The sequence below is a fragment of the Polyodon spathula genome, chromosome 23 (assembly GCF_017654505.1).
Source record: "Polyodon spathula isolate WHYD16114869_AA chromosome 23, ASM1765450v1, whole genome shotgun sequence".
NCBI classification, from domain to species: domain Eukaryota; kingdom Metazoa; phylum Chordata; class Actinopteri; order Acipenseriformes; family Polyodontidae; genus Polyodon; species Polyodon spathula.
In genome coordinates this window covers 875,828-992,501 of record NC_054556.1, presented here as the reverse complement: position 1 = coordinate 992,501, position 116,674 = coordinate 875,828, and the positions used below count along the sequence as shown (strand labels likewise).

Below are 116,674 nucleotides of genomic sequence, written 5' to 3'. Positions count from 1 at the left end.
TTCCCTATACTGTAACATTTTATAACATACAAAACGAGTAGATCATGAAATTACTGTAACATTTTATAACAAAACGAGAAGCTCATGAGATTACAGAGAGAGATAAAGAGATAGAGCGATACAGATAGATAGATAGAGACAGACAGACAGAGAGAGATAGAGACACAGATAGAGACAGATAGAGAAAGAAAGAGAGATAGAGACAGAGAGAGATAGATAGAGATGGAGAGACAGAGATAGAGAGAGATAGAGATAGAGAGATCGATAGAGATACAGACAGACAAAGAGATAGAGATAGAGAGATATAGAGATAGAGAGATAGACAGATAGATAGATAGACAGTCTTCCCTTGGTTATGTTCCCTTTTTCATGTAACGGGGTAAGTACTGAGTTCTTATAAAATGAACTAATTTGGTCTCGGTGAAGAACGCTGTGATCAGAACAGCCAGCAGACACACCACCCCCACAGCTACATGCACCAGCCGTGAGATCCAGCCGCTATCACAACACAACAACACCTGCAACAGCAAGACAAGCAAGAAAAAAAACAGCCATTACAACTGAAGCACTAGAACAAAAACAAGAAGCAACCGAGAGGGCACAGTGCCGGGCTGGGAATAAGACTCCCACTGCAGAGCAGCTTGATCCATTCCTGCTTTCACTAGGAGTTTAATAAGACTCACCACAGCTTGTTACCTAGACACAGTGGTCAATCAAGCACTTAGTAAAACATGGAATGGATGAAACTGCTGAGCATCAGGAGTCTGTTTCCATCCCTGGAGTGTAAGGTGAACGGGTTTGGAACTCTTACTCACCTCCGAGAGGGCGGTGAGCCCTGCGCTGCCAAGGAAGACCAGCAGCAGGGCGGGGGAGGGCAGCAGGCCAGCCAGAGGCCTGGAGGAGCTGTGGGAGAAGTAGCCCTGGATGTAGCGCACGCTGTGAGCGATCCGCAGCGTCATGTTGAGACAGTTTGCCAGGATGAATCCCACGCTGCCCTGCCAGAGGGTCAGGAAGTACGAGAGGCTGAGGAAGGAGGCGGACAGTGCCAGCATCACGAAATTATACCTGCAAGAGAAGCGACAAGGCTAGAGAGCAACACACACGCAAACACACACACATTATATATATATACACACACACACACACACACACACACACACACACACACACGATACCTTACTGACTCCATCGAAACAGAAAGCTTTCATAAAAACAATGTTGAAGCATAGTGTTTAAATAAGGAGCCCCACCTGTCCACTTGTTCTTTGCTCATAGCCGCGAAGGTGAAGCACTCGCTCACGCCGTTGACAGCCAGCAGCAGCACGTACAGGGAGTAGTACCGGAGAAGAGTGGGACCTGCGAAGAACACATTGTGAGATCAATCTATTCAACAAGGCTGCGTTCACAGGAGCTGGCCAGGTCTCTGTGATTCCAGTAACATGAACTCCTTTTAAACGAGCTTCATCAGCAACTCGGATACAAACAACACAGTAATGCAGTTGTCAACACCATGCAAAATAACAGTCACATTATCTGCTAATTACAATGAAAAGCGTCTAAACGTTTGTGTTGAAACATGAAGGTCGAGACAGCAAGCAGGAGAGATTCTACACACCTGATCCGCTGCTCAGCAAGGAGCCTCCATAAACATCCAGGGCCAGATGAGAGTAGGCGTAGCCAAACACCGTGATGGTCAGGCCAATCAGAACCACCAGCTTCAAGAGGGATTCCAGAACCGCTGCTGCCATAGTAACGTCATCCTAGAACCACGGCAACATTCCATGAGAAGAATCACAAGCCCATCCAGGAAAGTAAAAATAAAAACCCAGCCGGAAACCAGAGTATTAGCTTGAAGAAACCAACAGCGACTGTCTAACACAGCGATACCAGCAACGGCTCCACAAACACTGAATGTTTCACGGTGTTCCTGATACAGGAGCACACTGCTACTAGCATGGTCCCATTACTACTGGAAATGGATTACAGTTACAGTGTCTTACAGACTGACCATGTTCTGCTGCTTGGCTTGCTTCCCCCTCTCCAGCACTTTGGCAAAGAAGATGTAGAAGCTCTCCTCAATGGGCTGGAAGATGAACCTGGCCACCAGAGAGCCCAGGTTATTCACTATATCATACACTCCTGGGGGCAAAGGGCAACAGGGCAGCGGTTACTTATCACAGCAAGCTAGAAAGGCACACCACTGTCAGCCTGCACTGACTGCGCCAAAACTGAGACGAGACCAGAAAAGCATAATACTGTTCTATAATCCACGACAGCCTGCAATCAACACTGCACAGGCTTGCACTGTGCTTCCCAGTGCCACCTGCACACACTGACCCTACTTTACACACAAGCCCAACACAGCTGCAGCTTCTGCTAATGGAACCTCCAGAAACGACAGGCTACGATTACATTCTAATCATGGGGCAGCCAGACACCAGCGATCGAGCTTTATCAACCTTACTAAAATTGGAAAGAAAAAGATTTTATGTAAGTTTTGATTTCTTTGATCGAGTGTTTGAAGTTACAGATGATATTCACTTACCTTGGTCTCCAAAATTCAACACATTTAGGAAGGTCATGACATAGCGTTCACCTAAAGCACAAAGAACGCAACCCCGTTAGCATGCCAACAAAAATAAAAATACAGGACTACGAATCAAGAAACTGCAAAGTAGAGACGCTGTCACCTTCTGTTAGGATCTGCTTGAGGAATGACTGCTTGAAGAAGCTCCAAGTCAGCTTTGCCAGGCTCCAGTTAACCACTGGCTAAAAGGGATCACAACAGTAGCAGTTAATACACAGCAGTGAAACCCCACATTTATCAGCGTTACCTGGGGGTATTCAGTGCAGTTCAATATGCCTGCTGGAATTATTTTGTTGCCTTACTCAACAGTGACCCCTGGAGGTATTTAGTGCATTTTCAATAAGGTTTCGCTATTCTTGTTAAACGGTGCCATTGGAACATGATGTGGATTTAAGGAGTGTGGAACTACAGAGGTCACCAGCTGACTAGGTTATAGCCACCAAACCCTTGGTAACTTCTGGTTACTTCAACAGCCCGGGAGTCTTGTGTGCTCTGTCACAAAGAATGATCTGATCTCGTGCCCAGTTTCCAGGGCTGGCCATGTCTCTCCTGTTACCTTGCCTCTTGTACGTGTCGGTAATAAATCGCGGACCCTGGAGAGAGGGAAAGATGACTTCTCAGCTTCCTGGGATCCGAGGAACTTGACGAAATACAAAACATAGCACAGCAGCAGGAAACTGGTGTAAGTGAGCTGCAAAGCAAATGAAAACATAGAGAATTATAAACACACCTGTACCAGGCAGTGATGCGTGACACACTACTGTTTCACCTTCTGTACTGTCTGAGAGATGGGATGAGGACAGAAACTCTACAGCCATGAGTCCAGACGAGCCCTGCTCTTTTCTATCCTGTTACATACATTACATACATACATATTATATATATTTACATACATACTACATATTTTAGATATATACACACACACACACACACAATGTACTGTGCGCATGTATATATATAGTTTCATTAGCACATGCACAGTAAATCAGGTCACTGATGTATGTTGTCTGAAATGCATCTCTAAAGATCACTAGCTAGTTTCTCACCTGAGCCAGCGAGAAGATGTAGAGGCCCCAGTGAGGAACCAGAAGCACAAGCAGCACAGTCAGGAGGCATTTCACAATGATGGAGAGACTTTCAGCAATCACCTTAAACACAGAACATCAGCACAGTGACGAGGGGCACGCAGGGGCCCTGCAGAAAAGACAGCTCGGCTGCCATCACTTTCACTTCGACTGCTGAGAGCTGCAAACCTTCCTCTACACAGGTGTGTAACTCAACAAGCAGCAAAACATAAAAATGACTCAAACTGCTATGCATTCCCATCGGGGGCTCTTACCTTCAGTCTCACGAACATGTGCGCCTGTGCCAGCACCCACAAGGGCTCTGCCAGCAGCTCCACCACTGCGGAGAGGCCAAATAGCAGCACCCCGACCTCGTAGTGAGGGGTACCGGCCGGGTCAGGAACCTCCAGCAGACACAGCCACACCCAGCCCAGCAGAACCGACCACAGCGCCCCCACTGGCACTCTGCAGAGAAACAGGCAACAGGCAGGGACGGAAATAAGACTCCTCTTGCATAGCAGTTGCACCCATTTACTACTGCGAGCTTGATTAACGACAGTGTGTACAGGCAACAAGCTCAGGTGTGTCTAATTAAAACCAAGAATGGATCACACTGTGGTGCAACGGGAGTATCGTTTATACCAGCCGAATGTAATGCTATCTGCCTGCTTACTACACTCCTGCCAATCAAACTCCAGGTACAGCAGCAAAGGGCAGAACTGCAGCACACTGCAATATCTACTGAGTCTTTCTCTTAAAACAAGCATCAGAGATCAGTGTCCTAAACTCTCTGTGTCTGTCACCCCCCCCTTAAGAAATACATCCGTATGAAACACACATTCCCATCACTTTGTTTGTTTGTCCTTTTCTTTCCCTGTGTTTTGGACATGGTCTGACTTACGTTAGCCATAGAAGGTTGATAACCTGCGTCCAGTTTTGCTCTGTGCTTCCGCTCAGACAGGCCCTACGAAAGGCTTCTCTTGCCAGAAACACCACGGTGGAGTAGAGCAGTGTAAGCCTGCAGAGCACAGGGGCGAAACAAACACAAGAAACTGAGCTCTGCAAGCAAACACAACACGAGACAGGAGGAGCACAGGAGCGAAACACACACAACACGAGACAGGAGGAGTACAGGAGCAAAACACACACAACACGAGACATGAGGAGCACAGGGGTGAAACACACACAACACGAGACAGGAGGAGTACAGGGGCGAAACAAGACACAACACGAGACTAGAGGAGCACAGGAGCGAAACACATACAACAAGAGACAGGAGGAGCACAGGAGCAAAACACACATAACATGAGACCGGAGGAGCACAGGAGCGAAACACACACAACACGAGACATGAGGAGCACAGGAGCGAAACACACACAACACGAGACAGGAGGAGTACAGGAGCAAAACACACACAACACGAGACAGGAGGAGCATAGGAGCAAAACACACACAACACGAGACCTGAGGAGCATAGAGGTGAAACACACACAACATGAGACATGAGGAGCACAGGAGCGAAACACACACAACACGAGACATGAGGAGCACAGGAGCGAAACACACACAACACGAGACAGGAGGAGTACAGGAGCGAAACACACACAACACGAGACAGGAGGAGTACAGGAGCAAAACACACACAACACGAGACCTGAGGAGCATAGAGGTGAAACACACACAACACGAGACAGGAGGAGCACAGGAGCGAAACACACACAACATGAGACCGGAGGAGCACAGGAGCAAAACACACACAACACGAGACATGAGGAGCACAGGAGCAAAACACACACAACACGAGATAGTAGGAGCATAGGAGCAAAACACACACAACACGAGACAGGAGGAGCACAGGAGCAAAACACACACAACATGAGACGGGAGGAGCACAGGGGCGAAACACCCAGGAAACTGAGCTATGCAAGCAAACAACACGAGACTGGTAACCCATTTCATCACATGGCTTGGCAACCCTTGGTGACCCATTTCTCAACCTCACCACTCTCTCTGCAAAGAAGTGTCTTCCTGGGGTGGGTATAATAATATCTATTTTCAATTCATTTGCAGCTGTGTGTCTCTGGTCCTGGGTGGGTATAATAAGATCTATTTTCAATTCATTTGCAGCTGTGTGTCTCTGGTCCTGGGTGGGTATAATAAGATCTATTTTCAATTCATTTGCAGCTGTGTGTCTCTGGTCCTGGGTGGGTATAATAAGATCTATTTTCAATTCATTTGCAGCTGTGTGTCTCTAGTCCTGGGTGGGTATAAGAAGTCCTGGTCGGGTTAACTTGTTCCACTCTTTCAAGGTTTTAAAAGACCTCAATCAAGTCACCACGAGTGGCCAGAACATTGACACAGCATAAGAATCATCCATGTGAGGGACTACCCGTTTACACAACAGCAGTGTGCTCTGCACACCCCTTTGCGTGCACGCTTACCTCACATTCACCACCCCGATGATTTCTTTGGACACGAAGCGAAGTGTGAAAGCATTGAGCACAAAGGAAAGACCTCGAAACATAACCTGCAAAAAACACAACAGGAAAACAATCGACACAATCACACAGACCTCCACGTGGGTACGGTGACCATGGCTCTGTGTTCAGAGTCAGCTCAGGCTTTTCAATTCACTACCCAGTGCATTCTGGTAAGCGTAGTCCTGCTTCTCTTAAAGGTACGACTGGTACTCGAGACAGGTAAAACGTACCAGAATGCATTGGGGTGTGAGTTGCAAAGCCTGAACTATCCCAAGCTGTCCCGCTGAACACAGAGCGACATGGTCACCTTACCCTAATTACCCAGGGATACGTCCCAAGCACTGCTTTTCCTTCAGGGTTTAAACTGTGCCCTCGCTACAATGACAGTACAGCTGCAGTGCACGCAATGCATGGGCAGATATACAGTAGTACTGTACCAGCAGCACACTGCAACCCCTGTGTCTACGGTAGAGTGGCGCCTGCGTCTTACACCGAAAGTTAGGCATGACTGTAAAGGTTGCTGCTTGCTAAAAAAAACAACAACAACACAGCGCTAGATGCACAGCAAGTGACACTGCATTCCGTCTCTGAACTTCAGCAGTAACGTAATTCATCTCACAAACGTTCATGTTTTCCGCAGTAACTGTGCACGATGGACTGTGCCTGTGCTGTACTGCTGTATTACTGTCCATGCCTGTGCTGTACTGCTGTATTGTATTGCTGTCCATGCCTGTGCTGTACTGCTGTATTGTATTGCTGTCCACGCCTGTGCTGTACTGCTGTATTGTATTGCTGTCCACGCCTGTGCTGTACTGCTGTATTGTATTGCTGTCCATGCCTGTGCTGTACTGCTGTATTGTATTGCTGTCCATGCCTGTGCTGTACTGCTGTATTGTATTGCTGTCCATGCCTGTGCTGTACTGCTGTATTGTATTGCTGTCCATGCCTGTGCTGTACTGCTGTATTGTATTGCTGTCCATGCCTGTGCTGTACTGCTGTATTGTATTGCTGTCCATGCCTGTGCTGTACTGCTGTATTGTATTGCTGTCCATGCCTGTGCTGTACTGCTGTATTGTATTGCTGTCCATGCCTGTGCTGTACTGCTGTATTGTATTGCTGTCCATGCCTGTGCTGTCCTGCTGTATTGTATTGCTGTCCATGCCTGTGCTGTCCTGCTGTATTGTATTGCTGTCCATGCCTGTGCTGTCCTGCTGTATTGTATTGCTGTCCATGTCATCTCAGAGTCGTGTCCTACATAAGCTTTGTTTTCAGCGCGCTTACCTGCAGCAGCACGTTATACGAGGCTAGCTTTGTCGCGCTGCTCAGCACGTCCTGCGAACTCATTTTAACTGTATTTGAACCTGCCTGGTCGAACCGGATCTAACTAAGCCTATTCCCGAAGCAGGATTGGGTTCGGTCCACCGCTGTACATTTCGACCCGTGCCTGGCCCGGGTCACTGAAAGCTGTGTGTATGAATGACAGCTCAGCTCTTCTTCCGTATCATCCCGCTCTGCAGCATGGCTGCATTTCCGAGCGCAGTTTGCTTCCGTACACACTCGCTTTTTTTGCGTGACACCCACGCCACGTCGAAACGTCATCGCGCACGTTCATCAAAAGCCTTGCGGAATAATTTTATTTTATAGTTGTGTCTTTACTTAGAGTCGACCGCCAGAGGGCGCGCTGCACAGAAACAAATTTCAAAGCGCTGGGAAAGGACCCTGATTTATAGACGGTAACCGAGTACTTCTCTTTACCCATAACAAAACAACACACGTACCAAGACATGCAAGACCATACAATTAAAACAAGAGTAACAGCAGTTCAATGCAACTTCATTGCTAAAATAAAAACTTCTTTCAATAAACATTCTCCAAACAGCCCATGGGATAAAGCTTTGTGAACAGAGCCCGCTGTCTCTGTTATAGCAGCACATTCTAAACGATTTGAAAAGGTGCATTTTTTAAACTGAGGCATTGTTTTTTTTCCTTTTTTTTAAAGGAATGATCACTAGGGGGCGTGCAACACTAATTTTCACTTCCATTGCTACTGTGGCAACTGAGAGCTGGGTGTGAAAATGAGCCACTGAGGATACAGACAGGTACAGCAACACACAAGTGGACATTCTTCAAAGCAAATTAGTCTTTGAGAAGCCAGTGTATGTAAACAGAGCTCTGAGCACAAACAACAGAGACACACACACACACACAGAGACATAGACAAGACACCCAGACAGATAGACACACACCCAGACAGAGACAGACACACACACACAGAGACATAGACAAGACACCCAGACAGATAGACACACACACAGACAGAGACAGACACACACACAGAGACATAGACAAGACACCCAGACAGATAATAAGACACAGTAGACAGATAGACACACACACAGCTGGGCTGTGCTGAATGTCTGTTTGTTCGTGGATGATAGATAGAGACACACACACAGACAGAGACAGACACACACACAGAACTGTGTAATAAATCAAAGTAAACGAAAACAACATGTATTATGGAAGCGGGCATGATAAAGAGCTGGGCTGTGCTGAATGTCAGTTTGTTCGTGGATGATAGAGCTGGGCTGTGCTGAATGTCAGTTTGTTCGTGGATGATAGAGCTGGGCTGTGCTGAATGTCAGTTTGTTCGTGGATGATAGAGCTGGGCTGTGCTGAATGTCAGTTTGTTCGTGGATGATAGAGCTGGGCTGTGCTGAATGTCAGTTTGTTCGTGGATGATAGAGCTGGGCTGTGCTGAATGTCAGTTTGTTCGTGGATGATAGAGCTGGGCTGTGCTGAATGTCAGTTTGTTCGTGGATGATAGAGCTGGGCTGTGCTGAATGTCAGTTTGTTCGTGGATGATAGAGCTGGGCTGTGCTGAATGTCAGTTTGTTCGTGGATGATAGAGCTGGGCTGTGCTGAATGTCAGTTTGTTCGTGGATGATAGAGCTGGGCTGTGCTGAATGTCAGTTTGTTCGTGGATGATAGAGCTGGGCTGTGCTGAATGTCAGTTTGTTCGTGGATGATAGAGCTGGGCTGTGCTGAATGTCAGTTTGTTCGTGGATGATAGAGCTGGGCTGTGCTGAATGTCAGTTTGTTCGTGGATGATAGAGCTGGGCTGTGCTGAATGTCAGTTTGTTCGTGGATGATAGAGCTGGGCTGTGCTGAATGTCAGTTTGTTCGTGGATGATAGAGCTGGGCTGTGCTGAATGTCAGTTTGTTCGTGGATGATAGAGCTGGGCTGTGCTGAATGTCAGTTTGTTCGTGGATGATAGAGCTGGGCTGTGCTGAATGTCAGTTTGTTCGTGGATGATAGAGCTGGGCTGTGCTGAATGTCAGTTTGTTCGTGGATGATAGAGCTGGGCTGTGCTGAATGTCAGTTTGTTCGTGGATGATAGAGCTGGGCTGTGCTGAATGTCAGTTTGTTCGTGGATGATAGAGCTGGGCTGTGCTGAATGTCAGTTTGTTCGTGGATGATAGAGCTGGGCTGTGCTGAATGTCAGTTTGTTCGTGGATGATAGAGCTGGGCTGTGCTGAATGTCAGTTTGTTCGTGGATGATAGAGCTGGGCTGTGCTGAATGTCAGTTTGTTCGTGGATGATAGAGCTGGGCTGTGCTGAATGTCAGTTTGTTCGTGGATGATAGAGCTGGGCTGTGCTGAATGTCAGTTTGTTCGTGGATGATAGAGCTGGGCTGTGCTGAATGTCAGTTTGTTCGTGGATGATAGAGCTGGGCTGTGCTGAATGTCAGTTTGTTCGTGGATGATAGAGCTGGGCTGTGCTGAATGTCAGTTTGTTCGTGGATGATAGAGCTGGGCTGTGCTGAATGTCAGTTTGTTCGTGGATGATAGAGCTGGGCTGTGCTGAATGTCAGTTTGTTCGTGGATGATAGAGCTGGGCTGTGCTGAATGTCAGTTTGTTCGTGGATGATAGAGCTGGGCTGTGCTGAATGTCAGTTTGTTCGTGGATGATAGAGCTGGGCTGTGCTGAATGTCAGTTTGTTCGTGGATGATAGAGCTGGGCTGTGCTGAATGTCAGTTTGTTCGTGGATGATAGAGCTGGGCTGTGCTGAATGTCAGTTTGTTCGTGGATGATAGAGCTGGGCTGTGCTGAATGTCAGTTTGTTCGTGGATGATAGAGCTGGGCTGTGCTGAATGTCAGTTTGTTCGTGGATGATAGAGCTGGGCTGTGCTGAATGTCAGTTTGTTCGTGGATGATAGAGCTGGGCTGTGCTGAATGTCAGTTTGTTCGTGGATGATAGAGCTGGGCTGTGCTGAATGTCAGTTTGTTCGTGGATGATAGAGCTGGGCTGTGCTGAATGTCAGTTTGTTCGTGGATGATAGAGCTGGGCTGTGCTGAATGTCAGTTTGTTCGTGGATGATAGAGCTGGGCTGTGCTGAATGTCAGTTTGTTCGTGGATGATAGAGCTGGGCTGTGCTGAATGTCAGTTTGTTCGTGGATGATAGAGCTGGGCTGTGCTGAATGTCAGTTTGTTCGTGGATGATAGAGCTGGGCTGTGCTGAATGTCAGTTTGTTCGTGGATGATAGAGCTGGGCTGTGCTGAATGTCAGTTTGTTCGTGGATGATAGAGCTGGGCTGTGCTGAATGTCAGTTTGTTCGTGGATGATAGAGCTGGGCTGTGCTGAATGTCAGTTTGTTCGTGGATGATAGAGCTGGGCTGTGCTGAATGTCAGTTTGTTCGTGGATGATAGAGCTGGGCTGTGCTGAATGTCAGTTTGTTCGTGGATGATAGAGCTGGGCTGTGCTGAATGTCAGTTTGTTCGTGGATGATAGAGCTGGGCTGTGCTGAATGTCAGTTTGTTCGTGGATGATAGAGCTGGGCTGTGCTGAATGTCAGTTTGTTCGTGGATGATAGAGCTGGGCTGTGCTGAATGTCAGTTTGTTCGTGGATGATAGAGCTGGGCTGTGCTGAATGTCAGTTTGTTCGTGGATGATAGAGCTGGGCTGTGCTGAATGTCAGTTTGTTCGTGGATGATAGAGCTGGGCTGTGCTGAATGTCAGTTTGTTCGTGGATGATAGAGCTGGGCTGTGCTGAATGTCAGTTTGTTCGTGGATGATAGAGCTGGGCTGTGCTGAATGTCAGTTTGTTCGTGGATGATAGAGCTGGGCTGTGCTGAATGTCAGTTTGTTCGTGGATGATAGAGCTGGGCTGTGCTGAATGTCAGTTTGTTCGTGGATGATAGAGCTGGGCTGTGCTGAATGTCAGTTTGTTCGTGGATGATAGAGCTGGGCTGTGCTGAATGTCAGTTTGTTCGTGGATGATAGAGCTGGGCTGTGCTGAATGTCAGTTTGTTCGTGGATGATAGAGCTGGGCTGTGCTGAATGTCAGTTTGTTCGTGGATGATAGAGCTGGGCTGTGCTGAATGTCAGTTTGTTCGTGGATGATAGAGCTGGGCTGTGCTGAATGTCAGTTTGTTCGTGGATGATAGAGCTGGGCTGTGCTGAATGTCAGTTTGTTCGTGGATGATAGAGCTGGGCTGTGCTGAATGTCAGTTTGTTCGTGGATGATAGAGCTGGGCTGTGCTGAATGTCAGTTTGTTCGTGGATGATAGAGCTGGGCTGTGCTGAATGTCAGTTTGTTCGTGGATGATAGAGCTGGGCTGTGCTGAATGTCAGTTTGTTTGTGGTTGGTAGAGCTGTGCTGAATGCCAGTTTGTTCGTTTTGTCTGCAGCTCTGATCCTGCCTCCTCTTTGTAGTCTGGTTCTTGTTTGGTTGGCCCTTTCATCTTTGCAGAACAAACACGGGGAACATCCCTGCATGTGGTCGCAAGCAGCAGGTCATGGAAGCCCTTCTTTCTGAGTATCGCTTCCTTGTTGGGTGCAGGATGTGAGCTTCAGAACGGATGCTGGCATGTAGAATTTGCTGCAAATCACTCATCCTCCCAAATTCAGACACTGTAAGCTCATTACATGAAGTCTGTGACATCAGCACGTCAGGAGTGAAGACTTTGCCCTGCTGCTTAGGAGCTGCGTGGACAGGGTTAGCAGACCTCCCGGCTTTCACATTTTGTGTTAAACATTTTTATACGTACAAAACTGTAGCAGTGTGCTCAGCACGGTCATTTATTATACAAAAATAAAATAAAGAAACGTATGGATTAATAATTCTTGTGCTTAATGATTCATATTCTGTTTAACTTCCTGGTCTATGACTTTGTTTTTTTATATATGTCTTGGAAGTGCCACCAGCCAACAGAGTTGCTACAGCTTCAATGAATTAAAGGGGAAAAAAATGACCATAGTAAACTCTTATAGAGTCTTCCCCAAATTCTACCTAAAATGTGTGACATCTGCTATCTTCTATCTTGGAAACAGATCAAGGACCTAACTTTGATCTGACATTTACACATCACGTCTTCACTTCTGCTCTGCAGTCCAACCTGGATTCCCCACTACAGAGAGACAGAGAGAAAAAGAGAGAGTGTTTCACAGTAGCTTGTGTAATACACAGTGTACCGAGGCTGTAAACTGACAAATACAACCTCGCTGCTTTTATTAAGACAGAGAAAATGTTACATTCACTCAGTTTACGACCTGGGTGCTGCAGTCAGAGATGAGAGGCTAATTCAGCTCCAATTGGCTTGTGGAACACTCTGTGAGGAAGTAAATTGCCATTGGTTGGTACTCAATTGCAAAGGTGAGGGAAGGACAGGTTTTCTTGTTTTGAAATCAATGCATTAATGAATGGATTTACTTAATACCAACCAATACAGAAATGCTTCTTAAAGGTGATTCCGAGTAGGAGTACCAGCACACCCACAGTCGGAAGTGAAGACAGTATTTGTGCAAACGCAAGCTTTTTCAACCTGCCCTACTTTAGAGTTATATTTAGTGAAATGTTTACCAGCCTGATCCAAATAAGACACATCACCATTAAAAACACCCACAACAAGAAAGGTTAGCTTCATCATTATTACTATTAATCCTTTTCACAATGTCCTGAAGCATTTAGAAATTCAAGTCCTGGGGTAATTTGTTTCAGACTGACAAGTTATTGTTTTTTTCTCTCGTTCTCTCATCAAGGTCGGTGAAAATAGAGCTGTTCTATTTCAGTAATGCGGCTCTCCAGAGTCTCCGTGACCCAGTATCAGAACGCTGCGAGGCGCGCAAGGAAAGTTTCGACGCACGCTCTGCTAAACTCTCTGAAAGTTACAAACACCCTGTTCTGTTTGCCCTTAATGATTTGTCCTTTTCTTTTCTTTTCAGTAGGGCAGTGCATGCTGAAATGACTGTGTTACAATGGGTGCAGGGTGTCTAAGGCAGTAGGGCAGTGCGTGCTGAAATGACTGTGTTACAATGGGTGCAGGGTGTCTAAGGCAGTAGGGCAGTGCGTGCTGAAATGACTGTGTTACAATGGGTGCAGGGTGTCTAAGGCAGTAGGGCAGTGCGTGCTGAAATGACTGTGTTACAATGGGTGCAGGGTGTCTAAGGCAGTAGGGCAGTGCGTGCTGAAATGACTGTGTTACAATGGGTGCAGGGTGTCTAAGGCAATGACTGTGTTACTAAGGCAGTAGGGCAGTGCGTGCTGAAATGACTGTGTTACAATGGGTGCAGGGTGTCTAAGGGTGCAGGGTGTCTAAGGCAGTAGGGCAGTGCGTGCTGAAATGACTGTGTTACAATGGGTGCAGGGTGTCTAAGGCAGCTGCTCTGGAGCTGCAGAAAGCAGGGCTGCTCTGGAGCTGCAGAAAGCAGGGCTGCTCTGGAGCTGCAGAAAGCAGGCATACTGTTCCTGTGCAGTAAGGCGATACGTGTGCTTCTTGTTGTATTGCAATGCTGCCTGGATGCAGTGCTCAGGACTGCTAATTATGAGATTGTATTCTGTCCTGGAAAGAGATGCACTTACAGTAATACATTGGCACCTAGGAAACTGCTTCTGGTTTGTGCATGTATTCTTATCCGTATTACAGAAGCAAACTGGAGAACAATGTGATGGACAATAGTTCACAACACAGTTTGTACTGTTGCTTAAATGATCACCCAGGCACTGGTGTTTGTTTTATATCTTTGATAGCAGCATTAATATCACCCTATTCTACAGCTGTTAGAGCTGCCTGTAATGACTGTTGAAATATTAACGAACGCTGCAATCACGAGATTATATCAGGAGATCGTTTCTTGCCTGCCGCGGTTCACTGCTATCCATAACCAGCTGTCTCGCAGCTCGCTTCAGAGTGGAAACTGCTGCTGCAGGCCTGCCTGGGGTAGCACATAGTTACCTTTACAGATTATCTACAAGGGCTTAGAGGAATGAGCTAGGAACAGAGGCTGAAGGAACTGATGAGCTAGGAACAGAGGCTGAAGGACCTGGGTTTAGTTTGCAAAGTTAGAAAGAGTTAGGAGGGGCTTGACTGAAGTCTTTAAAGCCTTAAAAAGAGGTTGATAAAGTTAACCCTAACCAATATTTTAGGTGCAGCACAGAAAACAGGGCTGAAGGAAGCACAGTTGGAAATTAAGAGGAGATGGACTTAGGACAAAGGGTAGGAGATAGTCTTCATGCACGGGTCACCTAGTCATGTTGTTAATGCTGAATCATTAGGATTCTAAAGTTTTCAGATACTAGGAACTGGATAGTTCATTCATTTTCTAGTGTTGTTCTTCGTTTGCAATACTCAATGCATGATACATAACTGAAACAAAATATCAACAGTAATGCTAGGTGTAATGGGATTGAGACATGGAAATGATGCTTACTGGGAAAGCACAATGTTATACAGAGTTTGTATTTGATATCATTATCACCCCACCTTTGGATATTCCTGGGCTAGGAATAACTACCGGTGTACAAGTATTAAATGAGAGCAGCTCAAAGCTGCTTTAAACAGCAAGTAACCATTTGTAATGTTCTCACATTCTTCTTCACTGTGCAATATCATCCGATAACATCTGCACAGTCCGCCTGTCTCCTTATTTCTCATGGTTCAAATTCGGCTCTCCCCTGACCTAAGCGCACTGTCCTGCTGGCTTGTCAAACCATCAACCCCAAGCCACTTTCGTTCTGTACAGACCAGTGATCACGCCCTTGGGCACGGGCCCCATGTCTTCCTAATCATTCTAGTACAGCTTCAATCTTCAGGCTTTACTTTCACCCGAGTGTAGACTGTCTATCCTCCCATCACCCCTCACATTGCACTGGGTATGAGGACACTTATTAAAGTCACTTGTGTGCTGAAGATCTCTCGAGATGACACAAGCCAGCAGCTACACTGACTGCCACCAGTCTCAGTCTTCTTCACGCTGTTAATATGTTCATACTTTCATGTTCTGTGGACCGCTTTATCTGCCTGCTGATTTTTTCTCTGGAGCGGGTCTGCTGCACTTTCCTATTACTAATGCATGCACTGACATATGGCTGGACTTTCACAATGCTCCTGGTAGCAGGACTGTGTCGAGCAGGCTATTGCATTGGGCTTGGCATTATGTGCAGCCCCTTGGAGGACAGTGCTTTCAAAGTGCATCTATATCATAGAAGTTTGAATGCGTGCTTCAAAGGGCATGAAGCTTCTTTGGCTCACAGAGACAAGCTTTGTTTTTAAGGGACGAGAAGATTACACTGACCCATTTTTTAATGCTGCTGTTTACTATGCAAAACACGGGCACTGAAAACTTGTAAGCTTCTAGCCCCACTGAGCGAGGCGGTCTGTTAAACGCCTTGAACCCCAATTCAAACGGAAAGCTCTGAAGCGTCATCTATTTTTAATTGTATTTAGTAATACAAGGCGGACGAGGAACTTGCAGAATTTAATTCTCTCGTTTTATTAATTAGCTCTCCAAGAGCGTCTATAACCCGCTGGGTGCCAAGTGAAAATCCGTTGCATCTTTCGGTTCATTCATTTAAACTCAAGTGTGCAGGATTTAAAATAGGTGTCTGATTAACAGAATACTACTCTGTGATAGTTAACTCGCTCACACCTGACTCAGTTATAGCCCGACATTAAGAATGTACTTAGGTGTACAAGAAAGGAAACGTGTTCTTTTTGCAATATTAAATCAGATTTAAATAAAGGATTCAATGCTAATGTTTTTCTTTTCTCTCTTCACCTGGCTTTGGAGTTTGCTTTGAGCTTGTCTGGGGAATCCTAAGAGCCGGGCGGGGAACATCCGTCCTCATTCCACGCAGATCACACTGTCACATGGATGCATAGGTATCATTCTGTGAACTTACTGAAACAGCAGCCAAACTAGCATGCTGCTTGTGTGCTTGTGTGCGTTTTCTGTGTACAGTAGGAAGGTGTGCAGAACACTGTGCTGCCAGGGAGGAGAATGCGTGCTTCTGCTTCTACAGTCCTTTTTGTCTTCAGTTTATCACAGGAAACAGATGTGTCCCATGAAGCTGACAGTTCAAAAGCAATGCTTTCTGAACATACAGCCAAAACAAAGTAAACAGAGGAGCCAAATTGGGCACAGATGTTAAAGGCAATACAATACAACAGAATAAACTGCAGTACAGAAAGCCAAGCTGCAGATTAAGGACTAACAAACTGCACTGTTGAGATGTTTTTAGGTCTCCACTCAACTTTTTGAGAACAAACCATTCCACCTGCAAAGCAGCTATGTGACAAAACTAAAAAAGACGTCCGTTCAACACAACTGGGTCAGGCAGCGTGTCCCACTTCACTTGAACACAGCGCTGGAGTTTCTAATTCTAAAACCCTCAAGCGCACTGCTGTCTTTAATCCAGCATGTAACACAGGAAACAACACAGAAGCATTTTCTGGCTTGGCTAGGAAGACAAAAGGTGCATTCTGCTTTGCTCTGACGAGCATGGGAACACATTCGCTTCAAGAGCAAAGAGACAGACCTGTCTGTACTGTACTTTAAAGAATGTGTATAATGTGTTATATCAGTGTGTAGACTTCACAAAGACACATGATACTTACAATTCCCTCCCTACTATGTAATTCCCATTGATATTAGTACCTGGAATGGGAGTGATAGCGCTCTCTCTCCACCGCCTCACAAAGGGGCCCTCTCTCAAAGATATCTGGGTGTGTCTACTTGTTTTCGCTCCATTTGCAGTATCAGTAAATCAGTGGACTGCAGCGCACTGCTTCTCGTACTGTGAAGGTCTAAAATAATCCACTCCACATTTCTACTCCCTCAGCGGAGGGATTGCACAATGTTCAGTCACGGCCCATGCCTGCACACACCCACAGCCTGCTCATTGGTGATCTCGTGTTGCTGCAGTGGCAGTGCAAACACAGTGTTTTGCTCTCTCTCTGTTGAGTCACCAGCGCTGAAACCCCTGTGCTCTCTGAGCTGGGAAATCTACTGCGCTGAATGAACTTCTGATCCCATTGGTTTCCAGGGCGTATGTAAATGCTGTCACATTTTCCAGGTGATAAGAACAGAATCACCTGACCTATACTGAGTACTGCACGCCCCCCTTCTCTCACAGTATCTGGAGCTCATACAGGACCCTATACTGAGTACTGCACACTCCCCCTTCTCTCATAGTATCTGGAGCTCATACAGGCCCCTATACTGAGTACTGCACGCCCCCCTTCTCTCATAGTATCTGGAGCTCATACAGGACCCTATACTGAGTACTGCACGCCCCCCTTCTCTCACAGTATCTGGAGCTCATACAGGACCCTATACTGAGTACTGCACGCCCCCCTTCTCTCACAGTATCTGGAGCTCATACAGGACCCTATACTGAGTACTGCACGCCCCCCTTCTCTCACAGTATCTGGAGCTCATACAGGACCCTATACTGAGTACTGCACGCCCCCCTTCTCTCATAGTATCTGGAGCTCATACAGGACCCTATACTGAGTACTGCACACTCCCCCTTCTCTCATAGTATCTGGAGCTCATACAGGACCCTATACTGAGTACTGCACGCCCCCCTTCTCTCACAGTATCTGGAGCTCATACAGGACCCTATACTGAGTACTGCACACTCCCCCTTCTCTCATAGTATCTGGAGCTCATACAGGCCCCTATACTGAGTACTGCACGCCCCCCTTCTCTCACAGTATCTGGAGCTCATACAGGACCCTATACTGAGTACTGCACTGGAGCTCATACCCCTTCTCTCACAGTATCTGGAGCTCATACAGGACCCCCTGAGTACTGAGTATCTGGAGCTCATACAGGACCCTATACTGAGTACTGCACGCCCCCCTTCTCTCACAGTATCTGGAGCTCATACAGGACCCTATACTGAGTACTGCACGCCCCCCTTCTCTCACAGTATCTGGAGCTCATACAGGCCCCTATACTGAGTACTGCACGCCCCCCTTCTCTCACAGTATCTGGAGCTCTTACAGGCCCCTATACTGAGTACTGCACGCCCCCCTTCTCTCACAGTATCTGGAGCTCATACAGGGCCCTATACTGAGTATTGCACACTGCCCCTTCTCTCACAGTATCTGGAGCTCATACAGGCCCCGATTTCTATGACAGCCCTGCAGCTCACTCACAGACAGCAGCAGAGACCTGAGACCCAACCACAGCCCACATTCTCAGTTTCTCTCTGCTCCTGGATCTCGCTTCCACCTTCACTTGCTCTTCAAAACGCAGCTCTTCAGTGCAGGCTGCATTTCTGAAACGCTTCGGGCGCTCGGGGTCCCTGAAGTGGCATAAAAAGCTACGAACGTTTCAAAGTTGTGGATCATTTTTATGACACTTAAAATGAAGTGGAGCAACCGTTGCACAGGAGCAAAAAACCTTACCTAGCCCTTTAACTGTGAAAAAACACACAGCACCTTGAAACACATGCTGTAATCAGCCCTGGACACTGTATATAACAGGGAGGGGGCTGGGTGTAAAACAATGACCATGCACTCCCCTGGCAAGAGCCAGGCTGGTCAGCCCAGGAGACGGTAATCAGACACCTGCAAGAGATAATCATACACTTCAATGTATAGTACAGGGGTGTGGTATAAGAGGCTGAGTATAGCTGGTTTGAAATTAACTCCTTTAACAAGACGACACATACCTTCATCTGAGTGAAGACACAGATATAAGAATAGTGGTTTTAACCCTGCAACTAACAGGAATGACTCAAACAACTCTTTTTTCGGACAGACACTATACACTAAAATGCAGCTGGCGGTGCTCACAGCGAAGCTCTCTCTGAAAACCCTGAAACTGAAACGGTGTGTTTGGGAATACCTGGTAAAGCCCCGATCTACCTAAATGCCTGACAGCCCGTAACAGTATCGGTGACTCAAGGACAAGAATGAACTACTTGTAACATCACAGCAACATTGTGTAAACACGCCCAACCTCAACAGACAATGCTCGCTTTTGATTGGACAGCGGTGAACGGTTAAACGGTAGGTCCTTCCAGACAAAACAGGCACATCTTATTTTTTTGTGCACTCCCTCCTTCATTAAATATTACACACCCATTTCTCTAACCCCCCCCCCCCCCCAAAAAAAAAAAAAAAACTTGACGCGTCCCAGTCTTAAAAAGCAAGTGCTGCTTCATTTACAGAAGCAGTCGCAATTCCGCCGGCACGTCTCGACTGTCACTATTGCGAGCCAGCGATAAAGAAAGAAAGAAAGAAAGAAAGAAAGAAAGAAAGAAAGAAGAAAGAAAGAAAGAGAAAAGAAAAAGAAAGGGTGATGGGTGGGAGAGAGAGAGAAACACTTTCTCTTCCTGGCCCTCTCCAGAGAGAGAGAAACACTCCCTCCTGGCTCTCGCTACTTCCTTAAACTGCTTCAGAAAACAGAACCAGAGAAAATTGAAAGTGCGAGCGTTTCTGCACAGATTGGGGTAAGTTTTTTTTCTTTTCTTTACAAAGCTCATTACAAACAAAACATGTTACACTTATCAGTATTTCACTGGAGACTTACAGGCGATTGTATGGGTTTCCTTGTTTGTTTGTTTGTTTTTTCCGCCACCAGCTATCGATATGGGAGCTGCCAAGTTGTGCATTTTGATAATAAAGCTGTCTTTGCTGATAAAACACTGAGGTTTGAATCCCAGGCGGCTGGAATGGTTGGTCAGTTATGTAAGACGCTCGCTGTGGTCCGGTCCGGTCCGGTCCGGTGGACCCGGTGATTTCTCCCTCGTTACCGAGCAGGTAATTCGTGTTCGGGTCCGGCTGCGCGCAGCTGTGTTGAGACAGTGCTTGCATTGTGGCCGGTTGAAAGGCGAGACTGTGGAAAGCGCTGGGGTCCGGGTGCAAGCTCAGTCTTGGAGTGTATTCTGTCAAAACTGCTTATAATTGGAGATCAGGATCGAGTCGCTACATTATAGACACGGTGCAACTTAACCCCCCCCCCCGGCAGCTCCCTTTAAATATATAATAATAATAATAATAATAATAATAATAATAATAATAATAATAATAACAACCCGATTCTCTTTTTGAAGATGTTAGCCATGTTTTGAGGTGTGTGTGTAACTTTGCGGCGGGTTTAACACACAGCACCATGTTTTGTAAGGTATTTGCAGATGGAAAGAAATGCGGAAATAGCATTATTTATTATATTATTATTATTATTATTATTATTATTATTATTATTATTATTATTATTCGTAGAAACCCGTTTTTAGTTTCGCCATGTTGGACTGTAGGATAGTTTGAATCGTTTATTGTGTTTCTGTGGACCGTGTTTTGTCTTATCGCATGTTTTCAGACTGGAGTTTACTGCACACTCAGTAAATCCTAGTAGTGCACGGCTCCTGTGTGTGTACCGGGGTTTAGGGGATGCTTTACTGACTGGTTATTCCGGTCCAGGTGTGCAGGCAAGCTGTTTGTTGACGACACGCCTAGATGGATATATCTGAACCTGGTATGAAGCTGGGTTTCAGAGACCAGTCAGCCTGAGGCTGGGTTTCAGAGACCAGTCAGCGTGAGGCTGGGCTTCAGAGACCAGTCAGCGTGAGGCTGGGCTTCAGAGACCAGTCAGCGTGAGGCTGGGCTTCACAGACCAGTCAGCCTGAGGCTGGGTTTCAGAGACCAGCCAGGTGAGGCTGGGTTTCAGAGACCAGTCGGCGCGAGGCTGGGTTTCAGAGACCAGTCGGCGAGAGGCTGGGTTTCAGAGACCAGCCAGGTGAGGCTGGGTTTCAGAGACCAGCCAGGTGAGGCTGGGTTTCAGAGACCAGCCAGGTGAGACTGGGTTCCAGAGACCAGTCAACCTGTTCCAGCGCTGCAGTTGTAGTTAAGCAATGCACGTGTGTGTTTTGGTTATAAAGTAATATTTGGTCGTAACACTTGGCAAGTATCGACCTGACACTTACTGTAATGCCCTCAGAACAAGTTTCTAGCGGCTTAATAAACTTCTACAGTCTGTTATGGAAAAATGTCGCCTGTGGTTTATTTTTAAGACTTTATTGTTGGAACAACAGTAATGCAATAGTTGTATTATTATTATTATTATTATATTATTATTATTATTATTATTATTATGTTCAGTTTTTTTTACCTGTGCTGTTGGCTCCGAAACGCCCTCCTTCACGTGAGCAGGTAACAAAAGCAAGTCGGAAGTTCAAACGCCTTTATGCGTAGCCAGGCCCAGCGCCGTACCCCTGCATTGAAAGACGTGTAAACTGTCCTCAGGTCGTTACAGTGTAGAGTTTATCAGACGATGACTTTGAAATGACCAAGCTACAACGTGTGCCACGCAAGCGTTCAGTTTTTTGTTTTTAGTAAAGCATGTGCCTTGCATTGCTCTGTCGTTTCCCATGCCATGCAGAGTGCTTGCCGTTTATCACCTTAAGGGATCTGTGTGGGTTAGACGATCTCCCCTCCCGTCTGAAACTGCATGCGATTGCCACTCAGAAAGCCCTACATACTGTAGACATGCTTGTGTTCTGCTTGCAGCAGGGGGAGGTTACAGCTGATACAGTCTCTTTGCCCAGTAATTGTCTCTGTTGTTAATTTGGTGCATGCAGGGTACTTGATCATGCTGTGGTTTCTTTACAGTGCTTTCACTGTGCAGTGGATCCAGTGCGTAACACACAGGGCATGTCACCTGTGTAAATGACAGCTATAAGCAGTTGAGGTCTTTGTTATTTTATCTATTTTGGTCCTTTTGTTTGCAGTTCCTGCAGATCCTTCAAAGCAATTATTTGTCAGGGCTGTGGAACTCGGGCCAGTGTTCACACTGGCACGCAACGACAGCAGTGTGTGTGTGTATGAGTGTCAGCAGTGTGTGTGTGTATGAGTGTCAGCAGTGTGTGTGTGTATGAGTGTCAGCAGTGTGTGTGTGTATGAGTGTCAGCAGTGTGTGTGTGTATGAGTGTCAGCAGTGTGTGTGTGTATGAGTGTCAGCAGTGTGTGTGTGTATGAGTGTCAGCAGTGTCAGCAGTGTGTGTGTGTGTATGAGTGTCAGCAGTGTGTGTGTGTGTGTGTGTGAGTGTGTGTGTGTGTGTGTGTGTGTATGAGTGTCAGCAGTGTGTGTGTGTGTGTATGAGTGTCAGCAGTGTGTGTATGAGTGTCAGCAGTGTGTGTGTGTATGAGTGTCAGCAGTGTGTGTGTGTATGAGTGTCAGCAGTGTGTGTGTGTGTGTATGAGTGTCAGCAGTGTGTGTATGAGTGTCAGCAGTGTGTGTGTGTGTATGAGTGTCAGCAGTGTGTGTGTGTGTGTATGAGTGTCAGCAGTGTGTGTGTGTATGAGTGTCAGCAGTGTGTGTGTGTATGAGTGTCAGCAGTGTGTGTGTGTGTATGAGTGTCAGCAGTGTGTGTGTGTGTGTATGAGTGTCAGTGTGTGTGTGTGTGTATGAGTGTCAGCAGTGTGTGTATGAGTGTCAGCAGTGTGTGTGTGTGTATGAGTGTCAGCAGTGTGTGTGTGTGTATGAGTGTCAGCAGTGTGTGTGTGTATGAGTGTCAGCAGTGTGTGTGTGTATGTATGAGTGTCAGCAGTGTGTGTATGTATGAGTGTCAGCAGTGTGTGTGTGTATGAGTGTCAGCAGTGTGTGTGTGTGTATGAGTGTCAGCAGTGTGTGTGTGTATGAGTGTCAGCAGTGTGTGTGTGTGTATGAGTGTCAGCAGTGTGTGTGTGTGTATGAGTGTCAGCAGTGTGTGTGTGTGTATGAGTGTCAGCAGTGTGTGTGTGTGTGTGTATGAGTGTCAGCAGTGTGTGTGTGTGTGTATGAGTGTCAGCAGTGTGTGTGTGAGTGAGTGTCAGTGTGTGTGTGTGTGTGTGTATGAGTGTCAGCAGTGTGTGTATGAGTGTCAGCAGTGTGTGTGTGTGTGTATGAGTGTCAGCAGTGTGTGTGTGTGTATGAGTGTCAGCAGTGTGTGTGTGTATGAGTGTCAGCAGTGTGTGTGTGTATGAGTGTCAGCAGTGTGTGTGTGTGTATGAGTGTCAGCAGTGTGTGTGTGTGTATGAGTGTCAGCAGTGTGTGTGTGTGTGTATGAGTGTCAGCAGTGTGTGTGTGTGTGTGTATGAGTGTCAGCAGTGTGTGTGTGTGTGTATGAGTGTCAGCAGTGTGTGTGTGTATGAGTGTCAGCAGTGTGTGTGTGTGTGTATGAGTGTCAGCAGTGTGTGTATGAGTGTCAGCAGTGTGTGTGTGTGTGTGTATGAGTGTCAGCAGTGTGTGTGTGTGTATGAGTGTCAGCAGTGTGTGTGTGTATGAGTGTCAGCAGTGTGTGTGTGTATGAGTGTCAGCAGTGTGTGTGTGTGTGTATGAGTGTCAGCAGTGTGTGTGTGTATGAGTGTCAGCAGTAGAATACGAGTCAATTGGTCTGACCTCCCCTATTTGTTTTCTGGTATATCAGTGAGCAACACAAATATATACTGTATATATCTATAGGACTGTTAATGTGTAAAAACAAACTCCAGTGTGGGCTGACTGTGCACCCGTTTCTCACTTTTGTTTGCAAATACGTTTCTTTGTAGTAAGACTGAATATGATTAATGGCAGGCTTCACAGACCCCCATTGCCGATAATCTAATATCGCTTTCGGTAAGGCTTTCCAAGATTAGTGGTTATAGGGGTCTGTGAAGCCAGCCGCTACTGCATTCAAGGTGCAGGCTGATTTTGAGACAGAGCATACTATATTTAAATACTCTAACACAAGGCTGTCCAAATCTGCTCCTTTCACTCCTGGTGTTTGTTCCAGCCCTGTTCTGAATTATTTAATTGGTTCAAGTAAACCTCCTCCCAGACCCTGAAGAGTTAACCATCTCATTTTACCTGTTAAACCTGGACTGGAGTAGCCCTCCAGGACCGGACTGGACACCCCTGTGGAGTAACAGATCCTAGAATGACCGCAGACACTGCTGGACAGTGATGAGGAGGTAAATAAATGAACAGTTAAGTCTGAAGGTACGTGCTGCTGAGTCGTCTCACCCATACCTTCGTTAATCTGCTCACAGCGTTCTATAAAACCAGACTGCGTGTTTTTTTGTTTTTTTTTGCAGACGGAGATTATCATGCTCTGATTTCTTGTTGTACAGTATACTGTACTTTTTCCTCTTACATGCTTTAATATATAACATTTTCCCACAGTAAAAGCACAGGAAAGTGTAATAAAGCACTGTAGAAGCATGGTAAAGCATAGGCAAACACTAAAGCAAAAACCCCATAGAAGTGAATTAACGACTGGAGTACAGGCTTTGAGAATGTGGCTTGTTGAGCGTGCTGCAGCGTTTAGAGTACTCTACCAGCATTGCTCCAGTTGAGCTGCTAAAGTTGGATCAGTTTTGCTGAAACGTTCAAACTGCGTTAGCATCACGAGGACAGAGCAATCTGTGGAAACACGCTAATGGGATGAGGCGAGCGAGCGCATTGATTTTGCCGAGGTCCTAATGGATGTAGTTTTCCTGTGCGGCTGCTGCATGGTCTCGGCAGACAAGGCTGTATGTTGTGTGTAGGAGCTCTGCACGTGGGGCTTCTGAGAACGCAGGACGCAGCAAACCAAAGTGTGCCTGCAACACCCAGCCTCATCCCTTCAAGCACCAATGAGTGTAGACTATCTGTATGTGTCTTCAGGCTTCTCTTGCTGTACTGAGCACTGAGAAGCTGCTGTTTCCTGTTCTTCTGTGGGCTTGGTGGTGTAGCAATCTGTGCTGAAAGCATTCGATCAATCTGCAGCATTTACCTGGGGGAGCTGACTCCTGCAGCTCAACACTAATTATTAGGGGGTAAAGGATACCATTGTGTTTCCATGTGCATCTTTATAATGGTCAGGATGCAGTAAACGATAATAATAATGACAGCAATGCATTTTAAACCCTGTTAAATGCATTTATAGTGCAGTCTGCATGAATTGCTGGGAAAGCTTCTTGCAATCTTACAAGTATTTAAATATATATAAACAAAAAGGCAGGTTTTACTGCGAGGCTGATTAGCCACAGTGTAAAATGGTAACAAGCTCGGGCTTACTAAATTCATGGTAAACCAGCAATGGATCACACTGTTATGCAACAGGAGTCTTATTTCCAGCCCTGGATGCACCGTGCTTTACCGAGGTGAAGAGAGGACGCTGCTGCACCATTCAGGATTGCCTAAGTAGTCATGGCTGTTGTTGCTCAATGCAAGGGAACTGGGTGTGCTTTTGTGGCTGGGTGACATTTCTGCACTTAGTCATTGTGGTCTGGTATTCTAAAGAACCGCTGAAGAAGTGGTCAACTTTAACAGTTTGCATTTGACATCCAAACTACCCTGTGAAATGAGGCTCTGGTCTGCTCTATAGATACACTTTCCACTTAAGTAAGCATCTGCTAGTGCGGAATGAACACACCTTTATTTACAGAGTTTGATATTGCTGTACAGTCTGCTGCTGTACTGAATGTACTCTGTACAGAACCCTGGAAGCGCAGAGGTAGAAATTAGGTGAGGGTTTGCTTAATTAGCCACTGTGTGTAGATGACAAGCTGAGGGATGTGTCTGATTGATCTCACAGCAAGCCTGGAGGGATGCCTCAAACTGCAATGCAATGGGAGTCTTCTCGTCATTCCTGAACTCCATTGACTTGTCAGAGGGAACGTCAAGGTGGGTCCCAACCCTGCTCCTAGGGTTAGCTTGGCTTAATATTCATGGCAATGTTTTAGCCAAAATTCCAAAATGGATTCCAAAGCCCTGGATTGAAGATGGGACCGTGTCCTGTCTTTTATCTAAAACGTAAGCGCCCTTGACCTTTGACCTCTGGTTCAAGCTGTGTTACTGTATCAGCTATCGTCTGGTGAACGATATCGATAAGGGGTCTGAGAACACACCGCAAACCTTTTACCAGCTGAATTAAAGCCAGCAGACACGGGCACTCTCTATTGAACTAACCGGACTGCGTCAATACGTCTCTACCAAGAAATGTCAGCTCAGGGTAAATTGAAAACACACCGTGTCTGTGTCCCTGAGGGCTGTGTGTGTGTCTGTCAGTCTGTGTGAGAGTGTGTGTGTGTACTAAGCCATGGAGGAACAAACTGAATCCCTGTGCGCCTCTTAATCTCTTGTGCACATTTGCTGTTCTAGGCGAGGATTAGGGACCGGTTAGCTTAGGAATGGTCCTCAATCCAGTGTGTAAAGGGTACACAGAGGCACTGAAATATTAAAGCAATGAGGAACAAATGCCCTCTAAAAGTACCTGCTGTAAACTCCTTGTGCCTGCCCCTTACAAGTGCTTCTGTCATGTGTGTTACATTTATTGTTATGCAGATTTTGTTTGCCGTTGTTGTTGGCAGAAGTACAAGTCTGAACTGGGGACTAAGCCTGTAGAGCTAGAAAGACTTCTTCAGCAGTGTCCTACTTCTGCACATGGTCCTGTACCCGACTGCTGGACTGATGGAGGCTGTCATTTAAATAAGGATTGCAGTGCACGTTATTTCACATGAGGGCGAAAGTGCAGTGGTCTCACTTTTAATGGTACGGACACCTTACAGAGATTCAGCCAGTCCAGGTTTTAAGATGTGCTTGGTTAGCCCCAGTGTATATGTAACAAGACAGCTGGACTCCAGGGGCTGTGCAGAAGGCAGCGTCTCTCTTAAACCGCACTCGCTAAGAAATCAAAGTGTGTATACAGTGAGGAGACAGGCTAGCTTCTCGTCTCCCTTTATATCAATAACCACAGCTGCCACCACACCGACTATCGGAAAACAAACAAGAGCAGGGATGGATTGCAGGTCTCCAGATAGAGCTCTGTGTAGTGACAGTACGAGTGTGCAGAACACCAGCGTATTAGAGTCGGATAGAGCGCTGTGTAGGGACAGTACGAGTGTGCAGAACACCAGCGTATTAGAGTCGGATAGAGCGCTGTGTAGGGACAGTACGAGTGTGCAGAACACCAGCGTATTAGAGTCGGATAGAGCGCTGTGTAGGGACAGTACGAGTGTGCAGAACACCAGCGTATTAGAGTCGGATAGAGCGCTGTGTAGGGACAGTACGAGTGTGCAGAACACCAGCGTATTAGAGTCGGATAGAGCGCTGTGTAGGGACAGTACGAGTGTGCAGAACACCAGCGTATTAGAGTCGGATAGAGCGCTGTGTAGGGACAGTACGAGTGTGCAGAACACCAGCGTATTAGAGTCGGATAGAGCGCTGTGTAGGGACAGTACGAGTGTGCAGAACACCAGCGTATTAGAGTCGGATAGAGCGCTGTGTAGGGACAGTACGAGTGTGCAGAACACCAGCGTATTAGAGTCGGATAGAGCGCTGTGTAGTGACAGTACGAGTGTGCAGAACACCAGCGTATTAGAGTCGGATAGAGCGCTGTGTAGGGACAGTACGGGTGTGCAGAACACCAGCGTATTAGAGTCGGATAGAGCGCTGTGTAGTGACAGTACGAGTGTGCAGAACACCAGCATATTAGAATTAGCAAAGCCTCTGTCCTGTTACTGACCCCAGGGCAGTTCAAGTCAGCAGTGTGTTTGAGGGGGATTGCAAAATGTTTAGCTGTGGCGCACTCAAGGTGAGGTTGTGTTGCTGCTGGAGAATCTCTGTGTATGGCCACAGCTGCGTGTCTCAATACTGCACTTCCTCACTAGGGCTGAAGCAAGTATACTGAGCAGGGCCTGCAACTAACTGGCAGATAGACTTAAAATCTGCACCTCAATCCTGAGTGATGGGGGCTCCAGCTTGTATAAAGCTTAAGAAAATAGCTGCTGTATAATCGGCGTACACATGAGAAGCTACTCTAGTTTCTCCAGTTTCTCAGTATTTTGCAGGACTCACTCATTCTAGTTTAGTTTAATTAGTTGCATTTTGTGGTAGCTGTTTGTTTTAAGGGGTCTGCAGGGCCAGCGTTGTTCTCAATATACTGAAGTATCAGCCAACTCTGAGTATTCTGCGTCTTGTGATTGTGAAAGGAATCATTCATGAAGCTTACTACGTTCTTGAAAACATGGGCGGACTGCTTATGGGTACTTTTAATTAAAAATCAGTTGCTAGTGCACTGGTCGAATGAAACCCTGCAAGGACCCAGGTGTTCCAGAGCTGAACAGTGGGGATATTCAACCTTGTCCTGTGTGTTCAGCTAGATGTTCTGCAAAAAAAAAAAAACCTGCATTCACTGTTGCTAGAAGCAGAACAGTTTTCTTTTGTTTGTTGCAAGTTGTTACAAGTGAATAACAAGCAGGCGTGAAACAGGACAGTGTGTGCCATTCGGTTTTATTCATGTTTAATTACAGTACTAGCACCAGCTACCAACAGTGGAACTTCTTCACTTGCAATTACACAATCCAATTCTCCTTCAGGCGCAGTATGCTACAGTGTGACTTCGATCGGAAACAATGTGGAATGCATGCTTCATGTGACCCCTGCACATTCTCACCTCCTTTTAAGCAGTCCTTGTACAGAAAGCTTTCTCTGTCGCTGGTGGCATGTTTTTTTTGCAGTGAAAGGGTCTTTTGTACAGTATCCCAAGGCTTCTGGTCGTTGTGGAGGAAGCCTGCAGGAAGCTCCTGACACGGCTGTAGAGCTGCAGCACTCTGACCCCCGATCAGAAAACCAAACCCCTTCCAGCCCGGTTTCACAGACCCTGATTTTTCTCTGATCTTGGACTGCCACGTGTTACCGCAGGCAGGGTCATCCACGTGTGAATGGTGGTCTGTGAAGCGAGCCTGTGATGACTTCACTGTTGTTGGCTGTCCGGTTTGTTTCCATTTCTTGATGGTAGATGAATCCACGGGCGCCGCTCTGGCCCTGTGAACTGAACAAGTCTGCTCCTGAAGTGAAGCCAAATCCCAATTAAAACAAAGAGACAATCCTGTTCTTCACACAACAGCTTTACAAAGTCCTCCTCTGAAATGTGCAGCTCTTTTGATTATTGTGCTAGTCACGTCATCTTTTAACCACTGTATTCAATGCGGTGGTGTCTCTGTGATCCTGTTTTCATTGTGCACAGACTGTGCATTGCTTGTGGTGGATGTACAGCACTGTGCACATTCATTACAACACCCCATTGCTTCTGCAATCTGGATTGGTTGTGCAATGAAATCAAACTGCTGTGACTGAAAACCTTGAAATTGTCAAAACAGGCAAATTAGTGACTAGTCTAGTTTAATTGATGACGGTAATGTGCCACACATGCAATTAATTTAAAACAGTAAGACAAAAAGTAACACATAGCCACAAATTGAGAAGTTGTTTAAGATGCCTAATTAAAGCACAAAGTGGCGTAAGATTTCCACACAAGTGCCTACTGTTTCTATATCACTGATTCCTGAGTGGAAATGTACATTCTCACCCCAGAGTTGTTTTCATGCAGGTCTGCATATAAAGGATATCAATGGCACATCCTGAGGTGTTCTGATACATTTGCACTCTGCTGTATTTTACTGACATGCTTTGTTGACAGAGTTACTGCTGCTTCCAGATCAGTATTGATTAAAGGCTGGTCCTAATGCACCGCAAGTCAGAATAGCAGCTGCATCAGAAGAACCTCTTCTTTACATGAGAGAGTGGGCTCTGATCCAGGGAATCCCTGTAGCACTTCCATCCAGGCAGGAAGTGCAGCTAGTTTCGGACAGTCTCAGCACAGGCCATGGACAGTACCAAGCTCAGTTTAACCCATTCCAGGCTTCAATATGAGCTTCATTGTCCGCAGCGTACAGGTAACAAGCCCAGGTGTGTCCTATTCAGACTCCTAGAGACACCCAGCACAGCTTCCTTTGGTCTGTGGCATGCTGTCTCAGAAATACAAGTCTAACCACATCAGAAAGGTATGCTTGCTCTCTAGCCATTGTGTAGTAAATCTTCTATAAAACCATTTACTGTAAAGCATTGTGGGGAGATGGGTAGGGTTAACCTGTTCCTTGCCATGTATTTCACTGTATTTAATGTGCTATGCCCTGTATTTCACTGTATTTAATGTGCTATGCCCTGTATTTCACTGTATTTAATGTGCTATGCCCTGTATTTCACTGTATTTAATGTACTATGCCATGTATTTCACTGTATTTAATGTGCTATGCCCTGTATTTCACTGTATTTAATGTATTATGCATTGATCCTCACTATCTTGTAAAGCACTTTGTGATGGTGGTCCACTGTGAAAGGCACTATATAAAATAAATATTGATTGATCGATTGTTAACAGTGCTTGATAACGATACTGGCACTGTTTCGTATTGCTCAAGGGTTTCGTAACGCAGAGAGGCTGCAGAATTGCTTGATGTATTTTCTGGTCCGGTTCGTTCGCATGCTTTTGCTGTGGATTGCTATGTGGGATCAGTAGAAGAAAGGGCAAGCGCGTGCACTGCACCCCCACTTGTAATCTTGAACACGAGGAAGCTGATTTATTTAAATGTGGAAGGGTTGCATGGACAATGAGCAGACATTCTGAAAGAGAGTTTCAGGATTGCAGTGCTGGGGGTTCCCCCCCCTGCTCCCTCCGAAACTAAAATAAATCTAAATAACGAAACACCGGAAACTGCTTCTTCCTGCTTAACTTGTGTTTTTATTCGACTACAAGTAACAGTGAAGAAAGAAGCCCCCGAAACGAGAGTGCTCGTGACCGCGGCGCAGGGAGCGCGTTTGAAGTGATTTCAACACCGCGGCGCAGGGAGCGCGGTTTGAAGTGATTTCAACACCGCGGAGCAGGGAGCGCGGTTTGAAGTGATTTCAACACCGCGGAGCAGGGAGCGCGGTTTGAAGTGATTTCAACACCGCGGAGCAGGGAGCGCGGTTTGAAGTGATTTCAACACCGCGGCGCAGGGAGCGCGGTTTGAAGTGATTTCAACACCGCGGAGCAGGGAGCGCGGTTTGAAGTGATTTCAACACCGCGGAGCAGGGAGCGCGGTTTGAAGTGATTTCAACACCGCGGCGCAGGGAGCGCGGTTTGAAGTGATTTCAACACCGCGGCGCAGGGAGCGCGGTTTGAAGTGATTTCAACACCGCGGAGCAGGGAGCGCGGTTTGAAGTGATTTCAACACCGCGGAGCAGGGAGCGCGGTTTGAAGTGATTTCAACACCGCGGAGCAGGGAGCGCGGTTTGAAGTGATTTCAACACCGCGGAGCAGGGAGCGCGGTTTGAAGTGATTTCAACACCGCGGAGCAGGGAGCGCGGTTTGAAGTGATTTCAACACCGCGGAGCAGGGAGCGCGGTTTGAAGTGATTTCAACACCGCGGAGCAGGGAGCGCGGTTTGAAGTGATTTCAACACCGCGGAGCAGGGAGCGCGGTTTGAAGTGATTTCAACACCGCGGAGCAGGGAGCGCGGTTTGAAGTGATTTCAACACCGCGGAGCAGGGAGCGCGGTTTGAAGTGATTTCAACACCGCGGAGCAGGGAGCGCGGTTTGAAGTGATTTCAACACCGCGGAGCAGGGAGCGCGGTTTGAAGTGATTTCAACACCGCGGAGCAGGGAGCGCGGTTTGAAGTGATTTCAACACCGCGGAGCAGGGAGCGCGGTTTGAAGTGATTTCAACACCGCGGAGCAGGGAGCGCGGTTTGAAGTGATTTCAACACCGCGGAGCAGGGAGCGCGGTTTGAAGTGATTTCAACACCGCGGAGCAGGGAGCGCGGTTTGAAGTGATTTCAACACCGCGGAGCAGGGAGCGCGGTTTGAAGTGATTTCAACACCGCGGAGCAGGGAGCGCGGTTTGAAGTGATTTCAACACCGCGGAGCAGGGAGCGCGGTTTGAAGTGATTTCAACACCGCGGAGCAGGGAGCGCGGTTTGAAGTGATTTCAACACCGCGGAGCAGGGAGCGCGGTTTGAAGTGATTTCAACACCGCGGAGCAGGGAGCGCGGTTTGAAGTGATTTCAACACCGCGGAGCAGGGAGCGCGGTTTGAAGTGATTTCAACACCGCGGAGCAGGGAGCGCGGTTTGAAGTGATTTCAACACCGCGGAGCAGGGAGCGCGGTTTGAAGTGATTTCAACACCGCGGAGCAGGGAGCGCGGTTTGAAGTGATTTCAACACCGCGGAGCAGGGAGCGCGGTTTGAAGTGATTTCAACACCGCGGAGCAGGGAGCGCGGTTTGAAGTGATTTCAACACCGCGGAGCAGGGAGCGCGGTTTGAAGTGATTTCAACACCGCGGAGCAGGGAGCGCGGTTTGAAGTGATTTCAACACCGCGGAGCAGGGAGCGCGGTTTGAAGTGATTTCAACACCGCGGAGCAGGGAGCGCGGTTTGAAGTGATTTCAACACCGCGGAGCAGGGAGCGCGGTTTGAAGTGATTTCAACACCGCGGCGCAGGGAGCGCGGTTTGAAGTGATTTCAACACCGCGGAGCAGGGAGCGCGGTTTGAAGTGATTTCAACACCGCGGAGCAGGGAGCGCGGTTTGAAGTGATTTCAACACCGCGGCGCAGGGAGCGCGGTTTGAAGTGATTTCAACACCGCGGAGCAGGGAGCGCGGTTTGAAGTGATTTCAACACCGCGGCGCAGGGAGCGCGGTTTGAAGTGATTTCAATCACTTCAAATCAGTAAGGCCTGTCAGTCAGTGCTGTGTGTGCGATTGTGTGTCTCAGTGTCTGTGCCTCAGTGTCTGTGCCTGTGTGTGTCTGTGTCTCTGTGTCTGTGTCTGTGTCTCAGTGTGTCTGTGTGTGTCTGTGTCTCAGTGTCTGTGTGCCTGTGTGTCTGTGTCTCAGTGTCTGTGTGTGTCTGTGTCTCAGTGTGTCTGTGTCTCAGTGTCTGTGTCTCAGTGTCTGTGCCTGTCTGTGTCTCAGTGTCAGTGTCTGTGTCTCAGTGTGTCTGTGTCTCAGTGTGTGTGAGTGATCTGCTGTTTCGAGTTTCTTTTTAAAGCACAGCTTTCTTTCTCAGTTTGCGGTTCGCAGTGTCTTCTTTGACCTCTCCTGTGCAGTTACAGCTTGATAATGACCGTCACAGATTCCAGTTCGGTTTCGTTTGTAGCTCAGCTTGCTGCGTTAGATATTTTTAGCTGGAGTCGTCCTCTCCGCGTGGAGCAAGTGGAAAGTAGGTTATCTTCAGTCCTCCTTCACACAGCGCTGCCAGCCTCCCTCATCTAATTGTACCTGCGTCAGATCTGTAGGACAGGTCAGGAGGGACCCTGTTTCAGAGGCACGGTGGCACACTCTGTGTTTGATCATTGCAGAGGAGTCTGTGCCTCTGCTGAAGTGAGGTTCCAGGTTTTACTTCAGTCCATTAACAGCCCCTGTGTTCTGTGGCACGGATCAGACTCGGCTTGTGAAACCTAGAATGTCTCAAACTGCTCTGCAACAGGAGTGTCGCTGGAGAAGCAGGATGAGCCAGTCTGCATTAGACTGAGTTGGAGCCCTGCGGAGGGCAGGCTAAATCCAGTTAAAGGCACACAAGCTCCATGCATGTGTACAGAAGACACTGAAAAAGAAATCTAGTCCAAAAGTGTGTCACTGAATTTATTAAGCCTCTTTTAGTCCTTTAAATATCAAGTCAGACCAGCTGTGCCTCGGAGTCTTGGTATTCTGCAGGTAAAAACTGTCTTTTAGGGAAACTGTGCGAGTGTGAATCTAATGCATTCTCTTCATCTTTTGTATTATTTTCTGTTTCCGCTCAGGGATGGAAATAAGACCCTTACTGCAGAGCAGTTTTCATCCATTACAAGCTTGTTCAGCCACAGTGGATAGCTCACAAGCTCAGGTGTGTCTTATTAAACTCACAGCAAACCCAGGAGTGGATGAAGCTGCTGTGTACGGGAGTCTTCTTTCCATCCCTGCTGCTGCACGTCAAGAGAAGACATGTTGAGAGGCTCTACAGAGGCCACGGGAGATCTGTAAACTCTGATTTTTTTTTTTTTTTTTTTAAGTTGCCAGGATGAGGTGACTGAAACAGAAAGAATACACCCAGTTACTCTGGGCAGCAAGAACAGCCCATTAGTTAAGATTGCTGTCACATTTCAACCCACTCCAAGATGCTCTTTGAACTGCACAATGTTGGTTATTAATGCAAGCACCTGTTCCAGTGTTTATACAGTGCTGTGTTGATCTACAGTGTGTGCCCATTCAAATAGGCCTGTCACCGGCAAGGTTTGGGCAGAGAGCCCAGCACAGTACGAATCATATTAACTTGCAGGATCTTTTGTTGGCTGGATATTCTCTGCACAGCACAGAGCAAAGTACAGCCTCCCTCCCTGCCTCAGGGTTTCTGATGACAATCTGAAGAATAACATTCAGTGCTGAGGGAGGGAGGGCGGTTAGGTGGCGCAGTTACTTCACTCACCTGGCCTTGTTCTGGGAATTTGTTTGCAGGCTTGAGACTGCTCCCTCCCTCAACCCTTAAGAGAAAGGGTGCTCCCTCCAGTCCAGTCCAGGGCAGGCTTGAAGCAGGGAGACTGAACTGCTCCTTCCCTCAGCCCCTAAGAGAAAGGGTGCTCCCTCCAGTCTAGGGCAGGCTTGAGGCACGCACAGCCCAGTAGGTCTCCTCAGCTGCTGGGAACAGGACCTCTCCAATGAGAATCAGAGTCCGCTGCTGTCTGGCAGGTGTTCCGTCCAATGAGAATCAGAGCCCGCTGCTCTCTGGTGGGTGTTCTGAGAATCAGAGCCCGCTGCTCTCTGGCGGGTGTTCTGAGAATCAGAGCCCGATGCTCTCTGGCGGGTGTTCTGAGAATCAGAGCCCGCTGCTCTCTGGCGGGTGATCTGTCCAGTGAGAATCAGAGCCCGCTGCTCTCTGGCGGGTGTTCTGTCCAATGAGAATCAGAGCCCGCTGCTCTCTGGCGGGTGTTCTGTCCAGTGAGAATCGGAGCCCGCTGCTCTCTGGCGGGTGTTCTGTCCAGTGAGAATCGGAGCCCGCTGCTCTCTGGCGGGTGTTCTGTCCAGTGAGAATCGGAGCTCGCTGCTCTCTGGCGGGTGTTCTGTCCAGTGAGAATCGGAGCCCGCTGCTCTCTGGCGGGTGTTCTGTCCAGTGAGAATCGGAGCCCGCTGCTGTCTGGTGGGTGTTCTGTCCAGTGGGAATCATAGCCTGCTGCTCTCTGGTGGGTGTTGTGAGAATCAGAGCCTGCAGCTCTCTGGCGGGTGTTCTGAGAATCAGAGCCTGCTGCTCTCTGGCGGGTGTTGTGAGAATCAGAGCCCGCTGCTCTCTGGCGGGTGTTGTGAGAATCAGAGCCCGCTGCTCTCTGGCGGGTGTTCTGAGAATCAGAGCCCGCTGCTCTCTGGCGGGTGTTCTGAGAATCAGAGCCCGCTGCTCTCTGGCGGGTGTTCTCAGAATCAGAGCCTGCTGCTCTCTGGCGGGTGTTCTGAGAATCAGAGCCTGCAGCTCTCTGGCGGGTGTTCTGAGAATCAGAGCCCGCTGCTCTCTGGCGGGTGTTCTGAGAATCAGAGCCCGCTGCTCTCTGGCGGGTGTTGTGAGAATCAGAGCCTGCTGCTCTCTGGCGGGTGTTGTGAGAATCAGAGCCCGCTGCTCTCTGGCGGGTGTTCTGAGAATCAGAGCCCGCTGCTCTCTGGCGGGTGTTCTGAGAATCAGAGCCTGCTGCTCTCTGGCGGGTGTTCTGAGAATCAGAGCCTGCTGCTCTCTGGCGGGTGTTCTGAGAATCAGAGCCTGCTGCTCTCTGGCGGGTGTTCTGTCCAGTGAGAATCATAGCCCGCTGCTTTCTGGCGGGTGTTCTGTCCAGTGAGAATCATAGCCTGCTGCTGTCAGGCGGGTGATTGGCTGTGGATTTGAGCTTGTTGGCATCGGGCAGTGTGTCTATGTTCTGTGTCTACGTTCTGGTCATTAAACAGCAGGGTATCCATGGAAACTCTGCTTTTACTGCACCATGTTTGCTGTAATGCTTGTGGCTGTGTTTGTTTTACTGGAAGTGCTTTGTTGCCAGGCATTCACTGTGTGTGTGTGTGTGTGTGTGTGTGTGTGTGTGTGTGTGTGTGTGTGTGTTTTTAGTACTCTTTGTAATTGTCGGTATTCAGCATAGCCCTGTCACAGCCCTGTCAGTGTGTGTGTGTGTGTGTGTGTGTGGTGCTCTGCACACCGGTACTTGGAAAGTGCAGTGAGTTTTATGGAGAGCTGCCAGTTTCAGCTCCCTGGAGGGCTGGGCTATCAGTTGCTAGTTTATGGTCGCTGGTTATGCTGTGCTGTGGGTTGCAGTTTTCTCATCCTTGTGCTTTGCATTTACATTAGTTTACCACGGTGTGTGTTGGTTTTTAATGTGGTTTGCTATGCCTCTTTGTGCTTTACAATTGCTGCCTGTGTTTTACCATCCCTCTCTACACTTTGATCTACTTTCTACATGATGCATCCATGGCTTTTTACATATTGGATTATAACCAGCATTGCGAGGGTGTTTGGGGCTGTATACCGATAACATCAACATTCTCTTCTATTAAACAGCGCTCTGAACAATTTTGAATAAACCCTCTCTAGAACAATTTAAAAGACTTCACTGGAAAGTGATTTCAGTAATCAAAAACAAGCTTTAAATAGTACTGTATTGTGAACAAGATCTTTTTCAGTAGTTTTTTTCATTTTTGTTTTACTATTTGTTTTAAAATGCAACTTTATGACTAACACTGTGAGTCTGCATGGGGGCTCGACTGTCCAAGATATTTACTCCTAATCTTTAGATTGTCAAAGATATTTACTCCTAAATGCTCGACTGTCAAAGATATTTACTCCTACACGTCATCAGTGCGACATTTTTCTGAAATCTCTAAAAAGAATTAAAGAAACCCTAAACACTTCATTCAGCCCCTGAATTACAGGTCTTTCTTGTGAATTTGTTGGGTGCGTTTCTCTGTTCTGAGGACTTGGAGCACATCGCTTTGAGAATCCTGCCCTTGACTGTGAATGGCGTTGTGTATCGTTTTGACTTGTTGTTGTTTTGTGTGTTCAGCAGTGCTGCTGTTCCAGTAAAGGATGGGTCCCTTCCTGCGCATCTCCTTCAATAACTTCGACCTGGGGCCCCTGCCTCAGCTCACAGACCCCCCGTTCTGTGCTGTCAAGATGAAGGAGTCCCTCAGCACAGGTGAGTGAGCGAGCAGCAGAATGTGTCGTCGTCTTCTTTAGATTTGCTTTGTCTCACTGAAGTCCTCACATTCAGGTGACGTTTCTAACTAGTTTAAAGCAGCTCCTGTGGCCTCGATAAAGAGATCAGAATCCGTTCACCCTCCAAGTACACTTGGAACACCAGGGTGCAACCATTAGCCCGCTCCCCCTGCAACACTCAACACTGCACCTAGTGGACCTTAAGAAATACAACGTAGAAGAAATGTGGGATTTGTAGCGTCCACTAGAGTGCTGTGACCCTCCCTGACGTGCCGCTGTGGTTTCAGAGCGTGGGAAGACCCTGGTGCAACGCAAGCCCACCATGTACCCTGCCTGGCAGTCCTGCTTCGACGCCCACATCTACGAGGGCCGTGTGATCCAGATCGTGCTGATGAAGTCCGCGGAGGAGCCCCTCTCCGAGGGCACTGTCGGGGTCTCTGTGCTGGCTGAGCGCTGCAAGAAGGCCAATGGAAAGGCGGAGTTCTGGGTGAGGACTGGTCCACGCTGGGGGGCAGGGGGGATTCTGGTTGCTGTTTTCCACTGTGCTGTAATGATTTTCATTCTGTAAGCTCAAAACAATTGCTGCTGTAATCACTTTCTGGAATTGCATTGCCTGATATTACCCATTCACTGATAAATACCTTTTATTGTCAAATTGCACACCCTTTTTAAAATGTGACATTTTCAAACACTATTGATTTAGGCGAAGCGGCCAGACCCGCTCTCTATCACCCCTTCCTGCAGGATGTTCGGTATTTTAAAGAAATGCTAACGAGGCTTCAAGATCCCTTTTAATTGGGACGTTCTTTGCTACAATAGTTTCTTTTTTGTGTTGTTCAGAAGTGCTGCTAATTTAAGAGATGGAAAGTAGATTTGTAAAGCTTCAGTTTGCTTCCATTTAAGGCTGCTTCTGTGAATCTAACCACAAAACAACATCAGAAACAGCACAGGACTCGACTGTGAGAATCCACAGCACTGCACAAATGATTTTACTTGGAAATAATGGTTTGTTGTGTTTATTTTTTTGCCTTGTTCAGCTTGACCTCCAGCCATCAGGCAAAGTGATGATGGCAGTGCAGTTTTTTCTTGAAGAAGGTACAGGTAAGGAAAAATAATAATAAAAAATAATTTCTAATCTTGCTTGGCAAAAAACGGGAGCTTAAAATGGTAAAATGACGAGAGATTAGCAGCAAACGTTTGTATTGTCGGCATCTCTTTAAAGAGTAGCAGAGCAACAAATCTCACTTTGTTTTCATTATTTTTCCATCCGTTGATGAGTGCTGGAGGGGGCGGGGCTCAGGGATAATTACATCGTTGATGAGTGCTGGGGGGGCGGGGCTCAGGGATAATTACATCGTTGATGAGTGCTGGGGGGGCGGGGCTCAGGGATAATTACATCGTTGATGAGTGCTGGGGGGGCGGGGCTCAGGGATAATTACATCGTTGATGAGTGCTGGGGGGGCGGGGCTCAGGGATAATTACATCGTTGATGAGTGCTGGGGGGGCGGGGCTCAGGGATAATTACATCGTTGATGCGTGCTGGAGGGGGCGGGGCTCAGGGTTAATTACATCATTGAACTGTGCTGGAGGGGGCAGGGCTCAGGGTTAATTACATCATTGAACTGTGCTGGAGGGGGCGGGGCTCAGGGTTAGTTACATCACTGAGCTGTGCTGAAGGGGCAGGGCTCAGGGTTAATGACGTCGAGATGTGCTGGAGAGGGCGGGGCTCACGGTTAGTGACATCACTGATGTGCTGGAGGGGGCAGGGCTCACAGTTAATGACATCATTCAGCTGTTTAATGTTTAGTAGTACTAGATTCACAGCCTCTTTGTCTCTGGTTTCTCTCGTCTGCGTGTCAGCACCTGCAGAGCAGTCAGGCACTGCTTTCCACACTCCTGCATCACCCGGCATGCTTTCCTTTGACAAACAACAACATCCTCGCTTCAGCATGTTTTGTTTAAAAAAAAAAAAAAAGAAGTAATGAAATAAAAAGGAGGTACAAGAACTTGGAGTCTATCCCAAGCTGACTCTGCACCAGATCGCACTCTCCACAAGCCAGGGACAGTTGACAGGGCGGCTTTGCATTCAGAGATAAACAGCATGTTTTGGTTCTGGCGTTCTTGCGCTCTGTTCCGGGACGGTGCCCCAGTGTGCGCTGGGATACGTTCTCAGTGCTGAAGCAGGCGGAGGTAGTAAATCCTGTTCTGCTTGTCTTGGGAGCTAATATACTGTGCTTTAACTGACAAGGATAAGTCCCTGTTTCCTGATCACTTACCACGGTCTTGGGAATGTCTGAGCTTCCGGGAATTAATAACAAAACACAGGGTTCGGAGTGCCAAAAGCACATGGAACTTGTGGAATGAAATTAATTTTAAGAGGACAAAGCCAGCAGTAAAGTAACTGCTTATTACTGCTTCCTGCAAAGTAGTTTTTGAGTAGTTTTATTGTGCTGTGAGAATGTGCCTGAATCTCAGCACTGGCTTCCTTCCCTTTTTCAACTCCAACGACACTTGCCTAATCACTTCTCTATGAACCCTCATGGACTGGTTACGCTCTTGTTAAAGAAACCCACGACTTGACTGTTCATTCGTTTAATTGATTACCTAGCGCCATGGCCGTGGCATTCAGTCATACAAAACAAAAAAAATCATATGAGCCTTCCAGGTGTGATCACTGAGTCGGAGAGTTGACCCCCTGCAGGTTATGTAAAGTTTAAACAAGGAATTCTGTGACCCCCTGCCCCCAACCCCAGCCTCCAGGAATCTCCTTTGCTGCCCTTGTCTTCTGCTTTTCACACACGAGCTGTGTGTGGTGTAACTGGGAGGTGGAATTTCCCTGAGGGGATTTCTGTGTGCTCATGCATGCACGCTTACATGCAGCACATACCTTACACGCTCACCCCCCTTATAACAGTTTCTACTGTAAATGTGCACAGTATTGTTCGGTTTTCACATTCTTTCCTTTGGCTAAGCGATGCATTTACATTTTGAATATGCTTTACCATACCTCGCTATTTACAATGCTTCCCTATGCTTTCACTGCGCGTTTTGTTCCACCTCGCTGTGCTTTTAAAAGGCATGTTCTACACAGATATGTGTGCTGGGACCCACGCACACTGAGAATGCTGGTTGCTCACTGTACTGCTCCATTACTCCAGCTAATTGAGATTATATATACTCTATAAATCACGTGTGACAAATCAACCAATCACTGTTATACAAAATTCTGTACAGATTCCGTGTGTAGAACATATGACGTAAGTGTAAAGTTTGAAAACACAACAGCACTCTTTTTAATGTGCAGCCGCATTAGCCTGGCTTTGTGTCCAAAGTCCTGGCTTTGTGTTTTGTGGTTTATAATAAGTTAGCACATCATCCTCCACTTCGCTGCTTGAGATGATCTCTCTTGCACAAGGTATTGATTGCATTTTAAAAAAGGTTTTGTGGTATCTGTGTTGGCATTTGTTCTCCAGTTTAAGTGTTGGAGTTTAAGAACACGGGTCTCTCTGTGAGGTGAAGAGAGGAGGGGGGGAGGGGTCTGTGACAGTACTTTATCAAGGAGGCGGGGGGGGGCCCGAGCGGGTCTTGTAATCTGAAGCCGAGGGAACAGAAAGACACTTTTCAGGAACAGTGGTTTGGAACCTGCTTCGAGGAGACCGGGAGGCCTAGTTTGGGTGTCGTGCAGGGGCCTGAAATCTAGTCTGCTGAAACCAAGCTCCAGGCCACAGTGTCGTCTTGTTCCCTCAGCTGTAGACAGTGCAGTGTTGCTGTAGCTGCTGTAGACAATGCAGTGTTACTGTAGCTGCTGTAGACAATGCAGTGTTACTGTACCTGTTCCCTCAGCTGTAGACAGTGCAGTGTTGCTGTAGCTGCTGTAGACAATGCAGTGTTACTGTAGCTGCTGTAGACAATGCAGTGTTACTGTACCTGTTCCCTCAGCTGTAGACAGTGCAGTGTTGCTGTAGCTGCTGTAGACAATGCAGTGTTACTGTACCTGTTCCCTCAGCTGTAGACAGTGCAGTGTTGCTGTAGCTGCTGTAGACAGTGCAGTGTTGCTGTAGCTGCTGTAGACAATGCAGTGTTACTGTACCTGTTCCCTCAGCTGTAGACAGTGCAGTGTTGCTGTAGCTGCTGTAGACAGTGCAGTGTTGCTGTAGCTGCTGTAGACAGTGCAGTGTTGCTGTACCTGTTCCCTCAGCTGTAGACAGTGCAGTGTTGCTGTAGCTGCTGTAGACAGTGCAGTGTTGCTGTAGCTGCTGTAGACAGTGCAGTGTTGCTGTACCTGTTCCCTCAGCTGTAGACAGTGCAGTGTTGCTGTAGCTGCTGTAGACAATGCAGTGTTACTGTACCTGTTCCCTCAGCTGTAGACAGTGCAGTGTTGCTGTAGCTGCTGTAGACAGTGCAGTGTTGCTGTAGCTGCTGTAGACAATGCAGTGTTACTGTACCTGTTCCCTCAGCTGTAGACAGTGCAGTGTTGCTGTAGCTGCTGTAGACAGTGCAGTGTTGCTGTAGCTGCTGTAGACAGTGCAGTGTTGCTGTACCTGTTCCCTCAGCTGTAGACAGTGCAGTGTTGCTGTAGCTGCTGTAGACAGTGCAGTGTTGCTGTAGCTGCTGTAGACAGTGCAGTGTTGCTGTACCTGTTCCCTCAGCTGTAGACAGTGCAGTGTTGCTGTAGCTGCTGTAGACAGTGCAGTGTTGCTGTAGCTGCTGTAGACAGTGCAGTGTTGCTGTACCTGTTCCCTCAGCTGTAGACAGTGCAGTGTTGCTGTTGCTGGTTCTCCTGGTCCAGTTCACACCCCAATCTGTCTCTCTCATAGATTGCAAGCAGGCCGTCAAGGATGAGGACGGCGCGGTCACCATCAACCGGAGGCGTGGCGCCATCAAGCAGGCCAAGATCCACTACATCAAGAACCACGAGTTCACCGCCACCTTCTTCAGACAGCCCACCTTCTGCTCCGTGTGCAGGGAGTTCGTCTGGTGAGACAGCCGAGTGCAACGTGAACCCAGAAACCAATTCATTCATTAGAATCGGATATCTCCTCCTGATAGATTGCACTTACACCTGTCAAACAGAGACGTGTCTGAATAGGCAGGTTTATAAAACCACTTTACTGAGTAACGCATGACTCCTGAAATAAAACGGGTAGCTGACAGGTCTGCACAGGTAGGATAATGGAAATATGAATCCTGGTGCACAGCAGTGTGATCCGTTACTGTTGTTATTAATAAAGACACACCTTTGCACTGGGGCTACTCAAGCTTGCATTAAAACCTGGAATGGATTAAACTGCTATGCAATAGCAGTTTTAGTTGCATCCTTGAATTTGTGATAAAGTTTTCAGGCTGTGCCGGGATTGTGCTTGAAGAGAAGTGCTCAATGAGAGCCATCACTGCCAGCCCGCAGCGAGGGACTCTGGGGGAGCAGGTGGCAGGACCGGTCCCGCTTCCTCCAGCATGCAGACTGGGTCACCTTGACAAGGCAACTGGGTCAGAGCCAGCGCCAGTGCCTGCTGTAGACTGACTTTCCTTTTCTTTTACAGGGGACTCAATAAACAGGGATACAAGTGCAGACGTGAGTGGAGTTTTATTACTTTCTTAAACGCATGTGAAGTGAAACTAATTGAGCTTAAACACTTGACATTTCTTTATCTAAGGATGTCTGTCTCCTTTCTTTCTTTCTTTCTTTCTCTATCTATCTATAGGGTACTGGTATGGGTATAACCTGGACACAGACATATAATATCATACAATATCTCAAACAGTGCAGTACATTCTTTATTACATATAAGAAGCTACAGTACCATGCTTCTAATGCATGTCCTGTTTATTTTATTTTAAAGAATGCAACGCTGCAATTCACAAGAAATGCATCGAGAAGATTATCGGGAGGTGCACCGGCACTGCAGCCAACAGCAGAGACACTGTGGTGAGACCGAGGGCTTTATTATACAGCATTTACAAGGGTCTGCTAGCAGAGACACTGTGGAGAGACCGAGGGCTTTATTATACAGCATTTACAAGGGTCTGCTAGCAGAGACACTGTGGAGAGACCGAGGGCTTTATTATACAGCATTTACAAGGGTCTGCTAGCAGAGACACTGTGGAGAGACCGAGGGCTTTATTATACAGCATTTACAAGGGTCTGCTAGCAGAGACACTGTGGAGAGACCGAGGGCTTTATTATACAGCATTTACAAGGGTCTGCTAGCAGAGACACTGTGGAGAGACCGAGGGCTTTATTATACAGCATTTACAAGGGTCTGCTAGCAGAGACACTGTGGTGAGACCGAGGGCTTTATTATACAGCATTTACAAGGGTCTGCTAGCAGAGACACTGTGGAGAGACCGAGGGCTTTATTATACAGCATTTACAAGGGTCTGCTAGCAGAGACACTGTGGAGAGACCGAGGGCTTTATTATACAGCATTTACAAGGGTCTGCTAGCAGAGACACTGTGGAGAGACCGAGGGCTTTATTATACAGCATTTACAAGGGTCTGCTAGCAGAGCAGAGACACTGTGGCAGAGAGACCGAGGGCTTTATTATACAGCATTTACAAGGGTCTGCTAGCAGAGACACTGTGGAGAGACCGAGGGCTTTATTATACAGCATTTACAAGGGTCTGCTAGCAGAGACACTGTGGAGAGACCGAGGGCTTTATTATACAGCATTTACAAGGGTCTGCTAGCAGAGACACTGTGGAGAGACCGAGGGCTTTATTATACAGCATTTACAAGGGTCTGCTAGCAGAGACACTGTGGTGAGACCGAGGGCTTTATTATACAGCATTTACAAGGGTCTGCTAGCAGAGACACTGTGGAGAGACCGAGGGCTTTATTATACAGCATTTACAAGGGTCTGCTAGCAGAGACACTGTGGAGAGACCGAGGGCTTTATTATACAGCATTTACAAGGGTCTGCTAGCAGAGACACTGTGGAGAGACCGAGGGCTTTATTATACAGCATTTACAAGGGTCTGCTAGCAGAGACACTGTGGAGAGACCGAGGGCTTTATTATACAGCATTTACAAGGGTCTGCTAGCAGAGACACTGTGGAGAGACCGAGGGCTTTATTATACAGCATTTACAAGGGTCTGCTAGCAGAGACACTGTGGAGAGACCGAGGGCTTTATTATACAGCATTTACAAGGGTCTGCTAGCAGAGACACTGTGGAGAGACCGAGGGCTTTATTATACAGCATTTACAAGGGTCTGCTAGCAGAGACACTGTGGAGAGACCGAGGGCTTTATTATACAGCATTTACAAGGGTCTGCTAGCAGAGACACTGTGGAGAGACCGAGGGCTTTATTATACAGCATTTACAAGGGTCTGCTAGCAGAGACACTGTGGAGAGACCGAGGGCTTTATTATACAGCATTTACAAGGGTCTGCTAGCAGAGACACTGTGGAGAGACCGAGGGCTTTATTATACAGCATTTACAAGGGTCTGCTAGCAGAGACACTGTGGAGAGACCGAGGGCTTTATTATACAGCATTTACAAGGGTCTGCTAGCAGAGACACTGTGGAGAGACCGAGGGCTTTATTATACAGCATTTACAAGGGTCTGCTAGCAGAGACACTGTGGAGAGACCGAGGGCTTTATTATACAGCATTTACAAGGGTCTGCTAGCAGAGACACTGTGGAGAGACCGAGGGCTTTATTATACAGCATTTACAAGGGTCTGCTAGCAGAGACACTGTGGAGAGACCGAGGGCTTTATTATACAGCATTTACAAGGGTCTGCTAGCAGAGACACTGTGGAGAGGCCGAGGGCTTTATTATACAGCATTTACAAGGGTCTGCTAGCAGAGACACTGTGGAGAGACCGAGGGCTTTATTATACAGCATTTACAAGGGTCTGCTAGCAGAGACACTGTGGAGAGACCGAGGGCTTTATTATACAGCATTTACAAGGGTCTGCTAGCAGAGACACTGTGGAGAGACCGAGGGCTTTATTATACAGCATTTACAAGGGTCTGCTAGCAGAGACACTGTGGAGAGACCGAGGGCTTTATTATACAGCATTTACAAGGGTGTGCTAGCAGAGACACTGTGGAGAGACCGAGGGCTTTATTATACAGCATTTACAAGGGTCTGCTAGCAGAGACACTGTGGAGAGACCGAGGGCTTTATTATACAGCATTTACAAGGGTCTGCTAGCAGAGACACTGTGGAGAGACCGAGGGCTTTATTATACAGCATTTACAAGGGTCTGCTAGCAGAGACACTGTGGAGAGACCGAGGGCTTTATTATACAGCATTTACAAGGGTCTGCTAGCAGAGACACTGTGGAGAGACCGAGGGCTTTATTATACAGCATTTACAAGGGCTGCTAGCAGAGACACTGTGGAGAGACCGAGGGCTTTATTATACAGCATTTACAAGGGTCTGCTAGCAGAGACACTGTGGAGAGACCGAGGGCTTTATTACACAGCATTTACAAGGGTCTGCTAGCAGAGACACTGTGGAGAGACCGAGGGCTTTATTACACAGCTTTACAAGGGTCTGCTAGCAGAGACACTGTGGAGAGACCGAGGGCTTTATTATACAGCATTTACAAGGGTCTGCTAGCAGAGACACTGTGGAGAGACCGAGGGCTTTATTATACAGCATTTACAAGGGTCTGCTAGCAGAGACACTGTGGAGAGGGGGCATACCATTTCTCTGCTAGCAGAGACACTGTGGAGAGGAGGGCTTTATTATACAGCATTTACAAGGGTCTGCTAGCAGAGACACTGTCCATTATACAGCATTTACAAGCCTGCCCTGGCATTTACAAGGGTCTGCTAGCAGAGACACTGTGGAGAGACCAGGGCCAGCATTTCTCTTAGCAGGGACACTGTGGAGGACCGAGCTTTATTATACAGCATTTACAAGGGTCTGCTAGCAGAGACACTGTGGAGAGACCTTTCTCATTTACAAGGGTCTGCTAGCAGAGACACTGTGGAGAGACCGAGGGCTTTATTATACAGCATTTACAAGGGTCTGCTAGCAGAGACACTGTGGAGAGACCGAGGGCTTTATTACACAGCATTTACAAGGGTCTGCTAGCAGAGACACTGTGGAGAGCCCGAGGGCTTTATTATACAGCATTTACAAGGGGAGGGAGACACTGTTCAGAGACCGAGGGCCTTGGACTGGGGGTAGCAGTTCACGGTCCAGTAGCCTCGAGCCTGCCCTGGCCTGCAAGGGGCACCCTTTCTCTTGGAGGGAGGGGAGTAGTTCAGCCTCCATGCCTCGAGCCTGCCCTGGCCTGCAGGGGGCACCCTTTCTCTTGGAGAGGGAGTAGCTCAGCCTCCATGCCTCAAGCCTGCCCTATGTCGGTAAACTAAATATTGCAGCCTTTACCCCCATTGTCCCAATAAGAGAACCCCAATAAATACCATCAGCATGGGGGACGAGCTTCGGACGGAGACACTGGGAGTTTCAGACCCCTCCTATCCATTTCTCAGCCTGAGTTCGCTGTGGACCGGACGGTCCCACCCGTGGGAAGATAACACCCTCCCTCAATCAGAGCAGAGAGGTAGTACAATAGCATTTCAAGGGCTGGTTCAAGACCCGTTGAGACACCAACCCCTCCCTTTATCTGTGGGATGCTAGGACGTACCTTCGTGGGAAAGACCCCCTGGCTCCTCTCATTACAGTCTCAGACCGTACGTCCCTGGTGACGGAAAGATACCCAAAGCCTCAGCCTCATCAAGTACTGGAGAGTTATTAGAGTTCTCCGGGCCCGGAGCCGTCCCTCGGCCTGAAGAGAACCCCCCTTTCCCTCATCAAGTCAGAGGTATACTCAAGCCTGCCCTGGACTGCAGGGAGCACCCTTTCTCTTAGGGGGGTGAGGGAGGGAGTAGTTCAGTCTCCATATCTCAAGCCTGCCCTGGCCTGGAGGGGGCACCCTTTCTCTTGGGGAGGGAGTAGTTCAGTCTCCATATCTCAAGCCTGCCCTGGACTGGAGGGAGCACCCTTTCTCTTAGGGGGGAGAGGGAGTAGTTCAGTCTCCAGCGCCTCAAGCCTGCTGTCTCCATACCTGGACTGGAGGGAGCACCCTTTCTCTATGATGGTAAAAAGTGAAGGAGCAGTTCAGTCTCAACACCCATCCTCCTTTATCATGTGGATTATACTACTGTCCAGTGAGGGGCTCGTCTGAGACCACCAAACTCAAGACCCGAGAAGCCACACTGGAGCCCAGGCCTCCAGCGGTTAAAGCCGTGCCCTTCAATCCGCTGCGCCACCGAGCCCTGAAAAGCACAGAGGCTTTCTGTCTGCAGTTTTTTACATACAGATATATCAGCAGAGTGATAAGCAGCTTCCTCCTAATTCACTGCTAAAGCAGCTGTGTTTGTGTTTCAGTTCCAGAAAGAGCGCTTCAAGATCGACATGCCGCACAGGTTCAAGACACACAACTACATCAGCCCCACTTTCTGTGATCACTGCGGCAGCCTGCTGTGGGGGCTGGTGAAGCAAGGGATAAAATGCGAAGGTAGGTCAGCAACCCTTTCCGCGTCTTGCTATCGTTAGTGTGCTGCTGCTTTTTTTAAGAATACAGTAATACAGAAGGGATTGTAGATTATGAAACGCGTGTCGAGGCGTACCGTGCCGTTGCGTTTCTCTTCTAAAGCGTTTGGATGTTTTCGGTAGTAAGCGAGTGGCTCCAGTCCGGCTGTTAATCTGCCTGCTCCTGGTAACAAGCTGCTTGCTGCTAGACTTGATATTTCTTGTATTCTTTCACTGGGAGGAGGTTTGGATTCTTCTCCAGTCGAGCCCCCCCTCTTTGGGGAACGTGGACGGCGCTCGTACACTCTTTATATCGGAATCTGTTTGGAGATGTTTCCCCAGTTTTGATGTGTTAAATAACATCTATTCACAAATCTGCTTAGGAATGCTGTTGGCTCGACAACAGAAAAGGAAAGTTAGATCGAAACTAGTGTGTTTCATTAATTTAAAAAAAATCTACTTTTCAAATAAAGAACAGGCCCCGTTGTTTAAATAGTAAATAGAGTATACCTAGAGCACCAAGGTGTGTTGAAGATTGAATTCCAATTGCTTGCCATGACTTTGATGGGTTTAAAATTTAGTACATGCGGTGTGGCCTGATCTATGTATTGGTGTGTTGATCTTCTGAACAAGCCACTGTCTCGGCCCCTGGTTTCTACCAAATCGGAGGTCTGGCACCAAGCGTGTTATTTTGTGCATTGCATCCTAAGGGTTTGAATTGATGTTACTTGAGACTGTCTTGATGAGTGAGGTCTGTCTAGAATACATTCTCTAATACATTTTAAATATTGTAATAGAGTTGTTCTGTTACATCATTGATGGCACAACTACAGTTAATCACTTTAACCCCTCAAAAAAACTTTAACCATCTTTTATGCGGGTTATGCAGCACAGCCTCTCAGCAGAAAGAGCTTGTCGTGGTGTGTCTCAGCACGGCCCCTCAGCGGAATGAGCTTGTCGTGGTGTGTCTCAGCACGGCCCCTCAGCGGAATGAGCTTGTCGTGGTGTGTCTCAGCACGGCCCCTCAGCGGAATGAGCTTGTCGTGGTGTGTCTCAGCACGGCCCCTCAGCGGAATGAGCTTGTCGTGGTGTGTCTCAGCACGGCCCCTCAGCGGAATGAGCTTGTCGTGGTGTGTCTCAGCACGGCCCCTCAGCGGAATGAGCTTGTCGTGGTGTGTCTCAGCACGGCCCCTCAGCGGAATGAGCTTGTCGTGGTGTGTCTCAGCACGGCCCCTCAGCGGAATGAGCTTGTCGTGGTGTGTCTCAGCACGGCCCCTCAGCGGAATGAGCTTGTCGTGGTGTGTCTCAGCACGGCCCCTCAGCGGAATGAGCTTGTCGTGGTGTGTCTCAGCACGGCCCCTCAGCAGAGTGCTCCAGCCCAGCGCTGCTGGCTCTGTTGAGGTTTCACTTCTCAGAAGGATGCTTTGCATACATGTGACAGTGGAGATTACAGGCTCCAGAGGCTGAGTTTATAGAGGCTGGCTGTGTTCCTTGCAGTTGGCTGGGCTCGGTGGTATTTCTGCTGAGACTGACCTCAGCATCTTTTCATTAGCTCCAGGAATGCTTGGCAAGGAGTAGTCGTAAGGGTGGATGAAGAACTGCACGACAAAAAAATTGTTCTTCCACCCCGAGAGGGTTCGAAGTGGCTTCCTCAACGGTGTGCAGTGCTGTACTAATTGCTTGATGAAATGATTTATTTATTTGAACTAGCTAAGCTATTTGTCTTTCCAACAGAGGGCTAGATTCTCAACGCTGTTTTCTCATCAGCTGCATTTCTTTGTGCATCCCCAGGGATGGGAAGAAGATCCTATTGCACAGGGGTTTCACCCATTCCAGGAAAGGGAATACAACTCCTATTTCACAGGGGTTTCACCCATTCCAGGAAAGGGAATACAACTCCTATTTCACAGGGGTTTCACCCATTCCAGGAATGGGAATACGACTCCTACTGCACAGGGGTTTCACCCATTCCAGGAATGGGAATACGACTCCTACTGCACAGGGGTTTCACCCATTCCAGGAATGGGAATACGACTCCTACTGCACAGGGGTTTCATCCATTCCAGGAATGGGAATACGACTCCTACTGCACAGGGGTTTCACTCATTCCAGGAATGGGAATACGACTCCTATTGCACAGGGGTTTCACCCATTCCAGGAATGGGAATACGACTCCTATTGCACAGGGGTTTCACTCATTCCAGGAATGGGAATACGACTCCTATTGCACAGGGGTTTCACCCATTCCAGGAATGGGAATACGACTCCTATTGCACAGGGGTTTCACTCATTCCAGGAATGGGAATACGACTCCTATTGCACAGGGGTTTCACTCATTCCCGGTTTTACTTAGGGGGCTGTTAAGTAGACTTGCTCTATTTTTCTGTTTTGGTTTAGCATTGAAATCAGGGACAATTGAACTGTTGACAATTTGGAGTAAATAGCTTTGAGAATGTAGCCCCCTTTTTAAATAACTAAGTAAAAGGTCCAGCAGTGCCTGTAATAAGTGGCTTAGCGTTAGAAATTGGGCTGTATTGGGGTGCAACACTAATCCAACGCTTCCTCTCGTAGATTGTGCCATGAACGTGCACCACAAGTGCCAGACCAAAGTGGCCAATCTCTGTGGAATCAATCAGAAAATGTTGGCAGAAGCTCTGTCTCAAGTCAGCCAGGTAAGTCTCCAGTCTGACAGCATGGTTGCAGCCTCAGGCTGCCCTAGCAGTGCCTGAAGCAGGGTCCAGTGCTGATCACTGTGTTTAGTGAGCGCCGGACCCAGGCAATGCTGTGCCAGCAATGCCAGCTGCCCTAATGTGATGTATCTGTAGAGGAACTAAAAGCCAATACCGCTTTGACCTCTTAATCTTTGTGTTTTTGTGCTATTTTATATATCTGTACATCCGAAAATAACCCTATTAACAGATAGCATGCTACTGGCCATGTGTTATTTAACCTTGCTATTACATCCTTTTTGTTCCTTTGTACCTTCATATAATCAAACATTGCTTTATAACCCAATGAGTCATTATTCATTTGCATGTGCATGATTTTTCTTACAAATCCCTTTTTTCCCCTCTCTGTTGTAGAAACATATCGTTATCGGGGTAAGATCTCTAAGTCTTTTCTTTAACAATCTCTTTCTTTCGACACACTGTATATCAAATGCTGTCTGTTCAGCACTGGAGCTGCTTGTTCATTTAAAACGTTCCTCACGTTTGAACTGCTTGCTCATCACACTTTACTTTACACTGCAGAAATCTACCAGGAAATCAGATCCCAATCTAGCTGATCCTTCGGGTATAGGCATCTATCAAGACTTTCTCCAGGGCCCCTCCGTCCCTGGCCTGGACTCCAATGGTAAGGCATTCTTTGTGTCATTGTTAGATGTAAGCATGTTGTTTGCAAGCTAAGGCAGCAGCTTTGATACGGCTCTGAAAACGCACAGCCACCTGAACCTGCTGTGTCAGATTCACTGTGTGTTCATTTCAAATGTGTTTATTAAACCATTCTACATTACAAAATCAACGGCAAATCATTCAGACAAGACAAAAACCATGGAAGCAATCATCAAAACCAGTAATACAGAATAAAAGCATGAAGTGAAAGATCCTGGTGTACCTGCTGCGTTTACAAAGACGCTTTACAACGTCTCCAGGATGTGAGGAGACAGAAAACGACAAGCCGTGTGAATCTAAACAAGACGAGCAACGCAATCACATCAGTGGTATTTCATACGCAAGAGTCGACACAGTTCTACGTTTTATTTTTGCATCTTGCTTTTGCATTTCCAGGTGTCTGATATTCAGTTATGAAAGCGCACCTCAGGGCTGTCCTGCACTAGAATAGACATCCTCCACTGTGTGTCAAACGCACTGTAATTGGGTGTGTTAAGTACATGAGCAGCTCAGTGAAATAACACTCGACAGCAGCTCAGTGAAATAAGCCACTCAACAGCAGCTCAGTGAAATAACCCACTCGACAGCAGCTCAGTGAAATAACCCACTCGACAGCAGCTCAGTGAAATAACACACTCAACAGCAGCTCACTGAAATAACACACTCAACAACAGCTCAGTGAAATAACCCACTCGACAGCAGCTCAGTGAAATAACAATCAACAGCAGCTCACTGAAATAAGCCACTCAACAGCAGCTCACTGAAATAACTGAACAGCAGCTCAGTGAAATAACCCACTCAACAGCAGCTCAGTGAAATAACCCACTCAACAGCAGCTCACTGAAATAACCCACTCAACAGCAGCTCACTGAAATAACCCACTCAACAGCAGCTCACTGAAATAACCCACTCAACAGCAGCTCGCTGAAATAACCCACTCAACAGCAGCTCGCTGAAATAACCCACTCAACAGCAGCTCGCTGAAATAACCCACTCAACAGCAGCTCGCTGAAATAACCCACTCAACAGCAGCTCGCTGAAATAACCCACTCAACAGCAGCTCAGTGAAATAACCCACTCAACAGCAGCTCAGTGAAATAACCCACTCGACAGCAGCTCACTGAAATAACACTCAACAGCAGCTCACTGAAATAACACAACAGCAGCTCAGTGAAATAACCCACTCAACAGCAGCTCAGTGAAATAAGCCACTCAACAGCAGCTCAGTGAAATAAGCCACTCAACAGCAGCTCAGTGAAATAAGCCACTCGACAGCAGCTCAGTGAAATAACACACTCAACAGCAGCTCAGTGAAATAACCCTCTAAACAGCTCAGAGCTGCACAGCAGGTTTCATCAGTGATGTGAAACATTCTCTCTGAGCAGCTCAGTTACTTACCACACCCCCTTTTTCCACCCAGCAGATGGATCCCAGTATGACAAGCTGTGGGAGGGGACCTCTCCCAGGATTCCAGCCACAATCTCGTCCCGCCTGCGCAAGATCAACATAGACAACTTTGTGATGCACAAGGTGCTCGGCAAAGGCAGCTTCGGAAAGGTAACCCAGCGCACTTCCACCTCGCGGAGCCCGGGGGGGGTGGTCTGCACTGACAGGAGGAGGCCGGCTGGGATGCCAGGGGCGAGGCCACAGCGCCTGTCTATCCTATCACTCGTCGGATAGTTTCTATTCCGAGCCTACCTTTTCAAAAACGTCCTGCAGTTTCCTTCCTCCTCCTCCTCCACTCCTCCACCTCCTTTGCAGCTGTGTCAACGGGTCCCGTCACCCAACCTTGGATACCCCGTGGCCGCTGTCAGAGGCTCAAAAGAGGGTGTCCCTTGCTAGCCACAAGGCAAGATCACAGTGTCGCAGTATTATAACACAACACCTATCTCATAGATGCTATTATTTCCAATCCTTATCTGTTGCCCTGTTCTCTGTGTCTTGTGTTATCAGGGTTATTAAACACTCGTGTTGCAGGTATTCTGCGCTCTGTTCGATTGGATCGGTTTCAATTCCCGTCTCTTCCCCAGGTAATGCTGGCGGAGCTCAAGGGCAAGGGCGAGTTCTTCGCGATCAAAGCGCTTAAGAAGGACGTGGTGCTGCTGGACGACGATGTGGAGTGCACCATGGTGGAGAAGAGGGTCCTTGCGCTGGCCTGGGATAACCCCTTCCTCACACACCTCTACTCTACCTTCCAGACCAAGGTGAGCGGACTGCAGCCGGGGGACAGCGGCTCGACACTCGCCGGCTCTGCTTTATATATTATACTTCATGAGCAGGCAGAGTCAGGATTAGTAGGGTTTCCAAGCACTGTATTGTATTCATATGAATTATTGTTATAAATATTTGTACATTTTTTCACTGCTTGAACTGGGCAAAGTTGATTGGAAAAAAAAAAAACGCATCCAATTTTTCCATCAAAAAGATAAATACAGATATATGAAGTATTTACAGTAAAGAAGAGACCTTCTACACACTGCCTTTTAAGTGTAAAGCTGCCTGCCGCTGTGCCAGTGGGTGCAGTTCCAGCTGTCTCATCCTCTCCTCTGTGCACACAGGAGCACCTCTTCTTTGTGATGGAGTATTTGAACGGAGGAGACCTGATGTTCCACATACAGGAGAAAGGACGCTTCGACCTCTACAGAGCCACGTGAGTGTGTCCCTCCATCACTGCACACCTGCTTAGAGGGACCGGGAGGCGCCCTTGTCAAACCCTCCACAGAGCAAACACACAGCAAAGTGTAATCAAGCACAGGGAAGCAGAGACAAGCATTGTAGAGCACAGAGAGGTCTGGTAAAGCATGGGGAAGCATGGTAAAGCACAGAGGGATCTGGTAAAACATAGGGAAGCATGGTAATGCACAGAGAGGTCTGGTACCAGCGTATTTTACCTCTGAGAGAGGTATGGCATGGCAAACCATGCTGAGCTAAAGCAACCTGCTAAGTTACAGAGAAAAGCTGCTAAGTTACAGAGCAGCAATACTGTGGTACACTTCGTTATAATGATCAGCTTAATGTTTGAATTAAAAATACCCAAAGGTGGGCAGGGTCAAAACGTGAAATCCTCGACGTCAGCGCAACAAACAAAACGTCCTCAAAGCACCGGGATTGCTTTCTGTAGCTCAGTCCACGGGCACTGCAGTGCCTGGCGCTCAAGCAAGTATCTGAGAGTGAGGACGTGGGTGGGGTTTGGTAAGATTGCAAGAAACTTTGTGGTTTGGGTGTTTAGTTGTTGACATTGCGTAGGGATTAGCAGGCAAAGTAAATGCAGTGAGAAATGATTTTAAAAGATTACTTATGCTATGAATTGGAAAAGAATTTATAACATGTTTATTTTGTTTTTCCTTCTTTGTACAAAATTCCCTAAAACCCTTCTCTGTGAAAACATTCCGAATGCTGTTCTAATCCTGGCCTTGTCCCAGCAATGCAGTGTATTCTTTCTGCAGTACACTGCAGAGCCTTTTAAGGACTGGTTGTCGTTATACAGGGACAATGTTCAATTGCCAGGACTTCATTTTTGAGGGACGATTAATAATATTGTAAAGATATTTTTGTTGAGCTGCTGTCCTGAGAATGCTGTCACCCTGTTAGGCCCTGTCTCCAGGACGGTTTGGGGTTGGGGTTCTAAAGGGGAGCAGTGAGCTCTCTGTTGATCAGAATTTTAAAGACACTCTCCACACACCCTCTTTGATTTAGGCTAAAGTGGTCAGGTCCTCACACTGAGGAGTGGAGCTCTGAGCAGTGAACAATGCGACCTGTTAGTGCTTCATCCTGTGCGCAGTGTTAACAGTGTCATGAAAGCAAAAGCGCTGGGCTGGTCCGGCTCACTTTCCCCTGCTGAAATATTAACAGACAGGCGCTGAAATCTTTATCAACTGGCTGACTTCCCGACACTGTAGCCTGCCAAGTGGTGTCTGGTCTCCTCTCTCAGAGTCCGGAGTCTTTTCTGCAGAGAGCAGCTCTGAAACCAGACCTCCGGTATGAATGCTTGTCCTTTGCAGGGCTTTTCATACCCTGTGAAATTACACTGCAGGTTTTTACAAAAGGGCGTTCCGCTTGCATATCCCAACATCAAATATTCATCCCACCCACCCCGTCTGGAGGCCGCAATCTTTTTAAAAGGCTCCGTTAATCTTGTAACGAGCTGCGATTACAATTAACATCAGAAGGCTAATTAGGTTATTAATAGGACTCTCGTTTCAGGGATTCAAACGCTTCTGATCAGTTTAGAGGAAAACGATTTGACTTTAATAATTCAGGTGAGGGAGAGGGTGTTGAGACAGGTAATCTTACACTGTTTTTCTTTTTTTTTGTTAGGTTTTATGGCTCTGAAATAGTTTGCGGGTTGCAGTTTTTGCATGCCAAAGGAATTATCTACAGGTAAGTTTTGTAGCTCGAATTCTGCTGCTTTTTTGTAAACGCAGGAGCGCGAAGAGTATGCGAGAATTCAATCCAGTTTGAATCTCCTAGTCTGTAACAATGTAGGCAGCCCAGCTGCTTGGGCCCGTGTCATAGCATGTGCTACAACTGGACCTGTCTAAGCTGTGTGAGAAACACTGAGGACAGAAGGTGCCCACTTGAAGACCCTAGAGATGTACCCTACTCAGCTCAATCCAGACGGTTGTCACGCTGATGCGCTGGGGAGACCGCACCGTGGTTGATCCCCGGAGCCAGCATCGCAGCCGTTGTGTGTGCTGATGCACTGGGGAGGCAAACTAAGCTGATCCCTGGAGCCAGCATTACACTTCAGCCATCAACACCAGGCAGAACTACATCAGATGGAAGGTAACACAAATGGATGGAGACGCAGATGGGTCACAGTTTACTGTAAAGCTGTGTCTTAGTTGGTGCTTATCTACTCTCGTGTAATGGAAATCTTAATGAACTCTGCAACACGAGTCTTATTTCCATGGCTGCTGTAGTTCTGTTGTCTCCCAGAAGGGGACTGATTGATTGACTAATTGACTGACTGACTGATTGATCACATGTTCTGATCCTCTTCAATGCCACAGGGATCTGAAGCTGGACAACGTGATGCTGGATAAAGACGGACACGTCAAAATCGCAGACTTTGGAATGTGCAAGGAGAATGTGTTCGGAGAGAACAGGGCGACTACGTTCTGCGGGACGCCTGATTACATTGCACCCGAGGTATGGGGCTGGGGCTGGGAGTACATTGCACCCGAGGGAGGGGGCTGGGGCTGGGAGTACATTGCACCCGAGGTATGGGGCTGGGGCTGGGAGTACATTGCACCCGAGGGAGGGGGCTGGGGCTGGGAGTACATTGCACCCGAGGGAGGGGGCTGGGGCTGGGAGTACATTGCACCCGAGGTATGGGGCTGGGGCTGGGAGTACATTGCACCCGAGGGAGGGGGCTGGGGCTGGGAGTACATTGCACCCGAGGTATGGGGCTGGGGCTGGGAGTACATTGCACCCGAGGGAGGGGGCTGGGGCTGGGAGTACATTGCACCCGATGTAGGGGGCTGGGGCAGGGGTGAGTGGAGTACATTGCACCCTGTGTGTTAACCCATCCTCCCTCCCTCTCTCACTCTCTCTCTCTCTCAGATCCTGCTGGGACAGAAGTACTCGTTCTCTGTGGACTGGTGGTCGTTCGGCGTGCTGCTGTACGAGATGCTGATTGGCCAGTCTCCCTTCCACGGGGATGATGAGGACGAGCTGTTTGAGTCCATCCGCATGGACACTCCGCACTACCCTCGCTGGATCACCAAGGAGACCAAGGACATCCTGGAGAAGGTGTGCCCGCTCTCTAGCACCCTCTCCCCCTCCATCTCTTTGCCTCTCTCGCCCCCTTTTTCTTTCTTTCTCCGTCTCCATCTCTCCCCATATTTCTCCCTTCCCCTGTACCTGGAAACGAGGCATGTGTGCTCCAGCAACTGAAATGCAGTCGCCACTTCATGCTGGAATTAGTTCATTGTCCTTTTTAAAACCCACAGAAAGTCGCTAACCTGACAAACCTGTAATGCTGTGAAACGAACAAGAACGAAACCTCAAGTATAAGATTTCAAAACGAAGCCGGTAAATGAACTTGGATAAATTCGCAGTGGCACTGTCACAAGCCTGTCCCTCAGTGTGCTTCCCTTCATCAGCTAACAGAGCAGCGAGCTGGAATGTGAGTGGCTGTGACACAGCTGCTGATTCTCATCGGAGAGAGCCCTGCCGTGTGTTTCCTTGTTAACTCGCTCCGTTTTATTTCTGCAGCTGTTCGAGAGGGAACCAACGAGGAGGCTTGGCATTGTAGGAAACATCAAAACACACCCCTTCTTTAAAACCATCAACTGGATTGCCCTGGAGAAGAGAGAGGTGGAGCCCCCATTCAAGCCCAAAGTGGTACGAACCAAATCCATTCATTACCTGTCAGGACAAACCAAAAGGTAGTTGAAGTGGAGATTTTTCCACTCTGAAGAAAGCTGCTTATAATAATAACTTGAGGGTCCCTGAGAGTCTCCCCATTCTGGCCAGACTCCTAGTGAGCTCAAGAAATGCCCACACCCTGTATAGATCTCCTGGCAATTGGCTTGGTACTGCAGGGATGGGGAAAAAGACTCCCATTGCATAGTGGTTTGATCCATTCCTGGTTTTGCTATGAGTTTAATAAGAAACATGTCAGCTTGCTACCTATACACTGGGGCTAATCAAGATGGTAGTAAAACCTGGAATAGATGAAACCGCTATGCAACAGGAGTCTTATTTCCGTCCCGCGGTGGGATCGGAGGATGCCCACTGACTTTCAGTGCTCCTGGGCTTTTGTGGGAACATGACTGGACACTCTAAACTGGGGAGAGAAACGGGGGTAAAATAATAATAAACCAAACCAGATTCCAGAACACCCCACCGTGACCCCTGACCCTTGACCCTCAGTGGTGCAAAAAACAAGCTGTGGCTTACCAGGCACAGGATGACGAGCGATCCGACTTCAGGGTCCAGGATGATCAGATCAGCCCCTTCATTCAGATCCCGTTCAGCCCAACACTAAACGCTTTCCGCTTCCCTCGACAGAAATCGCCTGAAGACTGCAGTAACTTCGACAAGGAGTTCCTGAACGAGAAGCCCAGGCTGTCCCACACCGATAAGAACCTCATCGACTCCATGGACCAGACAGCCTTCAGCGGTTTCTCTTTCATCAACCCCAAGATGGAGAAGCTCTTGTAGAAGCGAGGCCGGGCACGCTCGCTCCTGGGGTTCAACGGTGCCCTTCGGTTACTGACAACTGATTTGGCCTTGATTGATTACCTGACCCAAAAGCGATGATTGGTACGATCTGTGATTAATCGTGTTTCCAACTGGGACCTGAAGATAAAAAGAACCAGTGCCGCTGCTACCGACAAGTTCTGTTCCTCTCTCTTCCTGTAGAAAACCAGACTGTCCATAAAATAGGGCTGGGAGGTGAGAGTGCTAGCCAGGCGTTATTTCAGTGCAGCCCCCCTTCTGTTGTAAAGGAAAAGAGAGGTACGGTTTTATTTGAAAAAGTTAACAAGTGAAAAGATGATCTTCAGGATTGATCGTGATCATCTGTAGCCTATAATTGATAACCGAAAATGTTTTTATTCTTCAACCCTGATTGTACCTATGGGTTCCAATTTCAGTAAAAATGCAAGACGGGTAGATGGATACAAACAGATGGGGCATGGCAAGTGTTATGTAGCAGTACGTGGAGAGGTATTATGTTATAAATATTATAGAGATAGGGATGCTATATATAGAGATAGGTATAATAATCAAGAATAATGTACTGTATTATGATTGTAATTTACCCAAATCGACCCTCACTCTCATACCGTGACAAGAGCATAAAGAGATTGTTACTATAGTTAGAATTAGCCTTGTTTATTTTTTGCATGTAATGGGTTGCCAGGGTAATGTTCTTGTGTGTATGTAGTCTGTGGATTATTAGTATAGTTATTTTATTTCTCCTCTGTCGTGTGCAGTGATTCCCGGCTCCAGGCCTCCAACAGTCTGGGCCTTTGTTACAACCAGCACTTGAGTATTTATTGAAACCCTGCGCTGCATTCCTCTGCACATAAACATTGTTCTGTTTGCAGGATGGCAATCCAGGTTTGAAAGAGACGGACCCCAGACACTGCGCACACACACCACGGTGGCAGGCTGGCTCCAGGGGGTGAGGAAGGGGGCGGTGGCAGGCTGGCTCCAGGGGGTGAGGAAGGGGGCGGTGGCAGGCTGGCTCCAGGGGGTGAGGAAGGGGGCGGTGGCAGGCTGGCTCCAGGGGGTGAGGAAGGGGGCGGTGGCAGGCTGGCTCCAGGGGGTGAGGAAGGGGGCGGTGGCAGGCTGGCTCCAGGGGGTGAGGAAGGGGGCGGTGGCAGGCTGGCTCCAGGGGGTGAGGAAGGGGGCGGTGGCAGGCTGGCTCCAGGGGGTGAGGAAGGGGGCGGTGGCAGGCTGGCTCCAGGGGGTGAGGAAGGGGGCGGTGGCAGGCTGGCTCCAGGGGGTGAGGAAGGGGGCGGTGGCAGGCTGGCTCCAGGGGGTGAGGAAGGGGGCGGTGGCAGGCTGGCTCCAGGGGGTGAGGAAGGGGGCGGTGGCAGGCTGGCTCCAGGGGGTGAGGAAGGGGGCGGTGGCAGGCTGGCTCCAGGGGGTGAGGAAGGGGGGTGGTGGCATGGAGGGCAGGGTCATTTTAATTGGAATCTGCTGTAATAAAATAAAAACCTGGAGGCTGGCTCCAGGGGGTGAGGCAGTTGCTGGCTCCAGCAGGCTTCCGGGGGTGAGGAAGGGGGGTGGTGGCTGGAGGGCAGGGTCATTTTAATTGGAATCTGCTGTAATAAAATAAAAACCTGGACTGCAGTTGGCAGCCCGTTCTGTTGTATCAGATTAGAGGGAATCTTTGTGATGTTACTTGAATGTAGTTCTCGTAAAAAAATAATAAAAAGCTGCTGTACATATTCTATTGCTCTAGCAGATACGTTATTATCAGTGTGTTACGGAAATGCTTTTTTTTTAAATCTCTAATAAAATCAACATCACAGAGCCGCGCTCCGCTGCTTTTCCTTTGCAGCTCTGACCCCCGTGATCATGTGCACCACACGCGACTTCCTCTTTCTGAAAATAAACCAGACTACAATTAACCAACAGTGGGGGTGCTGCTGTCTGAGAGAAGAGGAATGGGGCAAACTCTACTTTTGTTTAATTGTGCATTCACAAGGTTGTTAATCCAGACATACAACAGTACTCTTGCCTGCACAGGATAAGAATCTTTAAAAGACATTCCTGCGGACATAAGTACAGGTGTGCTCCTCTCAGGCAGCAACCCCTACTCCCCTTCACCATCCATTCCCCTCCCCCCCAGAGACATGCTTTATTTACCTTCTAATCAACAATAAAGCAAGCACTTCCATGGAAGTGAGATGGCACAGTGGGCTGCTTCACTAGCATGCTGTGCTGTTCCCCTCTCGGAGGACCGGGTTCAAATCCCAGTGATTCCTTCTGTTCTTGTAAAGAAATGGTTCATTTCCTACATAGCCAATGAAAACGCAGACTCTTCCATGGTACAGCAGGCCAGTCTGCTTGAATGCAGTGCTGTTCCTTATGGGGCATTAGGTTCAAGTGAGGATGAGATATGTCCTTCCTTTGTGAAGAATTGGTTCAATTACCTTACAGAGCAAGGCTTCTCAGACCTCAGGACCCTGTGTTCTAGTTTTCATTCCAGCTGAGCTCTCCCTTACTTCTCTATGCCTCCAAATTGCACTGATAACTACACCTTTTCAAAATTGTTTTCAGCGCAACAGTTGTAGAGTTCGCCGACCCCTACCTGAAACATGCGGTCAGCAAGTCCGAGTCGCTTTACATGGCTTACAGTCTTCAGTATACCTTTGGTCCTATAAACAAATGCATTTGTTGTTTGTGAAGGTGAATTAAATCAATATTACAAGTTGTTTTTATCCTCCAACGCAGCTTCATTCCAGATGTAATTATACATTATATGAATTTGGTTTAAGAAAATGGGAAAGATTATTTTGGAATTCAGCTTTTGTATTTGCTTTCGTGTGTAAATACCTTTCCATACCTAACTTTCTGAAGCTTAAATGTCAATTAAATAATTAAGATGTTAAATTTCATATATAAAAAATAATTCAATCTTAACAACGAAAAATAACACTCCTGAAATCGAACAGCTGGACCCAATCACTGAGATTACGCCCCCCCTCCTCAGTTTCTGTTTGGTAGCGCACTACAATAAAGAGCTGAAGCCTGAGCGCAAGCTGGGATCAGCTCGTCCACAACTCTGTTCCCGTCTCTCTTGTCGCTACAATTGGTACAGAGTCAGTCCACAGCCGGAGATGATCCTGAGATAGCATAGTATTAACCAGTCCAGCTTCGAGCGCAGCTCCTTACTGAAACACAAGCTCGGTGCAACTGACCACCCCCCGACGAGCTGCTAGTCTAACATTGTATATCACAGCACAGTTTATTTATATAGTGCCCTTCACACAGCTGGATCTCAAAACACATTACGGGTCAAAACATCAGGATTTATAAAAACAAACATTATAGATAAACAGAAGTTTAAGAAATATCATGTAAACACCTGTAACAATTAAAAAAAATCTTTAATGCATATAAAAATACATTTGATATGCAGGATATATTTTCATTGCACACACTTATGACATAATAAAAATGCTAGCTCAAACAAAAGTTTAGTCACATGCGATGAGATTTCCCTTTTCAGACACTTCTGGAGCCGAGAATCAGGGATGTGCAAGACACACACCTATGAACTGTATTTGTTTTTATAGAATATTATATATAAAAAAACACACCCACCAATAGTGCTATCTTACATCCAAAAACTTAATGGGGTCAGGAAACTTCATTTCTAGCAAAAAAAACCTTTTAAACCGGAAATAATAACACTGCTGCTGTACTAGAATTTTTTTTTTAAAAAATTTAAATGCCCGATTACAATTGCATTGGATCTCCTAGAAAAACAAACCCGAGACAATTTTTTTAAATTAAACAGAGCAGAACAAAAGCGCAACAAGAAAGGATTACGTTTTAGTGATTTATTTGATACCCGAACAAAGGTTTACAAGGAAAGAGTCCGACAAAACAAGCATCAACATAAAACACATTCTTCCCAAACATTAGCAGATCCAAACGAACAGTTTTCTCAAGCCACGATTATGAAGCAGACTATCCAGCACAGACAGATGTGCCGAGCACGTCATCCAAGCGAGGAGTTCCTTTCGGCATGTCTGACAGGTCCTGAAGCAGTCTGCGATCAGGGTTTGCATAGAGGTCATGTTTAACTGGAGCATTACAACACTGCATTTCATAAGGCCTATACTGGTTTCTTTCCTTGGCTACCTCACCTTAGGACACCTTTTCATCACAGACTACGCCTTTCTTTCTTAAATCTTTGAGGGAAATACCACACACTGACCACACCCCACAAAGAAAAGATACAAGCCACAAAACGCAAGACAATGCAGTGCTTGAAGGACACGGGTCACATTCCTGGATTCAAATTAGCACCTGTTTCAGCATGTCATCAGAGCTTGAAAGAAATACATAATGTTAATAAAGACGAAATCTACTGTTAACGGGACAGTTTAAATCTACTTTGAAGTAGTGCGGTTTCCAATTCAACCGTTATTCTGCAAAACTAAAAAAAAATTTATATAAAACAATCTGAATATTCTTTAAACGCGGGGAAACTGAAGTGCGATTAGTACCGCATTGCAACAAAATAACCTGGAACCCCATCATTTACCAGTAACCATCTTTTTGATCCTGTGATTTCGAATCTATTTTAAGCAAGCTTGATTATTTTTTGCAAGCGCTGGTTTGAACACTCATGAATGTGTCCCAGCTCTAGAATCCCTCCCCCTCCCCACAGCGTGGAAACGACATTTGCAATATTGTAAGAGCAAATCATGGCTTCACATTCAGCATTGAATAAGGTGCATAGAAGGACTCCCTGGAGCCACTACCTTTATTGCAACATTCAAATAAAAAGGCATTTGGTCTTGGTGTGTAGAATGCCTGCTGTGCACTAAATAGGGAGAATTTCCAGGATATACATTTACAAATAAAAGTTAAAATCCCCACCACACACGTATACATACAGAAGGGTAATGGTTCTATATATCTGCAAAGCACCCTGGCAAGCAGCAGTTCCAGATGTGCACATTCATTCCAGCACGAGCAGCAAGTCCAGCTGTCATTTTAACACACTGGTCAGGACTCCTTCAGAGCTGCAGCTTAAAAAAAAAACACACATTCCAGAAAGTCTCTCCTGTTCGCACTTCCGACTCGCTACACAGCTCCCTAACTCTGTGGTTTGCAAAGGAACCTACGTTACAGCACGCCATTTCAATTGTGCAACTTCACATCTGGTACACCCCTCCCTGCTTATCCCGCTACCTGACCTACACATCAAAAATATTGAATGAATTAGTAAAAAGGACCCTTACAAAAAGGACACCGAAACCCTCCAAACACAAAGACAGAGGCCCCCGGGATTACAGTGCTCTTGATATTACAGAACAATTAATAACCCACACGACCGTTGCTCCAAATCTGGTCGGCTAGTTTCTTGCTCCAGGGAAGGTCTTGGAAACAGCAGCGCAAAGTATCCAAGTGATTTTAAAGCCATGTTTACATGCAGTGACTTGTATAAAACTGGGAAGTGCCGCAGATAATAAAAATGTTTAATGGTGAATCGTACCATGAACACGTACATTGGTGAGCACACTTCTGTACCCAAGTGTTGATTCTACATGAGTAGTGTTAAAAAAAAAAAAAACACAGTTTACACGTTACAGTACTTGCAAAGAATGCCACGAGATGTCATTTCAAATCTGATCTATTAGATTGTTTTTTTCACATTTCCATCATCTATTTCAAATTCATTCTGTACATTTAAACAAACTGCAACTTTGACTTGCTGAAAAATCCCCCCCCTCCACTTTAGAAAACAAACTTTTTTTTTTTTTGAACAAGAAACGGTGAATTGCGGAGACCGGCGATGTGAGACACCGTCAGACCAGCCAAAAACAGAGCCAGTTTCACTGGTGCACAGGAACAGTAAGAAGTGCTTCATCTGGGGGTCTTGAAATGTCTACATTCTGCACAACGACAAGAATAAAACAATTCAACAGGCTATCGTCAGAAATACACAGACCGTGCGGCTTCAGATTTACACAATACCCCCAAAAACAATGGCTATGGCCCGGGGCATGGAGAACAAACGAGGGTGTTGGCAAATATTCACTGAATAGCTCTCTCCACTCCTCAGAGTGGCTACACGTTGAAGCGATTGGTGCATGCCATTTCCTTTCCAAATCCTGTATTTAAATTTTCTTAAGAGGCATCAACGCTTTAGATTACTAGCCATGCAATGTTTTCTACTCTTTGTTTTTCCCCCACATGCATTGAAACACTTTCCACTGCATATGAACAGTCTGGCAACCGTGCTTTGTGTCTTATTTTTTAATGCATGTGTGCGTTTTAGAGGGGAGCGTGCAATACACTGTAGTTCTGTGGAAATTCTACAGCAATTCAGAATACTTTCTCTTGAAGCTTGTCCAGTTAAATAAACAATAAAAATAAGACAGAATTGGCAAACCATGGAAATGTCACAATTAAAAATTAAATTGAACCAGAATTAAAAAGGTTTAGAGATTCAGAACAGTCAAACCTACAACATCTGAATCGTGTCTGCCCCAAGTTTAAAATGGATCCTTCCAGTCACTTCTCCTACATAGATAAACAGTCTATCATATAGAAGTACTGGAGTGAGCTTGAAGAATATTGTAAAAATAAACTCTGCAAAGTCCAGATTAGTTTTGGGACCTATGCAGTATCATAAAACAAACTCTTCAGTGATCATCATTAAATGATCTTTATTCTCTACATAAAAATATATACATACCGATAACTCAGTTACTAGGGTCCAGCTCTCCACAGTGGATCAGGCTGACTTGCCATTCCAACTCAAACAAGCAAACAAACAGCTGCTTGGGTTTGACGATCACTGCTCTCTACAGTAAGAAAAGCAGCGATCCTCACAAACACAAGCAGCGGTTTCGTCACTCTGAATGGTAGATCAGCCCGATCCACACCACTGCCCCTCTCTCGATTTCTGCGGGGAGCTCAGTCCCAATAAACGGAACGATGGGTTCGTGCAGTAACCCTGTTCCTCGCTCTGAGGACCCTGTAAAGATAACCCTACCTCCGGCCTGTCTCTGTGCGTGTTGACAGCCTCCACGTTTAGAGAAATGGATTCCACTTTACATCCTGTGGACAGAAAGACAGACAGATCATGGGTAAACGTGCACGCCAAGGACATGCGTCCAAGAAAAAACACACATGCAAAGGGAGCTCCACCAATACCAGACCCCCTACAGCGATCCCTCGGTATGCCACCATTCGACAATCAAATTGGGTTTATTTATTCACAGCTGGGTCATGTCAATAATAAACTGTACATGCGCTATACTTTACTGTATTGTGAATTTACCAATTATCTAATATTTCCTGCATAAGTCAGACAGCAAAATAAGAGGTTTTAAGGTTGACTGTATTCCACAATAATGCAACCAGCGCTTAAAATAGCACCATCTACTGGAAAAATAGGCAACTGAGCCTTAAAAAAAAAAAAAAAAAAAAAAAAAAAACAGAAAAACTAAACAAATCTCTTCCACTTCTTAGTAAATGTTTTTTTTTTTTCCCCTTGGAAACGAATATGATCAGAACACAGTAAAAGCCTCTCCAATGCAATTACATGGATTCAAAAGGCTTTCCCCCAGGTATTCCTGCTGTTTGATAAACATACTGCTTAGGAGAAATCCAGACAAACATCAACAGTGAATGCTTTCCAGCTGAGTTTCACAGCAGATCTCACCGTAAGCCACTGGAGTGAGTTTTAACACTGTATGCAAGGGGCACTTCAGGTAAGGCAGTTCCTCTGGGGGAAGAAAATTAAATGAGTTTTTACCTGAACAGTAACAAACACAGTCAGATACATTCAGAAATGTGCTAAATGCTAAACAGTGCCTGTATACAAAGATGAGCAATTAAAACAAAAGAGGATATTAAATTTACAAGAGTTACTGAGGAGGTCCGCCACAGAACAGTAACAACGATGCTGATCCACCACAGCCTCCCAGAACACAGAGCTCACTGCGAGCGCCACTCGCCTGTCTCAGGTGGCACATGTGTTGTATTTAAGCAGAGGAAACAATTCTATTTTGATGTGTGGTGCAGCTCTCCAATATTGCCTGTGATGGTTGGCTTGAGACCACCTGTGTATGAAGCTGCCTGTGTGGTCCTGGTGGCTCTATAACCAGGCTGCCTGACCTATAGAACAAACTGTATAGGACTGGAGAAAGCAGAGCTGTTACCTGCAGTTTTATCTAGAAAGTATGCCAGCAGGCAGCGCATGACAGCTTGGTGGCAGATCACCAGAACGTTCTCCTGCCTCTCCAGCTCCATGATGACCGGCTCCAGTCTCTGCACAAGATCTTCATAGGACTGAAACACAACACCAGGGTTAGCCAAAAAACATGACCACTGCGGTCATGAAACATTCGCGTTTGCAGGGAAGACGTAAATAACTGCACAAATCCTACTGTAAATACTACAGCAGACCTCTATTTAAAATGCATGTCATGCACAAACATTTAAAAACCAGACAACTGCAAAGCATTACTTACTAAACAATTATCTGTGCTAGAAACATGTGACCCAACTTCCCTCGTAGTCAGGGTTTATTATATCAACTTCCCAGAAACAGCTGCCAGTGCCATGTCACACACTGCTTACACAAGAGTTGTATTTCAGTGATGTGGTAAGAATAAGCTGCAAGATAAGCACTTGAGGGAGGGTGTTTACGAACAAGGAGCTGATAAAGTGGGTAAACTTGACCTCGAGCAGAAGGGATGTTTCTGAAACAATACAGCAGACACAAACAGAAACTACACTAGCAAAAACAAGGGTTAGCTTCACACACACAAGACAGGCATTTGAGCAGCACTCAAGAGGATCCTGCCCGAACACACCAGCAGCGTACCCCATGCGCTCCCACAGACAGAAGCGATCACGGCTGGATCTCTGCTAATAACTAGTGGCCATGTTATTGTCTAAAGAATGTTTATGTTGTGCATGTCAGCCTCTGATTATTGGAATCAATTCTGGAGACTTGTTATATCCTGCTGAAATGCTTGTTGTGTGCTCTCCTTCACACATGAAGCCTCACCTCAAGGAAAATAACTTTATTTAAAATACATCTGCCCCACCAGATGCCTTCTATTAGTGAAGTATGAACTGGAAAAAAACACCAATAAAAATTAATGAAATGGAAACATTGCCTCGTTTGAGGAAATTCATGCAACCGTTTGCATTTATTCCCTAAAACTAATAACACTTTATAACAACTCAACATGGCAGCTGCAGAGCTGCCCGGGATATTTTGCTTGCACCGAGCCTGTGCTCTCTGACTGCAGTAATGACTTGAGCACTTTCTCCACTGTCACAATATTTACTTTGGCACTCTGCTCTCCATTAATGTGTCGGAATAGTTCTCACTGGCACCTGAAGGCCCCCTGTCGATCATGAGAACGAGTTCACCCCTGACCTGCATTGAACCCAGCTGCGATTACTCAATCTCTCCAGCTGCTTACCTGCTCAACACAGAGGACAGGCTGTTCACTGTTTAGAGCCATCAACAAAAACCACCAGCGTTAGGACTTGATCGCTTTCTTATTTCTTTGTTAGTTTAGAAATGTAAGCTGTGCTTCTATTAAGAGATGTTCCAGTCAGAGATGCTAGCTGTGCTTCTATTACGAGATGTTCCAATCAGAGATGCTAGCTGTGCTTCTATTAAGAGATGTTCCAATCAGAGATGCTAGCTGTGCTTCTATTAAGAGATGCTAGCTGTGCTTCTATTAAGAGATGCTAGCTGTGCTTCTATTAAGAAATGTTCCAATCAGAGATGCTAGCTGTGCTTCTATTAAGAGATGCTAGCTGTGCTTCTATTAAGAGATGTTCCACTCAGAGATGCTAGCTGTGCTTCTATTAAGAGATGTTCCAATCAGAGATGCTAGCTGTGCTTCTATTAAGAGATGCTAGCTGTGCTTCTATTAAGAGATGCTAGCTGTGCTTCTATTAAGAGATGCTAGCTGTGGTTCTATTAAGAGATGCTAGCTGTGCTTCTATTAAGAGATGTTCCACTCAGAGATGATAGTTCTATTAAGAGATGCTAGCTGTGCTTCTATTAAGAGATGTTCCACTCAGAGATGATAGCTGTGCTTCTATTAAGAGATTCAGAGATGCTAGCTGTGCTTCTATTAAGAGATGCTAGCTGTGCTTCTATTAAGAGATGTTCCACTCAGAGATGATAGCTGTGCTTCTATTAAGAGATGTTCCAATCAGAGATGCTAGCTGTGCTTCTATTCGCAGTTGTTCCAGTCAGAGATGCTAGCTGTGGTTCTATTAAGAGATGCTAGCTGTGCTTCCACTAAGAGATGCTAGCTGTGCTTCCACTAAGAGATGCTAGCTGTGCTTCCACTAAGAGATGCTAGCTGTGCTTCCACTAAGAGATGCTAGCTGTGCTTCCACTAAGAGATGCTAGCTGTGCTTCCACTAAGAGATGCTAGCTGTGCTTCCACTAAGAGATGCTAGCTGTGCTTCCACTAAGAGATGCTAGCTGTGCTAAGAGATGCTAGCTGTGCTTTAAGAGATGCTAGCTGTGCTTCTATTAAGAGATGTTCCACTAAGAGATGCTAGCTGTGCTTCTATTAAGAGATGTTCCACTAAGAGATGCTAGCTGTGCTTCCACTAAGAGATGCTAGCTGTGCTTCCACTAAGAGATGCTAGCTGTGCTTCCACTAAGAGATGCTAGCTGTGCTTCCACTAAGAGATGCTAGCTGTGCTTCTATTCACAGTTGTTCCAATCAGAGATGCTAGCTGTGGTTCTATTAAGAGATGCTAGCTGTGCTTCCACTAAGAGATGCTAGCTGTGCTTCTATTCACAGTTGTTCCAATCAGAGATGCTAGCTGTGGTTCTATTAAGCGATGCTAGCTGTGCTTCCACTAAGAGATGCTAGCTGTGCTTCCACTAAGAGATGCTAGCTGTGCTTCTATTCACAGTTGTTCCAATCAGAGATGCTAGCTGTGGTTCTATTAAGCGATGCTAGCTGTGCTTCCACTAAGAGATGCTAGCTGTGCTTCTATTCACAGTTGTTCCAATCAGAGATGCTAGCTGTGGTTCTATTAAGCGATGCTAGCTGTGTCCATTCACAGTTGTACCAGGGTTCTTGTTTAGAAATGCTTGGAGGGGTTTGTTATCTTGACAAATGAAAACTTCAGGTCTACGCCAATTGCTGGAACAACCATTAGTTTTGCAACAAAGTAGTTTTTTTTTTTGTTTGTTTTCCTTTAACATAAAATACTCTTTGGTAAAGCTCTCTGGTAGTATATACTGGGACAGCAGACATCTTTAAACATGGAGGCAGCAGGGTTTGTTTTTTTTCTTTTTTTTTTTTTTTTTTTTTTTTTAAATTGACAGCCTCTTTCAGAAAGGGTATGCAAAAAAGTACAAACTGTGCATCAACACAAATGCCAAGTAAGTGTGTCTGTGGCTGAACTCTGTACAAAGTTCCTGCGTTAAAGGAAACTAGATTTTGTCATCACAGTGAAGAAACCCTCTGCAGGCTTGGGAAGACCTTTGTGCAGAGTTTCATGGTGTAACAGCGTGGCACACTTGGGAGCCCTTTGCACTGTGTGAAGCAGCACTTACTTCTCCCTTGGGGTAGCGGTATCTGTACTTGTCCTGATCTCGCAATGCAAATTCCAGGGGATAGTGATCCTGAATTTCTTCATACGTCATCTCCTCACAGACACCCTGTAAAGAGAGCCAGGCAAATCAATGGTTTGTATTTGGGCGGCTTAATTTTTTCAATGCCATAAGGTAAAATGTTAACCCAATACTCGGACACACAATAATATAAGGAGAATTAAAAGCAAGGAGGTATACAGTATTGTCACGGTAGACCCCAATTGTTCGGCAAATGCACCTCCCATGAAAAGTGGGGGATACCATGTCAAAACTCCCACATCCCAATTCCTGATCCGACCCCAAGAGAGGCTGACCGGCTGCAGCGTGCTTGAACCCTGTGCGCAGAGCGCCCGGCGAGACACTCACAGCGTCGATCTCATTGAGCGCTTTCCACTGCTCGTAAGGCACTCCCAAGGCTTCGGCCGTCTGAATCGTCCTCTTCATCTGACTCGTCCAAACCTTCAGATCCTTGATGTTCTGCTCCTGGATGAATTTACCCAGGCACTTTGCAAACTAAAAAGAAGAAACGGCAAGAAATAAGTTAGACCCCACACAAGCCGTTCCAGTTCAATGCCACTCTGACAGTTTCCTCGAGTCTCTTGTTGCACAGCAGTGCATACCAGCTTGCCCCGTGCAGACAGCCCCGAGTCGCCCCCAATCCTGCCCTTGATGTTGAGCTCGCTCTCTCCGTGCCGGCAGAGGTAGATGGAGCGCGGGGCGATGTGGATGTTCATGAGGTAATAAACAATCCTGCTCTGGATGTGATCCAGCACTCTGTTAACAAGATACCGGCTCCCCACCTCCATGATCTTGATGTAGGAGAGATCCCTGGCAAAGCAGACAAGAAACACAATGCTGACATCACAGCCCGCAAACGCAATCCTTTCATGCATGAAATCTTAAACAGCTGGAGACACATTACATATATCAACCCCCACCATTGCTTTGTGTGTGTATAATGCGATATATATATATTATATATATATATATAATCACATATATATACACACACACACACACACACACACACACACACACAGTACCAGTCAAAAGTTTGAGTACACTTGCTGAAAACTAGGTTTTTTTCATAATTGACAATGTTTTACGTTGTATACGTTTCTGTAAATACTTGAAAATGAAAACACGTTACAATATACAAAACATAAGGAGTATCAAAGCAATGTTCAAGAAAATTGAAAATTGTCTTTAAATCTTGGATTCCTCAAAATAGCCACCCTTTGCCTTAATAACAGCCTCACAAACACGAGGCATTCGGTTAACAAGTTTCAGCAGGAAATCACCCGACATGCTTCCCAGCTCTTCTGCAGCAATTCCCAGAGATGTAGGGCACTTGTGGGTAGCTTTGCTTTGACTCTTCTGTCCAGTTCGTCCCATACAAGTTCTATGGGATTGAGGTCTGGAGACTGGGCAGGCCAGGTCATTAGATTGAGTTGTCCTTCACTTTCCTTCTTTGCCAGATAGTTCTTGCACAACTTTGAGGTGTGTTTCGGGTCATTATCTTGCTGAAGAATGAAGGACTGCCCAACTAGCCGTAATCCTGATGGAATGGCATGCCTCTGAAGTATGCTATGATAGCCATGCTGGTTGAGCTTGCCATGGACTTGGTAAAGATCACCAACTCTGTCACCAGCAAAGCAACCCCAGACCATGACACTGCCTCCTCCATGCTTGACAGTGGGAACCACACATGCAGAACTCATGCACTCACCCTCTCTGCGTCTTACAAATACTCGGCGGTTGGACCCAAATATTTCAAATTTTGACTCATCGGTTCATAAGACTGACTTCCACTCCTCAAACGCCCAGTTTCTGTGTTTCTTGGCCCAGGCAAGTCTCTTCCTCTTATTCTGCACTCTTAACAATGGTTTCTTTGCAGCAATTCTTCCAGTTAGGCCAGCTTCACGCAATCTCCTCTGAACAGTTGATGTTGAAACATCTGTACTTCTAGTAGCATTTAGCTGAGCTTGTATTTCAGGGGCAGTTAATCGCCGGTTTTGCAGACTTGTGACTCGAATGAACTTGTTCTCTGATTCTGAGGTCACCCTTGGCCTGCCTGACCTTGTTCGGTCCTCATGAGTGCCAGTTTCTTCAAATCGTTTGATGGTCTTGGCCACTGCAGTTACAGATGCTTGCAAAGTTCTTGCGATTTGTCTTAAAGATTGACCTTCATTTCTTAAAGTAATTACAGACTGTCTTTTTTCTTTGCTTAACTGAGTGTATTTTGCCATTTTCTGCTCCCTTACATTCAGGAATGACAAACTTGTGCCTATGCTACCTATATTTATAGTAATCATGGACCCTCACCTGTTAACAATAATTGGTGACAAAAGGTTAATTAGGTAACATGCTAGTTAACTCAGAGAACATCTAACAAAGACACTTTTATACTTAGAGCAGTGTTCTAACACCGTGTTATACACATTTCAGACTTTTAACTGACTTGGGCTTCAGACTGAAATCCCCTTGCTTTGGGTGACCATTTCATTGAAATTGACAAGATTTACATTTTCATTTAAAAATTAAATTTTTGAATGCAATTCACTTATGATTATCAGCTTATATAAGTACACATATCATATAATGAAATATTAAGTGTTTATAGACAAGTTTATACAGTTAAAAGCATAGATAATCATGAAAAACCTGGTTTCAAGCAGGTGTACTCAAACTTTTGACTGGTACTATATATATATATATATATATATATATATATATATATATATATATATATATATATATATATATATATATACACACATATATATTAGACACATACACACACACACATATATATTAGACACACACACACACACACACACACATATATATTAGACACACACACACACAATTGAAAGCTTCTGTCAATACGGCCTCTTGTTTCAAGTGTGAAACTGCAGGGTCGACCTGTACCACTGCAGGATAAGCCATGGCTGGACAGTTTTGATCATACTTCATTTAAATGTATTTACTGAAGGTGCATTTGCACTTGCTGCACATGATCCACCATCAGCACACATTTGGCTGTATTTGAAATTACTTTAAACAACCCTGTTCTTCAAATATCACTTTAAACAAAGCTGTGTGTTGTGTACAGCTTTCATCACAATTATACAAGTTCCCCATAGTAAAAGCACAGCAAAGTGTAATAAAGCACAGTGAATGCATGGTAAAGCATAGGCAAGCATTGTAAAGCTAAAAATAAATCATGGTAAACTGACCCTTAAAAAATGTTTCCTCTCGTAAAAGCATAAACATGGCAAACCAGGGTAAACTGGTAGATGCACAGCACAACCATGGGAAAAGCATGGGACAAAAACACCATGGGACAATTTTCTTAGGGACAGCTCTACTCTATTCCGGTCCCCCACCTGTCCTTGATTTCATCCAGCGTTTCGTAGGAGTTCTCGTAGCACTTTATTCTCTTCATGAAGTCCTCCACTGCCTCATCCGTGTTGCAGTCTGTGTAATCTGGGCTGCCGAGCTTCACTTGCTGAGCAAAGAGAGCAAGAGAGAAGGGGAGGTGATGAGAGGGGGGCTCGGTTAGGATGAGGAGAGCAAGAGAGAAGGGGAGGTGATGAGAGGGGGCTCGGTTAGGCTGAGAGGAGAGCAAGAGAGAAGGGGAGGTGATGAGAGGGGGCTCGGTTAGGCTGAGAGGAGAGCAAGAGAGAAGGGGAGGTGATGAGAGGGGGCTCGGTTAGGCTGAGAGGAGAGCAAGAGAGAAGGGGAGGTGATGAGAGGGGGCTCGGTTAGGCTGAGAGGAGAGCAAGAGAGAAGGGGGGTGATGAGAGGGGGCTCGGTTAGGATGAGGAGAGCAAGAGAGAAGGGGAGGTGTTGAGAGGGGGGCTCGGTTAGGCTGAGAGGAGAGCAAGAGAGAAGGGGAGGTGATGAGAGGGGGGCTCGGTTAGGCTGAGAGGAGAGCAAGAGAAGGGGAGGTGATGAGAGGGGGCTCGGTTAGGCTGAGAGAGGACAGCGAGGGGGGGGTGATGAGAGGGGGCTCGGTTAGGCTGAGAGGAGAGCAAGAGAGAAGGGGAGGTGATCAGTAGCAAGATCCTGTGCTGAAGGGGTCTGTTAGACAGGCAGCACAATTCACTTCATAATAAATGGAGACTGAGGAGGCTGTTTGACGCTTCCCTTTACAAACTGGAAGTCTGGTTTGAAGGACCCCGATTAGCATTGCCTTACCGAAGGATATATTAGGTAGCCCAAGATCAGTGCTAATTGGAGTCTGTCAACAGAAGCCTAGATTGAAGTTGTATCAAAAACATCCCTTAAATTGTAATGTAAAAGTCTAGTACAAGAGAAGTGTAACAGAACAAACGTTACTTAACGAAGCTGTAAAAACAATGATCAAACGTTAATGAAGCTGTAAAAACAATGATCAAACGTTAATGAAGCTGTAAAAACAACGATGCTAGTCAAACTCACTGTAAATAAACCCGTTTTTGCGTTTTCAATAAGTCTGTTACAGTGCTGTGGAAAAAGGGGAGGGCCAGTCACCAAGCTGCCCCTTCATTATCTCTCTCTCTCTCTCCAAACTCGCCGTACTCACCACAATGTTTGAAGCAATAACCTCTGGGTCGTCACAAACCGATTCCACAAAGAACACCTTGAAATAGGAAGAAGAGAAAAGGAATAATGAAGGAACATATTTTCAAAGTGTTACTTGTCTAACTCCTATTTTTTATAATTGGAGAGAAAATAAATCATGTAAAAACTTTACAATACAAGCAAACCCCCTGAGAGTGGATTATACCACTCAGCAGTCTGGTTCTTAGTTTTGTAAAATGAACAGACACTTGATCGCTTTCAAAAAGATATCATACAAAAAGACCTGAGTAAACACTTTGAAAACATGGCCCTATATCCTCTGGAGTCCAACAAATAATGCTCCTTTTGTTTCCTCGGTTTTTCAACATGTTTCTGTCTCTGATTATAAAGAGCTGGCTGGTATGACAAAGGCTCCGGGTTTCTCTTGTTGCAAAAGGGTTTTTATTTTTGGAGTAAAAGGGCTTGAAAAAGCAGCAAAGGCAAGTCCATTAGCCAGTTCTCTGAGGCCAGGTGAAACGCTCCATCATGATGAGCAGTTGAGGGGTTGTACGATATTGTTTGATCGTCTATTTGAACCCTTTTGCAATCATTTCTACAAAGACTTAACTTGAGAATTCTGTGGATTTTTGTATGAAATCTCTCTGAACTGTATTTAAATATTTTGTTACAATAAAAGGTCTTTTTGGGAAATACAATGGCTGGAAGATTTATTAAGAGCAGGATAACATTTCTAGTCTTACCTTGTATCCATTCAGGTCTGCAAACTTCATGATCGTGTCTCTTCGTTCTCGCGTCGTGTTCGTGGCATCAAATACCTAACGGAATACAGGAGAGGTTTGCATTACCCTCGCCACTCACTAGAGGTGCAATTCTACATGCATAACCCCCCTGCTCTCAGATCATTACAAAACACACCCAGAGCTGTGCCCTGAGCCATTTACAAAGTGCAGAGAAAATGAACCGTCAATACAGCTCGTTACCGCCCTGACCCGTCAATACAGCTCGTTACCGCCCTGACCCGTCAATACAGCTCAATACAGCTCGTTACCCTGACCCGTCAATACAGCTCGTTACCGCCCTGACCCGTCAATACAGCTCGTTACCGCCCTGACCCGTCAATACAGCTCGTTACCGCCCTGACCCGTCAATACAGCTCGTTACCGCCCTGACCCGTCAATACAGCTCGTTACCCCCCTGACCCGTCAATACAGCTCGTTACCCCCCTGACCCGTCAATACAGCTCGTTACCCCCCTGACCCGTCAATACAGCTCGTTACCTGACCTGACCTGTCAATACAGCTCGTTACTGACCTGACCCGTCAATACAGCTCGTTACCGCCCTGACCCGTCAATACAGCTCGTTACCCCCCTGACCCGTCAATACAGCTCGTTACCGCCCTGACCCGTCAATACAGCTCGTTACCCCCCTGACCCGTCAATACAGCTCGTTACCCCCCTGACCCGTCAATACAGCTCGTTACCCCCCTGACCCGTCAATACAGCTCGTTACCCCCCTGACCCGTCAATACAGCTCGTTACCCCCCTGACCCGTCAATACAGCTCGTTACCCCCCTGACCCGTCAATACAGCTCGTTACCGCCCTGACCCGTCAATACAGCTCGTTACCGCCCTGACCCGTCAATACAGCTCGTTACCGCCCTGACCCGTCAATACAGCTCGTTACCGCCCTGACCCGTCAATACAGCTCGTTACCGCCCTGACCCGTCAATACAGCTCGTTACCGCCCTGACCCGTCAATACAGCTCGTTACCGCCCTGACCCGTCAATACAGCTCGTTACTCTGACCTGACCCGTCAATACAGCTCGTTACCGCCCTGACCCGTCAATACAGCTCGTTACCGCCCTGACCCGTCAATACAGCTCGTTACTCTGACCTGACCCGTCAATACAGCTCGTTACCGCCCTGACCCGTCAATACAGCTCGTTACCTGCCCTGACCCGTCAATACAGCTCGTTACCGCCCTGACCCGTCAATACAGCTCGTTACCGCCCTGACCCGTCAATACAGCTCGTTACTCTGACCTGACCCGTCAATACAGCTCGTTACTCTGACCTGACCCGTCAATACAGCTCGTTACCGCCCTGACCCGTCAATACAGCTCGTTACTCTGACCTGACCCGTCAATACAGCTCGTTACCGCCCTGACCCGTCAATACAGCTCGTTACTCTGACCTGACCCGTCAATACAGCTCGTTACTCTGACCTGACCCGTCAATACAGCTCGTTACTCTGACCTGACCCGTCAATACAGCTCGTTACCGCCCTGACCCGTCAATACAGCTCGTTACTCTGACAGGTAAAATAAATAATAAAGTGCATGAAAAATGTGAACACAACACGTAGAGCAAAGCAATTTTAAATTGTATTTATTTCTTTTTTTAAATTGCCAGGTGAACAAGGTGAATTAGTAAAACAATTGAACCCAGTTCTACTTACAGCCACTTGCCCCCCTTCACTGAGGTATGTTCTGACATCATTCAAAGCTGAAGCTGCACACTGTCTAAAACAAAGCACAGCGAAGGAGAGTCATATTACTGAGCCTGCTTGCATTAAACACCAGAACAGAGGAGACAAACAGAACAGCTCTCGATACACACCTTCAATGTCTTCATATCAGCACACACACACCAGCATTACAGTGCTAAAGCGCATAAAACGTTGACGATATCAAACAGCAATACTGCACTTCCACTCCGCGTCTCTCAGAGTTAAACACATTTCAGCAAAGCAGATCTGACAGCACGCTACGAGTGTAACACTGCAAAGCAGGGACAGGCTCTGCTCGTCGGACGAGTGGGGAATCAACTCTACAGGCTCGGGGTAAGAGAATGCCCTTTCACCCCTTGTGCTCTTAACAAGGCTGCACATTCTTAACAGCTACCGACTCTTCTTATAAATAAACAGCAAAGCAAGCTTACTTTCTGATTTTCAATCCCTCTTCGTTGTCTGGCCGGAAGAACTCGAAAGACTTGTATATTTTCACACACTCCCGTCGGTACTGCCCGACGTTAAATTCTTTAAAAGAAAAAGGAAACAGAAATGAAGCATGAACTTTATGCAACTAAGACAGAAAAACAGAATTCTACATCAATGACCACTAGGAGAAATATTACATTATTCAAACAAACAACCAACACACTGCTTGAAATTAATCTGGTATAGATAACCATCTTCATATAAAACAATCTCATGCAATAAAGGCAAATACATGGGAAATGGGAAAAAAGTGCATTGTAGTCAGTGACAAAACTGGAAAAAAAAAAAAAAAAAAAAAAAAAAACCAACAACTCCCATTGCATGACAGTTTGATCCATTCCTGGTTTTACTACGAGTTTAGTAAGAAACACCTGAGCTTGTTACCTGTACACTGAGGCTAACCAAGGTCGTAGTGAACCCTGCGACGGGTGAAACTGCTATTTAATAGCAGGCTTATTTCCATCCTTGCATATATAACCATATGATTGCCCCAAGATCAGCACCCAGCCCAGAATCAGGGCCGCACTGATCAGCACCCAGCCCACAGTCAGGGCCGCCCCGAGATCAGCACCCAGCCCACAGTCAGGGCCGCCCCGAGATCAGCACCCAGCCCACAGTCAGGGCCGCCCCGAGATCAGCACCCAGCCCACAGTCAGGGCCGCCCCGAGATCAGCACCCAGCCCACAGTCAGGGCCGCCCCGAGATCAGCACCCAGCCCACAGTCAGGGCCGCCCCGAGATCAGCACCCAGCCCACAGTCAGGGCCGCCCCGAGATCAGCACCCAGCCCACAGTCAGGGCCGCCCCGAGATCAGCACCCAGCCCACAGTCAGGGCCGCCCCGAGATCAGCACCCAGCCCACAGTCAGGGCCGCCCCGAGATCAGCACCCAGCCCAGAATCAGGGCCGCCCCGATCAGCACCCAGCCCAGAATCAGGGCCGCCCCGAGATCAGCACCCAGCCCACAGTCAGGGCCGCCCCGAGATCAGCACCCAGCCCAGAATCAGGGCCGCCCCGATCAGCACCCAGCCCACAGTCAGGGCCGCCCCGATCAGCACCCAGCCCACAGTCAGGGCCGCCCCGAGATCAGCACCCAGCCCACAGTCAGGGCCGCCCCGAGATCAGCACCCAGCCCAGAGTCAGGGCCGCCCCGAGATCAGCACCCAGCCCACAGTCAGGGCCGCCCCGAGATCAGCACCCAGCCCAGAGTCAGGGCCGCCCCGAGATCAGCACCCAGCCCAGAGTCAGGGCCGCCCCGAGATCAGCACCCAGCCCAGAATCAGGGCCGCCCCGAGATCAGCACCCAGCCCACAGTCAGGGCCGCCCCGAGATCAGCACCCAGCCCACAGTCAGGGCCGCCCCGAGATCAGCACCCAGCCCAGAATCAGGGCCGCCCCGAGATCAGCACCCAGCCCACAGTCAGGGCCGCCCCGAGATCAGCACCCAGCCCACAGTCAGGGCCGCGCTCACGGATGGCGAGAGACGGTACCTTTGGTAGAGACTCCGATCCAGTTCAGGTAGCGAGTCAGCTTCTTGGAGATGTAGGTTTTACCTCTCGCAGGAAGACCCACTGTGACAATCAGCGTGGGGCAGTTTGTCATGCAAACTGAAACAAAACAAACACACACAAAATCAATGGTCTGTTATCATGTGTTACTTAACCAATAAAGCTAAGCAAATTAAATAAAAAAATATATATATAAATATACATCTTTAATAAGATGTGGTTTGAGCAGAACGGTCACCGCGGCCCGAGTCATTTTTAATAGAGTATTTTACATAAATAAGAAACGTACGACTGGTGGATAAAACAAATTGTTCTGTGCAATCCAGCAAGAGGCGGGGAGTTTACTGTACTGTAGTACAAACACAGCTCTGCAAAACACAGCTCTGCAAAACACAGCTCTGCAAACGACACTGCAGCTGTGAGCATTTACAACAAACCAGCAGATGGGCTACCCCACCCCCCAAATATTAACCCCCCAGATAATTAACTAGTAATGATGAAGTAAGCAATTCAAACTGCACTGATTTCCACACAGACATTTTTATTATTTATTTTAATAAGCAATGATAAAATTCCTGTGAAATTGTCTATGCACCAAAAAGACAATTTACATTTTTTCAGTCATCAGCCAGCCCAGACCTGCAGGATCAAACGCACAAGCATCCAGGAGCATGCAGATCTAACCAAACTGGATGAGTGCGGTTGCCTAGTCCTGGTGTGAAAGGCGAGAGAGAATGTGTGCGAGCCGTTTCTGTATAATACTCATTACATCACTACCCCCCAACACAGGCTGCTGCTGGGCTCTTAGCAAAGGCTTATGAGAAGTAGGAGCTCTGCTCTCGACAGAACAAAAGCCTTCCCTCCTCCAGAGACCAAACCACCAAGCAGCCTTTCGAAAAGAGACGAAATCAACAACAAAGCCCTCCTGGACCCCTCTGAAAAGAGACCAAAACAAAGAAAGCACACCTCCTGGAATGACCCAAATCAAGCCTGGCGAGGACCACCAGCTTCTGAAAGACACATCAGTCCATAATCGAGAAGCTATGCCAGCAGGATGTGTGGCTGAGGTGTGTGAAGGGCGCGGTGCTATATTATTACAAAGGGATTCAAAGCTAGTGTGTACTGAAATGAAACCCTACCGTACGACAGGTCTGCCAATGGCATTTTATTAGTATCACTACTGTGTCTGTTTCTCCAGCACGTTGAGAGAGCCTGCCCTTGAAAGGCGTTATATAAGAAGTACAATGTTGTTGCTGTTATTTATTTATATCTTTATAAAATGCAGCACTTACAAACCCCCCAAAAGAAATGAAAAACGGGTGCACAGGTATAAGAGACTTCCACAGAGAGACCTGTGCAGACAGACACCAGCAGTGCTGGAGATAATGTTGCCTCCTCATGAAGTCTTATCTGTAGAGCCTGGTGAGCAGCTGCACTGCTTCATGTGTGCTGGGCAATTCACTTTCTCTACTGTAAACAAGAGACGCAGAGACACGGCAGTGTGGACAGAACTAGGAATGAAAGCAGGGAGCAGAAAGTAACTCTGCAAATTCCTGGAACCTGGCTTTTCTGATCTCAAGAGACTGTGTGGCTGCTGTACAGTGCTGGGGTACATGCTGAAGGCAGGTTTCACACACAGATTTGCACCTCAGCGCTGCTCATTCCTGCAGACGGGTTTCTGCAGCACAGATGGGTCCAGCTTGTTCAGCAGCACCTCACACTGAGGCAACTTTCATTCAATAGTCTGATTGTGCTCCCTGGCAAGAGGACTCTTCAGCGATGCTGCCCTCATCACCACACAGACTGACAGCCAAAGCAAACAAAGCTCTTTGAAGAGCAATAGAGCAGGAATAAAAGAGAAAGACTCCGCGGTCACACTTGCAGAAAGGGAGTCAGTGTGCATCGAAGCCAGCGGTCAAGGAGTGACTGAACCAGCATGGGATTCTCATGTGCTGGTTACGCAATACTGTGCTTTTACTTCCAGGCTTGTTTCAAATTCTAAACAAGTTTCCTATCTGTGCTGCACTAGAATGCATCCAGTATAGACGCTGCTTCTGGAAGAGACCCTGTTCATACCCAGCACCCCCGAGCGTGTTCCCCACACACTGGGGCTACTCAAGCACGCAGTGAAGCTGCTACACAGGAGTCTCATTCCATCCTCATTCCCGTTTCACACACAGACACGTCTCGTTACATCGTGTCTTAAGATAGTCCGATTCGCCAACTACTTCAACACCGCTCAGGACTTGTGGATGTGTCCTAACTTTACCATGCCAGGCGTGTCTCATCTAGTCAGGAATAATGATATTTCATAGCGATCAGACACCTGCTTTCAGGATGTTAAAGGAGTTCTTCCTGATGCGACACATTTATATTACCAGCACAGCACTGCTTCAGGAGAACAAGGAGAAAGCAGCGTGGAGCACGTTGATATCACAGAACTACAGTTAACCACATCTAAAAAACTGAACGAAAGCCTCAGCTTAGCCCCTCACCAGATGTACTGAGCTGGGCCCATGCAGACCCCATGCACCAACCCCTAACCAGCACAGCTGAACTCAAAGCCAGACCCCGTGCACCACGACCCCGAACCAGATGAACGGAGCAGGGCAGGACCGCTGAACGCAAAGCCAGACCCCGTGCACCACGACCCCGAACCAGATGAACGGAGCAGGGCAGGACCGCTGAACGCAAAGCCAGACTCAATGCACCACGACCCCGAACCAGATGAACGGAGCAGGGCAGGACCGCTGAACTCAAAGCCAGACTCAATGCACCACGACCCCGAACCAGATGAACGGAGCAGGGCAGGACCGCTGAACGCAAAGCCAGACTCAATGCACCACGACCCCGAACCAGATGAACGGAGCAGGGCAGGACCGCTGAACGCAAAGCCAGACCCCGTGCACCACGACCCCGAACCAGATGAACGGAGCAGGGCAGGACCGCTGAACGCAAAGCCAGACTCAATGCACCACGACCCCGAACCAGATGAACGGAGCAGGGCAGGACCGCTGAACGCAAAGCCAGACCCCGTGCACCACGACCCCGAACCAGATGAACGGAGCAGGGCAGGACCGCTGAACTCAAAGCCAGACTCAATGCACCACGACCCCGAACCAGATGAACGGAGCAGGGCAGGACCGCTGAACTCAAAGCCAGACTCAATGCACCACGACCCCGAACCAGATGAACGGAGCAGGGCAGGACCGCTGAACGCAAAGCCAGACCCCGTGCACCACGACCCCGAACCAGATGAACGGAGCAGGGCAGGACCGCTGAACGCAAAGCCAGACTCAATGCACCACGACCCCGAACCAGATGAACGGAGCAGGGCAGGACCGCTGAACGCAAAGCCAGACTCAATGCACCACGACCCCGAACCAGATGAACGGAGCAGGGCAGGACCGCTGAACTCAAAGCCAGACTCAATGCACCACGACCCCGAACCAGATGAACGGAGCAGGGCAGGACCGCTGAACGCAAAGCCAGACTCAATGCACCACGACCCCGAACCAGATGAACGGAGCAGGGCAGGACCGCTGAACGCAAAGCCAGACCCCGTGCACCACGACCCCGAACCAGATGAACGGAGCAGGGCAGGACCGCTGAACGCAAAGCCAGACCCCGTGCACCACGACCCCGAACCAGATGAACGGAGCAGGGCAGGACCGCTGAACGCAAAGCCAGACTCAATGCACCACGACCCCGAACCAGATGAACGGAGCAGGGCAGGACCGCTGAACGCAAAGCCAGACTCAATGCACCACGACCCCGAACCAGATGAACGGAGCAGGGCAGGACCGCTGAACGCAAAGCCAGACTCAATGCACCACGACCCCGAACCAGATGAACGGAGCAGGGCAGGACCGCTGAACGCAAAGCCAGACCCCGTGCACCACGACCCCGAACCAGATGAACGGAGCAGGGCAGGACCGCTGAACTCAAAGCCAGACTCAATGCACCACGACCCCGAACCAGATGAACGGAGCAGGGCAGGACCGCTGAACGCAAAGCCAGACTCAATGCACCACGACCCCGAACCAGATGAACGGAGCAGGGCAGGACCGCTGAACGCAAAGACAATAGCTACAGAACCGCTTCCATTGTCTGCAGTAGCACCGACACATGCGGGTGGTGTGCCGTGCTGTTCATTATTCTGAACTGTGCCGGCCCCAGTGCAGTGCTTTCACATGTACATCTGTTACTTGGCATTACTGAACAGAGAAACTCTGTGCAGGAATATTAAATCGTTCGTACCGGATATAATTGAATGCACACAGCGGACTGCCAGCGCGTCATTAGCACCACGGCGCTACTGCACAGGCGACACTACTGCCGTTTCCCTGGCTGTGCACACGAGTATACAAAAACTACTACAGACAAATGCCTTGCATTCAAAAACGGCTCTCTCGTGTATGTAATCTTGAATATTATTTAGTATAATTATCGGGTTAGTGCGCCCACACTCGAGCAGTGCGTAGCGAGGCAGTCAATTCCAACTAATTAATTACTCTCACATGTGTATTACTTTATAGAATTACTTTACAAAGAAAAAAATTATATTTAAGAAATGCTAGAAAAGTTTATTTATATAAGACATTCATAAATCAATAAACAAACACACACAAACCTGGTGTTGTATTTTCGGTGCAGGTAGTTTTAAAGCGCAGTTCAAGACGGATGCGAACACGCACAGGTCTTTCTTTGCTGGATTAGAGAGCAAGTTTAAAAACTACAACAGCTTCAATAACGCCGGTGTGAGGAGACGCGGTGCACCGGCGCTATCCTCTCTGCTGAGTATGTTTAAAAGCGAGCTCAAAATGCGGCGTGTTTTCAAGCAGCATGCCGCCCGCATCCCATTGCTTACCTTTCCTTTGCGAGGTGTGTTTTTCCGGAAGGCCATTTAAGCAAGGCATCCAGATTTTCTTTAACGGGTTCTGCGTTAACTCCCTCGGTGGAGTTGCCATGGTACACAGATCTTTTTTTTTTTTTAAGTCTACCACCTAACCGTACTAAAGAAAAGCAGCGTCTCCAGCCTCTCCATTTATACCAGCGCTCCCTCCTCAAGCGAGAGGAAGAAATCACGTGAGACAGAGCGATAAAACATGCTACCGTATACCCGCTAAACAAAGAGCAGGACGCAGAGTCTCTGCACTGCGCTTACCATCCGCGTACCCGCTAAACAAAGAGCACCACGCAGCGTCTCTGCACTGCGCTTACCATCCGCGTACCCGCTAAACAAAGAGCAGGACGCAGCGTCTCTGCACTGCGCTTACCATCCGCGTACCCGCTAAACAAAGAGCAGGACGCAGCGTCTCTGCACTGCGCTTACCATCCGTGTACCCGCTAAACAAAGAGCAGGACGCAGCGTCTCTGCACTGCGCTTACCATCCGCGTACCCGCTAAACAAAGAGCAACGCAGCGTCTCTGCACTGCGCTTACCAGTACCCGCTAAACAAAGAGACGCAGCGTCTCTGCACTGTACCCGCTAAACAAAGAGCAGGACGCAGCGTCTCTGCACTGCGCTTACCATCCGTGTACCCGCTAAACAAAGAGCAGGACGCAGCGTCTCTGCACTGCGCTTACCATCCGCGTACCCGCTAAACAAAGAGCAGGACGCAGCGTCTCTGCACTGCGCTTACCATCCGCGTACCCGCTAAACAAAGAGCAGGACGCAGCGTCTCTGCACTGCGCTTACCATCCGCGTACCCGCTAAACAAAGAGCAGGACGCAGCGTCTCTGCACTGCGCTTACCATCCGCGTACCCGCTAAACAAAGAGCAGGACGCAGCGTCTCTGCACTGCGCTTACCATCCGCGTACCCGCTAAACAAAGAGCAGGACGCAGCGTCTCTGCACTGCGCTTACCATCCGCGTACCCGCTAAACAAAGAGCAGGACGCAGCGTCTCTGCACTGCGCTTACCATCCGCGTACCCGCTAAACAAAGAGCAGGACGCAGCGTCTCTGCACTGCGCTTACCATCCGCGTACCCGCTAAACAAAGAGCAGGACGCAGCGTCTCTGCACTGCGCTTACCATCCGCGTACCCGCTAAACAAAGAGCAGGACGCAGCGTCTCTGCACTGCGCTTACCATCCGCGTACCCGCTAAACAAAGAGCAGGACGCAGCGTCTCTGCACTGCGCTTACCATCCGTGTACCCGCTAAACAAAGAGCAGGACGCAGCGTCTCTGCACTGCGCTTACCATCCGCGTACCCGCTAAACAAAGAGCAGGACGCAGCGTCTCTGCACTGCGCTTACCATCCGCGTACCCGCTAAACAAAGAGCAGGACGCAGCGTCTCTGCACTGCGCTTACCATCCGTGTACCCGCTAAACAAAGAGCAGGACGCAGAGTCTCTGCACTGCGCTTACCATCCGTGTACCCGCTAAACAAAGAGCAGGACGCAGCGTCTCTGCACTGCGCTTACCATCCGCGTACCCGCTAAACAAAGAGCAGGACGCAGCGTCTCTGCACTGCGCTTACCATCCGTGTACCCGCTAAACAAAGAGCAGGACGCAGCGTCTCTGCACTGCGCTTACCATCCGTGTACCCGCTAAACAAAGAGCAGGACGCAGCGTCTCTGCACTGCGCTTACCATCCGCGTACCCGCTAAACAAAGAGCAGGACGCAGCGTCTCTGCACTGCGCTTACCATCCGTGTACCCGCTAAACAAAGAGCAGGACGCAGCGTCTCTGCACTGCGCTTACCATCCGTGTACCCGCTAAACAAAGAGCAGGACGCAGCGTCTCTGCACTGCGCTTACCATCCGTGTACCCGCTAAACAAAGAGCACGACGCAGCGTCTCTGCACTGCGCTTACCATCCGTGTACCCGCTAAACAAAGAGCAGGACGCAGCGTCTCTGCACTGCGCTTACCATCCGTGTACCCGCTAAACAAAGAGCAGGACGCAGCGTCTCTGCACTGCGCTTACCATCCGTGTACCCGCTAAACAAAGAGCAGGACGCAGCGTCTCTGCACTGCGCTTACCATCCGCGTACCCGCTAAACAAAGAGCAGGACGCAGCGTCTCTGCACTGCGCTTACCATCCGCGTACCCGCTAAACAAAGAGCAGGACGCAGCGTCTCTGCACTGCGCTTACCATCCGCGTACCCGCTAAACAAAGAGCAGGACGCAGCGTCTCTGCACTGCGCTTACCATCCGCGTACCCGCTAAACAAAGAGCAGGACGCAGCGTCTCTGCACTGCGCTTACCATCCGCGTACCCGCTAAACAAAGAGCAGGACGCAGCGTCTCTGCACTGCGCTTACCATCCGCGTACCCGCTAAACAAAGAGCAGGACGCAGCGTCTCTGCACTGCGCTTACCATCCGTGTACCCGCTAAACAAAGAGCAGGATGCAGCGTCTCTGCACTGCGCTTACCATCTGTGTACCCGCTAAACAAAGAGCAGGATGCAGCGTCTCTGCACTGCGCTTACCATCCGCGTACCCGCTAAACAAAGAGCAGGACGCAGCGTCTCTGCACTGCGCTTACCATCCGCGTACCCGCTAAACAAAGAGCAGGACGCAGCGTCTCTGCACTGCGCTTACCATCTTACCAACCTGACAAAGAATTGCAAAGAAGCATCAAACCATCTCACCAACCTGACAAAGAACTACAGAAACATCAAACCATCTCACCAACCTGACAAAGAACTACAAAGAAGCATTAAATGCGCAACACGCGTACTAGTATCTGTGTACTGCTTTGATATGATGTCGGTTATTATGCACGTATTTAATAATGATGTTGTTACATGGGCGGATTAATATTATTACTAAATACAGTACTTGGTAGATTGCTATTAATATTATCTTTAGTACAAGTTGCGTTTTGTTAAATAAAAAGCGATTAAGTTCATTATTCTTGCCCCTATATTGTACTGGTAATTAGATGTATAACAGCTGTATATAGGGCATGGTTCAGCACTTATTGTAACGCTGTTTGCACAGTGGCTATGTACCAGCACAGGAAAGCATTCACTGTGTCTCAAAGTCACAGAGAAGATTGCATTTCCCTGATATCGGTAACATGCAGAGAGACTGTGGGGTTAAAGGGATTAAGATTGCACTTTCCTGATATCGGTAACATGCACAGAGACTGTGGGGTTAAAGGGATTAAGATTGCACTTTCCTGATATCGGTAACATGCACAGAGACTGTGGGGTTAAAGGGATTAAGATTGCACTTTCCTGATATCGGTAACATGCACAGAGACTGTGGGGTTAAAGGGATTAAGATTGCACTTTCCTGATATCGGTAACATGCACAGAGACTGTGGGGTTAAAGGGATTAAGATTGCACTTTCCTGATATCGGTAACATGCACAGAGACTGTGGGGTTAAAGGGATTAAGATTGCACTTTCCTGATATCGGTAACATGCACAGAGACTGTGGGGTTAAAGGGATTAAGGGAGTTAACAAAAAACAGAATGTAGACAAAAACAACAGTTTAAGGTTTTACGGTCCCGAGAAGGGGGCTCCGCACATGCCGGCCTCGTGGGCGACGTGTGCGTCTTGCGTTTCAACCAATCAGGTCACTGCACACACTGGGAACGCACCAATCAAAAGCGCTCACGGTTCTGCCAGGAATGCGTGTTGCCTCGCGTTAGAGCGAATCAGGCGAGGGGACCAGTGAAGCGCGCCAATCAGATAGCTCAATAGAAAGCCAGGGCGGCGTGCATCTTTCCGATGCTGCTCTGCACAGTAACACGCAGCACAGAGGGTCTTAACTGAGAGCGGTGTGTGCGAGTGTTCGTAAAAACAAAAAAGATGCAAGGCTTTGCAGAGCTGTGTGCGTGCTCCACGTGTGGGAGACTCATTTAATACCGTGCTCAGTCTGTGACATGCACACTATCGTCTCTACTGACAGTGCTTTTAAATGATTTCAAGAACGGTTTTCAAAAGTTTGTTTTTAAAAACGAAATCCACTTCCTCAAACTTTCGTTAACTACAGCGAAAAGCACTTTCACACACAGAAAACCTTTTACTGGCAAAAACATTCTGTAAACAGCCCAGGAGTTAAAGCAATGTGAACACAATCCTCTAGTACGTGCTTCTGAGACAGTGCACTTTCCTAAACCTCTCTGATGCCACTAAAAACAAACTTAGGGATAAACTGAACTGATCTGCTCCCATGCAGAGCAGGTCTTTGGAAAAACAGTTTGTTTAAGGATTGCTGCATTGCTTGCAGACAGCTGCTGTGCTGTGTGTAACACTCATCCATGCCTCCAGGGGATTATTGTTCAATACTGCTTTCATGCATGGTGGGCTCCAGCCCTAACTCACCCCAGACAGGGCAGTCAGTGTGCCAGCCCTGCAGAGGACAAGCCCTGACCCCACCCCAGTCTCAGCTCGTGTAAAAATATCTGTAAAAAACTATTTGTTTGTTCTCACATATACTCAATAAATGAGTTCCTTTTTAAATTATATTACTTAATTTCACATTCTTCAGCTCGACAAACGTCATTCAGGTCTGGTGGATTTCAAGAGGAGCAAAGCGGTCACAGAAAACGCTTTGACGAATCTAAACAAACTGGACAGTCAACTATTCCCAGTTTTACTACAAACTTGATTAGCCCCAGTGTACAGGTAACCGGCTCAGGTGAGTCTTATTAAACTCACAGTAAAAGCAGGAGTGGATCAAACTGCTGTGCAATGGGAGTCTTACTGCTATCACAGGGACTGGTATTGCCCAAGTCTCATCTTCACATCTCAGATAAAAAATTTTTTTAAAAATTCCTTGCACTGAATGGATCAGTATCGCCACCATGTGGTGAAGTCTGTGTATTGCAGTTTTCGTGCAGTTTGATTTCCTGTGCGCACACACACAAGCACAGTAATAACAGTATAGTACAGATCAGTTACCACAAACACAGCATCAATTAAAACAGTGACAACTTCTTATCCATCCCACATGAGGCTGCCATGCATGCAGAGTTAAAGTGATTACTAATTTACATGCACTGATTGCTTTGTTTCCCTCCATGAACACATGTTTAGTATGGTGGCTAGTTAGAAACAAGAAACATGTCCCTTGTATGTTGCCATCACGAGACACGGGATCTCAGGATCTCAATTTCAAATTGTTATTCAAGATGAGAAAGTTTGATGAGTTTGTATTTATTAAAACCGAGTTTAATGCTTTCGATTCCTGTCCTTTGCAAGAATTAAACCTGCACTGAGAATTTTAGGACTGATGCATAATTAAAAAAAAAAAAACTATATGAACATCACTGCGAACTTTTGTCTAACATCATGTACTCAAAGCAGTAGGGCTGTAAGGTTCTCAAGCCCTGTGCTTGGTTACTGACCTGCTATGGGAAGTTCCTTTCCCTTGTAATCCCACCGTGTAACAGCAGATGGCGTGTTTGTTTCATCTTTGTTTTAACCAACTAGGTATTCCATTGCTAACAGCACAGTATTATTACACTGTGATCTGTTCTGACGACTTGTTTGCTTTCTGTCGACATAATTAACCTGCGATTCTAACCAGTGTGTTTCTGTTCTAGAATGTATAATTATCAGTTGAAGTGAAAGTGGCCAGAGGTTCGGGGCCCTGTCTGTAACACAGGGGTGTTTTTAGCTAGGGGAACGGTCTACTAAAGTGCGCTCGTGAGACTAAGAAATAAAGCGTTGTTTTTTTACCCCTGCGTCTGGTGTGGTGTTTCCAGTGCTGTATTCAATACTCTTACAATATACACTTACCATCTTTGCAATTCTGAGCTACAAGCAGAGGGTTATAGATCTTGCCAAATTAAATAAAAAAAAATGTAAAAATCAATGACTCATAATCCTGATGCAATACAAACCACAGCACCCGAATACTGTGTGTGAGAAAATAAATGTGAAATTCTAACAAGCACATCAGATCAGCTCCTTCATTGAAAACACGCATGATAGTTTATGGTTTTGGTTTTGACTGCAGTCATTTCACACGTGCAGTTACCTGCAGTGTTTACTGATCGATCCGGCCCAGTTCATCTCCGGACAAACTACTGAAACAGTGCAGACACTGTTCTGCCTCTGTGAATGATCTCTTGAGAGGCAATCTTCACTACACAGACCGGGTGCAGCGCTCATGCAAACATTAAAAGCAGGAACTGCCAGCAGTACTGATGAAACTAAACTAAGAGGCATGAGAGACAGACAGAGAGAAAGAAAGAGACACAGACAGATACAGATAGACAGATAAGCATTAAATCATCTTTTTTTATATAATTAGGGATTATATCATTTAAAAATCATGTAATAATAATAATAATATATAATATATAATAATAATAATAATAATAATAATAATAATAATAATAATAATAATAATAATGAAACTGCTTTCAGAAAAGCGCTTCAGTTGTGTAAGAAACTACATGGTAGCATGTTGACTGGGCAGGAGAATCTGTGTGCAGGACCGCGTAACATGCCTGTGACTTCACTCTCTTTGCACGTGGACTGGAAGGAAAGAGAACACTCATAGTGACCTTAAAGCTGACCTTATCTCCTTACATTATTGGCTCTGTAGGTTTTTTTAATGTGTTGCCAGCACTTGCAACATCTCCATTCTCCGTCAGCACAAGATTTATTTTGGGGCGTCTCTAAACCTAGATCGGCAGAGCCGGTGGTGCTCTCTAACACCGCGGTTTCATCCGTATACAATTCATGCAGCCCCCTCTTACTGACTGTACATGAGAGGATGGGGCGCTGATCACTCACACAGCCCCCTCTTACTGACTGTACAGGAGAGGATGGAGCGCTGATCACTCACACAGCCCCCTCTTACTGACTGTACATGAGAGGATGGGGCGCTGATCACTCACACAGCCCCCTCTTACTGACTGTACATGAGAGGATGGGGCGCTGATCACTCACACAGCCCCCTCTTACTGACTGTACAGGAGAGGATGGAGCACTGATCACTCACACAGCCCCCTCTTACTGACTGTACATGAGAGGATGGAGCGCTGATCACTCACACAGCCCCCTCTTACTGACTGTACATGAGAGGATGGGGCGCTGATCACTCACACAGCCCCCTCTTACTGACTGTACAGGAGAGGATGGAGCGCTGATCACTCACACAGCCCCCTCTTACTGACTGTACAGGAGAGGATGGGGCGCTGATCTCTCACACAGCCCCCTCTTACTGACTGTACAGGAGAGGATGGGGCGCTGATCACTCACACAGCCCCCTCTTACTGACTGTACAGGAGAGGATGGGGCGCTGATCACTCACACAGCCCCCTCTTACTGACTGTACAGGAGAGGATGGGGCGCTGATCACTCACACAGCCCCCTCTTACTGACTGTACAGGAGAGGATGGGGCTCTGATCACTCACACAGCCCCCTCTTACTGACTGTACAGGAGAGGATGGGGCGCTGATCACTCACACAGCCCCCTCTTACTGACTGTACAGGAGAGGATGGGGCGCTGATCACTCACACAGCCCCCTCTTACTGACTGTACAGGAGAGGATGGGGCGCTGATCACTCACACAGCCCCCTCTTACTGACTGTACAGGAGAGGATGGGGCGCTGATCACTCACACAGCCCCCTCTTACTGACTGTACAGGAGAGGATGGGGCGCTGATCACTCACACAGCCCCCTCTTACTGACTGTACAGGAGAGGATGGGGCGCTGATCACTCACACAGCCCCCTCTTACTGACTGTACATGAGAGGATGGGGCGCTGATCACTCACACAGCCCCCTCTTACTGACTGTACAGGAGAGGATGGGGCGCTGATCACTCACACAGCCCCCTCTTACTGACTGTACAGGAGAGGATGGGGCGCTGATCACTCACACAGCCCCCTCTTACTGACTGTACATGAGAGGATGGAGCACTGATCACTCACACAGCCCCCTCTTACTGACTGTACATGAGAGGATGGGGCTCTGATCACTCACACAGCCTCCTCTTACTGACTGTACAGGAGAGGATGGGGCGCTGATCACTCACACAGCCCCCTCTTACTGACTGTACAGGAGAGGATGGGGCGCTGATCACTCACACAGCCCCCTCTTACTGACTGTACAGGAGAGGATGGGGCGCTGATCACTCACACAGCCCCCTCTTACTGACTGTACAGGAGAGGATGGGGCGCTGATCACTCACACAGCCCCCTCTTACTGACTGTACAGGAGAGGATGGGGCTCTGATCACTCACACAGCCCCCTCTTACTGACTGTACAGGAGAGGATGGGGCATGATCACTCACACAGCCCCCTCTTACTGACTGTACAGGAGAGGATGGGGCGCTGATCACTCACACAGCCCCCTCTTACTGACTGTACAGGAGAGGATGGAGCGCTGATCACTCACACAGCCCCCTCTTACTGACTGTACAGTAGAGGATGGGGCTCTGATCACTCACACAGCCCCCTCTTACTGACTGTACAGGAGAGGATGGGGCTCTGATCACTCACACAGCCCCCTCTTACTGACTGACGAGGAGGAGCGAACCTAACTTTGCTCTTCAAGGAATGTTTTTTTATATTTATTTTTAGTGAGTCGCGCTCGGAGACAACATCGCAAGCAAGCCGCCACACAGACACTGAAAGACCTCAGCTAATCCTGATACATCAGACAGCAAGCGCTTGAGCAGCATCATTACAACAGTATGAAGGGTGTATCTCGTGCAGAGTGACCTTGCACAGGTTCTGCTGAAGTGTTTTTGACCCACTAGCATTCCAGGGAGACAGTTAGAATTGCACGGAACGCCAGCCTGTCTTATCTAACTCGGGAACCTATTCAAACTATTTTCTTTTAAGAGACACCACAGCAGAACTGATAAGAGTGATCGGGCGCTGCGCTGGCTTGTGCACACTAATAACTATATAGCACACTAGCGTTATTTGGATTCCACTTTCAATCCAGGCCCTAAACGAACAGTGTGGTCTACAGGATTCACCACATGCAGAGAAGCAACAATTAAACCACTACTGATCCCGGTGGATTTGATTTTGAGGGTCTCAATGAAACTTGAATTGACTGATTAAATGAATGATTCTCTTCACACCTCTCATGATATTGTATTGCACGCACATGCATTCCCTACACCTCTCATGATATTGTATTGCACGCACATGCATTCTCTACACCTCTCATGATATTGTATTGCACGCACATGCATTCTCTACACCTCTCATGATATTGTATTGCACGCACATGCATTCTCTACACCTCTCATGATATTGTATTGCACGCACATGCATTCTCTACACCTCTCATGATATTGTATTGCACGCACATGCATTCTCTACACCTCTCATGATATTGTATTGCACGCACATGCATTCTCTACACCTCTCATGATATTGTATTGCACGCACATGCATTCTCTTCACCTCTCATGATATTGTATTGCACGCACATGCATTCTCTTCACCTCTCATGATATTGTATTGCACGCACATGCATTCTCTTCACCTCTCATGATATTGTATTGCACGCACATGCATTCTCTTCACCTCTCATGATATTGTATTGCATGCACATGCATGTTTCACTTGCACTCTAAATCTTTCACAAAGAGTCCAATTCATTTGGTACAATATGACTACAGCGTGTATAGTGGAAACATGCCTCTGTAACACTGTCGCCGTTCATATTCCCTTCTGGCCAATGCGTAAGCTGTACAGTCCGACTTCCAGGTAATCTCTACCAGGAAGGTACAGTACTAATGCAGTTTACCTTGCTCCCATTAAAATCAATGTGTTTTCAATGCGCACACTTCAACTCAGTGCTGGGTAACGCTGCAGCAGTGTTTCGATGCGCACACTTCATCTCAGTGCTGGGTAACGCTGCAGCAGTGTTTCAGTGCGCACACTTCATCTCAGTGCTGGGTAACGCTGCAGCAGTGTTTCAGTGCGCACACTTCATCTCAGTGCTGGGTAACGCTGCAGCAGTGTTTCAATGCGCACACTTCATCTCAGTGCTGGGTAACGCTGCAGCAGTGTTTCAATGTGCACACTTCATCTCAGTGCTGGGTAACGCTGCAGCAGTGTTTCAATGTGCACACTTCATCTCAGTGCTGGGTAACGCTGCAGCAGTGTTTCAATGTGCACACTTCATCTCAGTGCTGGGTAACGCTGCAGCAGTGTTTCAATGTGCACACTTCATCTCAGTGCTGGGTAACGCTGCAGCAGTGTTTCAATGCGCACACTTCATCTCAGTGCTGGGTAACGCTGCAGCAGTGTTTCAGTGCGCACACTTCATCTCAGTGCTGGGTAACGCTGCAGCAGTGTTTCAATGTGACACTTCATCTCAGTGCTGGGTAACGCTGCAGCAGTGTTTCAATGTGACACTTCATCTCAGTGCTGGGTAACGCTGCAGCAGTGTTTCAGTGCGCACACTTCATCTCAGTGCTGGGTAACGCTGCAGCAGTGTTTCAGTGCGCACACTTCATCTCAGTGCTGGGTAACGCTGCAGCAGTGTTTCAATGTGACACTTCATCTCAGTGCTGGGTAACGCTGCAGCAGTGTTTCAATGTGACACTTCATCTCAGTGCTGGGTAACGCTGCAGCAGTGTTTCAATGTGACACTTCATCTCAGTGCTGGGTAACGCTGCAGCAGTGTTTCAGTGCGCACACTTCATCTCAGTGCTGGGTAACGCTGCAGCAGTGTTTCAGTGCGCACACTTCATCTCAGTGCTGGGTAACGCTGCAGCAGTGTTTCGATGCGCACACTTCATCTCAGTGCTGGGTAACGCTGCAGCAGTGTTTCAATGTGACACTTCATGCTAGCGGTTCTTTGACTCAGATTTCATGACTGAGAGTGTATTGCAGGGGTATATGGCTGATGCTGTGTTAAAAATCAAAGCTGAAAGTGGCACCGATCAGGGGAGCTGTATGAGGATTGTTGTTCGGTCCCAGAACCAGCGAGAATGTTTGCAAGCAGCACAAGAATACTCTTTATTATCACAGCCCGGTGCTGAAACATTCAGGGCTGCTCACTGGCTTCAGCTGGTCTGCTATTGTCAAAAGAGGAGACAACTTTATCAAGGCTGTGTTGTAAATATTCAAGGCATGTCAGTGCATGCAGACACCACCCTAAGCCATAACTATGAAGAGCTGAACCCAGACACATTACAAAGCACTGGAAGACATGTTGAAAAACACTACTACTAACAAGAAGAAGAAGAAGAAGAAGAAGAAGAAGAAGAAGAAAGGTAACATGGATATTTCTAAGGTTTGCTCTGACACACCTCCACAGCAATGCGGTTAGGAAGTGGTTAATTTGTGTGCATGGTAACCGTTCTCTGTGTCAGCAGGAGGTCTGGCACACAGTATAAATATCATTTATCTTATCATTTAATAACCTTTCACCTGCTTCTGCGCACTGAGAACTTAAAGGCACAGTGTCCGAGACAGCTACAAATAGCACACCTGTGTATTTACTATGGCATACAGGTATTTAAGAAGGTTGTTACATTACATAATAACCCCAAGAAAATACTAGCTTTAGAGACCCCCCCGCCTCAGAACAAACATGTCCCTTCTTAGTTTTCTCATCAGCTGCAGTATGTTTTCAGAGTCACTCAGAGCCTCTCTGCATGGACAGCCTGTCCTCTGGTTTCCTTTCCCAGCTCTCTGCAGGGTACTCTGGTAAGGTAGTCAGCTGACTGCAGCTAGCACTTTGAGAACAATTCAGGAAAGCAACTCATTAAAGAGGCAAAGTGCTGCTTTAGCGATTATGGGCAAGAGCTCCGGGGGCTATATCATACAGGGCTTGATCAGCCGCAGTCTACAGACTTATCAAACTCATTGTAAAACCAGGAACGGATCAAACTGCAATGCAATGGGAGTCCTATTGCCATCCCTGTGGTGTTTGCAATTTGCTGGAAGCCTTGGCCTGTGTTTTCCTATATTGCACAGCAGTGATGGCAAAAAGACTCCCATTGCACAGCAGTTAGATCCATTCCTGGTTTTACTATGAGTTTATTATGACACACCGGAGCTTGTTACCTAGACACTAGGGCTAATCAAGCTTGTTGTAACAGTGGGTTACCTAATAACACATTGATCACACCCGCATTCGCAGACACTGGATTCACCTCTTGCTGGTCCGAGGTTCCAGCATGCGTGATGACGTCATCCTCCCACACCTGCAGCTCGGCGTGCTGGAAACCAACGAGGGAACTAACGATGTTCCGCTAGCTATAATTACTGTACGTTACTCAAAACCGACCTCAGGCAGCTAAAGGAAGGTACTTTGCAGAAAGAACCTATTGGACAGTGTAGCCTTATTTCAGCAATATACTGATGACACCGGACAGCACGCCAGGACCGGTATATATTTATTATTATGTACCTTGCAATCTGCATGAACAAACAACAGGGATACCTGTGACACCAGTTATTATAATTAATTACAGGCGTGCTTGTGTGAGCTTCATGTGATGCACACAAACAAATCTATATTTTACATCACTCAGCTGCGCTGCCTATGATCTGGATGACACGTTTTCCAAGTTTTAAAACTATAATTATGCTCCATAAATCTGACGAATAACATTTAAAACACACACACACACACCTTGAGTATACCACATTGCTGTACGATTAGGCTAGACCGTGCAATTAGATGTATAAAATCTCGAATATGTGGCGTTTCAGCGTAATAAATTCAGAAATTATCCCCGATGCATGTGGCGTTGTTTTTGCATCACCACCGATTTACGGAAGTGTTGACCCAAACAATCACACCGTGTGCAACACGGAAACATCAACACAGATACTGCACGCCTTGTGCAAATTAAAAAATCGGCACTAAAAATAGAAATTAGCACACAACGTGCGATCTTAAAACGCCTTCAAGCATAGGAACACATCCATATCAGCACCGGAGGATATTTAAAAAACAATCACACACACACACACACGACCCTTTCAATCCCGGTCAATTCAGTTACAAAACACAAACAGCTCTGCCGCCCCCCTCTTCCACACCCTTGCACACTCACGGGCCTGAAGGACAGCAATGTTTCCGTGTGCGGCGGCGCTGCTCCCCTCAGCCGCTGCTGCCAATGTGCTGCTTCGCTGCTATTCTCGCAGTGTGGAGTAAACTCTGTGGCTGTCTGCATCAAAGTGTCTACGTGACTCCCAGTTGTTTACTCCGGCGCTGTGCCGTGTAACAGCACCACACCACTGCACTCAGACGCCTCTCGTGTAATTCATTGCCCCGGCTTTAACACAATCATATAAAACAATGGAAGCGTGTGGAGCGTCGCCACTTACCCGTCTGGTCCAGGTTCTGTGTGTTTTTGGACCGGCTGGAGCCCCTCATTTCGTGACGTTGTCTTTCTTTCTGAGGGACTCGCCCAGGGGTTGGATGTGTTTGCGCTGAGCAGCACAGACTCGCTGCCTCAGTGAGCCACTGAGACGGATGCGTTTGAAGTCACTTCTATATTATTCTGTACAGCAGCCACGCTGAATGAGGGGCCACACGTGACGTCCACTCAAATATATTTTCATGCGCCCATGGGCCATATCGACTATGACAATGACATGCCATTAGAATATTCTTTCTTTCTCTTTTTCTTTCACTCGGGTTTCTTTCTTTCTTTCTTTCTTCTTTCTTTTCTCTAAATACTGTACATCTGTAAAAATCTGTCTTCATGGAGATAAACAAAATGCGATCCACGTCCCCAGGTAAATCTGTGTATATCAGCTCTATTTATTTATCTGTAGCTAAGCCCTGTAAACACGTCCCGCTGACATAAGGTCCCCCATTCAATTTGTTTAATCAGTATTGTACTCACTGTATTGCTAATGGTTAACACAAGTCACAATATAATTTTGCAAGGAAGTTGACGGCTTGATTCGTTGTCCACCTGTGGATTGTGAGCGCAACCCTGCTATTCGTTACATGGTCAGCACTATGCAGGATTGGATTGTCAATACTGCGGGGCTACAGGAAACTCAATAACACCAGTGAGGTAGCAGTTACTGCTAGTATGGATAGAGTGTGGTCCAGTGGTTAAAGTCCAGCGCTTGTAACCAGAAGGTCACTAGTTCAAATCCGACCTCTGCCTGAGCAAGTCACTTCACCTCTGTGTGCTTCGTCCTGTGGATGTTAAATTGAGGTTGTGTTGGAAGTGACTCTGCATATAATGCACAGTTCACAGCCTATGCTGTGGGATGGTGGTCCACTATGTAAGGTGCTAGATATTGTATATCCAGTAACACAGTGCTGTAGTTTAACTTTAGCAGCTGGGTCTGCATTTTCTTTTCAAAGATGGCAATAAGAGCCCTACAGTCTGGCTCTGGTAGCACACTGTATTTTCTTTGGGGGTGACTGTGACTCGTCAGTGCGAACAGAGCTGGAGCGGGAAACAGTGCAAATGCAATGCTACAACCACACTGAAACCCAGGGCATGCGTCACAAATTATATAAGGGACTGGAAGCTCTAGTTTGGATTGCCATAGGCTGTTCTTGCAAAGTGTGTCCAGTTATTGCAAAATTGCAAGCTTCCCCTTACATTAAAACCAGCGGTCAGAAATACATTCAGCCTAAACACACATCTACTTTTCAAGTGTTTTCCTGCAGTTGACTTGTACAGCAGTTTCTTACAGTTTCCCTTAAGAATATGTGATTGATTCATAAAGTTACTTCTAAAAACAGAATGCAGGGGGAGTGGGATGAGAGGGAGAGGGGGGGGTCGCTGTTGAGGGAAGGTTAATAAGTTTGACCCAGAACTCTGCATTGACCTGAATCAACCTTCTTTCACTGAACCAGCAGACTCTCTTTCCTCTGGGAATGAACCCTCTCACACTGATCTGTAGTTCAAATACCAGGATTGACAACCCACGCTATGAAAATACTGAGAGACACTGTATTCTGGATTCAATCTGGCAGTGAGGTCCAAAGGGAGGGAGTTTGAGAACTAGAAGCAGGTTTATAATCATCAAGTTAATTACCAAGAGACCAGCACTGACAGACCTCAAAGTACAAGCTGATTTAAGGAGTAAGTAAGTAACTCACTCAGACAGGCAGGTTCAGAGCCACGAACAGCTTCGTAAGAGAACAGCAGTGTCTTGAAGTCAATGCCCCGCTTCCTTTGAAAAGGTCAACATTACTTCTCATTCAGACAGATTCGATATGTGATAGGTAGGAATGCTAGGGTTAAATCACAACTCATTCCTCAAAGTACAAAAACACAACGAGGAACATGTCACGTGACACCCCGGCCCTCCCCCAACCCCCTACGTGCCTGCCTTCCATACAGCCCTGTCCCTCCCTACACCTGTGAGAGATTTCAGTTTAGTGACTTGGACCAATGCCCACAGGGAGGGCAAGACTGAGACCACCTAAATTAGTTTCACACGACCAAAGCAAAGCCAAATTCAAACCCAAGACAGAAAAGTGAAAGGCCATTGACGATGCTGACCGCCCCACCTAGCTGCCTGTCTGATACATTTTGTTTTGAAGCACGCTTCAAGGACCCTGCCTCCGAGCGCCGGCTCCACAGCTCCAGCTGAACAACACTTGACCTGGCTGGGCCTCTTTTACTCTGCAAGCATCCACCGGGCATCGTTCTCACTTCCAGACCTCCCTCTGCAGGAGATCCAGTCGCTCAGGGCAGAGCAGACACCCGCGGAGCCACTTCATTGAGACCCAGATACAGAGCAGAGAGTGACAAGCCTGGATCCCAGCCCAGCAAGCCATCCCATTCCTGGGGTCAGGAGGCTCCACCCTTCTTCATCTCCATTCTTTTATGAGTATTGGAAGGGTTCTCTGCAGTAAAGCCTCACCTGTCCAGCCAGCAGGCAATCACAAACACCACCACCACTACAGCTAACCCAGTGGAAAGTGAAGACAGTTTCGCAGACTGGAACAACACAGATGCATTGTGGGTTTTGTTTTTTTTTTTGCTTCCTGCTTCCTACCACCCAGCCCACTTCATTAAACAGCTGCTATTCAATACAACACCACTAGTGGGTAGCAGGACATTAGAACACCACTGCTGGGCAACAGGGCAGTAGAACAACACGCGAGGGTGGATACCTGGTGCAATTCTGATCAGTTAAGGTTCTCAGCTCTGTACACATTTTATCTTGCTACTAAAATTATTTGCCAATGACAAAAGCTTTTCTTCCTGCTGAAATCTGTGTCACGTCTCTGAAGTCTTTCACACCTGCACATAGAGCTGCGAATTAGTCTGCCTCTTCTTAAGAAGAACTGGACCCTGCATTTTGAAACTGGAGCATGCTTAAGGAAAAACCTGTACTGCCACAATGCCAGAAGTGGAGCACAAACTCTGAACGCTTTCAAGGGTTAGACGCATTGTTACACACATCATATTTCTGAAGTGCTCACGTGGCTGCAGTGTGATGACAAATCTGTTCATTAACCTCTTGGACATATCTCTGAAAGTACGCTCCTGTGTTAGTCTGAAGGGATTAGGGTCCCCCTCTAACCTGGGATTGACAGCATCTTTCTGTGGAACCATTTCAAAATCACCTGTCCACGAGCTGAAGGCAGCAGGGGTAATCTCTCCCCCCGTAGAGGGATTGCTGAATGGTAGTGGAGTGTGCTGGGAAGACGTTTGCTACCCTGAGACAACGCCCAATAATCAGCTTCACTGAGAGCAGAAACTGCTAACCAAGCAGCACCTACATCTTTTCAAAGGGTGCACTTCGTGTTGGGCTGGCCTGTAGGATCCCAGCTGAAAACAAAGAAGATCCAGCAAAGACATTGAATCTTTGTTCAATGTGTTTCAACACATAGGTACGTTATTAACTAAGCATATATAAAATTATTTACAATGCTATATACTTGATTTAATTTAAATTCACATGTATAATAATATCCCATTCATATTTTCTTTATTACAATACAAAAAACAATAAAAATCATTGATTTAAGTTTTTCAGCAATAACAAGACATCTTTTAAAATGAACACCACATGCAACAGTACAGACACTACAATAAAATCATCACTGTATAGGGAATACTAAACAGACTACAGAAGAAAGATCTAGGAGAGGCTTGTGAATCCACAGGGTCAATCAAAACCACACCCAATCGAAGTGCAGAGAAACAAACCCACCGGACGGCAGCCCCCATCGAAGTTACCCTGAAACCAGGACTAGCGGTGACTCCATCTTGCAGTGACGGAGTCAAAGATCGACCTTTAATCCCACTCAGAGTCCTCTTCGGACTCGCTCCTCTCATCCTCTCCTGCAATTAAAGTAAAGAACAAGTTTGCCGATCTCTTTGCCTCCTTGGAGCCCAATCACAGTGTATTCTCATGGTTCATTTGCAAGACCTAAAAGGAACAAAAAACATCTCAGCACCCCCATTATCTGGGCTAACCTACCATTAAGTGAGAGAAGTGGGGAAGCAGCTCCTGGGGTTTGTGTGGATCGCTGTTCTCCAGAGTCCAAGAAAAGCAACGATCATTCTAAAGCAAAGCAACAGTTTCTTCCCTTGGCCTGGTAAATCATCCGGGTCACACAATAACCCTCACCTGACTTAGTGCCCAATTTCTGTGGGGCGCTCAATCCCAACAATCCAGTAATCTATCCATGCTGCACTAACGAGACTACAGGTTCAACTAGAGCAGGGGGGACCAACCCCGGTCCTGGAGAGCCACAATACTGCAGGCTTTCTGGACAACCCTGGTCCTGGAGAGCCACAATACTGCAGGCTTTCTGGACAACCCCGGTCCTGGACAGCCACAATACTGCAGGCTTTCTGGGCATCTTTAAATCCTCAATCTTTTTAGTGTTGACCAAATAAGAAAACAAACAGGTTGAGTTAAGTAAATGAGAAGTCTGGTGTGTTGAAGCAGAAGACCCTGCGGCTCTCCAGGAGCAGGGCTGGCAGTGTTAGCAGAATGACCCCACAGTGCCTCTGCTACCTGAAGAGTGGATCGCCCAGTGCCTCCTGTTCATTGCCTCTGAGAGCCAGCACGATGCCCCCTGGTTCGGGAGCCACAGGGGGGGGCGCAGCCCACATTCTCTACACTGGGGACCTGCAGATGAGAATCACACGAGCCGCAGAATCTTACTGCTGCAATCTCACTTCACTTCTCCATTGCACACAAACAGCCACACCTCCTCTTGGGTTCAACAGCTCTCCTTACAGAAAGAAGGCTGCTTTGTTTTTTCTGGCTAGGTATTCAGTCTTTGTGAACATGAGAACGCACTCGAGAAATGAAACTGGAAGAGTCTCAAAACGGCATTATTGTGTTTGTTAATTTGATTATGATTCAACAGAATGCAATGATGGAATGTTCATGTCTTCCTGTTTGCAAACTCATGGAGACATTGCGATGAATTTATTAAAGCTGCAAAACACTATTTTAATGCTATGCACTATTCAAGCAGCCAGCCAGTCAAGTTAAAAATCAAACTAAACTCCCTTTTAGACTGATGAATGACTGCAGCAAGGCATACTGCATGCAAGGACTAATTACACACACCAATATATAAGTTTAGTTGAATTGAATTAAAATTATACTGTGGCCTTGAAATGGAGTTTGACATCCCTGTGCAAGAGTTTGTGTGGCACTGGGAAAGTTGAGATTGTAAGCTTTTGTCTACTCTACACGGCATCTTGCAAAATTACACGAAGACGCCTATCCCGGGTGACCAGTTACTGCAGACTAACCCATAACCCCCGATATACGAAAACAAACAGTAAGAAACCTTCACAGTAATAAATCTGCTTATACATACATTTACGAGCCTTAATTTCAAATCACCACCTTCACCTGCAGGGCAGTGTCTGCACAATACTGAAACCCAGCACGCACTCCATTGTGCCAGCGTGGTGCAGATTCCAGGGCACGTTGCATTAGCGGGTTTGGATGAGCGTCTGCTGCACTGTTGGCACAATATTGGCCACTAGATGTCGCTGTTTAAATACTGAACGTGGCCAAAACTCAATGTTACTTGAGCTTCTCACATTAAAGTACTGTAGTTTGAAATTACATAACATGTAGTTATTAAAACCTTATAAAAGAATCAGACAATTACTGAATTAGTGCATTGCCTTGTTTCAAATTAGCCTGACTAATTGAACCAAGGTACTCGCGTACAGGGATGGGGAAAAAAGACTCCTATTGCACAACAGTTTCACCCATTCCAAGTTTTACTACAAGCTTGAATAGCCACAGTGTATAGCTAGCAAGCTCAGGTGTGTCTTACTAAACTAACAGTAAAACCAGGAATGGATCAGACTGCTATGTAAAGGGGATTCTTACTTTCATTTCTGAAGTACCTGGCTGGAACAAGGCCCATGGACATGGACTGAAAAGGCACCAGTAAGGACCACTTCTACAAATCAAACCACTTCTATAAACCAAATCACTAACCCAAACCAGCAGACAGCACTCACCGATTTCAGCAGGATGCCTTGTCTGATCTCCTGGAACAAGGACAGCCTCTTCTCCGCCTCTTCCCTGGCCGGCTGTCTCTTCCCTATGTGAAGCCGCGCTGTCAGAGGTGCAGGGGCCACAGAGCTGTATGAAGCAGGAGGAGGGGGAGGGTGTGGTGGCGTGGGGGGTGAAGAGCTGTGTGGAGTGGGAGGAGGGTGAGGTGGCAGGAGAGCCACAGAGCTGTGTGAAGCAGGAGGAGGGGGAGGGTGTGGTGGCACAGGGGCCGCAGAGCTGTGTGAAGCAGGGAGGGGGAGGGTGTGGTGGCGCAGGGGGTGCAGAGCTGTGTGAAGCAGGAGGAGGGGGAGGGTGTGGTGGCACAGGGGGTGCAGAGCTGTGTGGAGTGGGAGGAGGGTGAGGTGGCAGGAGAGCCACAGAGCTGTGTGAAGCAGGAGGAGGGGGAGGGTGTGGTGGCGTGGGGGGTGAAGAGCTGTGTGGAGTGGGAGGAGGGTGAGGTGGCAGGAGAGCCACAGAGCTGTGTGAAGCAGGAGGAGGGGGAGGGTGTGGTGGCACAGGGGCCGCAGAGCTGTGTGAAGCAGGGAGGGGGAGGGTGTGGTGGCGCAGGGGGTGCAGAGCTGTGTGAAGCAGGAGGAGGGGGAGGGTGTGGTGGCACAGGGGCCACAGAGCTGTGTGCCGTGGGAGGAGGGGGAGGGTGTCTGTGGCAGGGGAGCCACAGAGCTGTGTGCAGTGGGAGGAGAGAGCCCATTAGCGACAGCTACCAATCTATTAGTAAAATTAAACACACACACACACGCGCGCCCTTCAAAACACGGTATTTATCATATAAAATCAAGCGAATTCCATTCAATTAGTAATTATAGCTAACAACAACAACAACAATAATAATAATAATAATAATAATAATAATAATAATACCCGGTTCTGTACACCTACAGAAATGTAATTTAGAAGTCGCCACCCTGATTAATGGACCGTCCGCTTTTAAAATGAACCAGCAGAGTGATCGTGCGCTGTACAGATTTGAATATCTTGCTCGCAAAATTTGAATAATGAAATGATTATGCAAAATCAGCTAACACGCAGACAGTTTATAAGAAAGAAAGAGCATGGATTCAAGGACAACAAAAACAATTAGCTAAGACGCAGCGCCCAGATACAGGCTGCAGTTGTGTATATGTGTGCGTGCGTGTACATATCAACAAAAACAATTAGGCTTAAGACGCATCGCCCAGATACGGCTGCAGTTGTGTATACACTGCGAATGTTTGCGTGTCCGTGTGTAAGAACTACATGTTTCAGTGCATCAAAAATAGCTCCGGGATATGGATATATATATATATATATATATATATATATATATATATATATATATATATAGCACTGTGTTTACTTTTCTTTCTACACTGATGAAGGGCTTTTGTCCGAATGAAATACATTATTTTTAAACAAACAGCTGTTTTCCTTGTCACTCATCACCAGAAACACTACATGAAGAAGAACAGGAACCGAGAAACGAAATTATTAATGACTTGTCTTCTTCATTATATACATTGGAGGGGAATTTTATAAAACTAGAACCAACCGGCTGAAGCATTGCTGTGAACGGCCTTTTGTACACAGCAAAGCAGAGTGCTTCTCAGTTTGACGTGACTGACACGGAACAGGACTTCATTGAAGACAGGATGAACGCTTTGAAAATGCGTCCCTGTGATGCTTGCTTTGCGTGCGCTTGATTTTATTACAGCGTCTGATTCTGGCTTCAATAACAGATTTGAACGTGTCAGCTTCCCCTTCCTCTACAAAGTTCAGTGCCACCCAACACTCCTACAAAAATAAGAGAGGTAGCAAAGGAGGAGTGAAATGCATATGATAAGAGTCAAGCTTCACAGACAGACTAACTGCAAACACACGACTGCTTGCACAGTATTCATACTGGGAGGTGATGGGAGGGGTACTTATATCTCCAGGAAGGTGTGGAAGTAGGGGTGAGGTGCAGGGTATTCATACTGGGAGGTGATTGGAGGGGGAGGTACTCATGTCTCCAGGAAGGTGTGGAAGTAGGGGTGAGGTGCAGGGTATTCATACTGGGAGGTGATTGGAGGGGGAGGTACTCATGTCTCCAGGAAGGTGTGGAAGTAGGGGTGAGGTGCAGGGTATTCATACTGGGAGGTGATTGGAGGGGGAGGTACTCATGTCTCCAGGAAGGTGTGGAAGTAGGGGTGAGGTGCAGGGTATTCATACTGGGAGGTGATTGGAGGGGGAGGTACTCATGTCTCCAGGAAGGTGTGGAAGTAGGGGTGAGGTGCAGGGTATTCATACTGGGAGGTGATTGGAGGGGGAGGTACTCATGTCTCCAGGAAGGTGTGGAAGTAGGGGTGAGGTGCAGGGTATTCATACTGGGAGGTGATTGGAGGGGGAGGTACTCATGTCTCCAGGAAGGTGTGGAAGTAGGGGTGAGGTGCAGGGTATTCATACTGGGAGGTGATTGGAGGGGGAGGTACTCATGTCTCCAGGAAGGTGTGGAAGTAGGGGTGAGGTGCAGGGTATTCATACTGGGAGGTGATTGGAGGGGGAGGTACTCATGTCTCCAGGAAGGTGTGGAAGTAGGGGTGAGGTGCAGGGTATTCATACTGGGAGGTGATTGGAGGGGGGGGTACTCATGTCTCCAGGAAGGTGTGGAAGTAGGGGTGAGGTGCAGGGTATTCATACTGGGAGGTGATTGGAGGGGGGGGTACTCATGTCTCCAGGAAGGTGTGGAAGTAGGGGTGAGGTGCAGGGTATTCATACTGGGAGGTGATTGGAGGGGGGGGTACTCATGTCTCCAGGAAGGTGTGGAAGTAGGGGTGAGGTGCAGGGTATTCATACATCCAGGAAGGTGTGGAAGTAGGGGTGAGGTGCAGGGTATTCTGGGAGGTGATTGGAGGGGGGGGTACTCATGTCTCCAGGAAGGTGTGGAAGTAGGGGTGGGGTGCAGGGTATTCATACTGGGAGGTGATTGGAGGGGGAGGTACTCATGTCTCCAGGAAGGTGTGGAAGTAGGGGTGAGGTGCAGGGTATTCATACTGGGAGGTGATTGGAGGGGGAGGTACTCATGTCTCCAGGAAGGTGTGGAAGTAGGGGTGAGGTGCAGGGTATTCATACTGGGAGGTGATTGGAGGGGGAGGTACTCATGTCTCCAGGAAGGTGTGGAAGTAGGGGTGAGGTGCAGGGTATTCATACTGGGAGGTGATTGGAGGGGGAGGTACTCATGTCTCCAGGAAGGTGTGGAAGTAGGGGTGAGGTGCAGGGTATTCATACTGGGAGGTGATTGGAGGGGGAGGTACTCATGTCTCCAGGAAGGTGTGGAAGTAGGGGTGAGGTGCAGGGTATTCATACTGGGAGGTGATTGGAGGGGGAGGTACTCATGTCTCCAGGAAGGTGTGGAAGTAGGGGTGAGGTGCAGGGTATTCATACTGGGAGGTGATTGGAGGGGGGGGTACTCATGTCTCCAGGAAGGTGTGGAAGTAGGGGTGGGGTGCAGGGTATTCATACTGGGAGGTGATTGGAGGGGGGGGTACTCATGTCTCCAGGAAGGTGTGGAAGTAGGGGTGGGGTGCAGGGTATTCATACTGGGAGGTGATTGGAGGGGGAGGTACTCATGTCTCCAGGAAGGTGTGGAAGTAGGGGTGAGGTGCAGGGTATTCATACTGGGAGGTGATTGGAGGGGGAGGTACTCATGTCTCCAGGAAGGTGTGGAAGTAGGGGGTAGGTACAGGGCACATACACAGTGTAATACAGCACAGTGTGATACAGCAAAGTGAAAGCACAGTGTAATACACAGTGTGATACAGCACAGTGTATACAGCACAGTGTGCAGCACAGTGTAATACAGCACAGTGAAAGCACAGCACAGTGTAATACACCACAGTGAGGTGATACAGCACAGTGTAATACAGCACAGTGAAATACAGCACAGTGTAATACAGCACAGTGTGATACAGCACAGTGTAATACAGCACAGTGAAAGCACAGCACAGTGTAATACAGCACAGTGAAAGCACAGCACAGTGTAATACAGCACAGTGAAAATACAGCACAGTGATTCGGACACTGCATTTAAGTCGTGTCACACTAATGTCGCATTGTCATCTGAGGTGCTTGGTCCAGTAAAATAGCACGCACAGGTTATATGTTCAGTGAATAAGGTTGTGTGCCACACCTCAACACGTGTATACAGCACAGTGAAAGCACAGCACAGTGTAATACAGCACAGTGAAAGCACAGCACAGTGTAATACACCACAGTGTGATACAGCACAGTGTGATACAGCACAGTGTGATACAGCACAGTGTAATACAGCACAGTGTAAGCACAGCACAGTGTGATACAGCACAGTGTAATACAGCACAGTAATAAGCACAGCAGTGTGATACAGCACAGTGTGATACAGCGCAGTGTAATACAGCACATGTGTCAACAGCACAGTAAAAGTGTGATGAAACATAGGTAAGCATTGTAAAGAATAGCAAGGTATGATAAAGCATATTAATAAACATGACAAGCCAGTTTAAATGCAGAGTGCAACCATGGGGAAAACATGACAAAAGTGCAAAAATACCACGCAAAAAAAGTGCTAGACTTTTATGAGCGAAAAGCAAGTGGAAGTGATCTGGCTGGACTATGGAAAGCATGTTGGTGCTTCAGTTCAGCAGCAGAAACACGGCTATCTGAACACGAGGCATCAAAACAAAGCCACTCCAGGATATGGCAGGTGTGATCAGATAAGGTTGCTATTATCAATACACTCATTTGAATGCTGTGTCCCAAGCGCATTCATTTCCCTGGAGGGTGCTTGCTGAAGTAAAAGGACTGTCCATTTCTAGTTATTTTCTTGAATAAGGTTGTGTGCCACACATCAACTTTGGAATCCTGTTTTTATATAGAGGAAAATAAAACAGATGCGTGACACTGACACTACTGCCTTATCAAACATGATGTAGCAACACCATCAAAGCACAACAAACACAAAAAAAAGAGAACGTTTGAGATTCAAGCTTCTTCAGGGGGAGTGAGAAAGACGACTAACTGGAGCAGCTCTTAGAAACAGCACAGCAATGTGGAATGCAGCAAAGCATGGTACAGCATAGAGAAGCATTGTAAAGCACAGAGAGGTCTGGTAAAGCATAGGGAAGCATTGTAAAGCACAGAGAAGTCTGGTAAAGCACAGGGAAGCATTGTAAAACACAGAGAGGTCTGGTAAAGCATAGGGAAGCATTGTAAAGCACAGAGGGGTCTGGTAAAGCACAGGGAAGCATTGTAAAACACAGAGAGGTCTGGTAAAGCATAGGGAAGCATTGTAAAGCACAGAGAGGTCTGGTAAATTACATGGAGTATTTTAAAGTACAGAGAGCTCTGGTAAAGCATAGGGAAGCATTGTAAAGCACAGAGAGGTCTGGTAAATTACATGGAAGTATTTTAAAGCACAGAGAGCTCTGGTAAAGCATAGGGAAGCATTGTAAAGCACATAGAGGTCTGGTAAAGCATAGGGAAACATTGTAAAGCACAGAGAGATCTGGTAAAGTACATGGAAGTATTTTAAAGCACAGAGAGCTCTGGTAAAGCATAGCGAAACATAGTAAAACACAAAGATGGATGGTAAAGCATAGGGAAGCATTGTAAAGCACAGAGAGGTCTGGTAAAGTACATGGAGTATTTTAAAGTACAGAGAGGTCTGGTAAAGTACATGGAGTATTTTAAAGCACAGAGGGGTCTGGTAAAGCATAGGGAAGCATTGTAAAACAGAGAGAGGTCTGGTAAAGCATAGGGAAGCATTGTAAAACAGAGAGAGGTCTGGTAAAGCATAGGGAAGCATTGTAAAGCACAGAGAGGTCTGGTATAGCATAGGCATCATTGTAAATCAAAAGTATGGCAAAGCTTATTAAAAAAAACAACATAGCAAACCACGGTAAACTAAATGCACAGTATAACCATACAGAAATCAAAAAACGTAGATAAGGGTAAAGTCCATGATGTTATCTAACTGCCCAGATCACAGAGACACTCAAAACCAACCCACGAGACATCTGGCTCCAATCAGCACAGCATTTTCCCTCAAGGAGATCAGCTGGGAGAAGACTCTGGACTCCTGGAGTGTGGATCCCGCAGTACCGCTATTCTTAGTGGCTCGCTCTTCCTCCATTTCTGAGGCTCAGGATGTGAATCCCAAGAACGCTGCTCTGAACCGCCCCAGTGGAGGTGCTTCCACACTGATACAAATTACACACCCACTTCCTGACCTCAGGGAATGAGCTCCTGGCTGGCAGCACTGAAGGGAGTTAGCAATTACACACCCACTTCCTGACCTCAGAGAATGAGCTCCTGGCTGGCAGCACTGAAGGGAGATAGCAATTACACACCCACTTCCTGACCTCAGAGAATGAGCTCCTGGCTGGCAGCACTGAAGGGAGTTAGCAATTACACACCCACTTCCTGACCTCAGAGAATGAGCTCCTGGCTGGCAGCACTGAAGGGAGTTAGCAATTACACACCCACTTCCTGACCTCAGAGAATGAGCTCCTGGCTGGCAGCACTGAAGGGAGTTAGCAATTACACACCCACTTCCTGACCTCAGAGAATGAGCTCCTGGCTGGCAGCACTGAAGGGAGATAGCAATTACACACCCACTTCCTGACCTCAGAGAATGAGCTCCTGGCTGGCAGCACTGAAGGGAGTTAGCAATTACACACCCACTTCCTGACCTCAGAGAATGAGCTCCTGGCTGGCAGCACTGAAGGGAGTTAGCAATTACACACCCACTTCCTGACCTCAGAGAATGAGCTCCTGGCTGGCAGCACTGAAGGGAGTTAGCAATTACACACCCACTTCCTGACCTCAGAGAATGAGCTCCTGGCTGGCAGCACTGAAGGGAGTTAGCAATTACACACCCACTTCCTGACCTCAGAGAATGAGCTCCTGGCTGGCAGCACTGAAGGGAGTTAGCAATTACACACCCACTTCCTGACCTCAGAGAATGAGCTCCTGGCTGGCAGCACTGAAGGGAGTTAGCAATTACACACCCACTTCCTGACCTCAGAGAATGAGCTCCTGGCTGGCAGCACTGAAGGGAGTTAGCAATTACACACCCACTTCCTGACCTCAGAGAATGAGCTCCTGGCTGGCAGCACTGAAGGGAGTTAGCAATTACACACCCACTTCCTGACCTCAGAGAATGAGCTCCTGGCTGGCAGCACTGAAGGGAGTTAGCAATTACACACCCACTTCCTGACCTCAGAGAATGAGCTCCTGGCTGGGAGCACTGAAGGGAGTTAGCAATTACACACCCACTTCCTGACCTCAGAGAATGAGCTCCTGGCTGGCAGCACTGAAGGGAGTTAGCAATTACACACCCACTTCCTGACCTCAGAGAATGAGCTCCTGGCTGGCAGCACTGAAGGGAGTTAGCAATTACACACCCACTTCCTGACCTCAGAGAATGAGCTCCTGGCTGGCAGCACTGAAGGGAGTTAGCAATTACACACCCACTTCCTGACCTCAGAGAATGAGCTCCTGGCTGGTAGCACTGAAGGGAGTTAGCAATTACACACCCACTTCCTGACCTCAGAGAATGAGCTCCTGGCTGGCAGCACTGAAGGGAGTTAGCAATTACACACCCACTTCCTGACCTCAGAGAATGAGCTCCTGGCTGGCAGCACTGAAGGGAGTTAGCAATTACACACCCACTTCCTGACCTCAGAGAATGAGCTCCTGGCTGGCAGCACTGAAGGGAGTTAGCAATTACACACCCACTTCCTGACCTCAGAGAATGAGCTCCTGGCTGGCAGCACTGAAGGGAGTTAGCAATTACACACCCACTTCCTGACCCAGAGAATGAGCTCCTGGCTGGGAGCACAGTTAGACTTCCTGACCTCAGAGAAGCTCCTGGCTGGCAGCACTGAAGGGAGTTAGCAATTACACACCCACTTCCTGACCTCAGAGAATGAGCTCCTGGCTGGCAGCACTGAAGGGAGTTAGCAATTACACACCCACTTCCTGACCTCAGAGAATGAGCTCCTGGCTGGCAGCACTGAAGGGAGTTAGCAATTACACACCCACTTCCTGACCTCAGAGAATGAGCTCCTGGCTGGCAGCACTGAAGGGAGTTAGCAATTACACACCCACTTCCTGACCTCAGAGAATGAGCTCCTGGCTGGCAGCACTGAAGGGAGTTAGCAATTACACACCCACTTCCTGACCTCAGAGAATGAGCTCCTGGCTGGCAGCACTGAAGGGAGTTAGCAATTACACACCCACTTCCTGACCTCAGAGAATGAGCTCCTGGCTGGCAGCACTGAAGGGAGTTAGCAATTACACACCCACTTCCTGACCTCAGAGAATGAGCTCCTGGCTGGCAGCACTGAAGGGAGTTAGCAATTACACACCCACTTCCTGACCTCAGAGAATGAGCTCCTGGCTGGCAGCACTGAAGGGAGTTAGCAATTACACACCCACTTCCTGACCTCAGAGAATGAGCTCCTGGCTGGCAGCACTGAAGGGAGTTAGCAATTACACACCCACTTCCTGACCTCAGAGAATGAGCTCCTGGCTGGCAGCACTGAAGGGAGTTAGCAATTACACACCCACTTCCTGACCTCAGAGAATGAGCTCCTGGCTGGCAGCACTGAAGGGAGTTAGCAATTACACACCCACTTCCTGACCTCAGAGAATGAGCTCCTGGCTGGCAGCACTGAAGGGAGTTAGCAATTACACACCCACTTCCTGACCTCAGAGAATGAGCTCCTGGCTGGCAGCACTGAAGGGAGTTAGCAATTACACACCCACTTCCTGACCTCAGAGAATGAGCTCCTGGCTGGCAGCACTGAAGGGAGTTAGCAATTACACACCCACTTCCTGACCTCAGAGAATGAGCTCCTGGCTGGCAGCACTGAAGGGAGTTAGCAATTACACACCCACTTCCTGACCTCAGAGAATGAGCTCCTGGCTGGCAGCACTGAAGGGAGTTAGCAATTACACACCCACTTCCTGACCTCAGAGAATGAGCTCCTGGCTGGCAGCACTGAAGGGAGTTAGCAATTACACACCCACTTCCTGACCTCAGAGAATGAGCTCCTGGCTGGCAGCACTGAAGGGAGTTAGCAATTACACACCCACTTCCTGACCTCAGAGAATGAGCTCCTGGCTGGCAGCACTGAAGGGAGTTAGCAATTACACACCCACTTCCTGACCTCAGAGAATGAGCTCCTGGCTGGCAGCACTGAAGGGAGTTAGCAATTACACACCCACTTCCTGACCTCAGAGAATGAGCTCCTGGCTGGCAGCACTGAAGGGAGTTAGCAATTACACACCCACTTCCTGACCTCAGAGAATGAGCTCCTGGCTGGCAGCACTGAAGGGAGTTAGCAATTACACACCCACTTCCTGACCTCAGAGAATGAGCTCCTGGCTGGCAGCACTGAAGGGAGTTAGCAATTACACACCCACTTCCTGACCTCAGAGAATGAGCTCCTGGCTGGCAGCACTGAAGGGAGTTAGCAATTACACACCCACTTCCTGACCTCAGAGAATGAGCTCCTGGCTGGCAGCACTGAAGGGAGTTAGCAATTACACACCCACTTCCTGACCTCAGAGAATGAGCTCCTGGCTGGCAGCACTGAAGGGAGTTAGCAATTACACACCCACTTCCTGACCTCAGAGAATGAGCTCCTGGCTGGCAGCACTGAAGGGAGTTAGCAATTACACACCCACTTCCTGACCTCAGAGAATGAGCTCCTGGCTGGCAGCACTGAAGGGAGTTAGCAATTACACACCCACTTCCTGACCTCAGAGAATGAGCTCCTGGCTGGCAGCACTGAAGGGAGTTAGCAATTACACACCCACTTCCTGACCTCAGAGAATGAGCTCCTGGCTGGCAGCACTGAAGGGAGTTAGCAATTACACACCCACTTCCTGACCTCAGAGAATGAGCTCCTGGCTGGCAGCACTGAAGGGAGTTAGCAATTACACACCCACTTCCTGACCTCAGAGAATGAGCTCCTGGCTGGCAGCACTGAAGGGAGTTAGCAATTACACACCCACTTCCTGACCTCAGAGAATGAGCTCCTGGCTGGCAGCACTGAAGGGAGTTAGCAATTACACACCCACTTCCTGACCTCAGAGAATGAGCTCCTGGCTGGCAGCACTGAAGGGAGTTAGCAATTACACACCCACTTCCTGACCTCAGAGAATGAGCTCCTGGCTGGCAGCACTGAAGGGAGTTAGCAATTACACACCCACTTCCTGACCTCAGAGAATGAGCTCCTGGCTGGTAGCACTGAAGGGAGTTAGCAATTACACACCCACTTCCTGACCTCAGAGAATGAGCTCCTGGCTGGCAGCACTGAAGGGAGTTAGCAATTACACACCCACTTCCTGACCTCAGAGAATGAGCTCCTGGCTGGCAGCACTGAAGGGAGATAGCAATTACACACCCACTTCCTGACCTCAGGGAATGAGCTCCTGGCTGGCAGCACTGAAGGGAGTTAGCAATTACACACCCACTTCCTGACCTCAGAGAATGAGCTCCTGGCTGGCAGCACTGAAGGGAGTTAGCAATTACACACCCACTTCCTGACCTCAGAGAATGAGCTCCTGGCTGGCAGCACTGAAGGGAGATAGCAAGCTACTGGCGATCTCCTACTTCATCCAGGACATTTAAACAAGCAATAGGGCCCAATAAGAAATGCTAACAGAAATTTAACTCAAATTCAGTGACGTGCCTTTAACTCTTTCTCTGTGTCTTCAATGAAAACTCGATGACAAACATTTAGACTGGAGAAGCGTCTATCTGAAGACATTGAAAAGACTTCTAGTCGAAATCTTTGTCATTTAATTTATTTAGTTTATTTTAGTATTTCTAAATTAACTGAATTCCTGCTGTTGACAGTTTTTTTTTAAAGCTCTTTTTGATTAATTAAAATAAATTTAGAGCAGGAGTCCCCAAATTTACACTAAATCTAAGAGCTATGCCTTTACTATAGTTTGCCATACTTTGCCAGGAGGCTTGGTGGACCAGTGGAGAAAGGGGCTCCTGGTTACCAGGCAGCAAAGCAATTGTTACCCAGGCTCCTTCCAGGTTCAATCCCAGCTCAGCCACTGACTCACTTCCTGTGTGACCCTGAGCAAGTCACTGAACCTCCTTGTGCTCTGTCCTTTGAAGGGATGACTTCCTGTAAAACTGGCAGCACTGAAGGTCCTATTGTAAGTGACTCTGCAGCAGCAGCTGCAATTGATGCACCTCAGAGTTCACCCCCTCGCTGCTTTGGATAAAAGCGTCTGCTAAAAACCTATTAATAATAATACTGTTTTTGCCATGTTCGTGAACCTGGAATGGATCAAGCCTCTGTGCAACTCCTAGGGTTCTGGATGGGGAGCTGATATCAGAGAGGGAGTTTATATTACTGGAAACATGAAAAGAAAAATGCACAATAACAAGACATCAAAAAGAGAACTATCATTTTATATATATTTTACTTTTTTGTAAAAGGAGTTAGAAAACAACAACAACAACAAGCAATTACACACCCCCTTCCACCTCACACACTGGCACACACACACACGCACACACACACACACGCACACACGTCACACACACACACACACACACACACACTAAATCTAAGAGCTATGCCTTTACTATAGTTTGCCATACTTTGCCAGGAGGCTTGGTGGACCAGTGGAGAAAGGGGCTTGTTACCAGGAGCTTCCAGGTTCAATCCCAGCTCAGCCACTGACTCCCCATGTGTGAGGGTGGGGGGGGGGGGGGGGGGGGGTGGAAACATGAAAAGAAAAATGCTTCACTGGCTGTTGCACACTGTGGGCACGCCCCCCCTGCCCCCTGCTGCTTTCTTTCGCCGCTTGTTGAGCAGCGGGTTGCTGGAGGTGTCCAGGTCCTTGATCTTGACCTGATCGTAGTCGACGCGCATCGTGGCCAAAGCATTGGTCATCTCCTCCTGAAAGCACAGAACAGGACAGTTCCTTACCACAAGACAGAGGGACAGGGACAGAGCCCAACAACACACAGTTTGGATTGAGTGCTGTTGTGTTGGTAAATGTGGTACAAAATGAGATATAGGATTCAAACCCACATGGGTTGAGGGTTCATCGCCTGGCTGTTTGGACAAGACGATACACCCCGTGGTTGACCATGGGGTAATTGAGTACAGGTTTGGGTAAATGAAGAACAGTCTCCTGCCCCTCTCCCCACTCACCTTGACCTCGTCCCACATCTCCTTGTCCTCCTGCAGGACCCTCGTTGTGTGCAGGGGCGTCGGCGGCACCACCATTGACTGCTGCAATGAAAGCGTTCACAATGAGGTCAGGCGTCCACCCAGCCACTGGGAGGCACGAGGGTTACAGCACTCTTTGATTCAAGGCTATTTTTTGTTCCATGCAAATGATACAAAACTGAGGAACAGACAGCTTCAGATGGCTTAAAAAGCCAGTGGATAGCAGTACCTGAGTTGTTTGGTTTTAGTTTTGTAAAAATCAGCAGCTGTTTTTCATCCTTGTAAAATGCTGTAGGAGTTATTTAAAGGCTGGAGGACACTCTTTGGAAATGATGCCCAAGGTGTCTAAATGAAAGGGGAAGGCTGGGCAGCCTGGTGATCGCTGCACTGGAGGAGTGTCCCACAGTATTCTCCCTGTGCTTTTCCCATGTTGGCACTATGCATGCGTCGTGGTTTACCCTGGTTTGCCATGTTTATCAATATGCTTTACAATACTACGCTGCTCTCAGCAACGCTTTCACTGTGATTTATTACACTGTGCTATTACTGTGGGAAACTTTTATAAGGGAGAGTCTGTGCAGCACACAACACTGCCCGATATACCTGCTCATAAAAAAAGAAATCACTCAAAAAAGGACAAAAGCAGTGCAAGCTAGCGAACCAATAACCTCACTTTGATCCAGGGGTGGTTCATGAACTGTGAGATTGTCATTCTCTCGCTGGGGTCTGTCTTCAACAACTGGTGAATCAGCTGCTTCGCTGCAGAGTCAAAGGGAGACGTGAAGGAGGTTAACAGGGTACAATAAAGTGAAGAGGCTTTTAAATACTGAGACGTGAATGCATCTGAGTATAGGACTGTGTTACAGGCATGTCTTATACTGATAGGTGAATGCATCTGA

General features: G+C 47.4%; 5 protein-coding genes across 14 annotated transcripts in view; 1 reads left to right on the top strand and 4 right to left on the bottom strand.

Annotated features, from left to right (window-relative positions):
• Positions 1-268: 268 nt before the first annotated feature.
• rft1 (RFT1 homolog) lies at positions 269-7,675 on the bottom strand. Its single transcript, XM_041224923.1, has 13 exons — positions 7,413-7,675; positions 6,093-6,178; positions 4,553-4,669; positions 3,927-4,116; positions 3,634-3,735; positions 3,144-3,278; positions 2,691-2,769; positions 2,546-2,596; positions 2,009-2,139; positions 1,616-1,760; positions 1,251-1,356; positions 816-1,065; positions 269-518 (listed from the first exon to the last, which is right to left on the bottom strand). The coding sequence occupies exons 1-13, from the start codon at positions 7,473-7,475 to the stop codon at positions 354-356; spliced, it is 1,620 nt and encodes a 539-aa protein (XP_041080857.1). The 5' UTR covers positions 7,476-7,675; the 3' UTR covers positions 269-353.
• Positions 7,676-19,780: 12,105 nt separating this feature from the next.
• On the top strand, positions 19,781-59,465 carry LOC121298104 (protein kinase C delta type-like). Of its 5 annotated transcripts, none has more exons than XM_041224915.1 (19): positions 19,781-19,879; positions 37,254-37,382; positions 37,690-37,889; positions 38,440-38,503; positions 42,220-42,379; positions 42,943-42,974; positions 43,243-43,328; positions 47,756-47,885; positions 50,471-50,571; positions 50,983-51,000; positions 51,151-51,253; positions 52,712-52,848; positions 53,322-53,495; positions 53,850-53,941; positions 55,609-55,671; positions 56,304-56,442; positions 56,857-57,045; positions 57,511-57,639; positions 58,309-59,465. In XM_041224915.1, exons 2-19 carry the CDS (start codon positions 37,274-37,276, stop codon positions 58,459-58,461), a joined length of 2,079 nt encoding a protein of 692 aa, XP_041080849.1. In that variant the 5' UTR covers positions 19,781-19,879; positions 37,254-37,273; the 3' UTR covers positions 58,462-59,465. The 5 variants fall into 5 exon arrangements, with proteins under 5 accessions (XP_041080849.1, XP_041080850.1, XP_041080848.1 ...); XM_041224916.1 differs by having other exon boundaries at positions 37,251-37,382; positions 52,715-52,848; XM_041224914.1 differs by having other exon boundaries at positions 37,251-37,382; positions 58,309-59,464.
• On the bottom strand, positions 59,209-61,776 carry LOC121298358 (proline-rich protein 36-like). Its single transcript, XM_041225464.1, has 2 exons — positions 60,093-61,776; positions 59,209-59,967 (listed from the first exon to the last, which is right to left on the bottom strand). The coding sequence occupies exon 2, from the start codon at positions 59,932-59,934 to the stop codon at positions 59,209-59,211; it is 726 nt and encodes a 241-aa protein (XP_041081398.1). The 5' UTR covers positions 59,935-59,967; positions 60,093-61,776.
• A 534-nt stretch (positions 61,777-62,310) lies between these two features.
• LOC121298111 (6-phosphofructo-2-kinase/fructose-2,6-bisphosphatase 4) lies at positions 62,311-97,556 on the bottom strand. 3 transcript variants are annotated; one of them, XM_041224927.1, is made up of 14 exons: positions 97,408-97,556; positions 79,153-79,269; positions 77,609-77,705; positions 77,127-77,190; positions 75,409-75,483; positions 74,670-74,726; positions 73,489-73,610; positions 70,720-70,927; positions 70,466-70,612; positions 70,061-70,165; positions 66,666-66,795; positions 66,167-66,229; positions 65,495-65,559; positions 62,311-64,388 (listed from the first exon to the last, which is right to left on the bottom strand). In XM_041224927.1, the coding sequence occupies exons 1-14, from the start codon at positions 97,454-97,456 to the stop codon at positions 64,329-64,331; spliced, it is 1,359 nt and encodes a 452-aa protein (XP_041080861.1). In that variant the 5' UTR covers positions 97,457-97,556; the 3' UTR covers positions 62,311-64,328. The 3 variants fall into 3 exon arrangements, with proteins under 3 accessions (XP_041080861.1, XP_041080862.1, XP_041080860.1); XM_041224928.1 differs by lacking the exon at positions 97,408-97,556 and adding an exon at positions 97,134-97,316; XM_041224926.1 differs by lacking the exon at positions 97,408-97,556 and adding an exon at positions 84,041-84,244.
• A 17,785-nt stretch (positions 97,557-115,341) lies between these two features.
• LOC121298112 (MAP kinase-activated protein kinase 3-like) overlaps positions 115,342-116,674 on the bottom strand; it is a 34,322-nt gene continuing 32,989 nt past the window's right edge. For 3 of the 4 annotated variants that reach the window (XM_041224931.1, XM_041224929.1, XM_041224933.1), the window contains 3 exons: positions 116,449-116,534; positions 115,758-115,838; positions 115,342-115,499 (listed from right to left, as the gene is read on the bottom strand). In XM_041224931.1, the coding sequence (XP_041080865.1) occupies positions 115,344-115,499; positions 115,758-115,838; positions 116,449-116,534 (323 nt within the window). In that variant the 3' untranslated portion in view covers positions 115,342-115,343. The remainder of the gene's footprint in view (positions 115,500-115,757; positions 115,839-116,448; positions 116,535-116,674) is intronic. The other variant, XM_041224932.1, reaches the window with a different exon arrangement.

Excerpts from the sequence above, each read along its gene's own strand:
- LOC121298104 (XM_041224915.1), top strand. The coding sequence starts at position 37,274 with ATGGGTCCCTTCCTGCGCATCTCCTTCAATAACTTCGACCTGGGGCCC. Across the intron at positions 55,672-56,303 it reads GCCAAAGGAATTATCTACAG|GGATCTGAAGCTGGACAACG; the intron begins GTAAGTTTTGTA and ends TCAATGCCACAG. Across the intron at positions 56,443-56,856 it reads CTGATTACATTGCACCCGAG|ATCCTGCTGGGACAGAAGTA; the intron begins GTATGGGGCTGG and ends TCTCTCTCTCAG.
- LOC121298358 (XM_041225464.1), bottom strand. The coding sequence starts at position 59,934 with ATGACCCTGCCCTCCATGCCACCACCCCCCTTCCTCACCCCCTGGAGC.
- LOC121298111 (XM_041224926.1), bottom strand. The coding sequence starts at position 84,140 with ATGGCAACTCCACCGAGGGAGTTAACGCAGAACCCGTTAAAGAAAATC. Across the intron at positions 70,166-70,465 it reads CGCTCAATGAGATCGACGCT|GGTGTCTGTGAGGAGATGAC; the intron begins GTGAGTGTCTCG and ends CTCTCTTTACAG. Across the intron at positions 66,230-66,665 it reads CTTTCTAGATAAAACTGCAG|AGGAACTGCCTTACCTGAAG; the intron begins GTAACAGCTCTG and ends TTCTTCCCCCAG.
- rft1 (XM_041224923.1), bottom strand. The coding sequence starts at position 7,475 with ATGAGTTCGCAGGACGTGCTGAGCAGCGCGACAAAGCTAGCCTCGTAT. Across the intron at positions 2,597-2,690 it reads CAAGCAGATCCTAACAGAAG|GTGAACGCTATGTCATGACC; the intron begins GTGACAGCGTCT and ends TTTGTGCTTTAG. Across the intron at positions 2,140-2,545 it reads GTTGAATTTTGGAGACCAAG|GAGTGTATGATATAGTGAAT; the intron begins GTAAGTGAATAT and ends CTTTGCCCCCAG.